The 121,896-nt window shown below is 44.0% G+C and overlaps 2 protein-coding genes across 2 annotated transcripts; one reads left to right on the forward strand and one right to left on the reverse strand.

Moving 5' to 3' along the window:
• The first annotated feature begins 27,131 nt into the window (after positions 1 to 27,131).
• On the forward strand, positions 27,132 to 33,773 carry LOC106590656 (very-long-chain enoyl-CoA reductase). The gene is made up of 10 exons (XM_014181798.3): positions 27,132 to 27,173; positions 27,559 to 27,603; positions 29,934 to 30,037; positions 30,203 to 30,318; positions 31,186 to 31,291; positions 31,834 to 31,906; positions 32,061 to 32,104; positions 32,216 to 32,365; positions 32,495 to 32,540; positions 32,730 to 33,773. Exons 3-10 carry the CDS (start codon positions 29,996 to 29,998, stop codon positions 32,855 to 32,857), a joined length of 705 nt encoding a protein of 234 aa, XP_014037273.2. The 5' UTR covers positions 27,132 to 27,173; positions 27,559 to 27,603; positions 29,934 to 29,995; the 3' UTR covers positions 32,858 to 33,773.
• A 17,295-nt stretch (positions 33,774 to 51,068) lies between these two features.
• Positions 51,069 to 121,279, reverse strand: LOC106590644 (rho GTPase-activating protein 29). Its single transcript, XM_045710913.2, has 23 exons — positions 120,991 to 121,279; positions 116,593 to 117,034; positions 93,155 to 93,298; positions 83,335 to 83,431; positions 80,212 to 80,287; positions 79,800 to 79,860; positions 77,159 to 77,314; positions 75,924 to 75,988; positions 75,661 to 75,771; positions 75,428 to 75,508; positions 70,207 to 70,368; positions 69,219 to 69,356; positions 68,772 to 68,974; positions 67,564 to 67,727; positions 66,205 to 66,333; positions 64,330 to 64,428; positions 62,522 to 62,685; positions 59,903 to 60,091; positions 59,585 to 59,722; positions 58,934 to 59,169; positions 54,576 to 54,900; positions 54,303 to 54,411; positions 51,069 to 54,216 (listed from the first exon to the last, which is right to left on the reverse strand). Exons 2-23 carry the CDS (start codon positions 116,936 to 116,938, stop codon positions 53,306 to 53,308), a joined length of 4,104 nt encoding a protein of 1,367 aa, XP_045566869.2. The 5' UTR covers positions 116,939 to 117,034; positions 120,991 to 121,279; the 3' UTR covers positions 51,069 to 53,305.
• Between the last annotated feature and the right edge of the window lie 617 nt (positions 121,280 to 121,896).

The following is a 121,896-nucleotide window of genomic DNA, read 5'->3' on the forward strand; positions in this document are numbered from 1 at the left end:
AGAGTGAGAGAGAGAGAGACAGAGACAGGAGAGTAGGAGAGTGAGAGAGAGAGAGACAGAGACAGGAGAGTAGGAGAGTGAGAGACAGAGACAGAAGAGTGAGAGAGAGAGACAGAGACTGAGACAGAGAGTAGGAGAGTGAGAGAGAGAGACAGAGACAGAGACGGAGAGTAGGAGAGTGAGAGACAGAAACAAAGACAGGAGAGTAGGAGAGTGAGAGAGAGAGAGAGAGAGAGAGAGAGAGAGAGAGAGAGAGAGACAGGAGAGTAGGAGAGTGAGAGACAGAGACAGAGACTGAAGAGTGAGAGAGAGAGACAGAGACAGAGACAGAGAGTAGGAGAGTGAGAGAGACAGAGATGGAGAGTAGGAGAGTGAGAGACAGAGACAGAGACAAGAGAGTAGGAGAGTGAGAGACAGAAGAGTGAGAGAGAGACAGAGAGTAGGAGAGTGAGAGAGAGAGAGAGAGAGAGAGAGAGAGAGAGACAGGAGAGAGAGAGAGAGAGAAAGACAGAGACAGGAGAGAGAGAGAGAGAGAGAGAGAGAGAGAGAGACAGAGACAGGAGAGAGAGACAGAAGAGAGAGAGAGAGAGAGAGAGAGAGAGAGAGTCATTATTAATAATCATCCCAGGTGTCTCGTCTTTTCTGTCTGATTTAATGGGGACAGATTCAACATGGACCTGTCTGATTTAATGGGGACAGATTCAACATGGACCTGTCTGATTTAATGGGGACAGATTCAACATGGACCTGTCTGATTTAATGGGGACAGATTCAACATGGACCTGTCTGATTTAATGGGGACAGATTGAATGGGGACAGATTCAACATGGACCTGTATGTCTAGCTGAGACAAAGGGACTTAAGTTACTCCTTCTATACCCATGCAGACACCTTACTCCTTCTATACCCATGCAGACACCTTACTCCTTCTTTACCCATGCAGACACCTTACTCCTTCTATACCCATGCAGACACCTTACTCCTTCTATACCCATGCAGACACCTTACTCCTTCTATACCCATGCAGACACCTTACTCCTTCTTTACCCATGCAGACACCTTACTCCTTCTATACCCATGCAGACACCTTACTCCTTCTTTACCCATGCAGACACCTTACTCCTTCTATACCCATGCAGACACCTTACTCCTTCTATACCCATGCAGACACCTTACTCCTTCTATACCCATGCAGACACCTTACTCCTTCTATACCCATGCAGACACCTTACTCCTTCTATACCCATGCAGACACCTTACTCCTTCTTTACCCATGCAGACACCTTACTCCTTCTATACCCATGCAGACACCTTACTCCTTCTATACCCATGCAGACACCTTACTCCTTCTATACCCATGCAGACACCTTACTCCTTCTTTACCCATGCAGACACCTTACTCCTTCTATACCCATGCAGACACCTTACTCCTTCTTTACCCATGCAGATGCCTTACTCCTTCTTTACCCATGCAGACACCTTACTCCTTCTATACCCATGCAGACACCTTACTCCTTCTTTACCCATGCAGATGCCTTACTCCTTCTATACCCATGCAGACACCTTACTCCTTCTATACCCATGCAGACACCTTACTCCTTCTTTACCCATGCAGATGCCTTACTCCTTCTTTACCCATGCAGACACCTTACTCCTTCTATACCCATGCAGACACCTTACTCCTTCTATACCCATGCAGACACCTTACTCCTTCTATACCCATGCAGACACCTTACTCCTTCTTTACCCATGCAGACACCTTACTCCTTCTATACCCATGCAGACACCTTACTCCTTCTATACCCATGCAGACACCTTACTCCTTCTTTACCCATGCAGACACCTTACTCCTTCTTTACCCATGCAGACGCCTTACTCCTTCTATACCCATGCAGACACCTTACTCCTTCTATACCCATGCAGACACCTTACTCCTTCTATACCCATGCAGATATCTTACTCCTTCTATACCCATGCAGACACCTTACTCCTTCTATACCCATGCAGATATCTTACTCCTTCTATACCCATGCAGACACCTTACTCCTTCTTTACCCATGCAGACATCTTACTCCTTCTATACCCATGCAGACACCTTACTCCTTCTATACCCATGCAGACATCTTACTCCTTCTATACCCATGCAGACACCTTACTCCTTCTTTACCCATGCAGACACCTTACTCCTTCTATACCCATGCAGACACCTTACTCCTTCTATACCCATGCAGACACCTTACTCCTTCTATACCCATGCAGACACCTTACTCCTTCTTTACCCATGCAGACGCCTTACTCCTTCTATACCCATGCAGACACCTTACTCCTTCTATACCCATGCAGACACCTTACTCCTTCTATACCCATGCAGACACCTTACTCCTTCTTTACCCATGCAGACACCTTACTCGTTCTTTACCCATGCAGACACCTTACTCCTTCTATACCCATGCAGACACCTTACTCCTTCTATACCCATGCAGACACCTTACTCCTTCTATACCCATGCAGACGCCTTCTAGTACAAATCGAAGGGAAAGGTTTAGTGACTGAATTAGATCATATTTCTTTTACCAAATATAATATAATATAAAGTGCTGATGAATAAATATGTTTTAACAAGCAACATGTCTAGCCAAATAACTTGCAAGTACAAATCACATCTCATAGTGCGGTATAACGGCCTGATACAATGCCTTCATACCCATGACTTATTCCACATTTTGTTGTGTTGCAGCAGGATTCAATTGGTATTTTTTTCTACACACAATAATGACAAAGTGAAAACATGTTTTTATAAATGTTTGCTAATTCTTGACCCTGAGTCAATACATGTCAGAATCACCTTTGGCAGCAGTCTTTCTGGGTAAGTCTCTAAAAGTTTTACACACCTGGATTGTAAAAAATGTGCACATTATTCTTAAAAACATTTTTAAGCTCGGTCAAGTTGGTTGTTGACCATTGCTAGACAGCCATTTTCCAGTCTTGCCATAGATTTTGAAGCTGATTTAAGTCAAGACTGTAACTAGGCCACTCAGGAACATTCAATGTTGTGTTGGTTAGCAACTTCAGTGTATCATATCAAATGTTATTGGTCACATACACATGGTTAGCAGGTGTTAATGCGAGTGTAGTGAAATGCTTGTGCTTCTAGTTCCGACAATGCAGTAATATCTAACAAGTAATCTAACAATTTCACAACAATTACCTTTTACACACAAGTGTAAAGGAATGAATAAGAATATGTACATAAAAAAATATGAATGACTGATGGTATAGAACGGCATAGGCAAGATGCAGTAGATGGTATAGAGTACAGTATATACATATGAGATGAGTAATGTAGGGTATGTAAACATTATATAAAGTGGTATTGTTTAAAGTGGCTAGTGATACATTTATTACATCAATTTTTCCATTATTAAAGTGGCTGGAGTTGAGTCAGTATGTTGGCAGCAGCCACTCAATGTTAGTGATGGCTGTTTAACAGTCTGATGGCCTTGAGATAGAAGCTGTTTTTCAGTCTCTCGGTCGCAGCTTTGATGCACCTGTACTGACCTCGCCTTCTGGATGATAGCGGGGTGAACAGACAGTGGCTCGGGTGGTTGTTGTCCTTGATGATCTTTTTGGCCTTCCTGTGACATCGGGTGCTGTAGGTGTCCTGAAGGGCAGGTAATTTTCCCCCGGTGATGCGTTGTGCAGACCTCACTACCCTCTGGAGAGCCTTACGCTTATGGGCGGAGCAGTTGCTGTACCAGGCGGTGATACAGCCCGACAGGATGCTCTCGATTGTGCATCTGTAAAACTTTGTGAGTGTTTTTGGTGACAAGCCAAATTTCAGTTTGAAGAAGCGCTGCTGCGCCTTCTTCACCACGCTGTCTGTGTGGTTGGACCATTTCAGTTTGTCCGTGATGTGTACGCCGAGGAAATTAAAACTTTCCTCCCTCTCCAATACTGTCCCGTCGATGTGGATAGGGGGGTGCTCCCTCTGCTGTTTCCTGAAGTCCACGATCATCTCCTTTGTTTTGTTGATACCCATGACTATATTTGGCCTTGTGCTTTCGGTTATTGTCCCGCTGAAAGGTTAATTTGTCTCCCAGTGTCTGTTGGAAAGCAGAATGAAGCAGGATTTCCTCTAGGATTTTGCCTGTGCATAACTCTATTCCATTTATTTCTATCCTAAAAAACTCCCTAGTCCTTTCTGATGACAAGCATACCCATAACATGATGCAGCCACCACCATGCTATAAAATATGAAGAGTGGGACTCAGTGATGTGTTGAATTGGATTTTACCCAAATATAATGCTTTGTATTCAGGATATAAAGTTTATTTCTTTGCCATGTTTTTTTGCAGTATTACTTTAGTGCCTTATTGCAAACAGGATGCAGGTTTTGAAATATTTGTATTCTGTACCGGCTTCCTTCTTTTCACTCTGTCAATTAGGTTAATATTATGGAGTAACTACAATGTTGTAGATCCATCCTCAGTTTTCTCCTGTCACAGCCAGTAAACTCTGTAAATGTTTTAAAGTCTCCACTGGCCTCATGGTGAAATCCCTGCCAATTCCTTCCTCTTCGGCAACTGAGTTAGGAAGGACGCCTGTATCTTTGTAGTGACTGGGTGTAATGATACACCATCCAAAGTGTAATTAATAACTTCACCGTGCTCAAAGGATATATATTTTTATTCATCTACTAATATGTGCCCTTCTTTGCGAGGCATTAGAAAAACGTCCTGGTGTTTGTGGTTGAATCTGTGTTTGAAATTCACTGCTCGACTGAGGGACCTTACAGATACTTGTATGTGTGGGGTACATGATGAGGTAGTCATTCAAAAATCATGTTAAACACTATTATTGCACACAGAGTGAGTCCATGCAACATATTATGTGACTTGTTAAGCACATTTGCACACTAACTTATTTAGGCCATAACAAAGTGGGTGAAACTTATTGACTCAAGACATTTCAACTTTTCATTTTTTATGAATTTGTAAAAACACAATTTCACTTTGACATAATTGGGTATTGTGTGTAAACCAATGACATAAAATATCAATTTAATCGATTTTATATTCAGGCTGTAACTCAACAAAATGTGGGAAAAAAGTCAAGGGGTGTGAATATTTTCTGAAGGCACTGTAACCCTGTGTTTCTTTATAATGCTAAAGCTAACATGAGTGCAATGCTGGAGCATATTCCATTGATGATATAGCCTAGCGGTACATAAAGGTGTTTGTCTGTGTAATGATGAAATCGTCAGATTGTCCTCCCAGTACACAGTCCTCCTGATATGAACTGGTCTCTGTCGCGTTGATGTCAGTCTTCTACCATGTGGGACAGCTCAGCTTGAAGCTCACACGCATGCATACACATACATACAAATGCAAGCACACACAAACTCTGCCTCTCTCTCACTCTGCATCTCTCTCTCTCTCACTCTGCATCTCTCTCTCTCTCTCTCACTCTGCATCTCTCTCTCTCTCTCTGCATCTCTCTCTCTCTCTCTCTGCATCTCTCTCTGCATCTCTCTCTGCATCTCTCTCTCTCTCACTCTGCATCTCTCTCTCTCTCACTCTGCATCTCTCTCTCTCTCACTCTGCATCTCTCTCTCTCTCACTCTGCATCTCTCTCTCTCTCAGAACTCGTAACTCTCTGTTACATGGGAGACTCTCATCCAGACCTCGTAACTCTCTGTTACATGGGAGACTCTCATCCAGACCTCGTAACTCTCTGTTACATGGGAGACTCTCATCCAGACCTCGTAACTCTCTGTTACATGGGAGACTCTCATCCAGACCTCGTAACTCTCTGTTACATGGGAGACTCTCATCCAGAACTCGTAACTCTCTGTTACATGGGAGACTCTCATCCAGACCTCGTAACTTTCATTTACATGGCTGGCTCTCATCAGGCTGCTTGGGTCCCATCGGAGGAGAAAAGTTGTGTGCTGCACTGACAGTGACGGCAGAAATTCATGAGAGAGACAGAGAGAGAGAGAGAGAGGCCGACAGACAGAGACAGAGAGAGAGAGAGACCGACAGACAGAGACAGAGAGACCGACAGACAGAGACAGAGAGACAGAGAGACCGACAGACAGAGACAGAGAGAGAGAGAGACCGACAGAGACAGAGAGAGAGAGACAGACAGACAGACAGACAGACAGACAGACAGACAGACAGACAGAGAGAGAGACCGACAGAGACAGAGAGAGAGAGAGACCGACAGAGACAGAGAGAGAGAGAGAGAGACAGAGAGACAGAGAGACAGAGACAGAGAGAGAGACAGAGAGACAGAGACAGAGACAGAGAGAGAGAGAGAGAGACCAACAGACAGACAGAGACGGAGAGCGAGAGACCGACAGAGACAGAGAGACAGAGACAGAGACAGAGAGAGACAGAGAGAGAGACAGAGAGAGAGGGACCGACAGACAGAGACAGAGGCCTTTTCTCATTTCTCATCAAAAAGTCAGTTCTCCATCCTCTCTCCTCCAAACTCTTTCCTCCGTGACCCGGAAAGCGATAAGTGGTCGTTTGGTGTGTCAGTTTGTTAGTAGGCAAGCGGAAGACGGTCCTCCACTCCTCAATAGCCTCCTTTTGACGAGGCAGCACAAGTATATCCTACCGCGGAAGAGTTTTGATATCTATCCCCTTTTAAACCTCTACAGGATCGGTGTCCCCCGTGGGACGGTTGAGCTAACGTGCGCTAATGTGATTAGCATGACATTGTAAGTAACAACAACATTTCTCAGGACATAGACATGTCTGATATTGGCAGAACGCTTCAAATCTTGTTAATCTAACTGCACTGTCCAATTTACAGTAGCTATTACAGTGAAAAAAATACCATGCTATTGTTTGAGGAGTGCACACAACAACAAACAACTATCATGGCAACTGGCTTCATACATTCACCTCTGAAGGTAAATAATGTACTTACATTCAGTCCTCTTGCTCTGATTTGTCTTCCTTTGGGGTTCCAGAGATAAAATGTAGCATAGTTTGTTTGATAAAATCCATTTATATGTTCAATTGCAGAAACTGGGTTCTACAGTTTGAACCGCTGCTGTGTCTGCCCCCCACATCTAGATGTGTGAAGGTTAGTGTCTTTCCTGTAGGGAAGCTAATTTTCCTGGAAGTGTATAAACTTACAAAAATGATATGGTAATTAAAAATGTATTTTCTCTATAGTTATGTACTTGAAAAAGTATCACTTGACCAATTCGGCACATTTGGCCAGACTTGATACAAAATGTTGAACAGTAATACAATGGTTCATTGGATCAGGCTAAAACTTTGCACATACACTGCTGCCATCTAGTGGCCAAATACTAAATTGTGCCGAGACTTCAAAGTGATATAATGGCCTTTCTCTTGCATTTCAAATATGATGGAACCAAAAAATAAATTAAAATGCATGTTTTTTGGAGGGTATTATCTTTTACCAGATCTAATGTGTTATATTTTCCTACATACATTTCAAATTTTCACAAACTTCAAAGTGTTTCCTTTCAAATGGTATCAAGAATTTGCATATCTTTCCTTCAGGGCCTGAGCTACAGGCAGTTAGATTGGGTATGTAATTTTAGGCGAAAGTTGAAAAAAGGGTACGATCCCACAGCTGTTGTATTGTCAGAGGATAAAAGCATGCACATACAGTTGAAGTCGGAAGTTTACATACACTAAGGTTGGAGTCATTAAAATTCGTTTTTCAACCACTCCACTAATTTCTTGTTAACAAACTATAGTTTTGGCAAGTCGGTTAGGACATCTACTTCGTGCATGACACAAGTCATTTTTCCAACAATTGTTTACAGACAGATTATTTCACTAATAATTCACTGTATCACAATTCCAGTGGGTCAGAAGTTTACATACACTAAGTTGACTGTGACTTTAAACAGCTTAGAAAATTCCAGAAAATGATGTCATGGCTTCAGAAGCTTCTGATAGGCTAATTGACATAATTTGAGTCAATTGGAGGTGTACCTGTGGATGTATTTCAAGTCCTACCTTCAAACTCAGTGCCTCTTTGCTTGACATAATGGAGAAAATTAAAAGAAATCAGCCAAGACCTCAGAAAAAAAGTCTGGTTCATTCTTGGAAGCAATTTCCAAACGCCTGAAGGTACCACGTTCATCTGTACAAACAAAAGTACGCAAGTATAAACACCATGGGACCATGTAGCCGTCATACCGCTCAGGCAGGAGATGCGTTCTGTCTCCTAAGATGAACGTACTTTGGTGCGAACAGTGCAAATCAATCCCAGAACAACAGCAAAGGACCTTGTGAAGATGCTGGAGGAAACAGGTACAAAAGTGTCTATATCCACAGTAAAACGAGTCCTATATCGATATAACCTGAAAGGCCGCTCAGCAAGGAAGAAGCCACTGCTCCAAAACCGCCATAAAAAAGCCAGACTACGGTTTGCAACTGCACATGGGGACAAAGATCGTACTTTTTGGAGAAATATCCTCTGGTCTGATGAAACAAATATAGAACAGTTTGGCCATAATGACATAGTTATGTTTGGAGGAAAAAGGGGGATGCTTGCAAGCCGAAGAACACCATCCCAACCGTGAGGCACGGGGGTGGCAGCATCATGTTGTGGGGGTGCTTTGCTGCAGGAGGGACTGGTGCAATTCACAAAATAGATGGCATCATGAGGTAGGAAAATGATGTGGATATATTGAAGCAACATCTCAAGACATCAGTCAGGAAGTTAAAGCTTGGTCGCAAATAGGTCTTCCAATTGGACAATGACCCCAAGCATACTTTCAAAGTTGTGGCAAAATGGCTTAAGGTCAACAAAGTCAAGGTATTGGAGTGGCCATCACAAAGCCCTTACCTCAATCCTATAGAAAATATGTGGGCAGAACTGAAAAAGTGTGTGCGAGCAAGGAGGCCTACAAACCTGACTCAGTTACATCAGCTCTGTCAGGAGGAATGGGCCAACTTATTGTGGGAAGCTTGTGGAAGGCTAGCAGAAACGTTTGACCCATGTTAAACAATTTAAAGGCAAATGCTACCAAATACTAATTGAGTGTATGTAAACTTCTGACCCACTGGGAACGTGATGAAAGAAATAAAAGCTGAAATAAATCACTCTCTACTATTGTTCTGACATTTCACATTTTTTAAATAAAGTGGTGATCCTAACTGACCTAAGACAGGGAATTTTTACTAGGATTAAATGTCAGGAATTGTGAAAAACTGAGTTTAAATGTTTTTGGCTAAGGGGTATTTAAACTTCCGACTTCAACTGTATTTAAAAACAATATGCTACTTCTCCTTTTATCTATAAAATGTATTGCACAACTAGCTATATTTGTTTTTATAATGTAAATATAATTTGCCTGATGACGTGCGAGTGGAGAAGGACCGTCTCATTTCCGTCCACGTTCTTTCTCGACATCTCTCCTTGATTGACTTTGATCTTTTTTAAAAGAAGGCAAGTGGACGGACGCGAGAGGAGGCAGGAGGTGAGCGAATCTATAGTAATTGAGAAAAGGCCAGAAATATAGATATCTACAGCTTACTCTCTTTAAGATAATTCTATCTAAATGTTATAACTTAATACCATCGTAAGTAAAAAAAAAAAAATAACAGAGCTACAGAGAACCACACACTAAGCACATGAATCAGGCCCCCTGATCAACACCTTTCTGTCTTGGCATTTCATGCATTTGGCATAGAGGCTGCTAACAAGACAGATAGAAGCCCCCCCCTCTCTAGCCTAGCCTGCACCGTGACCCACTGCCTAATAATAAATAGCCTGCTGGGGTGGACTGGGAGAGAAGCCAAAGAGAGAGAGAAGCCAAAGAAAGAAAGAAAGAAAGAAAGAAAGAAAGAAAGAAAGAAAGAAAGAAAGAAAGAAAGAAAGAAAGAAAGAAAGAAAGAAAGAAAGAAAGAAAGAAAGAAAGAAAGAAAGAAAGAAAGAGAAAAAGAAAGAAAGAGAAAAAGAAAGAAAGAAAGAAAGAAAGAAAGAAAGAAAGAAAGAAAGAAAGAAAGAAAGAAAGAAAGAAAGAAAGAAAGAAAGAAAGAAAGAAAGAAAGAAAGAAAAGCCAAAGCGAGAGAGAGAGAGAGAGAGAGAGAGAGGAGATTGAAACCTAAAGCATGGGACAGCATGTGAAGCTATAAACAGGTAGAAGAAAGGGTCTACATGGCAGGCTAGTCAACCCTGGCCTTTCTTAACCTCTATGGGCTAGGTGGGACGCAAGCGTCCCACCCGTGGTGCACTCCATCAACAGCAGGTGCATTTCAAGAGCGGCAAATTTAAATCCAAATAAATGTCAAAATTCAAATTTTTCAAACATACAACTATTTTACACCCTTTGAAAGATAAACATCTCCTTAATCTAACCACGTTTTACGATTTCAAAAAGGTTTTACGGCGAAAGCATAAATTTAGAGTATGTTAGGACAGTACATTTACAAGAGTTGTGTGTAATGTTTTGTCAATTCAAAGACAGGGTCACCAAAACCATAAAACCAGCTAAAATGATGCACTAACCTTTTACAATCTCCATCAGATGACACTCCTAGGACATTATGTTAGACAATGCATGCATTTTTAGTTCTATCAAGTTCATATTTATATCCAAAAACAGCGTTTTACTATGGCATTGATGTTGAGGAAATCGTTTCCCTCCAATAACCGGCAGTCAAGTCAGCGTCACAAATTAAATAATTAAAATTAGAAAACATTGGTAAAATATTATATTGTCATTTAAAGAATTATAGATTTACATCTCTTGAATGCAATCAACTTGCCAGATTTAAAAATAACCTTACTGGGAAATCACACTTTGCAATAATCTGAGCACTGCGCCCAGAAAAATACGCGTTGCGATACAGACTAGACGTCATGTTGGGGAGATCTAAAATCGAAAATACTATGTAAATAATCCATTACCTTTGATTCTCTTCATCAGATGTCACTTCCAGGTATCACAGGTCCATAACGAATGTAGTTTTGTTCAAAAAATCTCATCATTTATGTCCAAAAATCTCCGTCTTGTTAGCACATGATCTAAGCCAGCCGGACTTCTCGTCATGAACGAGGGGAAAAAATATATTTACGTTCGTTCAAACATGTCAAACGTTGTATAGCATAAATCATTAGGGCCTTTTTTAACCAGAACATGAATAATATTCAAGGTGGACGAATGCATACTCTTTTATAACGTATTGGAACGAGGGTACCCAACATGAACTCGCGCGCCAGGTGTCTAATGGGCCATCATCGTTCCATGGCTCTTGTTCGGTCAGATCTCCCTCCAGAAGACTCAAAACACTTTGTAAAGGCTGGTGACATCTAGTGGAAGCAATAGGAAGTGCCAAAATATTCCTCAGCCCCTGTGTTTTTCAATGGGATAGGTTTAAAGGTAATACAACACATCAGGTATCCACTTCCTGTCAGAAAATGTCTCAGGGTTTTGCCTGCCAAATGAGTTCTGTTATACTCACAGACACCATTCAAACAGTTTTAGAAAATTTAGGGTGTTTTCTATCCATATGTAATAAGTATATGCATATTCTAGTTACTGGGTAGGAGTGGTAACCAGATTAAATCGGGTATGTTTTTTTATCCAGCCGTGTCAATACTGCCCCCTAGCCCTAACAGGTTTTTAATACACAGAGGGAACCAGAGAAGGGGGAAACACAGTGTTAGTTTCACCGTCACCTGCTGTCAGATCACTGCTCTGATTGGTCAGACACAGAAACGGTATATCACTATTCCAATTGGATAATCGGCTGACACTGTGGTTTTTAGTGGGGATTGTGGGGTTAGGGTGACACAGGCATGCACAACAAAGAGTCCACATAATGTACTGTGGTGGGGCATTATAATTGGTAAATATTTATTTCCAAGATATTCAATGAGGTTACAAATACAATCGTTCTCTGACTATGGGATCCATGATCCATGTGTAACACCAACTCTCTCATCTATTGTGTACCATAACCTTTCAGAAAGGTCAGAAGAAAAATACAAGGATACAGTGGCTTGCGAAAGTATTCACTCTTCTTGGCATTTTTCCTATTTTGTTGCCTTACAACCTGGAATTAAAATGGATTTTTTTTTTTGGGGGGGGGGGGGTTGTATCATTTGATTTACACAACATGTCTACCACTTTGAAGATGCAAAATATTTTTTATTGTGAAACAAAAGAAAAACTTGAGCGTGCATGACTATTCATCCCCCCAAAGTCAATACTTTGTAGAGCCACCTTTTGCAGCAATTACAGCTGCAAGTCTCTTGGTGTATGTCTCTATTAACTTGGCACATCTAGCCACTGGAATTTTTGCCCATTCTTCAAGACAAAACTGCTCCAGCTCCTTCAAGTTGGATGGGTTCCGCTGGTGTACAGCAATCTTTAAGTTATACCACAGATTCTCAATTGGATTGAGATCTGGGCTTTGACTAGGCCATTCGAAGACATTTAAATGTTTCCCCTTAATCCACTCAAGTGTTGCTTTAGCAGTATGCTTAGGGTCATTGTCCTGCTGGAAGGTGAACCTCCGCCCCAGTCTCAAATCTCTGGTAGACAAACAGGTTTCCCTCAAGAATTTCCCTGTATTTTGCTCCATCCATCATTCCTTCAATTCTGACCAGTTTCCCAGTCCCTGCCGATGAAAAACATCCCCACAGCATGATGCTGCTGGGATGGGATTCTCGGGGTGATGTGAGCTGTTGGGTTTGCGCCAGACATAGCATTTTCCTTGATGGCAAAAAGCTAAATTTTAGTCTCATCTGACCAGAGTACCTTCTTCCATATGTTTGGGGAGTCTCCCACATGCCTTGTGGTGAACACCAAACATGTTTGCAAATGTTTTTCTTTATGCAATGGCTTTTTTCTGGCCACTCTTCCATAAAGCCCAGCTCTGTGGAGTGTACGGCTTAAAGTGGTCCTATGGACAGACTCCAATCTCCGCTGTGGAGCTTTGCAGCTCCTTCAGGGTTATCTTTGGTCTCTTTGTTGCCTCTCTGATTAATGCCCTCCTTGCCTGGTCCCTCTCTTGGCAGGTTTGTTTTGGTGCCATATTCTTTTCATTATTTAATAATGGATTTAATGGTGCTCAGTGGGATGTTCAAAGTTTCTGATATTTTTTTATAACCCAACCCTGATCTGTACTTCTCCACAACTTTGTCCCTGACCTGTTTGGAGAGCTCGTTGGTCTTCATAGTGCCACTTGCTTGGTGGTGCCCCTTGTTTAGACTGTGGGGCCTTTCAGAACAGGTGTATACAGTGAGGGAAAAAAGTATTTGATCCCCTGCTGATTTTGTACGTTTGCCCGCTGACAAAGAAATGATCAGTCTATAATTTTAATGGTAGGTTTACTTGAACAGTGAGAGACAAAATAACAACAAAAAAATCCAGAAAAACGCATCTCAAAAATGTTATAAATTGATTTGCATTTTAATGAGGGAAATAAGTATTTGACCCCCTCTCAATCAGAAAGATTTCTGGCTCCCAGGTGTCTTTTATACAGGTAACGAGCTGAGATTAGGAGCACACTCTTAAAGGGAGTGCTCCTAATCTCAGCTTGTTACCTGTATAAAAGACACCTGTCCACAGAAGCAATCAATCAATCAGATTCCAATCTCTCCACCATGGCCAAGACCAAAGAGCTCTCCAAGGATGTCAGGGACAAGATTGTAGACCTACACAAGGCTGGAATGGGCTACAAGACCATCGCCAAGCAGCTTGGTGAGAAGGTGACAACAGTTGGTGCGCAAATGGAAGAAACACAAAAGAACTGTCAATCTCCCTTGGCCTGGGGCTCCATGCAAGATCTCACCTCGTGGAGTTGCAATGATCATGAGAACGGTGAGGAATCAGCCCAGAACTACACGGGAGGATCTTGTCAATGATCTCAAGGCAGCTGGGACCATAGTCACCAAGAAAACAATTGGTAACACACTACGCCGTAAAGGACTGAAATCCTGCAGTGCCGGCAAGGTCCCCCTGCTCAAGAAAGCACATATACATGCCCGTCTGAAGTTTGCCAATGAACATCTGAATGATTCAGAGGACAACTGGGTGAAAGTGGTGTGGTCAGATGAGACCAAAATGTAGCTCTTTGGCATCAACTCAACACGCCGTGTTTGGAGGAGGAGGAATGCTGCCTATGACGCCAAGAACACCATCCCCACCGTCAAACATGGAGGTGGAAACATTACACTTTGGGGGTGTTTTTCTGCTAAGGGGACAGGACAACTTCACCGCATCAAAGGGACGATGGACGGGGCCATGTACCGTCAAATCTTGGGTGAGAACCTCCTTCCCTCAGCCAGGGCATTGAAAATGGGTCGTGGATGGGTATTCCAGCATGACAATGACCCAAAACACACGGCCAAGGCAACAAAGGAGTGGCTAAAGAAGAAGCACATTAAGGTCCTGGAGTGGCCTAGCCAGTCTCCAGACCTTAATCCCATAGAAAATCTGTGGAGGGAGCCGAAGGTTTGAGTTGCCAAACGTCAGCCTCGAAACCTTAATGACTTGGAGAAGATCTGCAAAGAGGAGTGGGACAAAATCCCTCCTGAGATGTGTGCAAACCTGGTGGCCAACTACAAGAAACATCTGACCTCTGTGATTGCCAAGAAGGGTTTTGCCACCAAGTACTAAGTCATGTTTTGCAGAGGGGTCAAATACTTATTTCCCTCATTAAAATGCAAATCAGTTTATAACATTTTTGACATGCGTTTTTCTGGATTCTTTTGTTGTTATTCTGTCTCTCACTGTTCAAAAAAACCTACCATTAAAATTATAGACTGATAATTTCTCTGTCAGTGGGCAAACGTACAAAATCAGCAGGGGATCAAATACTCTTTTCCCTCACTGTATGTACTGAGATCATGTGACAGATCATATGACACAGATTGCACACAGGTGGACATTATTTAACTAATTATGTGACTTCTGAAGGTAATTGGTTGCACCAGATCTTATTTAGGGGATTCATAGCAAAAGGGGTGAATACATACGCACCACTTTTCACTTTTCATTTTTTTCATTTCACTTCACCAGTTTGGACTATTTTGTGTATGTCCATTACATGAAATCCAAATAAAAATCCATTTAGATGACAGGTTGTAATGCAACAAAATAGGAAAAACATCATGGTGTTGAATACTTTTGCAAGGCACTATATGTGTTACATCTACTGCGTATGCAGGATCAAGTGAACGACTGCATCCATCCAGTGCCAGGCGACGGGCAACTGTTTCCTTCTGGTCCTCTGGGATAATCTTCTGCTGACAGAAAAACACACAGAGGGGCTAGCTATGCTGCAACTCCCTCCTTAGGCATCCAGGGTGCAGAGGTGGAAGGGGTCCAGGGAGCTGTGGTGGAAGGGACCAGGGTGTTGTGGTGGAAGGAGACCAGGGAGCTGTGGTGGAAGGGGGCCAGGGAGCTGTGGTGGAAGGAGTCCAGGGTGTTGTGTTGGAAGGAGTCCAGGGAGCTGTGGTAGAAGGGACCGGGTGTTGTGGTGGAAGGGACCAGGGTGTTGTGGTGGAAGGAGTCCAGGGAGCTGTGGTGGAAGGAGTCCAGGGAGCTGTGGTGGAAGGAGTCCAGGGTGCTGTGGTGAAAGGAGACCAGGGTGTTGTGGTGGAAGGAGTCCACGGAGCTGTGGTGGAAGGAGTCCAGGGAGCTGTGGTGGAAGGAGTCCAGGGTGCTGTGGTGGAAGGTGTCCAGGGTGTTGTGGTGGAAGGAGACCAGGGAGCTGTGGTGGAAGGAGTCCAGGGTGCTGTGGTGGAAGGAGTCCAGGGAGCTGTGGTGGAAGGAGTCCAGGGAGCTGTGGTGGAAGGAGTCCAGGGTGCTGTGGTGGAAGGAGTCCAGGGTGCTGTGGTGGAAGGAGTCCAGGGAGCTGTGGTGGAAGGAGTCCAGGGAGCTGTGGTGGAAGGAGTCCAGGGTGCTGTGGTGGAAGGAGTCCAGGGAGTTGTGGTGGAAGGAGTCCAGGGAGCTGTGGTGGAAGGGGTCCAGGGAGCTGTGGTGGAAGGAGTCCAGGGTGTTGTGGTGGAAGGAGTCCAGGGAGCTGTGGTGGAAGGAGTCCAGGGAGCTGTGGTGGAAGGAGTCCAGGGAGCTGTGGTGGAAGGAGTCCAGGGTGCTGTGGTGGAAGGCGTCCAGGGAGTTGTGGTGGAAGGAGTCCAGGGAGCTGTGGTGGAAGGCGTCCAGGGAGCTGTGGTGGAAGGAGTCCAGGGAGCTGTGGTGGAAGGAGTCCAGGGAGCTGTGGTGGAAGGGACCAGGGTGTTGTGGTGGAAGGAGTCCAGGGAGCTGTGGTGGAAGGGGACCAGGGAGCTGTGGTGGAAGGGGACCAGGGAGCTGTGGTGGAAGAAGTCCAGGGAGCTGTGGTGGAAGGGGTCCAGGGAGCTGTGGTGAAAGGAGTCCAGGGAGCTGTGGTGGAAGGGGTCCAAGGAGCTGTGGTGAAAGGAGTCCAGGGAGCTGTGGTGGAAGGGGACCAGGGAGTTGTGGTGGAAGGAGTCCAGGGTGCAGAGGTGGAAAGAGTTGTGTGTTTGTGTGTGTTTGGACCAGAATTCCCCACAAGAATAGTAAACAAACAAAAAGTTGACCAACTGGGGATATTTGGTTAGTCCCCACAAGGTCAACTGCTATGTCTAGGGGGTTTAGGGTTAAGGTCAGAATTAGTGTTAGAGTTAGGTTTTTAGGCAGTGGTGTAAAGTACTTAAGTAAAAATACTTTAAAGTACTACTTTTTGGGGGGTATCTGTACTTTACTTTACTGTTTATATTGTTGACAACTTTTACTTCACTACATTCCTAAAGAAAATGATATACTTTTTACCCAATACATTTTCCCTGACATCCAAAAGTACTCATTACATTTTGACAGGAAAATGGTCCAATTCAGCATTGATCAAGAGAACATCTTGGTCATCCTTCAGCCTCTGATCTGGCAGACTCACTAAACATAAATCCTTTATTTGTATAGGAGGTCTGAGTGTTGGAGCATGCCTCTGGCTATCCGTAAATTAAACAAAACAAGAAAATCGTGCTGTCTGGTTTTCTTAATATAAGTCATTTTAAATTATTTATACTTTTACTTTTGATGCTTAACTATATTTAAAACCAAATACTTTTAGACTTTTACTCAAGTAGTATTTTACTGGCTAACTTTCACTTTTAGTCATTTTCTATTGAGGTATCTATACTTTTACTCAAGTATGACAATTGGGTACTTTTTCCACCACTGGGTTTAGGGTTAGGAGCTACAGTTAGTTTTAGGATTAAGAGCTAGGGTTAGGTTTGGGGTTAAGGTTAAAGTTAGGTTTTCGGGTTAGGGTTAGGGTCAGGGTTAGGTTTAGGATTAAGAGCTAGGGTTAGGTTTGGGGTTAAGGTTAAAGTTAGGTTTTCGGGTTAGGGTTAGGGTCAGGGTTAAGATTAGGTTTAGGGTTAAGGGTTAGGGTTAGGTTTTCAGGTTAGGGTTAGGGTTAGGGTTAGGGCACGGGTCAGGGTTAGGTTTAGGATTAAGAGCTAGGGTTAGGTTTGGGGTTAAGGTTAAAGTTAGGTTTTCGGGTTAGGTTTAGGGTCAGGGTTAGGATTAGGTTTAGGGTTAGGAGCTACAGATAGTTTTAGGGTTAAGAGCTAGGGTTAGGTTTGGGGTTAGGGTTAGGGTACAGGTCAGGGTTAAGGGATAGGGTTAGGTTTGGGGTTAGGGTTAGGGTACAGGTCAGGGTTAAGGGATAGGGTAAGGGTACGGGTCAGGGTTAGGATTAGGGTTAAGGGATAGGGTAAGGGTACAGGTCATGGTTAGGATTAGGGTTAAGGTTTTGGGAAATGTGTTAGGGTTAGGGTAAGGGTCAGGGTTAGGATTTTGGTTTAGGGTTAAGGGTTAGGAAATGTGTGTGTCTGTTGTGAGTGAACCTTATCTAACCCCAAACCCTGTCAAAGAACACCCACTCGGATCTGTCCATTGTGTTATGTGTTAATAACGTTAAGACTACATTACCCAGGAGGCAATGCGCCACCCAGGCAAGGTTGTTGGGAGTATGCCTTGCATGGCTACACACATTGATATTGCTAGCTGAAGTTTCTGTTTGTTAAAAGTAGTTCAACCTACAGTTTGTCACCAAACAGGAAACAAACATAACATCCATCACAGGAGGTACATGTCGTCAGGTAACACCCATATTAGACCAGAGACACACACTACACCCCACCCTCCCCCTCCCCGTATGTCTGTCTCTCTCCCTCCATCTCTCTCTCTCTCTTTATCTTTCTAACAGCTGGCCAAGCAGCAGTAATATCCAGCCTAGACACATCCTGACCATAGCTTGGAGAGGCCTTTTTCTATTTTTGCTAGCCTATACCCCACCATGGGTTTCCCCAAGTTCCTTGGCATAAAGTAGGAGAAAGGAAGGAGCTGGAGGGAGAGGGGTGAGAGAGAGAGAGGGAGGGAGGGGGGTGAGAGAGAGAGAGAGAGAGAGAGAGAGAGAGAGAGAGAGAGAGAGAGAGAGGGAGGGAGGTGAGAGAGAGAGGGAGGGAGGGAGTTGGGTTTCTGGAGTGCCTATGGTGCTACTCTCGGATAAACAGATGAGCAGTGAGGGCAGAGAGAGAGGGATGGAGGGGGGCGGGATGGAGGGAGAGGGATGGGGGGTGAGAGAGAGGGATGGAGGGGGGTGAGAGGGATGAGGGGGGTGGGAGGGAGGGAGAGGGAGGGAGGGAGGGAGGGAGGGAGGGAGGGTGGGAGGGAGGGAGGGAGGGAGGGAGGGAGGGAGGGGGAGGGGGTGGGAGGGAGGGAGGGAGGGGGAGGGGGTGGAGGGAGGGAGGGAGGGAGGGAGGGAGGGAGGGAGGGAGGGAGGGAGGGAGGGAGGGAGGGAGGGTGAGGGAGGGAGGGAGGGAGGGAGGGAGGGGAGGGAGGGAGGGTGAGAGAGAGAGAGAGGGAGGGAGGGAGGGAGGGAGGGACGGAGGGAGGGAGGGAGGGAGGGAGGGAGGGAGGGAGGGAGGGAGGGTAGAGAGGGAGGGAGGAGAGGGAGGGTAGGGAGGGAGGGGGAGAGGGAGGGAGGGATGAGGAGGGAGGGAGGGAGGGAGGGAGGGAGGGAGGGAGGGAGGGAGGGAGGGAGGGAGGGAGGGAGGGAGGGAGGGAGGGAGGGTGAGAGAGAGAGAGAGAGGGAGGGAGGGAGGGAGGGAGGGAGGGAGGGAGGGAGGGAGGGAGGGAGGGAGGGAGGGAGGGGTCAGTTCTGGGATTGTCACAGGGAGGAAGGAGCTGCTCCTTTGTAGTGTGTGTGTTAGTGTGTGAGGGGTACTTTAACTAAGGAACATAAGCGAGGACATACTGTATAAACCTACAGTATGAGCAGAACCACCTTCTTTGAGGTAAGATTGGAGTTTGGACGTATATTTGAGCGTAATAGGGGTCATGAACAGATTGAAGTCATTTTTAAGCGATGTGTTTTATATACATTTCTTACATAGTGTCGTGGTCAAAAGTGGAAAACTGTTACGTTGATACAGTTAAATATGCTCTTCCATTATCATGACTACACCAAGTCCGCGTTATGCATATTAGGACAGTTATTGGATTTGTGTTTTTGAGAGCCCCCTTCAACACCATAGTGTTGAGACACTCGACAACACAAATGTTAACCTCTTAGAAGAGGCCTCAGTTGAATGAAGGATTATTTTTGTCAACGCTAATGACAAGAAACCTAAGTAGGTGAAGAAGTGTGTCAGGACAGATCATTAGAATGATACTGGGTCACATCAGTCCAAACAGAGTGATCAAGTAGTGACAGGTGTGTATGATGAGTGAAGCACGGCCCATTGATTGCCTTGATTTTCCAAAATGTATACGTTGTGTTTCTTTTGTAATTTACTTAGCAAGAGTGTGTTATTTCAAATTGTTGCTCTGCAGAAGAAGAAAAAAAAAACACATGAAGCTTTTTGGCTAATCCTTTCTAATCACACTAGACTCCATCTATGTCGAGAGCTATTGTGACAATAAAATGGACGGCACGACAACCTGACTTTAATATTCTGAGAAATTCTCCTTAGTCTGTCATCTCATTATAACTCTGTGAAACCCCTTTATGGCTCAGTGAAACCAAAAGCTCAAAAACTCCTCAGTTTCCTCCAGCAGCTTGCAGGAACCCCCTGAGCCAACAACCCCTCAGTTTCCTCCAGCAGCTTGCAGGAACCCCCTGAGTCAACAACCCCTCAGTTTCCTCCAGCAGCCTGCAGGAACCCCCTGAGCCAACAACTCCTCATTTCCTCCAGCTGCCTGCAGGAACCCCCTGAGCCAACAACCCCTCAGTTTCCTCCAGCAGCCTGCAGGAACCCCCTGAGCCAACAACTCCTCAATCTTCCTCCAGCAGCTTGCAGGAACCCCCTGAGCCAACAACTCCTCAGTTTCCTCCAGCAGCCTGCAGGAACCCCCTGAGCCAACAACTCCTCAGTTTCCTCCAGCAGCCTGCAGGAACCCCCTGAGCCAACAACTCCTCAGTTTCCTCCAGCAGCCTAGAGGGACCCGCTGAGCCAACAACTCCTCAGTTTCCTCCAGCAGCCTGGAAGGACCCGCTGAGCCATGGGGTGACTGGTCAAGTCACACCTACTGTATAATGTCAATAATAATGTCATTAGCTTTAGCTTCCATTGACTTGGTGGGACAGCATTTTGCTGCTGCCAGGCTTGCTGTGTTAACTCCAATAGCCTGCATGTCTGTTAGGCTAGCTAGATCTCTTTCTGTGCTCTAACCACAAACAAGTGCATGTGTAATTGAATACTAGAGCAACATATCTGCCATCTAAGGCCAATTTATAGGCCTCCAGTTGACATTTATGCCATCTTCTCAGGGCTAGCCAGAGTTACAGGGAAGCCACATTCCCTTGTTCTCAGCGCTAGTCAGAGTTTCAGGGATGCCCAAGGCAGGCTCAAGGCATGCCAAATTAGCACACATTCCCATTGCTGTGGTCTAGTCTACAGCCAAACAACATTAGGAAGAGAAACCTCCACCAATATTCATAAAATAAAGACCACAGGGTGAAAGGCAACTCCTAACGGCAGCAAATTAGCATTAGTTTACTTGATACTTATTTAGGTCATGTTAGTGTTAACAGACTAACATTAGCATTAGCTTACTTGATACTTATTTAGGTCATGTTAGTGTTAACAGGCTAACATTAGCATTAGCTTACTTGATACTTATTTAGGTCATGTTAGTGTTAACAGGCTAACATTAGCATTAGCTTACTTGATACTTATTTAGGTCATGTTAGTGTTAACAGGCTAACATTAGCATTAGCTTACTTATTTAGGTCATGTTAGTGTTAACAGGCTAACATTAGCATTAGCCATGCTTATATTTCTAGACACCTCTTTTGCTTAATTTACTTGTATTTATCTGTATGAAGAATTTCATTTCAAAACGCTGTATATACATTTTCATAAATGTTGGTAAATTAGATTTCTAATTACATAACATTTCAAATACATATCTATCACTTGATGGTTTCATTTCAGAGAGACTTGCAAATCACATTTTTGTTGCAAAACGAGATATATCCGCCTCACTCTCCGAGAAAAAAGCAGCAATGCAAAGTCAAATGTGACAAACAATTAAACATTCTATAAATAGCTGTACAAATGATACATTCGTGACATCAATATTTTAAAATATATACATTTAAAAATTAAGCAATACAGTGACATGAGGTATAGGCTCTGGTCAATAGTAGTGCACTATATAGGGAATAGGGTGCCATTTGGGACGAGAGCTAACTCTAACCAAACACTATAGCATGAAGCTAGATTTATGATGTGTTGAATTGTATATGTTAAATACAGGATGTGAATATTCCATTCCAGCTAAACAATGGATATATAGCGTTTTGCAACAAAAACTATTGTAAAACAAACCTGAAATCAATTAATTAAAAAATCTGAGAACAGTAATATTTGAAATACAAATAAAAGGTACCCATAAGCATTCATTGCTGGTGAAAAAAACACAAAATGTGAAAAATTTGTGGATATAAACTCTTGGTATTATGTACTTATTTTAGTTTGAGGGTTATTGTTTCGTCTTTTATACTGTATCTACTGGTTTGGTAGTTGGGCTGAGTCTGCCCAGTCAATGTAAAGTATATTATTATGGCTTGATATTTCCTTCTTTCTTTCTGTGGTGCAGCGGAACATCAGAAGAACTGTAATTATATTACTTTTGTTTAACAATGTGTCGAATAATCCCATAAGGGATGAATAGGCAATAGACAATTTGACACGTAAATAAATAAAAAAAATCATTAATTCACTCCCAGTGTTTAAGCTAGAACACTAAAGCATCTTTAGTTAAAACACTATCTCCAGCACGATCAACTATTTGTCTCGTAAGATATTCATAAAATAAGGACCACAAGGTGGAAGGCAACCCCTAGACATCAGACTGGCATTCATTATTTCATACTTTGTTTTATGTCACATTCGTGTTGTACTGATTGGCTGATATTATCAATAGCCATGCTAACATGTCTAGACATGTCTTCTGCTTTATTGACTTAAATGTATCTATTTTATTGACTTATTGTTGTTTGAGGGTTGTTGTTTGGTGAACTACGGCTGCTATGCATTGATACGCTTTCTTTCTTTCTTTCTTTATGCGGGGCAGCGGAACTTCGGAAGAATCACTGTAATGTATATTCCATTTCTTTAACAATAGCTACATTTCCATCCATTTTGTCTAAAGATTTTCCACCAAAATATTATAATATCGGCACCTAAAAAAAATATGCACATTTTACCCGAAAGCGGTGTTTCCATCAAACTGGCTTGTTGCAGAAAAAAAAACTGTTCGTAATGATGCAGAGTACATAAAAAGTACTTTGTCATATAACTTTCCTTTTTTAACTCTATCTATGGTTTGGGGACTCTGGTCTTGGCACATACTCTTTAGATAGCCGGCCGCAGACAGAGGGTAGGCTACATGATGAGATTATGGATACGGGACTAAGAGATGAGATAAATGTTAGCTGTCAAACGTCAGTTTAAACACTGATTATGTGACTAGCATATTAAGACCCTCAATATGTATTGGAAAGGAGTGTTAAGCTCATCACTGTGCACTTTTACCACCCTGTGACATGATAGTTATTTTATCAACAATTAAATGAAGAAAAAATATATATTTTCCACTGCCATTTTGTCGAATGATCTGTTAACCGATAAAAAAATGATCCACCCCTCTCGAATGTATTTTGTTTTATCGACATTTAGGAACGCTTACCAACAATTAGCTGTTTCCCATCAGACCTGTCATTAGTTATTTACCTGAGATGTAGGCCTATTTTACTTGAATAAAAAATGGTTGGATGGAAATATGGTTAATGTGACAAATAATTATGTAAGGGATGGGTCGCTTGACGCGGTAAATAAAACATTCATGAATTGATTCATCACTCCCAGTGTTTAAACTAGAACACTGAAGCATTCTTCAGCTAAAACACTAGCACTCAGACTCATCAGTGGATCTGTCAGTCACGATTTAGTGTGTATTGCTGTGAAAGCCTTGTCCATCACTCATCATTACTTGTGTATTTACGACAGTGGAGGAGAGGCTAGAGTGGCTATATGGGATGCCTGGGGAGGGTTTAGGGCAGATTTAAGGGTAGGATGTCAATAGGGAGAGCACAGAAATCAACTGAGTGCTTTTATCGATTATTCCTCCTGATTGGAAAAAGAGCTGATTTACAATAACCACCATTGTCCTGGCCAGGGGAGCGACGGCATGTCACATACTAGTGTCTTCAAGTTAACTGTCCTTCCTGTATGGGCAGTTATTATATGGTTTGACATTACAACTGTCCTTCCCGTATGGTCAGTTATTATTGGTTTGACATTACAACTATTCTTTGTATGTGGTAGATCAGCAGTTACTCTCCCTCCCTGTGTCTCTCTCTCTGTCTCTCTCTCTCTCTCTCTCTCTCTCTCTCTCTCTCTCTCGCTCTCCGTCTCTCTCTCTCTCCATCTCTCTCTCTCTCTCCCCATCTCTCTCTCTCTCTCTCTCCCCATCTCTCTCTCTCTGTCTCTCTCTCGGTCTCTGTCTCTCTCCCCCCCTCCATCTCTCTCTCTGTCTCTCTCTCTCTCTCTGTCTCTCTCTCTCTCCCCCCCCTCCATCTCTCTCTCTGTCTCTCTCTCTCTCTCTCTCCCCCTCCATCTCTCTCTCTGTCTCTCTCTCTCTCCCCCTCCCTGTCTCTCGTTCCCTCTCTCTCTCTCCCCCTCCCTGTCTCTCGTTCCCTCTGTCTCTCTCTCTCCCCCTCCATCTCTCTCTCCGTGCTCCATAAGCAGAGCCTTGTGTCCCTAGAGAGGGGAGAGACATCTCTGATAATTAGATTTACAAGGACACCACGACACTGAGTGCACACGGTTTTAAAATGACAACACACTGGTGACACCCCTGACTCACCCCTCCTACCACACAGTCAGCAGGACAAACAAACGCCCCTGACTCTCCTCTCCTACCACACAGTCAGCAGGACAATCAAACGCCCCTGACTCTCCTCTCCTACCACACAGTCAGCAGGACAAACAAACGCCCCTGACTCTCCTCTCCTACCACACAGTCAGCAGGACAAACAAACGCCCCTGACTCTCCTCTCCTACCACACAGTCAGCAGGACAAACAAACGCCCCTGACTCTCCTCTCCTACCACACAGTCAGCAGGACAAACAAACGCCCCTGACTCTCCTCTCCTACCACACAGTCAGCAGGACAAACAAACGCCCCTGACTCTCCTCTCCTACCACACAGTCAGCAGGACAAACAAACGCCCCTGACTCTCCTCTCCTACCACACAGTCAGCAGGACAAACAAACGCCCCTGACTCTCCTCTCCTACCACACAGTCAGCAGGACAAACAAACGCCCCTGACTCTCCTCTCCTACCACACAGTCAGCAGGACAAACAAACGCCCCTGACTCTCCTCTCCTACCACACAGTCAGCAGGACAAACAAACGCCCCTGACTCTCCTCTCCTACCACACAGTCAGCAGGACAAACAAACGCCCCTGACTCTCCTCTCCTACCACACAGTCAGCAGGACAATCAAACGCCCCTGACTCTCCTCTCCTACCACACAGTCAGCAGGACAAACAAACGCCCCTGACTCTCCTCTCCTACCACACAGTCAGCAGGACAAACAAACGCCCCTGACTCTCCTCTCCTACCACACAGTCAGCAGGACAAACAAACGCCCCTGACTCTCCTCTCCTACCACACAGTCAGCAGGACAAACAAACGCCCCTGACTCTCCTCTCCTACCACACAGTCAGCAGGACAATCAAACGCCCCTGACTCTCCTCTCCTACCACACAGTCAGCAGGACAAACAAACGCCCCTGACTCTCCTCTCCTACCACACAGTCAGCAGGACAAACAAACGCCCCTGACTCTCCTCTCCTACCACACAGTCAGCAGGACAAACAAACGCCCCTGACTCTCCTCTCCTACCACACAGTCAGCAGGACAAACAAACGCCCCTGACTCTCCTCTCCTACCACACAGTCAGCAGGACAAACAAACGCCCCTGACTCTCCTCTCCTACCACACAGTCAGCAGGACAAAACAAACGCCCCTGACTCTCCTCTCCTACCACACAGTCAGCAGGACAAACAAACGCCCCTGACTCTCCTCTCCTACCACACAGTCAGCAGGACAAACAAACGCCCCTGACTCTCCTCTCCTACCACACAGTCAGCAGGACAAACAAACGCCCCTGACTCTCCTCTCCTACCACACAGTCAGCAGGACAAACAAACGCCCCTGACTCTCCTCTCCTACCACACAGTCAGCAGAACAAACAAACGCCCCTGAAAATGCAGTTTGGGTAGGCAGAAAAGAAATTCCTGACATGCGCCTGTGACTCAGAGAAGTGTCACCACACCAGGTGGTTATGTCCTAGCCTCTCTAACGCAATAGCAACATCCTAACACCACATCATGTGAGGAAGGAATCGACTCATTATCCATCCTTCGTGAGCCTCTCTCTCTCTCTCTCTCTCTCTCTCTCTCTCTCTCTCTCTCTCTCTCTCTCTCTCTCTCTCTCTCTTCTCTCTCTCTCTCTCTCTCTCTCTCTCTCTCTCTCTCTCTCCTCTCTCTCTCTCTCTCTCTCTCTCTCTCTCTCTCTCTCTCTCTCTCTCTCTCTCTCTCTCTCTCTCTCTCTCTCTCTCTCTCTCTCTCTCTCTCTCTCTCTCTCTCTCTCTCTCTCTCTCTCTCTCCAGCGTATCCATCAGAGGGTTGTTTTACACTGTAGAGTTAGAGACATTTAGATACGCCAGCTCGGCTGAGCTCCACACTACGGACGGACCACCGAGTGCTTCTCAGGGCAGATAGCAGTCGCCCGAAGACAGCTCCTTCTGTGATGTAAATCAACACCTGAATAAAAGGCTAATTAAAGATGGGAAAAAATGATCTGCCTTCACTGCAACCTCCCCTAGACCGACGCGTCCTTTATGACTTGAAGCTGTTCGCAAAAAAAAAAGTCACCCTTCTTAAAAGGAAGTTTAAACTTTTTTTTATTTTCCCCACTCCGCTTTTATTTCTTGTGGTCATGTGACAATGTACTGTAGGTTAAGACAGGCTAAGACTCGAGGCTATCGGCTGAGACAATCCATTTCTTGTGCTGTCAGAAGACAGCTGGAGGGCATAAAAAAAGGTTGAAAACCTCCGTGGCTGTCCATGACGATGATGAAGGTATGATTTAACACTGAGTAGTGGACAAAAGCCTGGTGTAGCTTATGTATTGCTTAGAAAACCCGCTAAGAATTCTGGGATGAACCACTAGTGTAGTGTCTCTCTCTCTCTCTGACAGAAATCACACTGAAATCTAGAACGTGCTGGCTGGGGTCGAGGCTGGGGTCGAGTCTGGGGTCGAGGCTGGGGTCGAGGCTGTCACTACGGCGACAACACAGAAACTAACCAGGTGTTCTGTCCTACAGGTGGAGGTTCTGGATGGCAGGACCAGGCAACAGCTGTGTCTTCTAGATAAGGTACAGCGTTGTATATCCAGCACAATCACAACATGGATACTCCAAAGTTAAATGATTCTGATTGAGCTTGAATTTCTCTAGTCGATATTCTTGCGTATTGACTTATTTGGTTTTTATTTCCAGGTGGAGCCCCACGTTACAATAGGAGAAATCAAGAGACTTTTTCACAAGTCATGTAAGTATTGATGTGTCATTAGTAATTATCCTATAATTGATCAACCGGTCATGATAGAATGTCTAGTAACAATAACTTCATAAAAGGTAACACATATCACCTATTAAAATATATCGGCTGTACAGTATTGATCAACTTGATCAATGAAAGTATAAATGAGAGCTAGTTTGATGAATGCCATAATCTAAAATATCACACCAGATAAAAAAACGGTTTAGTGTGTGTAGTCAAGGGATCCGTGAAAAACAGCCACAGACCGAGCACACGTCTAGAGATCCTGGAACTCCAGCTGAAGTCTACTCCGTTGTGAGGAATTACTGCTATAGACCTGAAACTAAACTCTGTGTGTGTGTTGTGTGTCTGCGTGTGTGTGTGTGTGCGTCAGATCAACAGTTGTATCCAGCCAGACAGGACCTCAAGCTCGACCCCAGTAAGTGAATAATGTGTTTAGACTACTGGTACTATTAGTCTAAATGTTGCTGAAGTGTATTTTTTCGTTGTTATTGATGTTTATTGTCACATATTTCAGCCACACGCGTTGCTGACAGGTGTATAAAGTCGAGCACACAGCCGTGCAATCTCCATAGACAAACCTTGGCAGTAGAATGGCCTTACTGGGTTTGGCGGATGCCTGGAAAACTCTACCTGCCCCAATGCATAGAGCCAACTGTACATTTTGGTGGAGGAGAAAATGGTCTGGGGCTGTTTTTCATGGTTCAGGCTAGGCCCCTTAGTTCCAGTGAAGGGAAATCTTAACGCTACAGCATACAATGACATTCTAGGCAATTCTGTGCTTCCAACTTTATGGCAACAGTTTGGGGAAGGCCCTTCCCTGTTTCAGCATGACAATGCCCCAGTGCACAAAGCGTGATCCATACAGAAATGGTTTGTCGAGTTTGGTGTGGAAGAACTTGACTGGCCTGCACAGAGCCCTGACTTCAACCCCATCGAACTCCTTTCGGATAATTTGGAACGTCGACTGCGAGCCAGGCCTAATCGCCACTGCAATGTTCTAACATCTAGTGGAAAGTCTTCCCAGATGAGTGGAGGCTGTTATAGCAGCAAAGAGGGGGGATCAACTCCATATTAATGCCCATGATTTTGGAACGAGATGTTCGACGAACATCATTTTCCTTTATCAACTTCATATTCATCATCTCCAGCATTAACATGAACATGTTTTGTAGTAAAGAACATAGAGGAAGATAAATGTTTTCTAACGTCATCCACCAATCAGTAAGCAATGCCTTCTCATGATTGGCTAAAATCACACGATGTACACCGATGATGTCACTGGAAACACTTTTCTTCCTCTATTTTGTTTACTACAGAACATAGAAACATTCACAGGTGTTGATGTTGGGGTGGTGCTGGATAATAATAAATAAAAAATGTCCCTATAAGTGCCTTGATCAAGGGCACATTGACACGTCTTTCACCTTGTCGGCACAGGTATTCGAACCAGTGGTTACTGGCCAAATGCTCTAACCTCTGGCTACCTGCCACCCGATTTGCTAGAGTGTTGAGTTAATCAGCTTTTTACATCCTCATTTGTTTTGAATCATTTGATTGCATTGGAATACTTTCAATATGTAAGACAATACAGACAAGGCCGAGAGCCTTGCGTCCACCGAAACACAACCCAGTCAAGCCACACTGCTTCTTGACACAATGCCCACTTAACCCGGAAGCCAGCTGCACCAATGTGTCGGAGGAAACATCGTACACCTGGCGACCGTGTCAGCGTGCACTGCGCCAGGCCCGCCACAGGAGTCGCTAGGGCGCGATGGGACAAGGACATCCCTGCTGGCCAAACCCACCCCTAACCCGGATGACGCTGGGCCAATTGTGTGCCGCCCCATGGGTCTCCCGGTCGTGGCCAGCTGCGACAGAGCCTGGACTCGAACCCAGAACATCTAGTGGCACAGCTAACTCCGCTGCGTCACTCGAGAGGCCCAGCATGTACACTCTTAAAGACATGCTCCAGTACTTTGGCGACTAAGAAAATTATGTTTGAAAACTCCCGCTTTGTGCTGAATGTGTCAATGTGTAGTTCATACATGCTCCCTAGCAATTCGACTTCTAGCCAATGAGCTTTTACATTTAAGTCATTTAGCAGACACTCTTATCCAGAGAGACCTACAGAAGCAATTAGGGATTAGTGCCTTGCTCAAGGACACATCGATTTTTCACCTTTCGGTTACTGGCCCAACGCTCTTAACCGCTAGGCTACCTGATACCGCATTTGAGTGACAGCGAGGTCTGCGCAACGTTAGGCCCAACGGCTCACACAGCAGAGACTGAGAGAGCAACGTCATGATGCGCATATCTGCACATATGTGACATAGTGTGCATTTTTCGGGGACCACTCTTGGCTATTGAGTGCTACTTTCAGAACTACTGGCTAAAAAGAATACAAAAGTAGCAGAGAATCTCTTTAATATAGCTTGTTACTTGAAGCGGAAAGGCAATCTCATTTAGCTGAAACTAAATGGGTCAATATCTACCCCGTTGAGCTTACACTAAAATTACTTTCAATTATTCCTTCACAGAAACAGGTTAGGAGTAAGGTCACCTTGAGCTTCTAGGACAAGAGAACAGGAAACATTGATTGGTTCTAAGAAAGAAATCCATGTAAGAAGTATTCTTACAATCCATTTTACATGGAAACTGAATTCCTTGGTCTGTTTGAAGAGGAACAGGAAAACCAAACTCTGCATTTTATTTTCACATCTTGTTTTTTTTAAATATATTTTTCAGAAGGAAAATCACTTAAGGATGACGATGTATTACAAAACCTACCCGTTGGGACCACAGCAACCATGTATTTTAGGGACCTGGGTCCACAGATCGGGTGGACAATGGTAAGAGCCTGTGACATACAGTACTATGGATTAAAACTGCAGTCCCCCATTGGACTCTTATGGACTTTAACATTTGACAAGAGCCTCTTCTTTCAGGTATCAAGTTCAAGTTTCATGTTTATTTGACGTAATGAATACATTGGACATCTCTTCCGCTGTTGGCAGGTGTTTTTAGCGGAGTACATTGGCCCCCTGTTTATTTACCTCCTGTTCTATTTCCGAGTTCCCCATATCTACTCACAGCAGGATGCCTTCACCTCCAGCTCCAACTCAGTGGTCACGTAAGTCAGTCACTAATACACCCAATAACATACTGATTGGCTTCAGATGAGATCCAATCTAACATTCATCTGTCTCTCTCTTTCTTTGCCTCCATCCAATGTCCCCTTCTCTCTTCCTCACTTTTCTATCTCTCTCCCCCCACCTCTCTCTCTCTCTCTCTCTCTCTCTCTCTCTCCCCCACCTCTCTCTCTCTCTCTCCCCCACCTCTCTCTCTCTCCCCCCACCTCTCTCTCTCTTTCGCTCTCTCTCCCCCCACCTCTCTCTTTCTCTCTCTCCCCCCACCTCTCTCTCTCCCCCTACCTCTCTCTCTCTTTCGCTCTCTCTCCCCCCACCTCTCTCTTTCTCTCTCTCCCCCCACCTCTCTCTCTCTCCCCCCACCTCTCTCTCTCTCCCCCCACCTCTCTCTCTCTCCCCCCACCTCTCTCTCTCTCTCTCTCTCTCCCTCCCACCCCTCTCTCTCTCCCTCCCCCCCACCTCTCTCCCCAACTCTCTCTCCCCACCTCTCCCTCTCCCCCACTCTCCCCACCTCTTTCTCTCCCTCTCTCTCACTCCCCACCTCTCTCTCCCCCCACCCCTCTCTCTCTCTCTCTCACTCCCCACCTCTCTCTCTCCCTCTCTCTCCCCCCACCTCTCGTTCTCTCTCTCCCCACATCTCTCTCTCCCCCACCTCGCTGTCTCTCTCTCCCTCTCCCCACCTCTGTCTCTCTCCCCCTCCTCTCTCTCTCTCTCTCTCTCTCCCTCCTCCTCTCTCTCTCTCCCCTCCTCTCTCTCTCTCTCCCCACACCTCTCTCTCTCTCTCTCTCTCCCCCCACCTCTCATCTGTCGTCTTTCTCTTCTCTCATCTCTCTCGTCTCTCTCTCCTTCAGACTAGCCTGTGCCTGCCACACCTGCCACTACATCAAGAGATTGATTGAGACCATCTTTGTGCACCGGTTCTCCCATGGCACCATGCCTCTCAGGACTATAATCAGGGTACGGACTTCCTCTGCTCCACTTGGGCTACTTTACTTCCAAGCCATGTATTTTACAGTCCTACTAGCGTACTTTACAGTGCTACTTTAAATTTGGGTCATAATTTACAGTATATGGACAACAACCACTGCTCCTCACATTCTCAATACAAAACATACAGTCACCTTCTGTCTTTGTCCTATCAAAGGTTTCTAATACACTGCTACTACTGCAGTATTATCTGCAGAACATCAAGATGTCAATAGAAATATTTTATACAGTATATCGGGCTCCCGAGTGGCACAGCGGTCTAAGGCACTGCATCTCAGTGCTTGAGGCGTCACTACAAACACCCTGGTTTGAATCCAGGCTGTATCACAACCGGCTGTGATTGAGAGTCGCATAGGGCGGCGCACAATTGGCCCAGCATCGTCTGGGTTTTGGCCGGTGTAGGCCGTCATTGTAAATCAGAATTTGTTCTTAACTGACTTGCCTAGTTAAATAAAGGTAAGAAACACTACCAAATTGAAAGTGTGCTTACTGGTGTTTCCCTCTTCTGTCAGAACTGTGTGTATTATTGGACCTTCTCTGCATGGTTGGCCTTCTACATCAACCATCCGCTGTACACGCCTCCGTGTAAGTCCTCTATCATTCAGACCGACCACTCAGTGCCTCAACAAGACTTACAGTCCCTCCTCAACTCTTTATACGCAGGTACATCTGAATAATAACAAGATCACTTATCTCCCACCAAACATCCAACTAACCAATGGTTTATGTCTCTCCACAGCGTATGGGGACATGCAGGTGAACTACGCACTGGCTATATTTGTGGTATGTATTGGTTGACAAACACCCGATGAGGGTGATGAACACGAGAAATAATTATTACAGATGACTTTGACGTGTGTTCAACGAGATATGTGTTTTGTGTTTTGACTGCAGCTCTGTGAGGCTGGTAATTTCTCCATTCACGTGACCCTCAACAACCTCAAGGCAGAAGGTGGGCCCAAGTGCAGAAAGTTCCCTCGCCCGACGAAGAACCCATTCACATGGCTCTTCTTCCTCGTGTCTTGCCCCAATTATACCTACGAGGTAAGGATGAAGGCTATAAACCATATAAATAGATCCCGTTTCTATGGCTACAACATGTTGTGACTATATGGTTGTGGTTTTTTGAAATGATGGATGGTGTTACAGGTTATTGGTATTTCATTCATTTAGGTAGGAGCTTGGGCAAGTTTCTCTGTCATGACCCAGTGTCTTCCAGGTCCGTTGATTCAGATCCTATTTTATACATTTTCACTCATTTCAGGTTTATTTATTTTTATTTAATGAATACTTTGGCAATTTTACTCACTCACGCATTTACACACACACGTAGTGGGAATATGTGTGTGTGTGTGTTGCACTGTGCTGCCACTAAGGTACAATCTGTTATTGATCCGTCTCTCCACAGTGGCCTTGTTCACCTTCTTTGGTTTGATCCAGATGACCATCTGGGCCAATGGGAAGCATAAAGCCTACACCAGGGAGTTCAAGGACTACCCACACCTACGCATGCCAATTATCCCACTCCTCCTCTGACCACACGAGAAAACGTTTACCATTCTGACTGAGGAGTATTAGAGGCATCAACCTGCCTGAAACGCTGTTGGAGATTGATGGGTTACTGTATTTCTCACAAAGCACCAAGACCCCATTGGCTGTTCCTTCATCTAGCGTCATGGCATCTGGTCTGTTATCTTTTCAACAACTATCAAGGACAGAATTCACAGAAAGGATTGTGTATTGATTATGTTTAATTCAATCTTTGAGACGCAGCTATAACGATAAGTTATTTATATGATTTATTTAACCGATCAGGATGATTGATTGACTGTTACGATGCAGCTACTGAAGAAATCAGATGCTGTTGGCATTCTTCTTCTTCAGAAGGTGGAAATCATCCGAAATTATGAAGTTAGAAATATACGATTGGTGTTAGAGTGTATATAATCTACCATATTATTTTGTAATAAGTTATTGTGCATTTCCTAGAAGAAACTTGTTTGTAACTTGTTACGATATACCTGTTTAGGAAGTCCTCTTGGAACAACATTTGTTACGGCTGAAGTGTAACAGCGTTATTTTCAGTTTACAGAGTAAGTAGAGAAGGGGAAATGGAATGTGTTGACTAAGAAGTGATCTAGAAGCAGAGAAACGGAACTTTAGCAGATGTTCTAAGTTCTCAAATTGATTATTTTTCACCTCTACAATGAAGCCGCATATGTTTGAAAGTAACAAAAACGACCTGATGATTTTAACTTTGGGAGAAAGTTGAGGCTAATTTAGTTATGCATTACTTATCTATCGTTCAAACTAACTACAATCTGTCAAATTCTCAGGTGTTACTAGATGTAAGCGGTACTGTTGCATCCTGTACAAATTCTAGACAAACTCATTTTTAGACAAACTTGTTTTGTATACAAAGTGTACATATGAAATAAATAATTGTGATCATTTAAAAGACACTTAGTCTTATCTAAAAGAAGAGTCGTGCATATTTCAGAAAGAATCAATCATTGTTACAGAAAATATTATCTCAGACAATTCAATAATCTCTCATTTGCAAACAAATCCGTTATCTTGCATTTGCATAAAACCTCAAAATTGTATGCACAGAAGAAAGCTTCATGTTTAAACAGTACATATAGGCTTACAAAATCACATCATAATTTAAACATGAATTCAATAACAACAAATGCTTTTAACAGTCATTTAGCCGGTGTATTTCACTGTACAGACAGTGAAACACGTGGCTTGCTAAATAAAGCAGACAGACAGACAGGCATCGAGGCCTTCAGTTACTGTTTGATTGAACGTTAGAGTGGACAAGACGAGTGACCGAAGCGACTTTGAGCGTGGTATGATCGCCGGTGCCAGGCTGACCGGTTCCAGTACCTCAGAAACATCCGGCCTCCTTGGCTTTTCACACACGACAGTGTTTAGGGCAGGAGTACTCAACCCTACGAGATCCGGAGCCTGCTGGTTTTCTGTTCTACCTGATAATGAATTGTCCCAGGTCTAACTCAGTCCCTGATTAGAAGAGAACAATGAAAAAATGCAGTGGAACTGGCTTCCAGGTCCAGAGTTGAGTTTGAGGGGTGTAGAGTTTACCGGAAATGGTGTGCGACAAACAAAACACATCCAGTCAACGGCAGTCCTGTGGGTGAAAACAGCTCGTTGATGAGAAAGGTCGAAGGAGAATGGCCAGAGTCATGCAAGCTAACAGGCGGAACACAAACAGACAAATAACGGCGGAGTACAACAGTGGTGTGCAGAATGGCATTTCAAAATGCAGAACTCGTCAACCCTTGTCACGGATGGGAGCAGACGACCACACCGGGTTCTCCTCCTATCAGCTAAAAACAAGAAGAACACTTTTGGTCAGGCCTTCCAAAGACTAGGGCAAAGCAGTTGGCTAGGTATTGCTCTGTTTCAGCTGTCGTGGGCAGCCTAGCTGTTTGGAGAAGGAAGCACTGCTCTGTTTCAGCTGTCATGGGCTGCCTAGCTGTTTGGAAAAGGAAGCACTGCTCTGTTTCAGCTGTCATGGGCTGCCTAGCTGTTTGGAAAAGGAAGCACTGCTCTGTTTCAGCTGTCGTGGGCAGCCTAGCTGTTTGGAAAAGGAGGTACTGCTCTGTTTCAGCTGTCGTGGGCAGCCTAGCTGTTTGGAAAAGGAGGTACTGCTCTGTTTCAGCTGTCGTGGGCAGCCTAGCTGTTTGGAAAAGGAGGTACTGCTCTGTTTCAGCTGTCGTGGGCAGCCTAGCTGTTTGGAAAAGGAGGTACTGCTCTGTTTCAGCTGTCATGGGCAGCCTAGCTGTTTGGAAAAGGAGGTACTGCTCTGTTTCAGCTGTCGTGGGCAGCCTAGCTGTTTGGAAAAGGAGGTACTGCTCTGTTTCAGCTGTCGTGGGCAGCCTAGCTGTTTGGAAAAGGAGGTACTGCTCTGTTTCAGCTGTCATGGGCTGCCTAGCTGTTTGGAAAAGCAGGTACGACTCAGTTTCACCAGAGAATAAACACTATGTTCTTCACAGAATGAAGAGCAAAAATGGACGCTTGTTAAACGTTGAACCTTTGAAATGACACTGGACACACAGCTGACGTGTGAGAATGTGGGTGACGCAAGAGTTAATTTGCTAAGGAGACAGAATACAATGGTTTCAATTCCAGCTGTATTTACTGTGCATAATAACAGATGCCACTTTTATGGTGGGTATTTGTTAATAATGGAAGGATAATCAGTTACTCAACCACATGCTCTTCACGGTGCAAATTCCCCCTTTCTGAACTGCTTATACTTCTTTCTATTTAATTGTATTGTTTACTTAAGTCCATAGAGTTCTGGGGTTTTTGTCAATAAACTTAAATCATTAAAGAACATAAAATATATTTCCATTAATTTCTGGTTAGTAATTATCTCATGAGCCAAATTCTCTGGCTTGCTAGCTAGACTTTCAACAATAAAGTTGAGCAAGAGAAACAAGGTGAGTTTTTATATAAGAGTAGTCACCTGATCTAGAGTGGTCTGATTAATAGTCACCTGATCTAGAGTGGTCTGATAGAGCAGTCACCTGATCTAGTGTGGTCTGATTAATAGTCACCTGATCTAGAGTGGTCTGATAGAGCAGTCACCTGATCTAGAGTGGTCTGATAGAGCAGTCACCTGATCTAGAGTGGTCTGATAGAGCAGTCACCTGATCTAGAGTGGTCTGATAGAGCAGTCACCTGATCTAGAGTGGTCTGATAGAGTAGTCACCTGATCTAGAGTGGTCTGATAGAGCAGTCACCTGATCTAGTGTGGTCTGATAGAGTAGTCACCTGATCTAGTGTGGTCTGATAGAGTAGTCACCTGATCTAGTGTGGTCTGATAGAGTAGTCACCTGATCTAGTGTGGTCTGATAGAGTAGTCACCTGATCTAGAGTGGTCTGATTAATAGTCACCTGATCTAGAGTGGTCTGATTAATAGTCACCTGATCTAGAGTGGTCTGATTAATAGTCACCTGATCTAGTGTGGTCTGATTAATAGTCACCTGATCTAGTGTGGTCTGATAGAGCAGTCACCTGATCTAGAGTGGTCTGATAGAGCAGTCACCTGATCTAGAGTGGTCTGATAGAGTAGTCACCTGATCTAGTGTGGTCTGATTAATAGTCACCTGATCTAGAGTGGTCTGATAGAGCAGTCACCTGATCTAGAGTGGTCTGATAGAGTAGTCACCTGATCTAGTGTGGTCTGATAGTGTAGTCACCTGATCTAGTGTGGTCTGATAGAGTAGTCACCTGATCAAGTGTGGTCTGATTAATAGTCACCTGATCTAGAGTGGTCTGATTAATAGTCACCTGATCTAGAGTGGTCTGATAGAGTAGTCACCTGATCTAGTGTGGTCTGATTAATAGTCACCTGATCTAGTGTGGTCTGATAGAGTGGTCACCTGATCTAGTGTGGTCTGATTAATAGTCACCTGATCTAGTGTGGTCTGATAGAGTGGTCACCTGATCTAGTGTGGTCTGATTAATAGTCACCTGATCTAGTGTGGTCTGATAGAGTAGTCACCTGATCTAGTGTGGTCTGATTAATAGTCACCTGATCTAGAGTGGTCACCTGATCTAGTGTGGTCTGATAGAGCAGTCACCTGATCTAGAGTGGTCTGATTAATAGTCACCTGATAGAGTAGTCACTACACTCGCTGCGGAGAGAGAGAGAGAGAGAGAGTGAGAGAGAGAGAGTGTGTATCTGAGATGCTGGGTCAAAGTCTATGGCCCTGATATGTACAGTACATAAAAATAAATCCACTTAGTTCTTTTCTGAAAAGAAGACAAGTGGATGATTTGAATGTTTGACTCCCTGAAGAAAGTTATTTACCCTCTTTTTCTCAATTTACTTTTTCCTCCTCTGTTTTCCCCTTCTCTAGCCTCTCTCGTTGGTCCTGGTAATGGCGGCTCGTCAGCTGGTACTTCAGTGTCCTCAGCGGGAAACCCTGCATGATGGTTGCCGTGGTGTTTGTTAGCAGGAAGAGGAACGGGATCAGATGGTTGCTGTAGTTCAACACCTTAGCACCCTGGACGACAGAATAAAGAATCCATTGGTTTTGTTAGTGTTTAGAGTTAGTCCCTATTTACTTGATTCACAAACAAGAATATACAGGGTGACATCACATCAGTTATTATTAAAAATTTATGGTGGCAAAAGTTGAACATTTCATTCCCCTAATCTTCCACTAGAGGTCACAACAGTACACTCCAAACTGCAACCTAAAAGGTTCTGCTCTGTAAAGCAATGTCAAACAAAAATAAAAAATGTTTTAATTGAACTTTTATTTAACTAGGCAAGTCAGTTAAGAAAAAAATATTATTTACAATGACGGCCAGATGTGATACAGCCTGGATTTGAACCAGGGACTGTAGTGACGCTTCTTGCACTGAGATGCAGTGCCTTAGACCGCTGCGCAACCTTTTACTTCAGTGGGCTAAATCAGGGACACACAGAGTGTTTCTTGGTAGTCTTAAACAATAGTATACACCTCACACACACACACGACTTACAAAAAGAAGACACCTGTACTGTGTCAGATATAGAGTTGAAATGTATTACATTTTGTTTTTTCATCCCATTACTACACTTTATATACATCACAGAAGACTGAAAAATAACAAAACTGTTTGACATAGAAACACCAGATTTTCGGTGTAAATAAAAATAACATTCCACCCTTGAGGCCACTGGAGGGATATTTGATATTTTGACTGCAGGAAACTCATTGACCAACTAGTCATTTTGGTCATTTACAACATGAGGACAACTAGGACTGACCACGATGATCCCAGTGAGAAGGGCGGTGCTGGCAAACATCACAAGGAAGCTATGAACCAGGTGTACCTCCATCTCTCCCATCCCACTTCCCTCCCTCCCTTCCTTCCTCTCTCCTTCCTTCCTTCCTTCCCTCCCTCCCTCCCTCCCTTCCTTCCTTCCTTCCTTCCCTCCGTCCCTTCCTCTCTCCTCACCGTGAGGATCCCAGTGAGAAGGGCGGTGCTGGCAAACATCACAAGGAAGCTATGAACCAGGGGTACCTCCATCTCTCCCATCCCACACTTCCATCCCTCCCTCCCTCCCTCCCTCCCTCTCTCCTCACCATGAGGATCCCAGTGGACATGGAGGTGCTGGAAGCCATCACGAGGAAGGAGTCTATGAACCATGTGACCCCCAAGAGCCCGTTGGTGACCCCATGGCCTTCAGAGTCTCTTTGAGCATGAGCTCCTTCTCTAGGATGATTCTCTTCACCCACCTAGACACACAGTAGATACTTTATCCACCTAGACACACAGTAGACCCTTCACCCACCTAGACACACAGTGGACCCTTCATCGTCATAGACACACAGTAGACCCTTCATCCACCTAGACACACAGTAGACCCTTCACCCACCTAGACACACAGTAGACCCTTCACCCACCTAGACACACAGTAGACCCTTCACCCACCTAGACACACAGTAGACCCTTCACCCACCTAGACACACAGTAGACCCTTCACCCACCTAGACACACAGTAGACCCTTCACCCACCTAGACACACAGTAGACCCTTCATCCACCTAGACACACAGTAGACCCTTCACCCACCTAGACACACAGTAGACCCTTCACCCACCTAGACACACAGTAGACCCTTCACCCACCTAGACACACAGTAGACCCTTCACCCACCTAGACACACAGTAGACCCTTCACCCACCTAGACACACAGTAGACCCTTCACCCACCTAGACACACAGTAGACCCTTCACCCACCTAGACACACAGTAGACCCTTCACCCACCTAGACACACAGTAGACCCTTCACCCACCTAGACACAGAGTAGACCCTTCACCCACCTAGACACACAGTAGACCCTTCACCCACCTAGACACACAGTAGACCCTTCACCCACCTAGACACACAGTAGACCCTTCACCCACCTAGACACACAGTAGACCCTTCACCCACCTAGACACACAGTAGACCCTTCACCCACCTAGACACACAGTAGACCCTTCATCCACCTAGACACACAGTAGACCCTTCACCCTTCACTTAGCTAGACCCTTGGTATTTATATATTAGTGTCTGTAGCTAGACCCTTGGTATTTATATATTAGTGTCTGTAGCTAGACCCTTGGTATTTATATATTAGTGTCTGTAGCTAGACCCTTGGTATTTATATATTAGTGTCTGTAGCTAGACCCTTGGTATTTATATATTATTGTCTGTAGCTAGACCCTTGGTATTTATATATTAGTGTCTGTAGCTAGACCCTTGGTATTTATATATTAGTGTCTGTAGCTAGACCCTTGGTATTTATATATTAGTGTCTGTAGCTAGACCCTTGGTATTTATATATTAGTGTCTGTAGCTAGACCCTTGGTATTTATATATTAGTGTCTGTAGCTAGACCCTTGGTATTTATATATTAGTGTCTGTAGCTAGACCCTTGGTATTTATATATTAGTGTCTGTAGCTAGACCCTTGGTATTTATATATTAGTGTCTGTAGCTAGACCCTTGGTATTTATATATTAGTGTCTGTAGCTAGACCCTTGGTATTTATATATTAGTGTCTGTAGCTAGACCCTTGGTATTTATATATTATTGTCTGTAGCTAGACCCTTGGTATTTATATATTAGTGTCTGTAGCTAGACCCTTGGTATTTATATATTAGTGTCTGTAGCTAGACCCTTGGTATTTATATATTAGTGTCTGTAGCTAGACCCTTGGTATTTATATATTAGTGTCTGTAGCTAGACCCTTGGTATTTATATATTATTGTCTGTAGCTAGACCCTTGGTATTTATATATTAGTGTCTGTAGCTAGACCCTTGGTATTTATATATTAGTGTCTGTAGCTAGACCCTTGGTATTTATATATTATTGTCTGTAGCTAGACCCTTGGTATTTATATATTAGTGTCTGTAGCTAGACCCTTGGTATTTATATATTAGTGTCTGTAGCTAGACCCTTGGTATTTATATATTAGTGTCTGTAGCTAGACCCTTGGTATTTATATATTATTGTCTGTAGCTAGACCCTTGGTATTTATATATTAGTGTCTGTAGCTAGACCCTTGGTATTTATATATTATTGTCTGTAGCTAGACCCTTGGTATTTATATATTAGTGTCTGTAGCTAGACCCTTGGTATTTATATATTAGTGTCTGTAGCTAGACCCTTGGTATTTATATATTATTGTCTGTAGCTAGACCCTTGGTATTTATATATTAGTGTCTGTAGCTAGACCCTTGGTATTTATATATTAGTGTCTGTAGCTAGACCCTTGGTATTTATATATTATTGTCTGTAGCTAGACCCATGGTATTTATATATTAGTGTCTGTAGCTAGACCCTTGGTATTTATATATTAGTGTCTGTAGCTAGACCCTTGGTATTTATATATTAGTGTCTGTAGCTAGACCCTTGGTATTTATATATTAGTGTCTGTAGCTAGACCCTTGGTATTTATATATTAGTGTCTGTAGCTAGACCCTTGGTATTTATATATTAGTGTCTGTAGCTAGACCCTTGGTATTTATATATTAGTGTCTGTAGCTAGACCCTTGGTATTTATATATTAGTGTCTGTAGCTAGACCCTTGGTATTTATATATTAGTGTCTGTAGCTAGACCCTTGGTATTTATATATTAGTGTCTGTAGCTAGACCCTTGGTATTTATATATTAGTGTCTGTAGCTAGACCCTTGGTATTTATATATTACTGTCTGTAGCTAGACCCTTGGTATTTATATATTAGTGTCTGTAGCTAGACCCTTGGTATTTATATATTAGTGTCTGTAGCTAGACCCTTGGTATTTATATATTAGTGTCTGTAGCTAGACCCTTGGTATTTATATATTAGTGTCTGTAGCTAGACCCTTGGTATTTATATATTATTGTCTGTAGCTAGACCCTTGGTATTTATATATTAGTGTCTGTAGCTAGACCCTTGGTATTTATATATTAGTGTCTGTAGCTAGACCCTTGGTATTTATATATTAGTGTCTGTAGCTAGACCCTTGGTATTTATATATTAGTGTCTGTAGCTAGACCCTTGGTATTTATATATTAGTGTCTGTAGCTAGACCCTTGGTATTTATATATTAGTGTCTGTAGCTAGACCCTTGGTATTTATATATTAGTGTCTGTAGCTAGACCCTTGGTATTTATATATTATTGTCTGTAGCTAGACCCTTGGTATTTATATATTATTGTCTGTAGCTAGACCCTTGGTATTTATATATTAGTGTCTGTAGCTAGACCCTTGGTATTTATATATTAGTGTCTGTAGCTAGACCCTTGGTATTTCGCTGCTAAGCCATGTAGGTATTAATAGATATTTGAACCTGGAAGGAGTAACAGTATACTTCAATATCATTTTGGTTTCTTTATGAGGAAGAGTAATATTTTCTATATGAAACACACTGATCCTAGAACAGACAGACAGACACACACTCATGCATTGGTTGGGGGCCCCCTAGCAGACAGAGGGCCCTAAGCTGTCGATTATGCCTGGAACCGGCCCTGATAGAGAGAGTATGTACTGTATGTGTCTGTATTGCTTTGTGTGTGACCTTCTCCAGTAGCTGGCGGAGCTGTCTTCCCTTGGCGTCTCTGGAGCAGAGGTTCTGTTCAGGTGCCACCATCGTGCAGATACACCGCCCGTCAGTATCCTGGGCTGAGCTGTACATCTGCCTACCCTGCTTAGGCCCGATGGTCTACACACACCCCACCACTACCACCACGTCCTTTTTGGGGCCAAGTGTGTGTGGATGTGAACATGGGAACAGCCCCAGGCTCATCTCCTCTGACACCTCACCATCAGGCTTCCTATTGCAGACACAGCGTGCCCGATTGAGCCATTCAACACGGCCTATTACCACCGTGGAGGCCATGAATGGGCCCAGGGGGGAACAACTGAGATGAACACACACACACATTCTCTCAATAAGACTGCATAACATATCACACACACTAATTAGTTGGCAAACCATCATCTCTACAGTACATTGTAGCATCCAATTACACATTGTGTTAAGCTCTTCAATCAGTTCTCCCATTCCTGTTCCTGTGTACACCAGCACCATGGGATTCCGTAGACTGCGTTCATTGTAGCGGAGCTGAAAGGGAGGGTGGTCACACTGACACCTGTAGCTAATCGGGCTCAACCAGGCCGGTTTCCTCTGTCACACTGAAGCGCAGTTAGCCTCACAGGAGACAAACACAGAGAGGGCATGAGATCCACAGAGAGAGAGGGGAACAGGGTGCCCTCTTTTTACCTCTTTCCTACTACCCCCTGGGACATGAGGTCTCACTCACACACCCTGAAGGCCCACTCAGATGAAGGGTCCCAGGAAAGACAGGGAAGGGGCACAAAAGAGACTGACAGCTCAGTACAGGGTACCAGTACTGAGTCAATGATAACTAGGCTATATACACAGGGTACCAGTACTGAGTAATGATAACTAGGCTATATACACAGGGTACCAGTACTGAGTAATGATAACTAGGCTATATACACAGGGTACCACTACTGAGTCAATGATAACTAGGCTATATACACAGGGTACCACTACTGAGTCAATGATAACTAGACTATATACACAGGGTACCACTACTGAGTCAATGATAACTAGGCTATATACACAGGGTACCAGTACTGAGTAATGATAACCAGGCTATATACACAGGGTACCAGTACTGAGTAATGATAACTAGGCTATATACACAGGGTACCAGTACTGAGTCCATGATAACTAGGCTATATACACAGGGTACCAGTACTGAGTAATGATAACTAGGCTATATACACAGGGTACCAGTACTGAGTAATGATAACTAGGCTATATACACAGGGTACCAGTACTGAGTAATGATAACTAGGCTATATACACAGGGTACCAGTACTGAGTCAATGATAACTAGGCTATATACACAGGGTACCAGTACTGAGTAATGATAACTAGGCTATATACACAGGGTACCAGTACTGAGTCAATGATAACTAGGCTATATACACAGGGTACCAGTACTGAGTAATGATAACTAGGCTATATACACAGGGTACCAGTACTGAGTCAATGATAACTAGGCTATATACACAGGGTACCAGTACTGAGTAATGATAACTAGGCTATATACACAGGGTACCAGTACTGAGTCAATGATAACTAGGCTATATACACAGGGTACCAGTACTGAGTAATGATAACTAGGCTATATACACAGGGTACCAGTACTGAGTAATGATAACTAGGCTATATACACAGGGTACCAGTACTGAGTCCATGATAACTAGGCTATATACACAGGGTACCAGTACTGAGTCAATGATAACTAGGCTATATACACAGGGTACCAGTAGTGAGTGGATGTGCAGGAGTACGAGGTAATTGAGGTAGATATGTACATATAGGTAGGAATAAAGTGACAGATAATAAACAGTAACAGCATATGTCATGATTTTAAAATGTTAGTGCAAAAAGCGTCAATGCAGATTGTCCGGGTAGCTATTTGGTTAACTATTTAACTAACTATTTACTATTCTTAAGGCTTATGGGTAGAAGCTGTTCAGGGTCTTGTTAGCTCCAGACTTGGTGCATCAGTACTGCTTGCCGTGCGGTAGCAGAGAGAACAGTTTATTACTTGGGTGGCTGGAGTCTTCGACAATTTTTTTAGAGCCTTCCTCTGACACCACCTGGTATAAAAGGTCTTGGATGGCAGGGAGCTCACCTTGCGGTCTGGATGCCAAGCAGTTGCCATACCAAGCGGTGATGCAGCCAGTCAAGATGCTCTCAATGGTGCAGCTGAAAAAGTTATTGAGGATCTGAGGGCCCATGACAAATCTTTTCAGCCTCCTGGGGGTGTGCCACTACTGTGTGTAATGACATCAGTATCCCAACCCAAAGCTCACAGTACAACCCAGTGTATAGACATCAGTATCCCAATACCCCTTTTGACCACAGCTTTAAAATAAAGATCCTGTCCTGAACTTTCATAAACACAAACTGTCTTTCTCAGGGCTGCTGTGTAATTCAGCCAGGAAAATGTGCTGGCTGGATAAATCCTTAGCTAATAGTCAGATGGGAAAGTCAGGGTGATGGAATGTGTGCTACAGATTGTCTAAATGGGAACAGAGCAGAACACTCATTAATATCTAGCCTGGTCCAGTAAGGCCTAGTCGCACCAGCTTGGGCCTGAACTTGGTGTTGACCAGCTCATTGAACACAGAACTAACAGAGGAACGTCCCTCAGAAGAAAGGACGTCAGAGTCTCATCATCCTTCAGAATGTCCTCTACCTTCAGCCCTTGACCTGGAGAGAGAGAAAAAGGGGTGAGAGAGAGAGAAGGGGGGTGAGAGAGAGAGAGAGAGAAGGGGGGTGAGAGAGAGAGAGAGAGAGAGAAGGGGGGTGAGAGAGAGAGAGAGAGAGAGAGAGAAGGGGGTGAGAGAGAGAGAAAGGGGTGAGAGAGAGAGAAGGGGGGTGAGAGAGAGAGAAGGGGGGTGTGAGAGAGAGAAGGGGGTGAGAGAGAGAAAGGGTGAGAGAGAGAGAAAGGGGTGAGAGAGAGAGAGGGTGAGAGAGAGAGAAAGGGAGAGAGAGAAAGGGGGGAGAGAGAGAGAAGGGGGGGAGAGAGAGAGAGAGGGGTGAGAGAGAGAGGGGTGAGAGAGAGAGGGGTGAGAGAGAGAAAGGGGGTGAGAGAGAGGGGTGAGAGAGAGAGGGGTGGAGAGAGAAAGGGGGTGAGAGAGAGGGGGTGAGAGAGAGAGGGGGTGAGAGAGAGAGAGGGGTGAGAGAGAGAGGGGGGTGAGAGAGAGAGAAAGGGGGTGAGAGAGAGAGAAAGGGGGTGAGAGAGAGAGAAAGGGGGTGAGAGAGAGAGAAAGGGGTGAGAGAGAGAGAAAGGGGGTGAGAGAGAGAGAAAGGGGTGAGAGAGAGAAAGGGGGTGAGAGAGAGAGAAAGGGGGTGAGAGAGAGAGAAAGGGGGTGAGAGAGAGAGAAAGGGGGTGAGAGAGAGAGAAAGGGGTGAGAGAGAGAGAAAGGAGAGAGAGAAGGGGGAGAGAGAGAGAGGGGAGAGAGAGAGAGGGAGAGAGAGAGAAGGGGTGAGAGAGAGAGAAGGGGGAGAGAGAGAGAAGGGGTGAGAGAGAGAGAAGGGGGAGAGAGAGAGAAGGGGGAGAGAGAGAGAAGGGGTGAGAGAGAGAGAAGGGGTGAGAGAGAGAGAGGGGTGAGAGAGAGAGAGAGAGGGGTGAAAGAGAGAGGGGTGAGAGAGAGAGAGAAAGGGGGTGAGAGAGAGAGAAAGGGGGTGAGAGAGAGAGAAAGGGGGTGAGAGAGAGAAAGGGGGTGAGAGAGAGAAAGGGGGTGAGAGAGAGAGAAAGGGGGTGAGAGAGAGAGAAAGGGGGTGAGAGAGAGAAAGGGGGTGAGAGAGAGAGAAAGGGGGTGAGAGAGAGAGAAAGGAGTGAGAGAGAAGCATTATTTGATTATTTTGTTGTTTTCCATAACCTGTATATATATTTTATATTGTTAATTGTTCTATTTTCTAATGTAACATTGTGTTTGGCAATATGTATCGATGCGTCATGCCAATAAAGCAAATTTTTTATTTGAAAATCGACAGAGAGAGAGAGAGAGAGAGAGAGAGAGAGAGAGAGAGAGAGAGAGAGAGAGAGAGAGAGAGAGAGAGAGAGAGAGACAGAGAGAGAGAGAGAGAGAGAGAGAGAGAGAGAGAGAGAGAGAGAGAGAGAGAGAGAGAGAGAGAGAGACAGAGAGAGAGAGAGAGAGAGAGAGAGAGAGAGAGAGAGAGAGAGAGAGAGAGAGAGAGAGAGAGAGACGAGAGAGAGAGAGAGAGAGAGAGAGAGAGAGAGAGAGAGAGAGAGAGAGAGAGAGAGAATAATAGTTTAAACCTCAGATAAGAGGAGAAGGAAGCACCATTGAGTTGATAATATCAGGGAGATGGTGATACAAACTTGAAAAATCCTCAGTGAAAATTGAAGCGGTATTTCTTTACATTGAAGACTACGAGATAATCCCTTTGAATCTTTGAGGAGACACTGACACCCAGAGAATAAGAGACTTATAAGAGGGAGACGTTGACATGTGAAACATCCAGACATGAAGGAAGACAGAAGTGTCCATCTCACTGAGGAGTGACGGGATAAAGGTTGAACCCTGGGAAATGTCCTCAGTGTGTATGGTGGTAAGCCGGGGAGAGGCAGATCTTACACAATCAATCACCAACTGGAATGCCCTCAGCATCATTCTAGTTAGTAGATTCATCATTTGGAAGGTTTTTTTTTCCCAGCAGAGTGGTCGTTGGAGTTGTCAGATCAGAATGAGAATGTATAGGCATCATTAAGGGCGGCAGGTAGCCTAGTGGTTAGAGCGTTTGGCCAATAACCGAAAGTTTGCTGGATCGAATCCCTGAGCTGACAAGGTAAAAATCTGCTGTTCTGCCCCCTGAACAAGGCAGTTAACCCACTGTTCCCAGGCCGTCGTTGTAAATAAGAATTTGTTCTTAACTGACTTGCCTAGTTAAATGGAGGTTAAATAAAAAATTAAATGTATGGGAATGTTAGCGTTGGGTCCCAGATAGAACCATTAGCATGGGAATGTTAACGTTGGGTCCCAGATAGAACCATTAGCATGGGAATGTTAACGTGGGGTCCCAGATAGAACCATTAGTATAGGAATGTTAGCATTGGGTCCCAGATAGAACCATTAGCATGGGAATGTTAGCATTGGGTCCCAGATAGAACCATTAGTATAGGAATGTTAACGTTGGGTCCCAGATAGAACCATTAGTATAGGAATGTTAGCGTGGGGTCCCAGATAGAACCATTAGCATGGGAATGTTAACGTTGGGTCCCAGATAGAACCATTAGTATAGGAATGTTAGCGTGGGGTCCCAGATAGAACCATTAGCATGGGAATGTTAACGTTGGGTCCCAGATAGAACCATTAGCATGGGAATGTTAGCGTGGGGTCCCAGATAGAACCATGCTTACAGTATGTGTTCTGTTAGGAAGGGAAACACTCGAATTGTTTTCTCACAAAATAAACACTTCTGCTGTGGTAAAAGTAAGCTGCTTACAGTGTTGGGGAGTAGTGAACTACATGTAATTCAACAAGTAATCAAACTGAATGTTACAGTAGCATGGTGGTAGTGGTACTATACTGAACAAAAATATAAACGCAACAACTTCAAAGATCTGACAGAGTTACAGTTCATATAAGGAAATCAGTCCATTGAAATAAATTCAATAGGACCTTATCTATTGATTTCACAGGCCTACCCACTGGGGAGCCAGACCCAGCCAATCAGAATGAGTGTTTCACTACAAAAGGGTTTTATTAAAAGACAGGAATACACCTGTCACACCTGTCAGGTGGAAGGTTTATATTGGCAAAGGATACAAGCTCACTAACAGGGATGTAAACCTATTTTAGATCAATAAACTTTTGGTGCCAATGGAAAATGTTTTGGATTATTTTATTTTGCTCATGAAACATGGGACCAACACTTTACATGTTGCGTGTATATTTTTTGCAGCGTAAATTCCTATCTTGGTAGTGTTTTCAGTGGTTAATTACATATTTTTTTTGGTGTGTGTTGCAGCTAAAAACTGGAACTATACACTACTTTTTCTGTTTAATAAAATATGGGTGAAGTAGGCAAGAACGTCCTTTAAAAAAAAAATCTGATCTTCCTAGTCCTCACTTGAAACATAGTTGTTGTGTTTAATAGGATCAATTACACGTTCTGTTAACATCTGAAAACATATTTTCTTTCACCATTTCAGGATTTAGATGTGATCATTTCTAAACTACAGTGCATTCGGAAAGTATTCAGACACCTTGACTTTTTCCACATTTTGTTACGTTACAGCCTTATTCTAAAATCAATTAAATAAATGCCAGGTTTCCTCCAGATATGACGCTTGGCATTCAGGCCAAATAGTTCAATCTTGGTTTCATCAGACCAGAGAATCTTGTTTATCATGGTCTGAGAGTCAAATCCGGTGCCTTTTGGCAAACTCCAAGTGGGCTGTCACGTGCCTTTTACTGAGGAGTGGCTTCCGTCTGGCCACTCTACCATAAAGGCCTGATTGGGGGAGTGCTGCAGAAATTATTGTCCTTCTGGAAGGTTCTCCCATCTCCACAGAGGAAATCTAGACCTCTGTCAGAGTGACCATCGGGTTCTTGGTCACCTCCCTGACCAAGTACCTTCCAGGTAAATGCATAAAAGGAGAAGGTTGATGTTTGTTTGAAGTGTAGGTTTGTAGCACACCTCCATTGACTTACATCCAGACACTTCCCTATACAGTACAATGCCTAAATGTCAATCAAGCTATAGATAAAGACGAGGGACTCATCCACGTTAAAACAAGCAACACGAGCAGTTAAAGGCTTGATAAAGCATCATGTACAATTATTCAATGTAACCTTTCAAATGACTATATACAAAAAGTAATACTGTATACAAAATACTGCATTTCAAAAAAGTCTAAATGTGTAATGCACAAAATCTGTGGAAGTCTGGATTAAGCATAGGTAAGTACATCAAACAAATGTTTGATAAAGTGGCGATGCACTCTACTGTAACACTTTATAGAACAGAGTCGATCCACCATATATACACGTCAATCCACCGTATGATATGGGTCGTTCCACCATATATACGTCAATCCACCGTATGATATGGGTCATTCCACCATATATACACGTCAATCCACCGTATGATATGAGTCGTTCCACCGTATGATATGGGTCATTCCACCGTATGATATGAGTCGTTCCACCATATATACGTCAATCCACCGTATGATATGGGTCGTTCCACCGTATGATATGGGTCAATTCCACCGTATGATGTGAGTCGTTCCACCATATATACGTCAATCCACCGTATGATATGGGTCGTTCCACCATATATACACGTCAATCCACCGTATGATGTGAGTCGTTCCACCATATATACACGTCAATCCACCGTATGATATGGGTCGTTCCACCATATACACGCCACTCACCATATGATATGGGTCGATCCACCATATGATATGAGTCATTCCACCATATATGGGTCGATCCACCGTATGATATGAGTCATTCCACCATATATGGGTCGATCCACCGTATGATATGAGTCATTCCACCATATATGGGTCGATCCACCGTATGATATGAGTCATTCCACCATATATGGGTCGATCCACCGTATGATATGAGTCATTCCACCATATATGCGTCAATCCACCGTATGATATGAGTCATTCCACCGTATGATATGAGTTGTTCCACCATATATGGGTCGATCCACCGTATGATATGAGTTGTTCCACCATATATGGGTCGATCCACCGTATGATATGAGTTGTTCCACCATATATGGGTCGATCCACTGTATGATATGGGTCGTTACACCGTGTCATGACGTTCGCCTGTTGGGGAGGTTTATGACCCCCATAAATACCTTTCCCCTTTTCTCTCTCTCTACTTTATAGAGTTGACTCAGGAAAAGCCTTTGTAACATAGAGATTCTGGGAACATCAAAAGGTGGGAAACGGAACTATATTTCAGTAATCCAACCAGTTGAAAATATGCGTTGGAACTTAATGAATATGATATCAGATCAGTTGTTGTCTGAGACATTACTACTAACGATAGTATGACATAAACTGTATCTGGGAAAGTCGACACATTCTAGTTATCAGATTCACATGGAATTGTTGTGCAATTTAAAATGTTTAAATATGAAACTATTTGTGAAAAGATTAAATGCAATTTTTAGCTTCTTAATGAGAGAACGGTTTGTCATAAGAACACCACTCTGCTCACTCAGAGGCCCCGCCCAAGTGAGGAATTTACAAAAGAAGACCAAGAATTTACAACTTTCAGATGAGACTAAATAAAGTGACGATTAAATATTGACTGCTATTGAGGTAAAAGATTACCAGGTCTTTAAGAGTGTATTCGGAAGATAACAGCTCTATAAACTTTCTAGTTAATTACATTTACCTGATTAGCTTAAATCAGGTAATATTAATTACAGAGAAATGACTTTATAGAATAGCATGTCATATCACTTAATCCGGCATAGCCAAAAGACACGACAACCGTATGATATGGGTCGTTCCACTGTATGATATGGGTCGATGCACCCTAAGATATGGGTGCATCGATATGGGTGCATCCACCATTTAAAGACCACATGTTCAACTTTATGAAAAACATCCCAAGAGGTTAAATAAATAAAAAATACTAAAAGTGCACAATAAAGTAACAGGATTGATTATTTAATCAGCCATAAATCACCTTTTGTGACAGGTGGAATGGAAGCTTGTTGTTTGCGACAAGGAGTGGCAATTAAATGCAAGCTTCACAAAAGACAAACAAATGTAAAAACATTTCTAGCCTGTCTAACTATATGGGTAAGAGGGTTCACGCGTTATGCTTGACCCGCTTCAGTTTTCCACTACAAAACATCAGAAAATGGTCATAAAAAGTTAAACCAGCTCACTTGCTTTTACACTGTGATTTTAGTATTACATGCTGACCACACCGCTCGCGTTGCAAAATAAATAGCTAGCTATCTAAATGTCCATGAATGTTTCATGTGTTTCGACCTGTCCCCAAATAAATAGTTGGTTCGATAAAAAAAAAAAAAAAAATGATATATATATTTCAACCTGCGTGTCCTGATCGCGTAATCAGCATGTTAGATGTTCAATATTTTAAAAGGAATAGTTTCACCATATTCAAATGAGTGTTTATTTCACGTAACAGGGATGACCTTAACATGAGGGACAGATGTAAATGAATCGCTCATCACATGAAATACAGTGAGCTCCAGAAGCATTGGGACAGTGGCACATTTGTTGTGAGAAAGTTAGAGGCATAAATATCATACCCCCAAAAAATGCTAACCTCCCCTGTTATTGTAATAGTGAGAGGTTAGCATGACCTGTGGGGTATGATATAAAATGCTAACCTCCCCTGTTATTGTAATAGTGAGAGGTTAGCATGACCTGTAGGGTATGATGTAAAATGCTAACCTCCCCTGTTATTGTAATAGTGAGAGGTTAGCATGACCTGGGGGTATGATATAAAATGCTAACCTCCCCTGTTATTGTAATGGTGAGAGGTTAGCATGTCTTGGGGGTATGATATAAAATGCTAACCTCCCCTGTTATTGTAATGGTGAGAGGTTAGCATGACCTGTGGGGTATGATATAAAATGCTAACCTCCCCTGTTATTGTAATGATGAGAGGTTAGCATGACCTGTGGGGTATGATATAAAATGCTAACCTCCCCTGTTATTGTAATGGTGAGAGGTTAGCATGACCTGTGGGGTATGATATAAAATGCTAACCTCCCCTGGTATTGTAATGGTGAGAGGTTAGCATGACCTGTAGGGTACGATATTAATGTCTGTAACTGTCTTAGTCATCATTATTCATGATTGATTCAGGACTATCCGTAATCATGGTAGCATCCACATGAATGTAGAAGTGTTTGGAAACATATTCTATTCTTATTTACAATAAAAGTGACAAAAAAATGTTTTACCATTCATTTCTATCGGACACAAAATAATCTGAAACATCACCAAAACAAACAGGAAATGCATCCAATAAGTCTGTAGAGTCACAAGCTTGATGTAATCATTGCGTGCTTGGAATATGGGACCAGATACTAAACTTTTGACTACTTTAATAGACATAAGTGAATTTGTCCCAATACTTTTAGTCCCCTAAAATGGGGGGGGGGGGGGGGGACTATGTACAAAAAGTGCTGTACTTTCTAAACGGTTCACCCGATATGGATGAAATTGAACTCAAATTAAAGCTGACAGTCTGCACTATAACCTCAACGTCATTGTATCATTTCAAATCCAAAGTGCTGGAGTAAAAAACAACAACAGCATGTGCCACTTTCCCAATACTTTTGGAGCTCAATGTAAATAATGATCTTCAAAGCAACAAAATAAGGCTTTACAATGATGGTGAAAACAAGGAGACATTTTGGGGGTTAAGTGGGTTAACATCTTGCTAGAAGTCCCAGAGGGTGCACGGAGGGACATGTCAAAATTTTGACTGATTAAATTATCCACGTGGTCTATATTAAAACAACACTTCATTTAATATAACAGGCTTTTACAATTCCATATTGGTGCACAATTTCTACATACAATATCAAAGGGACATAAAAGGCACTCTTTTTCTGGAACAACCCAGCTGTCTTTTGAGTAAAAGTAATTGCTCAGTTTAAAAGATAGAAACAAATGTTGTACATAAAACAGTTGTAGTGATTGGTACAAGAAGCATGTTTTGATTCTGGGGCTTTCTTTATACAGACATTTTGCAGAGAAACCTGTCTTCATTTTGAAGACCTGCAGTACAATAGTTCCTTCCAACAGATAACAAGGAGCACTAAAACAGACAGACAACAAGGAGCACTAAAACAGACAGACAACAAGGGGCTCCAAAACAGACAGACAACAAGGGGCTCCAAAACAGACAGACAACAAGGGGCTCCAAAACAGACAGACAACAAGGGGCTCCAAAACAGACAGACAACAAGGGGCTCCAAAACAGACAGACAACAAGGGGCTCCAAAACAGACAGACAACAAGGGGCTCCAAAACAGACAGACAACAAGGGGCTCCAAAACAGACAGACAACAAGGGGCTCCAAAACAGACAGACAACAAGGGGCTCCAAAACAGACAGACAACAAGGGGCTCCAAAACAAACAGACAACAAGGGGCTCCAAAACAGACAGACAACAAGGGGCTCCAAAACAGACAACAAGGAATATATTACACTTCCATGAGGATTTTATTTCACAGTTCATGAAATTATTTACTGTTGTTTTCTTATACAATATGGCACCTATTATACAGATAAGAACATTTAAATTCAAGTCATAGAAGAAAGATGACTTGATGATTTGTAACGACGTCCAGTGAGTGATGGAGATAAAGACGGTCACACATAATGGGCCTCGCGGTGCTCCAACTCCTGCAAGCGTCTGGGCCGTAGTCTCTGGTACACAGGCTTGCCCTCCTGACTGAGGTCTTCAGGACTGGAGCCGGGGGACTGGGGCAGGGACAGGGACAGAGAGGGGCCTGCAGCCTGCTGCGGAGCCTCACTGTACTCATCCACAGTGTCCTCATCCACAGAGACCTCCAGACCCATCTCATCTTCCTCATCATCTTCCTCCTCCTCAGTGCTGTTAGCTACTGTGGCGTGCTTCTTTAGCCCCGCGTCACCTAGCGCATTGGCCATGCTCCCCGTGGGGGGTTTGTAGAAGGTTCCAGGGGGTGGCTGTAGAGTGCGGGGGGGTCTGAATACAGTGGGCACTTGGCTATACTCCCAGACGTTCTCCTCCCTTCTCAGAGTCCTGCCCGGCCACACTGCGACGGTGCAGCCACCCGTCCCGAAGGAAGAGGATGGAACAGATGTGGAAAGGCTTCTGGTCGAGTCTTCCTCCTTGTCTGCTGTAGGCAGGTTGATCTTAGCTGTCCTGGGGGTGATGTCATAAGGTTTGTACTGCCTGTCCCAGGTCCTGCGTAGAGTCCCTGTGTCCATGTTCCGGTAGTGGCTGGTCACCCTCGACTTTGGCTTCTCATCTTGCGACACCTCCTCGATCGACTGGTCCCGCGTAACGCTCCCAGTACCGTTCCCGTTGTCTTGATCAGCGGTGTTCCTGGCGTTCCTCTCGTCCACGCCTTGGGCCGGGTTCAGGAGGTGTTCAGCGGGCATGCTGACAGGCCGGGAGACCAGCTTGGAGCGGGGGAGGCGGAGATGGACCTGGGAGGTGGTGTGGAGGGCCTGGGTCAACCTCCTTTCCCCCCTCTCTCCTCCTGCTCTCTGGACCTCAGGGACCTCGTCAATTACTACAGAGTACAGAGAGGATAAAATAGCAGGACGTGAACAGTGTATACAGTGTACTATTGTACGGCTATAGTGGAGTAATACTGACCAGGGGTAGAGTCCCTCCTATCAGACGTGGGGTGCCCATCTCTGACCCCCTTCATTGCATGGGTGGACGAGACTATAGAGGAATGACACTTAAAGACTTTACAGCTCTGCTGCGATGGACCAAGGATGGGAAACAGTGGAACAGAGAGAGAGAAAAAACAAAGAAGAGAGACAAAAAGAGAGAGAGAGAGCGAGAGAAAAGTGAGTCATCACTGCTGTTCTAGTCAGTAGAAGCTAGATCCATAACACAGGTTTCATCATACTTCTCACTCACCTCCTTGATGTCTACAAGAGGCTGTCTGCTGAGCTGCTTCTCCTGAGTGGTGAAGCAGGGGTATGGGTCCTGATCCTCTAGGGAGAAGCTCTCCTCAGAGGGGCCTGGGGGGCCCTGGGGCCGTGGCAGGGGACTGACGGGGGCATCGAAGATCATCTGATAGTGTCTGATGAGGAGCTCCACGATGAGGGCCTGGTAGGGGTAGTCCACCAGGGAGGACAGGGACACCTCGGCGTCCGTCTGTCTGGGTTTGATGAGCGTGGGGCCGAAGATAATGCCAAGGTTACTGGCTGTCATCTTGTTCTCCTCCGCTTGCTCGGTCACCCTACAGGGGAGAGGAATGATGAAATAAGGAGGTGGACTTCTGGTTCATTGTTACTGCTGTTGCAGGTTTTTGTTGTTACTTTGTGGGATGTGAGTTTTAAAGAGCGAATGCCTTTAAAAAGTAACGAATACCCTCTGAAAATGGCCTGTGGCATCGATATGAGTCAGAAACATTTGATTATAGTGTCAACATTGACCACAAAGTGTAAATAGGATAATTTTGGTCATAAAGTCAGTGTTGTCTAAAAATGGAGTTTGGAACCTCAGTGTGTCACAACAGGTAAATGAATAGACAGACAGACCTGCCGTGCAGCAACATCACAATTCATTACAGATTTATCTTAGATTTATTCTGGGGATGTTGAGGAAATGAAATAGACTTCCATGTCTACAGTGTCTCATGAGAGACAATCATTAACCAAGCGCAGAATCGGTCATGAAGAAGGCCCTAAAAATTGTCAAAGACTCCAGCCACCCTAGTCATAGACTGTTACCTCTGCTACCGCACAGCAAGTGGTACCGGAGATCCAAGTCTAGGTCCAAGAGGCTTCTAAACAGCTTCTACCCCCAAGCCATAAGACTCCTGAACAGCTGATCAAATGGCTACCCAGACTATTTGCATTGCCCCCCCCCACTTCACACCGCTGCTACTCTCTGTTATTATCTATGCATAGACACTTTTTAATAACTCTACCTACATGTAGCCTAGTGTTTAGAGCGTAGAGGCGGCAGGTAGCCTAGTGGTTAGAGCGTAGAGGCGGCAGGTAGCCTAGTGGTTAGAGTGTAGAGGTGGCAGGTAGCCTAGTGGTTAGAGTGTAGAGGCGGCAGGTAGCCTAGTGGTTAGAGTGTAGAGGTGGCAGGTAGCCTAGTGGTTAGAGTGTAGAGGCGGCAGGTAGTCTAGTGGTTAGAGTGTAGAGGTGGCAGGTAGCCTAGTGGTTAGAGCGTAGAGGCGGCAGGTAGCCTAGTGGTTAGAGCGTAGAGGCAGCAGGTAGTCTAGTGGTTAGAGTGTAGAGGCGGCAGGTAGCCTAGTGGTTAGAGCGTAGAGGCGGCAGGTAGCCTAGTGGTTAGAGCGTAGAGGCAGCAGGTAGCCTAGTGGTTAGAGCGTTGGACTTGTTACCGAAAGTTATCAAGATCAAATCCCCGAGCTGACAAGGTAAAATCTGTCGTTCTGCCACTGAACAAGGCAGTTAACCCACTGTTCCTAGGCCATCATTGAAAATAAGAATTTGTTCTTAAAAGACTTGCCTAGTTAAATAAAAGGTCAAATTCATTTAAAACAAATTAAAAATGTACAAATTACCTCGACTAACCGGTGTCCCGCATATTGACTCTGTACCGGTAACCCCGTATATAGTCTCGCTATTGTTATTTCACAGTGGGTGTGAGACCTGGAGAAGCCTACAAGCCACAGTGTCTCCACCCACTGTGAAATTTGGTGGAGGATCGGTGATGATCTGGAAGAAAACTTGCTTCCTTCTGCTCTGACAATGTTCCCTGACTCTGAGGATTGGTTATTCCAGCAGGACAATGCTCCATGCCACACAGCCAGGTCAATCAAGGTGTGGATGGAGGACCACCAGATCAAGACCCTGTCATGGCCAGCCCAATCTCCAGACCGGAACCCCATTGTAGCTGGAGGACCACCAGATCAAGACCCTGTCATGGCCAGCCCAATCTCCAGACCTGAACCCCATTGAAAACCTCTGGAATGTGATCAAGAGGAAGATGGATGGTCACAAGCCATCAAACAAAGCCAGGAGTGTCATAAAGTCACCTAACATCAATGTGAAAGACTGGTGGAGAGCATGCCAAGACGCATGAAAGCTGTGATTGAAAATCAGGGTTATTCCACCAAATATTGATTTCTGAATTCCTCCTAAGTTAAAACATTAGTATTGTGTTGTTTAAAAATGAATATGAACTTACTTTCTTTGCATTATTCGAGGTCTGACAAAACTGCATTTTTTTTGTTATCTAAATTACGATATTTTTATTTGGAATTTGGGAGAAATGTTGTCAGTAGTTTATAGAATAAAACAAAAATGTTCATTTTACCCGAACACATACCTATAAATAGTAAAACCAGAGAAACGGATCATTTTGCAGTGGTCTCTTAATTCTTTCCAGAGCTGTGTGTCTGTGTGTGCATGTACAGTTGAAGTCAGTAGTTAACATACACTTAGGTTGGAGTCATTAAATCTCGTTTTTCAACCACTCCACAAATTTCTTGTTAACAAAATATAGTTTTGGCAAGTCGGTTAGGACATCTACTTTGTGCATGACACAAGTCATTTTTCCAACAATTGTTTACAGACAGATTACTTCACTTTTAACTCACTTTATCACAATTCCTGGGGTCAGAAGTTTACATACACTAAGTTGACTGTGCCTTTCAACAGAATGGAAAATTCCAGAAAATGTCATAGCTTTAGAAGCTTCTGATAGGCTAATTGACATCATTTGAGTCAATTGGAGGTGTACCTGTAGGTGTTTTTCAAGGCCTACTTTCAAACTCAGTGCCTCTTTGCTTGGCATCACGCGAAAATCAAAAGAAATCAGCCAAGACATCAGAAAAAGCATTGTAGACCTCCACAAGTCTGGTTCCTCCTTGGGAGCAATTTCCAAATGCCTGAAGGTACCACCTTCATCTGTACAAACAATAGTACCCAAGTATAAACACCATGGGACCACGCAGCCGTCATACCGCTCAGGAAGGAGACGCGTTCTGTCTCCTAGAGATGAACGTACTTTGGTGCGAAAAGTGCAAATCAATCCCAGAACAACAGCAAAGGACCTTGTGCAGATGCTGGAGGAAACAGGTACAAAAGTATTTATATCCACAGTAAAACGAGACCTATATCGACATAACCTGAAAGGCCGCTCAGCAAGGAAGAAGCCACTGCTCCAAAACCGCCATAAAATGCCAGACTACTGTTTGCAACTGCACATGGGGACAAAGATTGTACTTTTTGGAGAAATGTCCTCTGGTCTGATGAAACAAAAATAGAACTTATAGTGGGAAGGTTGTGGAAGGCCACCCGAAACGTTTGACCCAAGTTAAATCATTTCAAGGCAATTCTATCAAATACGAATTGAGTGTATGTAAACTTCTGACCCACTGGGAATGTGATGAAAGAAATAAAAGCTGAAATAAATCATTCTCTCTACGATTATTCTGACATTTCACATTCAGCTTTTAATTCTTTCCTCACATTCCCAGTGGGTCAGAAGTTTACATACACTTAATTAGTATTTGGTAGCATTGCCTTTAAATTGCTTAACTTGGGTCAAACGTTTAGGGTGGCCTTCTACAAGCTTCCCACAATAAGTTGGGTGAATTTTGGCCCATTCCTCCTGACAGAGCTGGTGTAACTGAGTCAGGGTTGTAGGCCTCCTTGCTCGCACACACTTTTTCAGTTCTGCCCACAAATTGTCTATGGGATTGAGGTCAGGGCTTTGTGATGGCCACTCCAATACCTTGACTTTGTTGACCTTAAGCCATTTTTCCACAACTTTGGAAGTATGCTTGATCATTGTCCATTTGGAAGACCCATTTGCGACCAAACTTTAACTTCCTGACTGATGTCTTGAGATGTTGCTTCAATATATCTACATAATTTTTCTACCTCATGATGCCATATATTTTGTGAATTGCACCAGTCCCTCCTTCAGCAAAGCACCCCCACAACATGATGCTGCCACCCCCGTGCCTCACGGTTGGGATGGTGTTCTTCGGCTTGCAAGCCTCCCCCTTTTTCCTCCAAATATAACAATGTCATTATTGCCAAACAGTTCTATTTTTGTTTCATCAGACGAGAGGACATTTACAAAAAGTACGATCTTTGTCCCCAAATCATGTTTTTGACTACACTGGGCCTTTAAGCTGGGTATCTGTATTAATAGGGTTGTATTCTGCCTTGAGATCCACTGACTTAACCCAAAGTCTCCCATTGACATCAATACATTATTTACATGAAAGTCAGAATTGTGCAGCACTTGTCAACTCATCTAAATTCTCTGAATAGAGTCGGTACCTGTGCAGGTGTTGGATGAGGAAGTGCAGGGTCTTGTAGTGGGCCGGTGGCAGCTGTCTCAGAAGGTCTTTGATCTTGAACAGGACCCGGTTGAGCTCCACACTGACCTGCGGCGGGGTCATGGAGGCGGGGCTGACCCTGGATGCTTCCAACTCATCCACGATGATGTTCCGGCTCTCCTTGGCCAGGCCGATGAAGTCATTGTAGAAACGGAACAGGATGAGAGGCTCAGGAAGCTACAGGGAGAGAAAATAAACAAGGAAGTTAATTTTAAACTGGAATGAAGACAAATATACAACAGACAGGAATGGAGACAAAGAGAAAAGTTATAAACTAGCAATGAATGAAGACAAGGAAGATAAGTCAATATTATTGGGCTAGTGTGCCATCTTGTCTGCCTGGGGTACTCTGTAATTACACTCTTAGAAAAAAGGGTTTCAAAAGGGTTTTTCGGTTGTCCCCATAGGAGAAACTTTTTGGATGCAGGTAGAACCCTTTTTGGTTCTATCTAGAACCAAAAGGGTTCGAACTAGAACCGAAAATTGTTATTCAAAGGGTTCTCCTATGGGGACAGCCGAAGAACACTTTAAGGTTCTGGATAATAACTATCTTGTCATGAAGAAGTCTGTCTGGTCTGTCTGTGTGACCCACCTGTCTCAGGTAGAGTTTGAGCACGTTGCTGATGTCATGGGGGTAAAGGTCAGATAGCTCCACGAGGTCCTTGCCATTCTCAAATACCTGACAGAGCTTCTCCACACGGGACTTGGCCCCGTTCACACGGTAGATCCCCTGGACAACCAAGACACAACACATCAGCTCAGATTTTGGCCATTTTATTCTCCTAACAAGCATAATTTCCATGCAAAAACAGAACATCTTCAGGGGTGGGTGACATCTGAAACAATGGAGAAGATTTTCCAAACAAGCTAGGCTATATAATGTTCCTTGAAAACGCTAGCATTATGTTACCTTCATGTCCAGCGCTCTATTCTCGATCTCAGAGGTACACTTCCTGATTATGAAAGGGATTCCATCTGGGTTGTTCCTAACTGCCTGGGTGAAGTCAACACCAAAGAGGTGCAGTCTACCGTGTAGCTTCCTATGACCACACTGGATGGCCAGAGTCTCCAGACATTTCTTATGGCAGGCCAGGAAGCACTGGGAAAACAGCAGAGGAGTCCAATAGTTAAGATCCATGTCAGCTAGCAACACTACTGTATATAATCCACCTGGCATATGCTTTTATCCAAAGTGACTGACAGTACAGTGAGTGTATGCTATCGACAGTGGGAATTGAACCCACGACCTTGGCGTTGCTAGCGCCACGCTCTCACAGAGCCACAGCAATACATAATCGTCTGAATAATAATCGTCTGAATAATAATAATAATAATAACCCTTCCCCTCAAGTAACCATCTTTCACTGTCCTGTTCCAATGTATCCAAATATTATCTCAATGTTTAATAAATATGTAATGTAACTCTGTGTAAAATAAGCAAAGTGGAGAGAAGATTCTAGTGGGAGGATAGTACAGGCTCCCAGAAAAAGTCCCAAATATCCAGTGGTGGATGATGGTGTTCTGTGGTCTATAGACTGTTTCCTATTGGGACTAGAACAGTACTTCATAACCTGTTTTAATGATTAACTGTACCCCAATCACATTTACCTACCGTACCCCCAATCACATTTACCTACCGTACCCCCAAACACATGTACCTACCGTACCCCCAAACACATGTACCTACCGTACCCCCAAACACATGTACCTACCGTACCCCCAAACACATGTACCTACCGTACCCCCAAACACATGTACCTACCGTACCCCCAAACACATTTACCTACCGTACCCCCAAACACATGTACCTACCGTACCCCCAAACACATGTACCTACCATACCCCCAAACACATGTACCTACCGTACCCCCAAACACATTTACCTACCGTACCCCCAAACACAATTACCTACCGTACCCCCAAACACATTTTGCTCTACCTGAAGTGCCTCCTAATGTGCAACTGATTATTGTGCCTATGTTCCTGTGAGTCCTATTCCCCCCCGTGGATAGGCCAGGATCTTCCATTCCCCCTGTGATTAGGCCAGGTACTTCCATCTCCCCCTGTGATTAGGCCAGGTACTTCCATCCCCCCCTGTGATTAGGCCAGGTACTTCCATCCCCCCCGTGGATAGGCCAGGTACTTCCATCTCCCCCTGTGATTAGGCCAGGTACTTCCATCTCCCCCTGTGATTAGGCCAGGTACTTCCATATCCCCCGTGGATAGGCCAGGTACTTCCATCCCCCGTGGATAGGCCAGGTACTTCCATCCCCCCCGTGGATAGGCCAGGTACTTCCATCTCCCCCGTGGATAGGCCAGGTACTTCCATCCCCCCTGTGGATAGGCCAGGTACTTCCATCCCCCCCGTGGATAGGCCAGGTACTTCCATCCCCCACTGTGATTAGGCCAGGTACTTCCATCCCCCTGTGATTAGGCCAGGTACTTCCATCTCCCCCTGTGATTAGGCCAGGTACTTCCATCCCCCTGTGATTAGGCCAGGTACTTCCATCTCCCCCTGTGATTAGGCCAGGTACTTCCATCCCCCCTGTGGATAGGCCAGGTACTTCCATCCCCCCTGTGGATAGGCCAGGTACTTCCATCCCCCCCGTGGATAGGCCAGGTACTTCCATCCCCCGTGGATAGGCCAGGTACTTCCATCCCCCCCGTGGATAGGCCAGGTACTTCCATCCCCCCCGTGGATAGGCCAGGTACTTCCATCTCCCCCGTGGATAGGCCAGGTACTTCCATCCCCCCTGTGGATAGGCCAGGTACTTCCATCCCCCCCGTGGATAGGCCAGGTACTTCCATCCCCCCCGTGGATAGGCCAGGTACTTCCATCCCCCACTGTGATTAGGCCAGGTACTTCCATCCCCCTGTGATTAGGCCAGGTACTTCCATCTCCCCCTGTGATTAGGCCAGGTACTTCCATCCCCCTGTGATTAGGCCAGGTACTTCCATCTCCCCCTGTGATTAGGCCAGGTACTTCCATCCCCCCTGTGGATAGGCCAGGTGCTTCCATCCCCCCAGTGGATAGGCCAGGTACTTCCATCCCCCCCGTGGATAGGCCAGGTACTTCCATCCCCCCAGTGGATAGGCCAGGTACTTCCATATCCCCCGTGGATAGGCCAGGTACTTCCATTTCCCCCCGTGGATAGGCCAGGTACTTCCATCCCCCCTGTTCCCCCTGTGATTAGGCCAGGTACTTCCATCCCCCCTGTGATTAGGCCAGGTTATTCCATCCCCCCGTGGATAGGCCAGGTACTTCCATCCCCCCCTGTGATTAGGCCAGGTACTTCCATTCCCCCTGTGATTAGGCCAGGTTATTCCATCCCCCCGTGGATAGGCCAGGTACTTCCATCCCCCCCTGTGATTAGGCCAGGTACTATCATCACCCCCCCTGTGATTAGGCCAGGTGATTCCATCCCCCCTGTGATTAGGCCAGGTACTTCCATCCCCCCCGTGGATAGGCCAGATACTTCCACGGGTATAATAGCCCAGATTAAGAACCAGTGTTGGACAGAGCACTCACCTCCTCACACTCAGCTCCATAGAAGACCACCAGACTATCACACTCTCTGCACTTGGACAGGGCCCTCAGCTTCCTCAGCTTGTGTGTCTGGGCTGCCTTGGACATCTGGATGTCATGGAACGGACCTGGGGAACTGGCCGTCTCTGTCACCATCTCATCCAGACCTGGGGAGGCGATACATTGAGAGAGACACACACACTGTTGCCATAAAGTTGGAAGCACAGAATGGTCTAGAATGTCATTGTATGCTTCCACCCTTCAAATGAGTGGATTTGACTATTTCAGCCACACACGTTGCTGACAGGTGTATACAATCGAGCACACAGCCATGCAACCTCCATAGACAAACATTGGCAGTAGAATGGCCTTACTGAAGAGCTGAGTGACTTTCAACGTGGCACCGTCATAGGATGCCACCTTTCCAAGAAGTCAGTTTGTCAAATTTCTTCCCTGCTGGAGCTGCCCTGGTCAACTGTAAGTGCTGTTATTGTGAAGTGGAAACGTCTAGGAACAACAACAGCTCAGCCGCGAAGTGGTAGGCCACACAAGCTCACAGAACGAGACCGCCGAGTGCTGAAGCGAGTAAAAATCATCTGTCTTCGGTTGCAACACTCTTCACCAAGTCCCAAACTGCCTCTGGAAGCAACGTCAGCACAATAACTGTTTGCCCTGAGCTTCATTAAATGGGTTTCCATGGCCGAGCAGCCGCACACAAGCCTAAGATCACCATGCGCAATGCCAAGCGTTGGCTAGAGTGGTGTAAAGCTGGACCGCTACAGCATACAATGACATTCTAGACCATTCTGTGCTTCCAACTTTATGGCAACAGTTTGGGGAAGGCCCTTTCCTGTTTCAGCATGACAATGCTCCCAAGCACAAAGCAAGGTCCATATAGAAATGGTTTGTCGAGATCGGTGTGTGGAAGAACTTGACTGGCCTGCACAGAGCCCTGACCTCAACTCCATCAAACTCCTTTGGGATGAATTGGAACACCGACCCCGAGCCAGGCCTAATCGCCCAACATCAGTGCCCAACCTCACTAATACTCTTGTGGTTGAATGGAAGTAAGTCCCCGCAAAAATGTTCCAACATCTAGTGGAAAGCCTTCCCAGAAGTGTGGAGGCTGTTATAGCAGTAAAAGGGGGGACCAACTCCATATTAATGTCCATGATTTTGGAATGAGATGTTTGACGAGCAGGTGTCCACATACTTTGGTCATGTGTATGTTCTGCTGTTATTCCAAACCGTGTTTTTCTCAGTCAGTGTACTTATAATGATACTTTTCTTGGGTGCTTATATTTATCTTTTTTCAATATTATATATTTTTTTAAACATATTCCAACACCCCCTGGGACTGGGGTCACAGCCAGAGTCAGACATTATCAATGGCAACCCTGGAGCAATTAGGGTTAAGTGCCTAGCTCAAGGGCACATAGACAGTTCTCTTTCACCTTGTCGGCTCTGGGATTCTAAATAGCAATATTTAGGTTACTGGTCTGATGCTCTAGCCGCCAGGCTACTTTTGTATTGCCGCTGAAGAGATTACCTCTCCACTAGACTGTTATTACACATTCTGAACTGTTACAATATACTCTTAGGACAATTCAAGTATGACCAACAGTTTTACCACACACACACACACACACACACACACACACACACACACACACACACACACACACACACACACACCTTCTCTGAACTCAAATTTAAATTCCCCAAACTTTATTGACATGAAAAGTGTGACAACATACTTTTCCAAAGCAAACATATAGCGCCATATCAAATGAATGAACTATCTGACTCACCGTTGTCTGACAACGAGGGTGGCTCTCTCTCATCCAGGTCATCAGCTGACGACATGGTCCCCGTGGACGGGCTTCTGCGTAATCTCCTGTTGAAGTCACCTGAGCAGGAGGCAGTGAACACACAAAAGATCCTCATTGTATCTTATCAATAGTACTGTCTAGCTACTCACTACTACCGTGGCCTGTCTAACTGAGGCCTGGTCTAGTAATAGTACTAGATCCCTGGTTTGGGAGGTTATCTCAGTGTCTGCTCCTTTCTAGCCATAGCTTCAAGCCTTGATTGTTATGAACTGAGTGACTGACAAAGAGTCCACTTATTATAAGACATGGTTGAGACTGAGGGGCGTGGCACCCCTGGGCCCACCAATGGCAAGTGGTCAGGAGACCAGCAAGGGACCACTCACAAGACGTTCTGGGCAATTCATACCTCCATTCACTGATCAATCCCTCTGCTTGATTCCCTTATTGTTCTGATAATGGCCTGGACAAGAGACCCATCTCAGTGACAGGGCACATTTCTCTAGACATTGGGGCTCTTTGGGAAAGAAGGAATTAACTGACTGGCTAGATTGCAAACACTCATTCCAATCATTCTAGATTTGTATGAGTTCAAAGGTTCTAATGTGTCAGATTGATTAATCCAATTAAGTTAATTGTAACTAGTTAATTAAAACATCTCACTCAGGAACTGTTGTTGTGTATGATAGCAACATGAGAGTAACGGTAACACTATAAGTCATTTAAAGGAAACCTATCATAACACGTAATGAAAACCAAAACAACAGGAATCAGCATGTTACATAATCCACAGAATACAACACATGGTTAAACACCGACCAGAAGAACACAAAACTCCAGAGAATGTCACCGTTAAACCTGCCTGTAGTTCAGAAGTCCTTCAGGGGTATTATAGACACACCATCAGGACTCAGGCATGATCCTGCTATCCAAATGTCTGTCTGTCTGTGTCACGTCTAGGAGGGTGGCTGCTGTCTGTCTGTCTGTCTGTCTGTCTGTGTCACGTCTAGGAGGGTGGCTGCTGTCTGTCTGTCTGTCTGTCTGTCTGTCTGTGTCACATCTAGGAGGGTGGCTGCTGTCTGTCTGTCTGTCTGTCTGTCTGTCTGTCTGTCTGTCTGTCTGTCTGTCTGTCTGTCTAGGAGGGTGGCTGCTGTCTGTCTGTCTGTCTGTCTGTCTGTCTGTGTCACGTCTAGGAGGGTGGCTGCTGTCTGTGTCACGTCTAGGAGGGTGGCGTCTGTCTGTCTGTCTGTCGTCTAGGAGGGTGGCTGCTATCCTGCTGCCTGCCTGCGTCAAATCTAGGAGGCTGTCTGCTGTCTGTCTGCTATCCTGCTGTCTGTCTGTCTGTGTCACATCTAGGAGGGTGGCTGCTATCCTGCTGTCTGTCTGTCTGTGTCACGTCTTGGAGGGTGGCTGCTATCCTGCCTGCCTGCCTGCCTGCCTGCCTGCCTGCCTGCCTGCCTGCCTGCGTCACATCTAGGAGTCTGTCTGTCTGCTATCCTGCTGTCTGTCTGTGTCATGTCTAGAGGGTGCTACCTGCCCCAGGTATGTTTGGTGGAGGAGGAATAATGGTCTGGGGCTGTTTTTCATGGTTCGGGCTCGGCCCCTTAATTCCAGTGAAGGGAAATCTTAACACTACAACATACAAAGACATTCTAGACAATTCTGTGCTTCAAACTTTGTGGCAACAGTTTAGGGAAGGCTCTTTCCTGTTTCATCATGACACAAAGCGAGGTCCATACGGAAATGATTTGTTGAGATCTATGTGGAAGAACTTGACTGGCCTGCACAGACTAGTGTAGTGTAGGTTGTGTGGAGATAGGGCCCTGGGCTAGGAAGGGTGGGTAGACAAGGCCTTACCTGGGCTGGCGGTGGGGGAGTCCATGGATCGGGACTCACTGCTGCCTCCGGTGCTCTCTGAGTCACTGCACATCTCCCTGCCCTGACTACCCGTTCCCCAGGCTCGGAACGGGCCCTGGAACCTCAGAGCTGGAACAAACAAAAGGGAAAAGTCATGTCATTTGTTACTGTCAGAAGACACATGTATAAGTATTGATATAATCCAATGGTAGAATACTGAACTTGGATTTGCTTGAGTTTTTAATGCATGTTTATTTTATATTTAAATCAAAAGATTTGAAAAAAAATAATAGACTAGTAATTCATTTTATGCAAATTCTGTCATAGAAATTCAGTAACCATCCAAAGTAATCATAGACTGAACGAGATAGCTAATTGTTTCCTAGATAGCATAATGAGTGGGTCATGTGGGAAAGAGGAGCACATTCATTTAGTATCAAGTGGTTCACATTGAAACACTTGAGAATCACAAAATAACAATATCATTCCAATCAAATCAATACAAACAACAATGATTTATCATGAATGGGTTGATTATGAAAGCATGAATTTAACATTCAAAATGTGATTTTCTTTTCAATCCCTTTGACGACCTGGATATGAAATAGACAGAGATTACAAAACTGAGATAGTAATTGAACTCTTTCCGCAGATTAAAACATGGTGAAATTATGCCGACAAAAAAATAAACTACTTGTCACAGAGTTCCTAAACCCAGAGGCACAACATCACAAAACCTCTGGGAATGCTTGGGAAACAGATCAAACAGACTAGGCCAGGAAAATCAATAAGAGAAGTGAAAAATTCTTCATCTTCTCTAAATCTACAACTTAGATACGAGCCAATGTCTTAAGTAGTTGAACATGGTATTACTCCAACCTCGGGGAAAAGTGACAATTTGACAAGTTAATTTTTGTCAAAAAAAACAACTTTATATGCTGATGTGAAAGAGCTGGGATAAGTGTGAGGATATGTCTGTTTCCCTGAATGACAGACAGTCATATGGGGACAGGGATGAATCTCAAAGCACTGGATCAATCTGGATGCTTCCACACACACACACAACGTAGCCTTTTCACCTCTATGAAAAACAAAGTTATCAGGCCCTGAGAACCTAGCATTTGTCAGATCAACAGATACCATCTAGAGCTGTTAGGCCAGACTAAAACCCATCTGCATGCATAAGAAAAGTAGAATGTCAATGTGTTTCAAGGAGATAATTAGCTGTAGTCTACTCTGATCTAAACGGATTGCTGAGGTTTTCCCTTTTAACCTGAATTACAGAATCAACCGTCACCAGAAACCCCTATGTATTTCTCTGTAAACGACCAGGTCACCCTCGTCACAAAACTAGGTTACCTTGGATGTCGGTGCTGCTGTTGGCGGGCCGCGTGTGGAACGGGCTGTCCACCTTGTCGGTCCCCAGGAAGTCTCCAGAGGTGGCGGACATCTGAGACAGGTTACCGTGGGAACTGTGGGTACTGCAGTGGGTGCTGCTCAACGACCGCTTGGCGAGAGGAAACCTGGAAGGAGGGAGAGAAGAGTTAACCTGACGTCTCACATCATAGGCTTTAAACATAGAGAGGATATCTAGTGTCTGGTGAGGGTACTGTAATCAATCAACATGAACTCACATGGATGGGTCCATAGCATTTACATACATGATTGCCCAATTCCGTAGCTGAAAGAGCAAATTGACTAATCCCATTAACATCAATACAAACCTGAAATGAACAGCCCAATCAACATGTCCATTCGCATACATGTGGAAATTGATAATGGCCTACTAATAATCAAAGGATGTAATACTAATCAATGGGCCCTGCTATAAGGACGTGCATATGGGCCGTCTATAGGATATAGGTATATATTTAACCTGCGCTTCCCCTCCCTGTCGCTGCTTCTGATCAGGGGGAAGGATTGGGAGAAGAGGTAAACCAACCAACAACAAAGCATCTCTGTCATCCACTGTCTTTGTCACTAGTACACCACGACACCAGAGTCTATGACGACCACTCATGAAAGTAAGGGCGAAAATAGGTGGAGTTAAGAACGGCCATCTTGGGCCTATTTTATATCTGTGGCATCAGCAAAAGAGCTTAACAACTTTGATTTGAGTTTCAGTCAGAAGAAATGGCCTAAACAGAAATATAAAACCAGAGTTCTCCACTTATACCCACCCCCTCTTTCTCTCTCCCTCTTTCCCCCATGACCAGTCATTTCCTCAGGAAGACCTGCAGGCTAAACTCAATAGCGTTACCCTCTCTAACACAATCCCTCCCTCCCTCCCTCCCTCCCTCCCTCCCTCCCTCCCAGTCACTCCTTCTCAGCAAATCACTAAATATAGTACTATTCTCTCCGAGCCTTTTTCCATCTAAAGCAGTAGCTCTCTGTTATTAAAATCTCCCTACTCTCCCACAGAGAATAACTCATTTGTTTTGATAATGACTCTTAGGTAGGATGACGCGTCACATGTTTTTTTAGACACGCTATTCAGGTGTAAATAAATTGAAGCCGCAGTAGTAGGATAATCAAAATCACAGCATCCATCCAGTGTTCCCCCTCACCCTGCATTGTTACAGTGCGAGACGGTAACATCGAAGGAGTAGGACTGCACCCTGGGTCTGTCCAAATGGGCAGGAAGACTCCTGACGAAGTCGATGTATTGTTGGCCCGGTTCGTACAGCTTGGAGCTCTCACACAGAGACTGGTGATTGACAGGCAGAGACACAACCTGGGCCTGCTGCAGTTGGAACCAGTTCACAGTCATCTGGGGAGTCAGACAGACACAAGACAGCCCCTGAGATACAGCACCCATGGAAATAGAATAACTAGACACCATGTTTAAAAGACGGCCAGTGGAAATCTAGGAACTACCTTGACAAAAAAACTTTGAGGGACCAATGACACACTTGTTTTATAGTCAAATAAGCTCAGAAGTTAAATCGTCTCTATACAGTCCACAATTCTACTACATTTCTGAAAATATTTGGATACTGTATTCCTCAACATACCGCTTTCAGAGTGAGGTCACACTGGAAGACCAGCTTTCGTAACTGGGTGAGGATCTCACTCTTTGTGTTGGCCAGGTCCACTCTCTTCACCCCTACGTCTGTCAGACAGGCCTTGCAGTGGTCTCTGGCCTCATCCGCCTACGGAACAAGGCAGGGGGGGGGTAACATGTCACAACTACAATCCACTGATCAAAATGGTAACATCTTCAGTATGTGAATGTGGATTCTAATTTAGCAGTTTAGGGTTAGTTGCTAAGAAGTTATTAACTGTTGTTTGATTGTGTATCTGAGTGAAGACTAGGCCTCGGTGATTAGTTTTGGGCCTCATAGGTAAGATTTGAACCTCAGGGACAAGCTATAGGCCTCAGTGAGTAACTAAGGCCTCATGGGCTACGCTATGGGTTTCAGGGAGGATGTATGGGCCTCAGGGAGGATGTATGGGCCTCAGGGACGAGCTATGGGCCTCAGGGACGAGCTATGGGCCTCAGGGACGAGCTATGGGCCTCAGGGACGAGCTATGGGCCTCAGGGACGAGCTATGGGCCTCAGGGACGAGCTATGGGCCTCAGGGACGAGCTATGGGCCTCAGGGACGAGCTATGGGCCTCAGGGACGAGCTATGGGCCTCAGGGACGAGCTATGGGCCTCAGGGACGAGCTATGGGCCTCAGGGACGAGCTATGGGCCTCAGGGACGAGCTATGGGCCTCAGGGACGAGCTATGGGCCTCAGGGACGAGCTATGGGCCTCAGGGACGAGCTATGGGCCTCAGGGACGAGCTATGGGCCTCAGGGACGAGCTATGGGCCTCAGGGACGAGCTATGGGCCTCAGAGACGAGCTATGGGCCTCAGGGACGAGCTATGGGCCAGTACGAAAAAAAGTATTGCACTAATTACTGTAAGTCGCTCTGGATAAGAACGTCTGCTAAATGACTATAATGTAATGTAATGAAATAATAGACGAGCTATGGGCCTCAGGGACGATGTCTTACCTTCTGCAGAGCCTCCTCCTCCAGCCTGCGTCTCTTCTCCAGCTTGGCTGATCCCAGCTGCTCCTCCTCTACTCGACTGGTGGACACCCGGGCCTTCTCATACTCCTCCTGTCTCTGGGCCTGCAGAACATGGGCCTTCCTCAGGGCACTATCCGTTTCATACTGAAAACACACACAGCATTAACACAAGAGAAACACAAGGCAAACAAACACACTAACAGTTATGTCTAGATGGGATACAGATGTCAAATTGACATTTTAGCTAACCCTAACCCTTTTCCTAACCTTAACCTGCTGTATAAGTTATCCTAACCTGCTACAAAATGTCAATTCTGACATACGCAGTATACCTTCTAGTCGACTGCAATTGAGCATTTCGTTGGGCGGTGAACGCCATGTGTACCCTGTACATACAACTAATAAAACTTGAAACTCAAAACCCACTGACAAACATGTGCTGAATCAGTCCTAATCATTGTTCATGGTTCAACTTCAATTTTCTCTCACACTGCAAAGGAAAAACATGGAAACTATCCTGAGAGACATACAGTACCAGTCAAAAGTTTAGACACACCTACTCAAGAGTTTCTTTATTTTTACTATTTACAACATTGTAGAATAATAGTGAAGACATCAACACTATGAAATAACACATATGGAATCATGTAGTAACCAAAAAAAAGTCTTAAACACGTAAAAATAGATTTTATATTTCAGATTCTTCAAAGTAGCCACCCTTTGCCTTGATGAAAGCTTTGCACTCTTGTCAATCTCTCAACCAGCTTCATGAGGTAGTCACCTGGAATATATTTAAATTAACAAGTGTGCCTTGTTAGAAGTTAATTTGTGGAATTTCTTTCCTTCTTAAAATCAGTTATGTTGTGACAAGGTAGGGGTGGTTTACAGGAGATAGCCCTATTTGGTAAAAGACCAAGTCCATATTATGGCAAGAACAGCTCAAATAAGCAAAGATAAACGACATTCCATCATTACCTCAAGGCATGAAGGTTAGTCAATCTGGAAAATGTCAAGAACTTTGAAAGTTTCTTCAAGTGCAGTCACAAAAACCATCAAACGCTATGATGAAACTGGCTCTCATGAGGACCGCCACAGGAAAAGAAGACCCAGAGTTGCCTCTGCTGCAGAGGATAAGTTCATTAGCGTTACCAGCCTCAGAAATTGCAGCCAAAATAAATGCTTCACAGAGTTCAAGTAACAGACACATCTCAACATCAACTGTTCAGAGGAGACGGCATGAATTAGACCTTCATGGTTGACTTGGTGCAAAGAAAGCACTACTAATGTACACCAATAAGAAGAAGAGACTTGCTTGGGCTAAGAAACACAAGCAATGGACATTAGACCGGTAGAAATCTGTCCTTTGGTCTGATGAGTCCAAATTTGAGATTTTGGTTCCAAACACTGTGTCTTTGTGAGACGCAGAGTAGGTGAATGGATGATCTCCGTATATGTGGTTCCCACCGTGAAGCATGGAGGAGGAGGTGTGATAGTGTGGGGGTGCTTTGCTGGTGACACTGTGATTTATTTAGAATTCAAGGCACACTTAAACAGCATGGCTACCACTGCATTCTGCAGTGCTACACCATCCCATCTGGTTTATGTTTAGTGGGACTATCATTTGATTTTCAACAGGACAATGACCAAAAACATACCTCCAGGCTGTGTAAGGGCTATTTGACCAAGAAGGGGAGTGATGGAGTGCTGCCTGGCCTCCACAATCACCCGACCTCAACTTGATGTCTTCACTATTATTCTACAATGTAGAAAATAGTAAAAATAAATAAAAACCCTTGAATGAGTATGTGTGTCCAAACATTTGACTGGAACTGTACATTAGCCAGCCCAGACACTCACTCACTCACTCACTCACTCACTCACTCACTCACTCACTCACTCACTCACTCACTCACTCACTCACTCACTCACTCACTCACTCACTCACTCACTCACTCACTCACTCACATACATACATCCTGAGCTCCATTGTGCAGAGGTGTTAAACTGTGCAGCCTTCCAGATGAAGAGCTATCACTGATAAGGAGTGGATATTACTGGAAACCTAAGTTTACCAGTAAACTACAAGAATGTTGGTATCTTTCAAAGATTTTATGTAAATTCTCACAAGACATCTAGTGGCCCTTTTAAGTACTTCAGATTATCTCAAGTGTCTGAAATAATCTCTGGCCCTCTATGTGGCCTTATCATGTGTAAAATATAAGAATAAGAAGATTTTCTAAATAAAAAAAATAGAATGACAAAGCTGTAAAACATTATCCTAAATATAAACCATCAACTTAGTGAATAGCGTTGGTGTTTAATATTTGCCTGACAACTCAAACTGAATTCTTCCACTGCTCTATGTTAGCTACATACCTCAGTCTGAGACTGACATCATTGAAGTCGTTTGTGATGAAGTCAAAATGAGGGGTGTTGTACAAAACAAAGGCAACAGCGATTGGATAATCGTTAACCAATCAGAGTCTCAAAGCCAATGACACTGTGTGCAGCTCTCCCGGCCGGTACTAACATAAATAACATGAGAATATCCACTTCTGCTAAGCTTCCCAGTAAAGCAACGAAAACAAGCAAGCATCCCAGAAAAATGCTAAAAAAAAGCCAACATTAACATATGTAGCTTAAGAAACAAGGTTCATGAAGTTAATAACTTGCTAGTAACAGATGACTCGTATTTTCTCTGAAACTCACTTAGACAATACCTTTGATGAAACAGTGGTATCAATACAAGGTTATAAAATTTATAGAAAAGACAGAAATGCCAATGGTGGAAGTGTGGCTGTTTATATTCAGAACCACATTCCTGTAAAGATTAGAGGATCTCATGTTAAATACTGTTGAGGTAGTATGGCTACAGATTCATCTGCCTCACCTAAATCCGATTATTGTGGGAAGCTGCTATAGACCACCAAGTGCTAACAGTCAGTATCTAGACAACGTGTGAAATTCTTGATAATGTATGTGATATCAAAATAGAGGTATATTTTCTGGGTGATTTAAATATTGACTGGCTTTCATCAAGCTCCCCCACTCAAGAAAAAGCTTCAAACTGTAACCAGTGCCTGCAACCTGGTTCAGGTTATCAGTCAACCTACCAGGGTAGTTACAAACAGCACAGGAATTAAATCATCAACATATATTGATCACATCTTTACTAATGCTGCATCTTTACTAATGCTGGATACTGCTTTACAGCAGTATCCAAATCCATTGGATGTAGTGATCACAATATAGCAGCCATGTCTAGAAGAACCAAAGTTCCAAACACTGGGCCTAATATAGTGTATAAGAGGGTCATATAAGAAGTTTGTAGTGATTCCTATGTTGTTGATGTAAACAATATTTGTTGGTCTGTGGTTTGTAATGAGGAGCAAACAGACATTGCACTTGATACATTTATGACATTGCTTATCCCAGTTACTGATAAGGATGCAGCATTATGTAAATGACTGTAAAAACTGTTAAATCCCTGTGGATTGATGAGGAATTGAAACATTTTATGGTTGAGCGGGATGAGGCTAAAGGAATGGCAAATAAGTCTGACTGCACAACCGATTGGCAAACGTACTGCAAATTGAGAAATCATGCGACGAATATAAATAAAAAGAAGAAACTACACTATGAAACAAAGATTAATGACAAAGAATGATAGTAAAAAGCTTTGGAGCACCTTCAATTACATTTTTAAAAAAAAGGCAAACTCAGCTCCATAATTCATCTTAGCTCCAACATTTATTGAATCAGATGGCCCATTCATTACAAAACCGACTGATATTGCCAACTACTTCAATGATTTTTTCATTGGTAAGATTAGCAAATTTAGGTACATATCTGACCAAATTATGAAAGACAAGGATTGTCATTTTGAATTCCCGTAGAGTGAGTGTGGAAGACGTAAATAAAGTATTGTTGTCTATCAACAATGACAAGCCAACGGGGTCTGCCAACTTGGATGGAAAATTACTGAGGATAATAGCAAACGATATGGCCACTCCTATTTGCCATATCTTCAATTTAAGCCTACTAGAAAGTGTGTTGCCCTAAGGCCTGCAAGGAAGCAAAAGTCATTCCGCTGCCTAAGAATAGTAAAGCCCCCTTTACTGGCTCAAATAGCCGACCAATCAGCATGTTACTAACCTTTAGTAAACTTTTGGAAACAATAGTGTTTGACCAGATACAATGCTATGTTACAGTACAAACTGACAACAGACTTTCAGCACGGTTATATGGAAGGACATTCAACAAGCACAGGACTTACACAAATGACTGATGATTGGCTGAGAGAAATTGATGATAAAAAGATTGTGGGGGCTGTTTTGTGAGACTCCAGTGTGACTTTTGACATTATCGATCATAATCTGCTGCTGTAAAAACGTATGTGTTATTTCTTTACAACCCCTGCTATATTGTGGATAAAGAGTTACCTGTCTAACAGAACACAGAAGGGGTTCTTTAATGGAAGCCACTCCAACATAATACAGGTAGAATCAGGAATTCCCCAGGGCAGCTGTCTAGGCCCCGTACTTTTTTCAATCTTTACTAATGACATGCCACTGGCTTTGAGTAAGAGTAAAAGTGTGTCTATGTATGCAGATGACTCAACACTATACGGGTCAGTTGCTGGATAGTAGGCAAGTTCAATATGAGGGTTTCAGCATGAAATATCCTTTATATATTTATTTCATTATGTCAATATGTATTTGTTGTCAATGTTGACGTCAAAATGGTGGCTGTTGTCAAAAAAAGTAAATAGTTGGTAGAGTTGCAGAGTTAATTGAAAATAATTGTTGATTAGATGCTTCTTTCATTAATTAGGCTATTTTCACTTGAACCATATGGTCAATCTACTATAAACTAAATTGACCTTTTGAAGTGTTGAAGGTCCACCCACCATTTTCTTTTAAAGTGACCTTTTGAAGTTTCACCCACCATTTCCTTCTAGCGACCTTTTGAAGTGTTATAGTTCCACCCACCATTTCCTTTTAGCGACCTTTTGAAGTATTGACATTTCACCCAACATTTTCTTTTAAAATGACCTTCTGAAGCATTGTAATTCCATCCACTATTTTCTTTTAAAGTGACCTATTGAAGTTCCACCCATCATTTTCTTTTAAAGTGACCTTTTGAAGTATTGACATTTCACCCAACATTTTCTTTTAAAGTGACCTTTTGAAGTTCCACCCACCATTTTCTTCTGTTCTCTCTGCCACTGCTCCTTGACCTCCTTCCTCAGTTTGTCCAGCTCGGTCTTCCGCGCGAGGAGAGGCTAGAGAACCAACCAAAAAAAACACACGCATAAACACACACATACACACGCTCTAGTGAGTCAATGCTAACATATCCATCAACGACCTCAGTCTGGTTTATGCAGATCAGAGCATGACATACTGTAGAAAAGTCACAGACAGATGTCTATACCTGCATGAATTTGTTGGTTTGAAGGGCAGCTGCTGTGTGCAGTAGGAGCTGGCTGTACTCAATATCGTTCTTGAACGCAGACATGTAGATGTCCCGGAATGGCATGAACTCCTTTTGATGGGAAGAAAACTACAGTTACAAATCACAATTCAAAATGAGGCTTTAAAATGACTATGTTATGACAGCTGTCCTCTTGAGATAACGGTTGACTGGTGAATAGTTATTATACCAAGCTGAGCAGAAACATATTTAATCATAATCACCTGATGACTTGCGATTGTCTTCGCTGATTCTGCCATTTTGGCGTAGCTCCTCGCACACTCGATATCTGGAATCAGACACTCAACGTTACGACATGTCCCGAAGGCAAGACATAACAGTCCACTAAAGTGCAAGTGTTGAACAAATGGAATGGCTAGCCTGGTTGTCATCAGAGGAGGTTGGTGGCACCTTAATTTGGGAGGACGGGCACATGGTAATGACTGGAGCTGAATAGGCAGAAAGGGATCAACATCAAACACATGGTTTCCATGTGTTTGATGTCATTCCATTCGCTCCATTCCAAGCCATTATTATGAGACGTCCTCCCCTCAGCAGGCTCCACTGATTGCCATAGATACCATATATGTTCAATACAGCAGGATTAAGTAGCTACTGTGTGTAGTATGATGACAGTCAGTGATTAAGTACAGGACAGACTACAAATGCCCAGTAACCTATTAATGCAAATAGAGGAGCTAACGGTAAATGACTGAACACACTTCTACACTGTGTTTAGGTAAGTTTCGAGTTTACTGTATTGACAAACCCTTATCAGAGTTATATTCAACCCATGCAAGTTTGTCCTTGTGTTTATCTGCGGCAAAATAGCACAGGTGTGAAACTATCTATTAATGTCTACAAGTAGCCTAATGCTAGAACAAACTAAGCTAATGCTAGGCTAATGCTAGAACAAACTAAGCTAATAAAGCTAATGCTAGAACAAACTAAGCTAATAAAGCTAATGCTAGAACAAACTAAGCTAATAAAGCTAAGGCTAGGCTAATGCTAGAACAAACTAAGCTAATGCTAGAACAAACTAAGCTAATAAAGCTAATGCTAGAACAAACTAAGCTAATAAAGCTAAGGTTAGGCTAATGCTAGAACAAACTAAGCTAATAAAGATAAGGCTAATGCTAACACAAACTAGGCTAATAAAGCTAAGGCTAGACTAACGCCAAGACAAAAACTTCCCGAGCTGAGGTAAAAGGAGTTAAAGGTTAGCAACCTTAAAGACCCCTAACGGTGTCACAGCATACACCGATCCCAGCATAAACACTGTATGTCAGAGGAATGTAGCTCAGACCATACAGATACCATATAATACTAGTTGTATAATATCTTATAACAGTGTTCTATCTAATTCTGTGGCTCCGACTCACCCGTAATGAGGTGTTTCTCTGTATGAATCCTATGTGTGTTAGACGAGGGGGGGAGGGAGAAAGAAAGAGCGACTGACCCATACTGATTCGTTTATCCACCCAGGCCAGTAACTCCTTGGTGTACATGGACCAGGCCTTGGTGTAGAGCAGAGCCGACTCCACCCCGCCTTCACTCCGCTGCAGCGCCACGTCCACACCGTCCACCTCCTCCGACCTCGCCGGCAGCGACGGACCTGTGATGGTAACGGTAACAAGCCATGGGTTGGGGAAAAAGAAGTCAGTTGACCTAGGCCTGACACTGAGCATCGCTACCTACTGGCTAACGGCTAACTGGCAACTAGCTATGGACAAGATCCCTCTATCAGATGTGTGTGTATGTGTGTGTGTCTGTGTACAAGTGTGTATGACTGTGTGTGTGTGTGTGTTTGTGTGTACGTGTGTGTGAACGTGTGTCAGATCTGTCAGAGAGTAAAGTCCCTGTTGCCCTTGAGTTACATGTTATTAATACACTGTAATACTAAGTAGACTGGACAGAGCTTGTTGACCTTGAGTTATGTGTTGTTAATACACTGTAATACTAAGTAGACTGGACAAGGATTGTTGACCTTGGGTTATGTGTTATTAATACACTGTAATACTAAGTAGACTGGACAGAGATTGTTGACCTTGGGTTATGTGTTATTAATACACTGTAATACTAAGTAGACTGGACAGAACAGGGATTGCCTCCTGTATGTATTAATTAGACCAAGCCGACAGGTCACTCACTGTGTGAATGGAGCTCTTATATAGGCCCACTAACTATACCACAGAGACTCCATATTTATTTTATTTATTTTTATTTAACCAGGTAGGCTAGTTGTGAACTAGTTCCCATTTACAACTGCGACCTGGCCAAGATAAAGCAAAGCAGTTTGACACATACAACAACAGAGTTACACATGGAATAAACAAACATACAGTCAATAATACAGTAGAAAAAAAGTCTATATACAGTGTGTGCAAATGAGGTAAGATAAGGGAGGTAAGGCAATAAATAGCCCATGGTGTCAAAGTAATTACAATTTACCAATTAAACACTGGAGTGATAGATGAAACTGTACAAACCATAGAAATAGCCTAGCCGTAGAAACCATAGAAACCATTACCCTAGCCATAGAAACCAACATGCACTCACCAGACAGTTTATTAGGTACCCCATTCACGAAAATGGATCACTCCTACAGACAGTCAGTCACGTGGCCATGGCTTGGAATATAAAGCCGGCAGACAGGCATCGAGGCATTCAGTAACTGTTCAATTGAATGTTAGAATGGGCGAAACAAGTGACCTAAGTAGCTTTGAGTGTGGTATGATCGTCGGTCCCAGGTACGACAGTGTCTAGGGTTTCCTGAGAATGGTGTGACAAACAAACAAAAAACATCCAGCCAGCAACAGTCCTGTGGGCGAAAAAAGCTGGTTGATGCGATGAGTGAAGTCGAACGAGAATGGCATGAACCATGCAAGCTAACAGGAGGGCCCCAAACAGACAAATAATGGCATAATACAACAGTGGTGTGCAGAATGGCATCTCGGAACGCACAACTCGTCGATCCTTGTCAAGGATGGGCTACTGCAGCAGACGACCACACCGGGTTCCACTCCTATCAGTTAAAAACAAGAAGAAGCGGCTCCAGTGGGAACGCGATCACCAACACAGTGGAACCCGAGGAGTGGAAAAACATTGCCTGGTCCGACGAATCCTAGTTCCTGTTGCGTCATGCGGGTGGCATAGTCAGGATTTGGCGTAAGCAGCATGAGTCCATGGACCCATCCTGCCTGGTGTCAACGGTACAGGCTAGTGGCAGTGGTGTACTGCCGTCTAATCTGCAGCAACTACGTGATGCCATCACGTCAGCATGGACCAACATCCCTGTGGAATGTTTCCGACTTGTAGAATCCATGCCCCGAAGAACTCGGGCTGTTCTGGAATGCATCCCCCGAAGAACTCGGGCTGTTCTGGGATGCATGCCCCGAAGAACTCGGGCTGTTCTGGGATGCATGCCCCGAAGAACTCGGGCTGTTCTGGAATCCATGCCCCGAAGAACTCGGGCTGTTCTGGAATCCATGCCCCGAAGAACTCGGGCTGTTCTGGAATCCATGTCCCGAAGAACTCGGGCTGTTCTGGAATCCATGTCCCGAAGAACTCGGGCTGTTCTAGGGGCTAAGGGGAGTCTGACCAGGTACTAGATGGTGTACCTAATAAACTGGCTGGTGAATATCTTTACTGTCAACCCCGGGACAAATAGCTCTTCAACACAATGACACCTCACCACAGACAAAATCCAAAACATTCACAGAGGGAGGGCTGGTTTATGTCATTGTGCAATGATTTTATAAGGGACTTCCAAGCCAAGCAGTCAAAGAGTAAATTATATATATATATTTGTTTCACCTTTATCTAACTAGGCAAGTCAGTTAAGGACAAATTCTTATTTTCAATGACGGCCTAGGAACAGTGGTTTAACTGTCTTGTTCAAATGGCAGAACGACAGATTTTTACCTTGTCAGCTTGGGGATTCGATCTTGCAACCTTTCGGTTACTAGTCCAACGCTCTAACCACTAGGCTACCTGCTAACATATTCTATTGTTTTTTTTTTTTTTTTTTTTTTTTAAGAGCTACCAGTTGTTAAGTGGATGGAGTAGTAAAGTGACATGGTGGTTTTAGTGCATCTTACCTGGCGGAACATCTTTCTCTAGATCGGAGCCTCCAGACTCCCCAGAAAGGTTCTCGAACGACTGGGAACAAGACAGACAGACAGAGCATGGTGATGAATAAGGAACAGGAGGGTCCTGTATATGACATGGCTAACAAATAATAAAAAAATATATCCCTTTGTGGTAAGAAACAACACATTAAATCACGCTGTAATGAATTAATCACTAGAAGAGATTTCAGGAGTAGCCTCCACTTCAAACGGGAAACAATCATCATACAGTGTTATGTTGTTGCCTGAGAGCCGCATAACCTTTGACATCCCCATCCTGGGGTATCTTCAGACAGTGTATCGCCTGGCTTTACTGTAAACACATACATAATGTCCAGACAGACAGTTGTTGTGTAGGGGGAAGTGTGTGTGTGTGTCTTACCCTGCTTCTCGGAGTCAGGGGGTTCAGCACCAACGGTGATCCATTGTCTATATCTCCCATAAGGAAGTCAGACACTCTGAAAGACGAACACACAACGACAATGAAAAGCACACACAGACTATGGGAATGACTCTTAACGGGTAGGAAGCATAAACATAACTACATGTAACATATGGATTTGCATTAGTATACAATGACCAGAATTCTGAAGAAAAAAAATCAGGAGTGTGATGTAATATAATAAGGACCAGGCAAGCCGACCTATTCCCTATAACGCCAACAGAATAACTTCAAAAGTATAACTTCAAATTAAACCAAAACGTTTGCACTCATGGCTATTGGTTTAAATGTAATCTTTCAGCCAATTTACAAGCAAATACTTTATGAATTTGTTACAAATCAACATGCAAGGTTGCTAGCCAACTAGCCTATATTAAAGTAAACCAAAGTTTTGGAAAAACATAATGCCATCTAACCAGTTATCAAAGAATGTTAGCTATATGCAATTATCTTAGCCAGCAAGCTAATGTTAGCTATTTAGACAACTAGCTATTAGCCTAGCCAGCCTAGCCAATCACCACGGTTATGGTTGGCAAGCTAGAGCCCAACTACTGATGACTAGCTAGAACACAACTAACACAACTAAAACATAACTGCAGATCAAAAGCAAAAAGAGAGCAGAGACTTACAGATGGTTGGCTGAGGCCCATCTGATGGTAAAACTTTTTAAAAAGAGTGCAGGCTGAGTTGGCTACCAAAGCGAGGGGAGGTGGGACGCTCACAGCGCTGAAGGAGAGTCAGTGGGGGAAATCTAATAGCTAGCTAAAATCCAAAATAGATAAGATTCCAGATGTCAGGCAACTAGTGCGCCATCACCAAGGTGGAAAAAGTTACAAAACTACCGTAGCCTAATTCACAGAACATGCCGAAAAGTTGACAAAACAAAAAAAAGAGAACAGATGAGCTACTACACAATTAGAACAAACAGCTATGATTTTCTCTCACGTTTTGAGCCCACAGCAAGAAAGCACAAGTCTGCTGTGCTTACAGGTCCCACTAGATAACACAGCCACAAAGTCCATGACGAGCATGAGGATGCTAACGTTAGCCAGCTTGACATAGCTACCGAGCTAGCATACGAATTTGGTATCACAGAGTAGATTCTCTATATGACCTTGAGAAATAGTGCATTGAGGGTAATTTAGAAAATATCTGGAAATAAGTTAATAAATATGTAATAACACAAAAACATAACTATGTTTGTTGTTATAGGTAACCAGATCATGACTACAAATAAGTCACTAATTCTTTGACTACACTGTGTTGTTATTTGGTGAGTAAAAACTCATGCTTCCTACCCTTTAAGCACTGGTCTGGGGTCAGTTGTGTTGTATTTAGCACAATGGTTAGGGAATGAATCGGGGTAGGGCAAACATCAATGATTGTGTTCCTAGATCAATGGTTGTGGGCTACATCCTCTATATAACACAAGACGCTGTGATAACCTTCACCCTCCCCACTGCCACACATCACATCGTCGATACTCTATCAGATACAGAGGTACCATACTCTGGAATTATTATCTTCACATTGCCAAAACATCATCATCATCCCTCAATAACTTCAAGCGAAGACTGGGAGTCAGCCTGATGAACCAAACTACTCAGTAATGTCCTCCATGAAGACTGGGGGTCAGCCTGATGAACCAAACTACTCGGTAATGTCCTCCATGAAGACTGGGGGTCAGCCTGATGAACCAAACTACCCAATAATCCCCTCCATGTAGCCCAGGCCTGGGCTATTCCAGTCCTCAGGGGCCTGATTGGTGTCACTTTTCCCCCATCCCTAGCAAACACACCTTTTTCAGAGTCAGTAGAAAGGCCTCTTTAGTGTCCTAAGTTTTCATAACTGTGACCTTAATTGCCTACCGTCTGTAAGCTGTTAAGGTCTTAATGACCGTTCCACAGGTGTATGTTCTTTAATTGTTTATAGTTCAGCGTGGGAAACAGTGTTTAAACCCTTTACAATGAAGATCTGTGAGGACTGGAGTTGACCAGGCCTGAATTGTAGGCTAACTCTCACACATGTGCGCACACACACATAATCAAACATGGTTTTTCTTGTTTACTGAGTATATTATGTACAATTATAATTCAGACGGTTTGCTTAACTGATTGAACAAACTTTTTTTAAATTGTGGTATGTTAGTGTGGTGTGGTTTTGTGGTGTGGTTTTCATATCAGCCCTTTTGGGATTCCAAACTCACCTGCACACCGTTTTCACAACATTTTTGTTGTTGTATCTGTACTGTTTTGTCTTTCACTTCTTTTCTTTGGTGCGAATAAATAAAACCTAAAAACCTCTCTCTCTGTGAGAGCCAACACAGGCAGCCATTATGTAATGATATATAGTCTTAAGGTTGAGAATATTACATTTTCGAGGGGTGTAAGACAAGGACGTCTGTTATCACTGCATTTATGTATTATGGTGATGGAAATACTTGGTATGAAGACAATATCAAATATAGTTTGAAGAGTCAGAAAAACAAAGCACCTGCATTTATCACTAATATACTAATATCACTAACATATCACTAATATAATAATATCACTAACATATCACTAATATACTAATATCCCTCATATACTAACATCACTAATATCACTAATATAACTAACATACCACTAATATAACTAATATACTAATATCACTAGCATATCACTAATATCACTAACATATCACTAATATACTAATATACCACTAATATCACTAATATACCACTAATATACTAATATCACTAATATACCACTAATATACTAATATCACTAATATACCACTAATATACTAACATCACTAATATACTAATATCACTAACATCACTAATATACTAATTTCACTAACTCACTAATATACCCCTAACATATCACTAATATATTAATATATCACTAATATATTAATATATCACTAATATACCACTAACATACTAATATATCACTAACATACCACTAACATACTAATATATCACTAATATATTAATATCACTAACATACTAATATACCACTAACATACTAATATATCACTAATATACCACTAATAAATCACTAATAAACCACTAATACTTACATATTTCCAAAGGTGAATGCCAGTGTGTCGATAGAAGTGTATATCTCTCCGAAAAGCTTCTGCTTGTTCTCTTCGTTCACTTCTTTGAAGTTAACACCTGTCAAAAGGGATAAAGTTTGGCTGTGAAACTAAATAACTGACATGCTATCTACAGTATGTTCCGGATGTCAAATGTACGTTAAAAGAATACATGAATACTGAACAAAAATATAAAACACAATATGTAATAATTTCAACGATTTTACAGTTCATATAAATTCATTATGCCCTAATCTATGGATTTCATATGACTGGGCAAGGGCGCAGCGATGGGTGGAGACACCAGTTTTTCCCCACAAAAGGGATTTATTACAGATTGAAAGATTCATCAGTTTCATCAGCTGTCTGGGTGGCTGTCTCACATGCTAACCAAACTGCACGCGTGCGTCCGTCCGTCCACGTGGGCTATTGCACGCAAGTTGATTTTGTTCACCCACACCAGAAGCGATCAGGACATGCAGGTTGAAATATCAAAACTCTGAACCAATTATATTAATTTGGGGACAGGTCAAAAAGCATTCAACATTTATGGCAATTTAGCAAGCTAGCTTGCTGTTGCTAGCTAATTTGTCCTGGTATATAAACATTGGGTTGTTATTTTACCTGAAATGCACAAGGTCCTCTACTCCAACAATTAATCCACAGATAAAATCCACAGTAAACTGTATTTGTTTCTCGTCATCTCTGCTCCTTCCTTCTTTTTCTCCTTTGGACTTTATATGGTGGTTGTCAACCAACTTTACAGCATTACTACAACCGACCGGAGTGTGGACCTAAGTTCATCTTTCAGTCACCCACGTGGGTATAACCAATGAGGAGATGGCACGTCAGTGTATGCTCCTAAAAAACCAATGAGGAGATGGCACGTCAGTGTATGCTCCTAAAAAACAAATGAGGAGATGGGAGAGGCAGGACCAATTTCTATTTTAGCGCCTGGCCATGCAGACGCTCGTTGACGCCCCTGAGAAGTGTAGGTGCAATGATTGAATAACATGTATGTGTACATTTATTTTGCAACGCTGGTCAGCATGTCAGACGATCCCGCAGGTGAAGAAGCCGGATGTGTAGGTCCTGGGCTGGCGTGGTTACATGTGGTCTGCGGTTGTGAGGCCGGGTTGGACGTACAGCCAAATTCTCTAAAATGATGTTAGAGGCGGCTTATGGAAGATAAATGAACATTAAATTCTCTGGCAACAGCCCTGGTGAACATTCCTGCAGTCAGCATGTTAATTGCACATTTTAGAGGGGCATTTAATTTTCCCCAGCACAAGGTGCACCTGTGTAACGATCATGCTGTTTAATCAGCTTCTTGATATTCCACACCTGTCAGGTGGCTGGATTATCTTGGCAAACGGGAAATGCTCACTAACAGAGAAGTAAAGACATTTGTGCACAACATTTTAGAGAAATAAGGTTTTTGTAAGTATTTACAAAAAAATATATTTTATTTCAGCTCATGAAACATGGGACCAACATTTTACATGTTGCATTTATATTTTTGTTCAGTATATATCCAACATGAACATGATACTCATCATTATCCAAATATGTTGCAATACAAATTGAGAGTCTACATAACATGAGTCATGAGAAACCAACGGTCATTAATCCCTAAAACACTTAATCAGAGTAGTTAGGCCTGAAAAAGCAGAGATTTGACTAAATCAGTATATATTTGACTGAAACTGCAGAGATTTTACAGAGTAGCGATTTGACTGAAGTGTAATCTGGAAAGGCACACAGTTTCCTTCCTGCCTTGAGTCTAAACAGAGTGATGACAGAAAAAGAGAAGGGGAAAAAGACCAATGTAAATAGGTCTATAATCATTCTCCACAATAAACTTCCTGTCCCAGTCCCACTGGGGAGGAGAGAAAATAAACCAGGATTAGAGCAGGCAGCGCTGTCCAGCGTCTGAAATGGCACCCTATTCCCTATATAGTAGACTACTTTTGAACAAAGTTCTATGGGAGCTCCCTAAGGGCCCTTGGTATGTAATCCCAGTGACGCCATTCCCCCAGGCTGTCGACGTCCTCTCTCCTCTCTGCCTAACAATGGAGATGTCTAGAGACCAGGTCTCTCTCCTTTCTGCCTAACAATGGAGATGTCTATAGACCAGGTCTCTCTCCTTTCTGCCTAACAATGGAGATGTCTATAGACCAGGTCTCTCTCCTCTCTGCCTAACAATGGAGATGTCTAGAGACCAGGAGGCCTCTCTACCTAACAATGGAGATGTCTACAGACCAGGAGGCCTCTCTGCCTAACAATGGAGATGTCTACAGACCAGGAGGCCTCTCTGCCTAACAATGGAGATGTCTACAGACCAGGAGGCCTCTCTGCCTAACAATGGAGATGTCTACAGACCAGGAGGCCTCTCTGCCTAACAATGGAGATGTCTACAGACCAGGAGGCCTCTCTGCCTAACAATGGAGATGTCTACAGACCAGGAGGCCTCTCTGCCTAACAATGGAGATGTCTACAGACCAGGAGGCCTCTCTGCCTAACAATGGAGATGTCTACAGACCAGGAGGCCTCTCGGCCTAACAATGGAGATGTCTACAGACCAGGAGGCCTCTCTGCCTAACAATGGAGATGTCTATAGACCAGGAGGCCTCTCTGCCTAACAATGGAGATGTCTATAGACCAGGAGGCCTCTCTGCCTAACAATGGAGATGTCTATAGACCAGGAGGCCTCTCTGCCTAACAATGGAGATGTCTATAGACCAGGAGGCCTCTGCCTAACAATGGAGATGTCTATAGACCAGGAGGCCTCTCTGCCTAACAATGGAGATGTCTAGAGACCAGGAGGCCTCTCTGCCTAACAATGGAGATGTCTATAGACCAGGAGGCCTCTCTGCCTAACAATGGAGATGTCTATAGACCAGGAGGCCTCTCTGCCTAACAATGGAGATGTCTATAGACCAGGAGGCCTCTCTGCCTAACAATGGAGATGTCTACAGACCAGGAGGCCTCTCTGCCTAACAATGGAGATGTCTACAGACCAGGAGGCCTCTCTGCCTAACAATGGAGATGTCTATAGACCAGGAGGCCTCTCTGCCTAACAATGGAGATGTCTATAGACCAGGAGGCCTCTCTGCCTAACAATGGAGATGTCTATAGACCAGGAGGCCTCTCTGCCTAACAATGGAGATGTCTATAGACCAGGAGGCCTCTCTGCCTAACAATGGAGATGTCTATAGACCAGGAGGCCTCTCTGCCTAACAATGGAGATGTCTATAGACCAGGAGGCCTCTCTGCCTAACAATGGAGATGTCTATAGACCAGGAGGCCTCTCTGCCTAACAATGGAGATGTCTATAGACCAGGAGGCCTCTCTGCCTAACAATGGAGATGTCTATAGACCAGGAGGCCTCTCTGCCTAACAATGGAGATGTCTACAGACCAGGAGGCCTCTCTGCCTAACAATGGAGATGTCTACAGACCAGGAGGCCTCTCTGCCTAACAATGGAGATGTCTATAGACCAGGAGGCCTCTCTGCCTAACAATGGAGATGTCTATAGACCAGGAGGCCTCTCTGCCTAACAATGGAGATGTCTATAGACCAGGAGGCCTCTCTGCCTAACAATGGAGATGTCTATAGACCAGGAGGCCTCTCTGCCTAACAATGGAGATGTCTATAGACCAGGAGGCCTCTCTGCCTAACAATGGAGATGTCTATAGACCAGGAGGCCTCTCTGCCTAACAATGGAGATGTCTATAGACCAGGAGGCCTCTCTGCCTAACAATGGAGATGTCTACAGACCAGGAGGCCTCTCTGCCTAACAATGGAGATGTCTACAGACCAGGAGGCCTCTCTGCCTAACAATGGAGATGTCTATAGACCAGGAGGCCTCTCCGCCTAACAATGGAGATGTCTATAGACCAGGAGGCCTCTCTGCCTAACAATGGAGATGTCTATAGACCAGGAGGCCTCTCTGCCTAACAATGGAGATGTCTATAGACCAGGAGGCCTCTCTGCCTAACAATGGAGATGTCTATAGACCAGGAGGCCTCTCTGCCTAACAATGGAGATGTCTATAGACCAGGAGGCCTCTCTGCCTAACAATGGAGATGTCTATAGACCAGGAGGCCTCTCTGCCTAACAATGGAGATGTCTATAGACCAGGAGGCCTCTCTGCCTAACAATGGAGATGTCTATAGACCAGGAGGCCTCTCTGCCTAACAATGGAGATGTCTATAGACCAGGAGGCCTCTCTGCCTAACAATGGAGATGTCTACAGACCAGGAGGCCTCTCTGCCTAACAATGGAGATGTCTATAGACCAGGAGGCCTCTCTGCCTAACAATGGAGATGTCTATAGACCAGGAGGCCTCTCTGCCTAACAATGGAGATGTCTATAGACCAGGAGGCCTCTCTGCCTAACAATGGAGATGTCTATAGACCAGGAGGCCTCTCTGCCTAACAATGGAGATGTCTATAGACCAGGAGGCCTCTCTGCCTAACAATGGAGATGTCTACAGACCAGGAGGCCTCTCTGCCTAACAATGGAGATGTCTATAGACCAGGAGGCCTCTCTGCCTAACAATGGAGATGTCTAGAGCAGGAGATCAAGAGAATGATCCAAGGAAAGAGGCTCCTAGAAAGCACTTCCTCTTGTTCTTCTTCTTACCACACAGTTCTTTGAGTTGTCCTCCTTAACCTGTTAGGGCTAGGGGGCAGTATTGACACAGCCGGATAAAAAACGTACCCGATTTAATCTGGTTACTACTCCTGCCCAGTAACTAGAATATGAATATAATTATTGGCTTAGGATAGAAAACACCCTAAAGTTTCTAAAACTGTTTGAATGGTGTCTGAGTATAACAGAACTCATATGGCAGGCCAAAACCTGAGAAGATTTCAAGGAGGAAGTGGCCTGTCTGAGAAGTAGTGTTTCATCTTGGCTCTTTTTAATTGAAGACTCAGGATCTGTGCAATAACGTGACACTTCCTACGGCTTCTATAGGCTCTCAGAGCCCGGGAAAAAGCTGAACGATATCGAGGCAGGCTCTGGCTGAAACACTTTATCGCTTTTGGCAAGTGGCCACTCAGAGTACTATGGGCTTAGGCGCGTGCCCGCGTCGACCGAATGCTTTCTTTTCCTTTGTCTGTTTACCTAAACGCAGATTCCCGGTCGGAATATTATCGCTTTTTTATGAGAAAAATGGCATAAAAATTGATTTTAAACAGCGGTTGACATGCTTCGAAGTACGGTAATGGAATATTTAGAAATTTTTTGTCACGAATTGCGCCATGCTCGCCACCCTTATTTACCGTTTAGGATAGTGTCTTGAACGCACGAACAAAACGCCGCTGTTTGGATATAACTATGGATTATTTTGAACCAAACCAACATTTGTTATTGAAGTAGAAGTCCTGGGAGTGCATTCTGACGAAGACAACAAAGGTAATAACATTTTTCTTATAGTAAATCTGACTTTGATGAGTGCTAAACTTGCTGGGTGTCTAAATAGCTAGCCCTGTGATGCCGGGCTATCTACTGAGAATATTCCAAAATGTGCTTTCACCGAAAAGCTATTTTAAAAATCGGACATATCGAGTGCATAGAGGAGTTCTGTATCTATAATTCTTAAAATAATTGTTATGCTTTTTGTGAACGTTTATCGTGAGTAATTTAGTAAATTCACCGGCAGTGTTCGGTGGGAATGCTAGTCACATGCTAGTGTAAAAAGCTGGTTTTTGATATAAATATGAACTTGATTGAACAAAACATGCATGTATTGTATAACATAATGTCCTAGGGTTGTCATCTGATGAAGATCATCAAAGGTTAGTGCTGCATTTAGCTGTGGTTTGGGTTTATGTGACATTATATGCTAGCTTGAAAAATGGGTGTCTGATTATTTCTGGCTGGGTACTCTGCTGACATAATCTAATGTTTTGCTTTCGTTGTAAAGCCTTTTTGAAATCGGACAGTGTGGTTAGATTAACGAGAGTCTTATCTTTAAAATGGTGTAAAATAGTCATATTTAAAAAAAATTGAAGTAATAGCATTTCTAAGGTATTTGAATAACGCGCCACAGGATTCAACTGGCTGTTGAGTAGGTGGGACGCAAGCGTCCCACCTAGCCCATAGAGGTTAACGTCTAAGTTATTTGAACACTCTAGTTAAACGATCGGTAGTCCAGGTTGAATGTTGTAGTTAGTTGGAGACTTAGTTCCAATTAGTTTAAACATTCAGCAGCACAAGAGCTCACCACATAAACCACAAGTTTTCCTCAGTGGTCACAAATGGTTTTCCATTTTAGATTTCTCTTCGAGCGATAAAGGATTTTGGAGACCCAGAGAGAGAGAGAGAACAGCAGCTCCCTATGCTCTCACAGTGCAGGCTTCCTGTCTACCACAAGATGAACTCTCCAGTCACACACAAAACCAGGCTTCCCTTCCAGTGGCTGAACTCTTAGCATCCAGTCTGCTTTCAAGAACTTCTCTCTCTCTCTCTCTCTCTCGCTCCTCTCTGTCGGTATTCCTGGCTGTACGGTACGACCACTCCTTGACGCTAGAACCACTCCTTGACCCTAGAACCACTCCTTGACCCCAGAACCACTCCTTGACCCCAGAACCACTCCTTGACCCCAGAACCACTCCTTGACCCCAGAACCACTCCTTGACCCCAGAACCACTCCTTGACCCCAGAACCACTCCTTGGTCAGTAGGTATTTTGTGGTTCAGAAGTTCCAAAGGGGAACTGCCTCTAGTGGTCAAGCTGATCTACAGCCTGTTTAATGTGCTAAAGCTTTCTCCAACGGCCACAGGGGAAAAGGAAGCAGACATCTCTTCCTTTACCTCCTTTCGAGCATCCAAAAACTCATCTTTCCAGGGAAGAGTGGTGAAGCGTCTCCCATACAGGGTTTAAGGCGATTCCATTAGTTCCAGAAGCTTCGATGTGAGTGACCCTCTCAGACAGCACAGTACAGTTAGTGGTTCCAGGTAGTTTGGTCCCGGGAGGGTCTGTCTGTGAACCCAGCTAGCTAGCTAGCTACATGACATTGGACGCTATCGATGCGTCTATCTGGCAGTTACGTCCCCCCCCCCCCCCCCTCTCCTGCCCCCAACACAGGACATCCTGAAGCTCACTAGAAAACAATGCTAGCACTCGCTCTGTCCAACCACAGTCCAAACGTGGATGTTACAGGCAAAAACGACAATGTTTTCACTTTGAAAGCACAACACTACTGAACGAACATTAATCAACTCCACCTCTCGGCCCGGTGCAGGGGGAAGCTGGCTGACAAAACAGATATTGATGGGAGCAAACATACAACACATGACTTAGCCAGCACACAGGCATCAGGTTATAGGAGGCATCGGGCTACAGGAGGCATCGGGCTATAGGAGGCATCGGGCTATAGGAGGCATCTGGACAGAGGGGGCATCATGGGATTGTGAATCCATCAGAGACCCATATACATGATGTGACTGGACAATGGTTGCAGAATTTCAGTACCATCTCAAAATGTCCATGTTTTTCCCGAAATCCTGGTTACAGCCTTCCAGATGTCCAGATTTCCTGCCAACCAGGATTTCTGGACATTTTGGGAAAGCTACTGGAATGTTGCAATCCTAGATTGGACAGATGTAAAGGGGAAAAGGACACCTCATGTGCCATGTCTTCATTCAGGTCGTGATGATAGATGTTATGTGATAAGGTATCTGAGAAGGACATATCTTAGCTGATGGGTGATACTAGACTTTGCATAATGGACTACGTATTCTCTTTGTATACATTTAATTCATTTTCTCATTGTAACCACACCTTTACTGGCCAATTATAACTACGTACGGCAGGGTTTCCCAAACTCGGTCCTAACATTCACTCCGTCTCTGTGTACCAACACACAATAGTTCCTTCAGTTCTAATTGAAATGAACCCAGGTTGCATACCGAGGTGTAAACCAAGCCTTGGGATCCACTTGGGTTCAACAAGAATAGATTTAGAGTGGAAGGAAAAAAGAGATATTGATAACACACACACACACACACACCTCCCCAGCCTTTTTTCCCCAGGTCAGAGTCACCGTACTTTGCTCTGCCAAAAGTATGCAGCCAAACCAGTCTGCTTTGCAATGCAAATTGAGCCAAGTTAAACTCTACACTGAGATTCTTGTGCACAGGCCAAGTAAAGAATTGCCCTCCGTGGCTGATCATAATCTCTGGGAGAAGGAAGGAGAGGAGTGGAATTATTCATGTTCCATCAGGACAGAAAGACAAAGCACAAAGACTTATTAAAGAGTATTTGAGTCAAACACACTCCTCTCCCCTCCTACCACAAAAAAAATGTGAACATTCTTATTTTTTTTTAAATGGCCAAATATTATATTTCCATGCAAATGTATGTATTCCAAATACATTTACAAATGTATGTCACGCACTAATATACATTTCAAATATTTTAATTTTTTTTTTTCCTGTGTGGGTGGATTAAATAGATCATCAATATAATGTCACAATAAGGTGAGGAGCTTTCGATTTGCCTGCTGGGGGGCAAGGAAACCCGCAGCGCCGCTAAAACTAATGACAACTACGTGCCGTTTTTCAAGGCATTGTTAACAAAATACATATACTCTTCAGTTGTAATACCATCACCTACTGAAGAACATAGTACAGAACTACACATGTGATATTATTCCACATTTAGCTCTATCATCAGAGTTACACAGCAAGTTACTGCATGATTTATGATCTATCATCAGAGTTACACAGCAAGTCACTGCATGATTTATGATCTATCAGAGTTACACAGCAAGTTACTGCTTGATTTATGCAGTGACTTGCTGTGTAACTCTGATGATAGATCATAAATCATGCAGTGACTTGCTGTGTAACTCTGATGATAGATCTAAATGTGGAATAATCTGAACTCTGTAGTTCTGACTCTGCTCTTCAAGAGGTGATGATATTAAAACCAAAATAGTTACAACATGTATTAAAACAATCCCTTGAAAACGGCACATACAGTAGTTGACAATGGTTGTAGCGGAGCTGGGGGTCTCCATGCCCCCCCCAGCAGCTACATTGAATGCTATTGTGACGTTTTGTTGATAACGACCTATAGGAATTCAGATTTTTTTAAATGACAATAATAAAATGTTCTGTATTTATAAGTCGGGGGTTTGAATCCATGCTGTGGGTGATATTTGAGCAAAGTTTAAAGTCAATTCATCCCCAAAGGCCTGCTGCAAATACAACCCCTAGTTGTGCTACAGAGACATAAATGCTGTCCCTGTAATGCTTCGAGCACAAACCTTCTTCCAGACCTGACCAGCTGAGGGAGTTAGGACTGCAGAGTGTAAGCTGTTAGACAGAGAGACAGGGAGACAGTGTCAGGGAGACAGAATTAGAGAGACAGAATTAGAGAGATAGGGAGACAGTGTCAGGGAGACAGAGAGACAGAAATAGAGAGACAGAAAGAGACAGAAAGAGAGAGACAGGGAGACAGAAAGAGAGAGACAGGGAGACAGAAAGAGAGAGACAGGGAGACAGAAAGAGAGAGACAGGGAGACAGAAAGAGAGAGACAGGGAGACAGAAAGAGAGAGACAGGGAGACAGAAAGAGAGAGACAGGGAGACAGAAATAGAGAGAGAATTAGAGAGACAGAGAGACAAGGAGACAAGAGACAGGGTGTGTGTGAGCCATGTAAGAGAGGGAGATAGGGAGACACGGAGACAGGGTGTGTGAGCCATGTAAGAGAGGGAGATAGGGAGATACGGAGTCGGGAGGGTGTGCGTGAAACGTGTTTATATGCCCTAGCGAGTGCTGCTCACCTTTGACCTGTGCGATGACGGTGCCTGCAGCACTGAGGATGTCGACAGAGTTGAGGGTCTGGTGTTTGTTGATGACGGCCTTCAGCACACGCAGAAGCTCCCCCAGACGCTCATGGACCACCTGGTGAAGACAGTCCTGGTGATCTGGTTGACAAACAGACACAATACTTTTAGTGACCCATCTCATCTCAGTAACACTGTGAACAGGTGTTTGTCTACCACAGAGACTGTTAGTGACCCATCTCATCTCAGTAACACTGTAGAACAGGTGTTTGTCCTAGGGCTGCATGACTTATTGAATTTAGGTCTAAATTGTGATATTGACATGTGCAAAATCCTCCCTTTGACACTGTTAATACAACAACAACTAGACTGTGGTGCCTCCTGCAATGAGATGGGCTAGATTCTCTACATGCACAGAGGATTCTGACCAATCACAAGTGGGCTCTCTCACTCTCTGCATGGCATGCACGTGCTGGTCAATCACAAATCGTCTACACTTAAGAGTGCTCAGTTAGATGCTGGTGAGGAGAGAAAGGGCTTCACAGTGAGGATCGGAAAAATGAGTGCTGCTCGTGCTCACGAGAAAGTCAATTTGGTGCCGAAGAAGGGAGCATCTTTAGTGGTATGGCATTATTTCGGGCTACAGGCGAACCGATGTCAACCAAATTTAAGTGTTGTGCAAAAAGTGTCTCAGAGTTGTGGCGACGACAAGAGGCAACACGACACATTTATTCAATCAATTTGAAGAAGAACCATCCCCTACTTTACAACGATTGCAAGGTGAAAAAAGCCCCTCAGCGACAACCAGCCATCTACATTAAACAGGCATTGATCGCCGATGTGTTTTCATTGTAACTCCCTACATAAAAAACATCCCACAGACCCATAGAAATGACCGAGGCCAAAGACCTGGTTCCTATTTACACAGTCAGCAAAAAAACTGCTTCAAGAAGATGATCAACAAGCTGGACAGGAGATACAAGATTCCATCTCGCAGATATTTCTCCCAAGTCGCCATCCCAACACTGTTTAACACAATTAAGGGAGTTGAAAGGTCAAGTAGAACAACAGAGCCCTACAGTAGTTTGACAGTACACTGTATTGATAAGGAGTTTCAACTGAAAGGTTTGTGCTTGAGGACATCATAAGCTAGTTGCCCGAAGATCACAGGGAGAAAACATGTCTCTGGGGTTGAGAGAAACTTTAGCCGCCTGGGGCCTGAATGAGGAGCAATCAGTGTGCATGTTGATGACTGGACCAAACACGGTAAAGGCCATCACCGTTGATGACTGGACCAAACACGCTAAAGGCCATCACCGTTGATGACTAAACCAAACACGGTAAAGGCCATCACCGTTGATGACTGAACCAAACATGGTAAAGGCCATCACCGTTGATGACTAAACCAAACACGGTAAAGGCCATCACCGTTGATGACTGAACCAAACACGCTAAAGGCCATCACCGTTGATGACTGGACCAAACACGCTAAAGGCCATCACCGTTGATGACTGGACCAAACACGGTAAAGGCCATCACCGTTGATGACTGGACCAAACACGCTAAAGGCCATCACCGTTGATGACTGGACCAAACAATGTTTTGGATACAGGCTGCACCTTGGTAGGCTATGTGTTACATGTTTTTAAGGCACTTTGGTTTAATTACAATTATAATAATGACTGAGCCTACTTACAGTGCATTCTGAAAGTATTCAGACCCCTTGACTTTTTCCACATTTTGTTACATTACAGCCTTATTCTAAAATGGATTTTCCCCCCATCAATCTACACACACACACACAATACCCTACTACACACAATACCCCAGGCTGTATCACATCCAACCGTGATTGGGAGTCCCATAGGGCGGCACACAATTGGCCCAGCATCGTCCGGGTTTGGCCGGGGTAGGCAGTCATTGTAAATAAGAATTTGTTCTTGCTTGACTTGCCTAGAGAGAGACACCCTGCATCCCACTGCTAGATGGGAGACCAGATGCTGCTGGAAGTGATGTTGGAGGACCAGTAGGAGGCACTCTTTCCTCTGGTCCCCCCAAAAATCCCAATGCCAGTGATTGCCCTGTGTAGGGTACCGTCTTTTGGATGGGTGATTACACGGGTGTCCTGACTCTCTGTGGTCACTAAAGATCCCATGGTACTTATCATTAGAGTAAAGGGTGTTAACCCCTGGTGTCCTGGTTAAATTCCCAATCTGGCCTTCATACCATCATGGCCACCTAATCATCCCCAGCTTCCAATTGGCTCATTCATCCCCCCTCCTCTCCCCTGTAACTATTCCCCAGGTCGTTACTGTAAATGAGAATGTGTTCTCAGTCAACTTACCTGGTAAAATAAGGGTTAAATAAATCATACTAATTTGAGAGACAGTTGCTTTCTGACCACATAGAAGGGTATGTGCTTGGCCACCAGAACATTAAGTAGAGACACCTTTGTGATTTTAGAGGCCTTAGCAAACTCAGTGGAGACTGTAAATGTGACTACCTGATAACTAATGTATAAACACACATGACCTGGAGTGGTCTTTCTGTAACTAGTGGTTAGTCAGTTAGACATCCTATCTTATATGTGTAGTAGTGTGTACACCCATCCAGAATAAAACAGACCATTACTAATGCTTCAGTAATTACAGTGCTGCCTGGCTCTATAGATGATAAGAACAAGACTACTTTAGTATTCAACCAGCTTGATAATGTACACATCACATAGTTAGAGGGTGAGCTCATTAGAAAGCAGCTGAATGGGAGGACAGAATGATCTAACAGTGTCCAGATGCTTGTACAACTCCCTCAAAGCTTTAATTCACCACTGCAGGCCAGTCAATAGGATAGTAACACCGGCTGACAGCCTAGTAGGACACACCCATGACGCTTTTTACCCAGAACCCAGTGAAACTGTGCGCCACAGAGAAGGTCAGAGTCAACACACACACCAACACACAGGCCTGTCAAAGCCACATTTGTGCTGACGGTGGCCCTGGTTACCCTGCTTATGGTAAAGTGGATCAGTGTCGTCCCTGGTTACCCTGCTTATGGTAAAGGGGATCAGTGTCGCCCCTGGTTACCCTGCTTATGGTAAAGTGGATCAGTGTCGCCCCAGGTTACCCTGCTTATGGTAAAGGGGATCAGGGTCGCCCCTGGTTACCCTGCTTATGGTAAAGTGGATCAGTGTCGCCCCAGGTTACCCTGCTTATGGTAAAGGGGATCAGGGTCGCCCCTGGTTACCCTGCTTATGGTTATTAAGGGGATCAGGGTCGTCCCTGGTTACCCTGCTTATGGTAAAGGAAATCAGTGTCGCCCCTGGTTACCCTGCTTATGGTAAAGGAAATCAGGGTCGCCCCTGGTTACCCTGCTTATGGTAAAGAGAGTCAGGGTCGCCCCTGGTTACCCTGCTTATGGTAAAGGAAATGAGGGTCGCCCCTGGTTACCCTGCTTATGGTAAAGGAAATGAGGGTCGCCCCTGGTTACCCTGCTTATGGTAAAGGAAATCAGGTTCGCCCCTGGTTACCCTGCTTATGGTAAAGGGGATCAGTGTCGCCCCTGGTTACCCTGCTTATGGTAAAGGAAATCAGGGTTGCCCCTGGTTACCCTGCTTATGGTAAAGGAAATCAGGGTCGCCCCTGGTTACCCTGCTTATGGTAAAGGAAATCAGGGTCGCCCCTGGTTACCCTGCTTATGGTAAAGGGAATCAGGTTCGCCCCACTCCATACAGTACAGACCAACCACAGCCAGTCTCCATTCACAGTCCGTTATGATGTAGATTAGTCCTCTTTGTGCTAAATAGACTGTCACAACAATGGCTCCTGGGAGAACACCTGCTATTGGCTCCAGGGAGAACACCTGCTATTGGCTCCAGGGAGAACACCTGCTATTGGCTCCAGGGAGAACACCTGCTATTGGCTCCTGGGAGAACACCTGCCATTGGCTCCTGGGAGAACACCTGCCATTGGCTCCTGGGAGAACACCTGCCATTGGCTCCTGGGAGAACACCTGCCATTGGCTCCAGGGAGAACACCTGCCATTGGCTCCAGGGAGAACACCTGCCATTGGCTCCAGGGAGAACACCTGCCATTGGCTCCAGGGAGAACACCTGCCATTGGCTCCAGGGAGAACACCTGCCATTGGCTCCAGGGAGTATGACAGCTCCCAGTTCTCCCACCAGTCTCTCCAGTCTTCAGGTCTGCCTGACGATAACCAGTTATGAGTACTTCACAGCGTGGCTCCTCTCTCACCACATGCAAGCTTCCTAGATGCTAAACAAGGCTAATTATTCTGGACATCATAAAACACACTTGAGCACCAAGTTAAGAGACACCATGTACTGTACGCAGTAACATGCCAACATCACTTTCTTACTATTGTCTCCTGCTCCCCCACACCGGCATTCAACGTTGCTGGTCTACTAGCCACCGGTCCTGGCAACCCACATTGCGCCCACCTGGCAACCATCATTGCGCCCACCTGGCAACCATCATTGCGCACACCTGCTCCCCATCGTTATGCAAACCTGGACCATCACCACCCTTCATGATTATTATTATTAAACTCACCTTCTGCACCTGCTTCCTGACTTCCGGAGTATATGTTACAATCATACCGGACACATAACATCCCACTGAATGAGCTAACCACTAGCTACTGTTTGGCTAGCAGACTCAATTCACTCACGTGTATTTAGAGTTAATAAGGAAAAGATTAGCCCTTCCTGGTTCCCGTCATGCATGTTGGCACATAGTGCAGGATGTCAGATTCATTCTGCCTGGTCCTTTGATCCAGCATTGTGCTGGGAGTGGCAAATTGGAGGGGTCTCTTAATTGAATCTAATGGATACATTTGCCATGTTGGTTTCAAATCCTTACGCCGTGATCAGGTTCCGGTCGGAACAGGAAATGATCCAACTTACTAACTTGTAGAAAGATGATCCTTAGTTCCTCACTTGGAAATTAAAATCAGAAGCTCTACGCAAATAACTTACATTCATTTTAACTCGGAGATTGTGAGTTTCCGATAGCCAACGACCGGGGCATTAATCCAAGATGGGAGGCATACAGGAAGTCATATGTTGGTTGAAGGAAGGTTTCTGTTGAATGTAATCTAAGAGTCAAATTGACCATCCTTTGTTTTCGGTAGTAAATGTGTGATTGTGTAAATAGATGTTATACTGTCCTTGTCCATACATAATAGTTATGAAGATATTAAATGATTGTTAAAGCTGAGATCTGCATAAGACAAAGCAGAAACTGTTTGTGAAAATACATTAACAACAAAGTAACAAACGGATGTGTCAGTTTCATCGCTACAGATTACAGCTTTAAAAACAGGATAAATAAAGAACTGTGTTGCAAATACCAAAAACATGTCCGGTTTCAAAAGGGAATGATCTGAACATGTCCGGTTTCAAAAGGGAATGATCTGAACATGTCCGGTTTCAAAAGGGAATGATCTGAACATGTCCGGTTTCAAAAGGGAACGATCTGAACATGTCCGGTTTCAAAAGGGAACGATCTGAACATGTCCGGTTTCAAAAGGGAACGATCTGAATATGTCCGGTTTCAAAAGGGAACGATCTGAATAAGGTATGATCTGCATCCGTTCCTACACTCATCAACTGGAGTACTGTGATGGGTAACAGTCAACAGGTGACTAAATGTTTGGCCAGGTAGATTGATATCCTGCTGTCTGCTCCAACCACCCTGCTCACTCTGTTGACTACAGGAGACATGGGCTCACTTGGTCAGGCAGAAACCAAATCATGTTTGCGCCCGACCACAATGTGTCCACTGTGGTGGCAGAGTAAATCTAGTTAGTGTTCTCATGTATCGAGGCTCGAGTTCGATCAATCAAACAAACTAATTACAGAGGTTCAACGTCAGGAGTTGACAGCATTTATCTGACTTAATTATCAATTTAGGCTGACAATAGCTTATCAATAGGTTTTTTTTTTTTTTAAACTAACCAAAAACAATCCTTCTTTTTTTCAACAGGTGGAATCAATCCCACCCTGCAACCTAAGACGTACTGTATGTACCAGACACTCAACATGCTCTACTCACACCTACTGTGATGGTCCAGGCCTAAACCACACAAACACAAACAACACTAGACACTACGGAACACAAAGCTTTTACCATCTCATCCTGGAATATACAAGATCTGAGGTCATCTGCCTTTAGCCTTAAAGAACAGGAACCCAGACTTCATCAAATGAATTGGAAATACAGACATTGGTCATCCAACAAGAAACATGGTACAAAGGAGACAGACCCAATAGTTGCCCTCTAGGTTACAGAGAGCAGGTAGTCCCATACAGCAAACTACTAAGTGTGAAACAAGGAAGAGACTCAGGGGGTATGCTCATTTGGTATAGAGCAGACCTAACTCTATTAAATTAATCAAAACAGGAAAATGTTACATCTGGCTAGAAATTAATAAGGAAATGATCTCAACAGAGAAAAATGTCCTCATGTGTGCTACCTATATCCCCCCAATAGGATCCCCATACTTTAATGATGCATGTTCTCTATCCTAGACTACCTATATCCCCCCAATAGGATCCCCATACTTTAACGATGACAGCTTCTCTATCCTAGAGGGGGAGATCAACCATTTCCAGGCTCAGGGACATGTACTAGTCTGTTGGGACCTAAATGCAAGAACTGGACAAGAACCTGACACTTTTAGCACACAGGGGGACAAACACCTACCTGGAGGTGACAGCATTCCCTCTCAAATATGCCCTCCTAGACACTACGACAACATAACCAACAAAAACAGGGGTGTCAACCCACTGCTGCTTCTTCTACAGGCAGATGTGACCCCGCTTCCTCTGTTTAACATGTTTCCATCTATGTAAATAAATACTCCGCCCACACTTCTATTTTTCTAATATTTTTTTTAATACTTTAGATTTTATTTTGAAATATGCAGATCGATGAATTAAAAGTAAACTTATATATCTGACAGCCAACTTTCTAACTCTGCCCATAACTTTGGGAATTTAAAGTACTCCCAGAAGGCATGTATTTTTGAGTCATCGGTCCAAACTTCCATCCCCTACTGAGAAGTGAATCTTGCACAGCCGTTATACGTGATAATTAGGCCAAGGCCCTGGTTTATACAAAACTGGGGGAAAAAAGCTAATTTAAGACATTTCAATCAGCTTATTAGCCATGAAGTTGAGTGTAGAGTAGGTTATGCTTCAAAATAAGTTGGTAGAAATCACACAATAATACAACATTTACAGGCTGGAAATGAATGGGACTATTTCTCATGTTCTGGTCGTTTGTGGTTTTCAAATGTGGAGTAACTGCAACTAAATCTTCAAAAGGGGTTGTCTGACTGTTCATTTATAATGGCTTTAAATACGGATCCACTCTCAGCGGCCACAAATGTTTAACTGAGGAATCATCTGGAGACGCTTCTCAACAGCTAGCTACAGTACCTGTTCAACAACCCCTCACCTTGATAGCTGTTGAGAACAGCTAGCTACAATACCTGTTCAACAACCCTCACCTTGATAGCTGTTCTCAACAGCTAGCTACAATACCTGTTCAACAACCCTCACCTTGATAGCTGTTCTCAACAGCTAGCTACAATACCTGTTCAACAACCCTCACCTTGATAGCTGTTCTCAACAGCTAGCTACAGTACCTGTTCAACAACCATTCCCACTTTGAGAAACATCCTTACGTAGTAGCACGAGTAGTTAAAAACACAAAGTCATGAGGGATACACGCTTTAAATCCATCAAAAGAGGGGATATTGTGACATAACTGATAACGAAAACAACCATGTAAATGTGTGATCATATGGTGAGGTACTGCATGTACAGTAGGTAAAGCTATAACACTACCTACTCCTCAAAACACTCTGCACAGGGGAGCAGAAAAGGGACCGGGACCCCATCTCTATGGCATATCGTGGTGCAGCTTGGGGTAGGGGAGGTCTTCAATCCCTCTCCATCGATTCTGTCTGCTCTGTGACCCACAGTGTGTGTGGAGTGTCTCCTCTTAAAAGACAAACACTCAAACACATACACTGCACACACACTCTCAGAACCCCAATGTACACATAGACAAGGGAAATAAGCTTTCATCCATAAATCAACCATAAAATGTGTGATGACAGCAACCATTTTAAATTAGGAGTGAAGCAACCGTCAGCCGTATGGACACCAGTCACACCATTAGCTTCTATAGAGGTTTTCACCCCTCTCCATTGACCCTCCACTCCTTAATGTCATCATCACAACACCCCCAACCATGGCAAAAAAAAAATATTCATACTTATCAACGGGTCAAGGCACTACCATTTGGCAATGAACAGACTTCACAAAAGACATTCACCATTTTTTTGTTGTCCACTGTTGATCTAAGGCACTAAAGCAACAAGTGAGCATTTGTTCTGCTGGAATGCAGGGCATGCAGAGGAAAGAGCTGCCTACAGTATCGAGACAGAAAGATTTTTCCCCCCCTCCACCACTATCAACATGATTAGCTGTGCCTGTGGCACTGACCGACATGGTACAAGTCAATATTGATACAACAGTTAAAAATACACACAGGTAATCCACCAGTAGCTTTCACCGGGCAGAGAGGGGGAGAGCTACTGTACCTGTCGGACAGACAAGCAGGAGATGAAAATGGTTGAAAATATAACAAAGGATTCTTCGAGAGTGTGAACACATACAGTTGCGGTTGGGAAGTTTGCATACACTTTAGCCAAATACATTTAAAAACTCAGTTTTTCACAATTCCTGACATTTAATCCTAGTAAAATATTCCCTGTTTTAGGTCAGTTAGGATCACCACTTTATTTTAAGAATGTGAAATGTCGGAATAATTTACATTTTAGTCATTTAGCAGCCGCTCTTATCCAGAGCGACTTACAGTAGTGAATGCATACATTTCATTTCATGCATTTTTTATTTTTTTTTGGTACTGGCCCCCCGTGGGAATCGAACCCACAACCCTGGCGTTGCACACACCATGCTGGCGTTGCAAACACCATGCTCTACCAACAGAGCCACAGTTGGTAAAGAGAATGATTTATTTCAGCTTTTACTTCTTTCATCACATTCCAAGTGGGTCAGAAGTTTACATACACTCAATTAGTATTTGGTAGCGTTGCCTTTAAATTGTTTAAGCTTACCACAATAAGTTGGGTGAATTTTGGCCCATTCCTCCTGACAGAGCTGGTGTAACTGAGTCAGGTTTGTAGGCCTCCTTGCTCGCACACGCTTTTTCTGTTCTGCCCACAAATTTTCTATACGATTAAGGTCAGGGCTTTGTGATGGCCACTCCAGTACCTTGACTTTGTTGTCCTTAAGCCATTTTGCCACAACTTTGGAAATATTCTTGATCATTGCCCATTTGGAAGACCCATTTGCGACCAAGCTTTAACTTCCTGACTGATGTCTTGAAATGTTGCTTCACTATATCTACGTAATTTTCCTACATCATGATGCCATATATTTTGTGAAGTGCACCAGTCCCTCCTGCAACAAAGCACCCCCACAACATGATGCTGCCACCCCTGTGCCACACGGTTGGGATGGTGTGCTTCGGCTTGTAAGCCTCCCCCTTTCTCCTCCAAACATAACGATGGTCATTATGGCCAAACAGTTCTATTTCTGTTTAATCAGATCAGAGGACATTTCTCCAAAAAGTATGATCTTTGATCCCATGTGCAGTTGTAAACCATAGTCTGGCTTTTTATGGTGGTTTTGGAGCGGTGGCTTCTTTGCTGAGCGGCCTTTCAGGTTATGTCGATATAGGACTTGTTTTACTGTGGATATATACTTTTGTACACGTTTCCTCCAGCATATTCATAAGGTCCTTTGCTGTTGTTATGGGATTGACTATCACTTTTCGCACCACAGTACGTTCATCTCTAGGAGACAGAATGCGTCTCCTTCCTGAGCTGTATGACGGCTGCGTGGTCCCATGGTGTTTATACTTGCATACTTTTATTTGTACAGATGAACGTGGTACCTTCAGGTGTTTGGAAATTGCTCCCAAGGATGAACCAGACTTGTGGAGGTCTACAATTTTTTGTCTGAGGTCTTGGCTGATTTCATTTGATTTCCCCATGATGTCAAGCAAAGATTTATTGAGTTTGAAGGTAGGCCTTGAAATACATCCACCGGTACACCTCCAATTAACTCAAATGATGTCAATTAGCCTATCAGAAGCTTCTAAAACCATTACATAATTTTGGGGAATTTTCCAAGCTGTTTAAAAGGCACAGTCAACTTGGTGTATGTAAACTTCTGACCCACTGGAATTGTGATACAGTGAATTATAAGTGAAATAATCTGTTTGTAAACAATTGCTGTAAAAATGACTTGTGTCATGCACAAAGTAGATGACTCCAAGCTAAGTGTATATAAACTTCCAACTTCTACTGTAAAACACACGATAAGGAAGATATGTCACATGAGAAGAGAAGGAGAGATAAAACACTTGCATGTGTTTAGTTAAAAACAACATGAACTTTAGAGTGTAATAAGGCAGGTGCTACAGTAAAAAAGACAAAAACATTGCCATTAATTCGTCCTATTTAGCTAGCTTGCTGTTGCTAGCTAATTTGTCCTGGGATATAAACATTGAGTTGATATTTTACTTGAAATGCACAAGGTCCTCTACTCCACCAATTAATCCACACATAAAACAGTCAACCGAATCGTTTCTAGTCATCTCTCCTCCTTCAAGGCTTTTTCTTCTCTTGACTTTATATTGCGATTGGCAACTTTCATAAATTAGGTGCATTACCGCCACTGACCTCGTTCGTCTTTCAGTCACCCACGTGGGTATAACCAATGAGGAGATGGCACGTGGGTACCTGCTTCTATAAACCAACGAGGAGATGGGAGAGGCAGGACTTGCAGCGTGATCTGCAAATCTACATTTATTTTGCAACGCTCGCGCACGTGACGCGAATGGTGTGGTCAGCCTGTAAGACACTACCAAAAGTGACACTGTGTTGACCAGAGCTTGTCTGTAGTTCACATATGGGCTGATTGAAGAGTTTAAACAAAGACGGGCAGACAGACCCTCCTGGCCAGGGCGTACAAAGGCATACCAACCCAGACTAACAGACTGTCCTGTCTCCCCTCTGAGTGCTGCTGAAGGCCTGGATCACACCGCTGACAGAGTGATGCTGAAGGCCTGGATCACGCCGCTGACAGAGTGATGCTGAAGGCCTGGATCACACCACTGACAGGAGGAGAGGCTTTACATATCTGGTGGTCAGGAAAAACTCCTCGCCCTAGCTATCCATACATACACTGCCTCAGTACTGCCAGGAGGATCACGTCGTGGAGCAAGCCTCCACACTGCCTCAGTACTGACAGGAGGATCACGTCGTGGAGCAAGCCTCCACACTGCCTCAGTACTGCCAGGAGGGTCACGTCTTGGAGCAAGCCTCCACACTGCCAGGAGGGTCACGTCTTGGAGCAAGCCTCCACACTGCCAGGAGGGTCACGTCTTGGAGCAAGCCTCCACACTGCCAGGAGGGTCACGTATTGGAGCAAGCCTCCACACTGCCAGGAGGGTCACGTCTTGGAGCAAGCCTCCACACTGCCAGGAGGGTCACGTCTTGGAGCAAGCCTCCACACTGCCTCAGTACTGACAGGAGGATCACGTCGTGGAGCAAGCCTCCACACTGCCTCAGTACTGCCAGGAGGGTCACGTCTTGGAGCAAGCCTCCACACTGCCAGGAGGGTCACGTATTGGAGCAAGCCTCCACACTGCCAGGAGGGTCACGTCTTGGAGCAAGCCTCCACACTGCCAGGAGGGTCACGTCTTGGAGCAAGCCTCCACACTGCCTCAGTACTGACAGGAGGATCACGTCGTGGAGCAAGCCTCCACACTGCCTCAGTACTGCCAGGAGGGTCACGTCTTGGAGCAAGCCTCCACACTGCCAGGAGGGTCACGTATTGGAGCAAGCCTCCACACTGCCAGGAGGGTCACGTCTTGGAGCAAGCCTCCACACTGCCAGGAGGGTCACGTATTGGAGCAAGCCTCCACACTGCCAGGAGGGTCACGTCTTGGAGCAAGCCTCCACACTGCCTCAGTACTGCCAGGAGGGTCACGTCTTGGAGCAAGCCTCCACACTGCCAGGAGGGTCACGTATTGGAGCAAGCCTCCACACTGCCAGGAGGGTCACGTCTTGGAGCAAGCCTCCACACTGCCAGGAGGGTCACGTCTTGGAGCAAGCCTCCACACTGCCATAGTGGTCTACAACACTGCACATGAATATTCTATAAATAACATGAGTTACACAGTTCTGAACAAGCTAACCTGACACAGGATATTCATCAACATATAGAACTGATTTGCATGGAATATGGATATTTGTCTGTACATGTAAAGCTGTCGTATCTACGTGAACAGTTACTGTATGGTCATAGCTGAGGCACGTCTAATGCCTCTATTTCTCCCATAGCGCCCTGTTCTCTTCAGCATGAGCAAGTCATTTTCTGTCGGTGTTGTTTTTCCATTCTTAAATGTCTGACACACAAAACAACCATCATTCTGCCTCAGGGAGCTATGAGAGAATGAGATAACTAGTGACACACCTGTCCTGTCCAGCAGAGCACAAATACAGTAGATTACAGTACACACTAGTGCAATATTATTTTTACGCTAGTTGGCTGTACGTGCACCAAAACTCCAGCATTTTTTCCTTCATAGCTTGTTCTCCATTTACTTTTTAAATAGTGATACAAAAAAAAAATTGTGCATTGTTATTTCCGTGACACACAGTCTTTAAAAAAATCCAGATAAAATCAGGCTCCCTCCAAAACAGAGACCCTGAATGGGGTCAACCTCTGGGGAGAACAGAGACCCTGAATGGGGTCAACCTCTGGGGAGAACAGTCAGTCCATTACTAAGATGAAGAACAAGAAGAAAGGACAGATATCACGATATAGCTGTTCTTAGATCACACTCACTAGAAGGCAGATCATACAGACATTGTTTTTAACCATGCAAAATATTCTATTGATGATAACACGTAATACATTTCCATTCTTACCAGTGATTCCACAAAGTATTTGCACTCACTGACCTCCATGACTGGCCAGAGCACCAAATGGCTGTTGTGACCCTTGGGCGAACCCCACAGAAGTACTCCCAACCGATTACTGACATGTCCTTCAAAAAGAGGCTATTGGACAATGTCATAACCTCTCAGGATATTTAAAACAAATCCCCCCACATTGTTAACACATCATTATGAAAACCAACTCAAACCCTGGACAACCGAAACAAGATAAAACAACCCCTCCCCCACCCACTGACAAATGCTTACAAAGATTTGTAAAGAGAAGTAGGTTTCCCTCGCCAGTCCATCCAAACTAAATCGGAACTGTCTGCAACCAACTGATAAATCGCCATTTAAGGTGACATGCAGAAAAGAAAAAAAAAAGAAAACCGGCATAAAAAAAATAAATACAAAAAATAACTGAAACTTGCCGTGTGGTTCCCCAGGGATCGGTCCTAAGGCCACTGTTATTCTTACATAGGAAAGTATATATCCGACACTGCCAGTTAGCTACAAGCATGCTAGTCTGAAGAAGCTTCTACTTGAAACAAAGGGTATTAGATCGTGAATACAGCCCTCTGTTGGCAAGGTCACAAGAGTCCAGACCTGAACATAACTCTTGACTATTGGGTCTGCTATGCTATGCAATGCTATGCTATGCTATGCAATGCTATGCTATGCTATGCTATGCTATGCAATGCTATGCTATGCTATGCGTGGCAAGGAGCTGGAGAGAGAAAGAGGGAGAGGAGGATTCCCTCTCTTCATTAATGACCAGGGTAATGAGAAAGCCTAGCTGTTGTCACACGTAGCAGAGACAATAGAGTCATAAATTGGATTAGGGATTCAAATCACTTCCATTCTAACCATAAACCAGTGATTCGTAACAGCAGCGTGTTACTACGCTAAAGCCCAACCCTGCCCTCCCAACCGCCAACAATCACACTTTGGAGACAGTCAGTAAACACGAAACACGAATCATTTTGATATGATCGCTTTTGTGCAAGTTCATTTCCTCAATTCTATTTGTAGAGAGTACAAATGACAAACTGTGGCCAGTGACTCACTCGGATGTGGCCGCTAACATGGCCGCTAACATGGCCGCTAACATGGCCAAACTGTCAGGGCCATTATTAAACTGATCTGACTTCTTCAACAACAGCTAAATCTGGACACTACGACACAACTTTGTAATTCTAACTCTGTTTCAGAGTTAGAGCAAGCATCCACAATGATATGATTTTATTAGAGCTGTCAGAGTTAATCACTTAACTTTTTGGAATTTACATTTTTATCCCAATTAATCACAGTCTGTAAGCGTTCAAAATACACTGAAAACATCCAAATATATAATCTACACAGCTAAAAACAACAATGCAATGTCAAAACAAGTTGACATGAAGGTCAATTTAACAGATTTTGCTTACCTTTACTTTGGACAAAATCAAGACGTCAATACTCTTGCATTGTGCCCGAGTGGCGCAGCGGTCTAAGGCACTGCATCTCAGTGCAAGAGGCATCACTATAGTACCTGGTTTGAATCCAGGCTGTATCACATCCAAACCTAGATTTTATAGAAAAGATTTACCAAACAAGTTGTCTAATTTAGCATGTTTTTGATTGCATCCTCATATTTATTTAAATGTTTTATTAATTTAATACCTTTATTTAACTAGGCAAGTCAGTTAAGAACAAATTCTTGTTTACAATGACGGCAAACTGGGGAACAGTGGGTTAACTGCCTTGTTCAGGGGCAGAACGGATTTTTTACCTTGTCAGCTCGGGGTATTCGATCAAATCAAATGTATTTATATAGCCCTTCTTACATCAGCTGATATCTCAAAGTGCTGTACAGAAACCCAGGCTAAAACCCCAAACAGCAAGCAATGCAGGTGTAGAAGCACGGTGGCTAGGAAAAACTCCCTAGAAAGGCCAAAACCTAGGAAGAAACCTAGAGAGGAACCAGGCTATGAGGGGTGGCCAGTCCTCTTCTGGCTGTACCGGGTGGAGATTATAACAGAACATGGCCAAGATGTTCAAAGGTTCATAAATTACCAGCATGGTCAAATAATAATAATCACAGTAGTTGTCGAGGGTGCAACAAGTCAGCACCTCAAGAGTAAATGTCAGTTGGCTTTTCATAGCCGATCATTGAGAGTATCTCTACCACTCCTGCTGTCTCTAGAGAGTTGAAAACAGCAGGTCTGGGACAGGTAGCACGTCCGGTGAACAGGTCAGGGTTCCATAGCCGCAGGCAGAACAGTCGGTTACTGGCCCAACGCTCTAACCACTAGGCTACTTGCCGCCCCGAGGATGCAATCCAAAATATTTAGCATGTTGTGGTTTGCATCTTCATTGTCACTTCGCAGAAATAACTTTACTCGTTTTCCTGTCATACATTCCTTGTAGTTTCTCATTCCTCTTCACTCAAGAGTTCATCTTTGTTTGAAGTAACATGGATTTCAGGGCTTCCTTCTCTCGCGCCACTGCTCTGTATTCAAGTTCCTACAGGGCAATTGGTCTCCTTTCACATATCTGCACAGTCCTGTATGTAGCCTAACTGTGGTTGATTACTGGAATACCCCAATATTTAAAAAATGATGTGTATATTGGGCTGGAAGCACCGTGCAAAAGTAGTTCAATTAGTGGTAGAGTCAGGTCATGAACATTGCCTCAGAGGGTTTCAATTCAACACTGCAGCGTAAATAAAGGTTTGCTAACTCACTGAAGATATACGACTTAAAAAGGTTTGTAATAGCCCAGGTACTGGACAGGTTATATAGGTTGGTATTTGTAGCACAGACAGGCATTCTGAACTGGTTCCATGAACTGACTAACTTGATGCAGTAAAACCAATGAAGCAAGCTGCTGACTGACACAAATGTGTACTATGTCAGCAATGCAAACGTGTCACAAAGTTGAGTGCCAGCCTGAGCATCTGTTGTTAACACTAATTTGTATGAGTGACATAAACCAGGAAGTTCACCTCAGACAGACAAAAACCAAGTCTGTTCCATATGTAGAGGACACCTCATTATTATTATTTAGTTATTAGTGAATTACTTACGCTGAAAACAAAAATTAATTTTCAATAGGTCATTTCTGAGATGTCATAACTACCTCAGTTACTAATCTGTGAAATATGTTGGTAGTAGCCTTAGGGTTAAATGAAGCAGCACAATCCTAAACAGATGTACTCCTCTTCACCATGCTGATGTATTAGTTTGATCAGTGAACTTGCCGAAAGCCCCACTCAGAAATCCCTCCAGCTGAGAAACACCCGTCACAAATCCTGCCTCTCCAAACACCCGGCCAATCCAGCCAGGTCAAGCACCCTGCCTGACCTCCCTCTCTCCTCTCCAGACAAAGGCTCAGATTCCCCAGAGGCCTGGATGAAATGGCACTGCTCTACTGGGAAGGGAGGAGAGGAGAACCATCACATTCAGCCAACCCCCCAACTCAGACAACCCTTACCCAGGAGAGAGATAAGTGAACCTGGGTCTGGTCCAAGCCAAGGGCCCGACCCAACAGCACAGGAATGCAATAATCCCACACGCAAGAGCAATCCTCCCCTTTTTAATCTGCACTTAGTCTTGCATTTTAAAAGTGTTTTCCCCATGGGTTACAAACAATCCACTTCAGATGGCTTGAGGAGGAGGAAAGACCATTAATAACTGATGGCTTGAGGAGGAAAGACCATTAATTTTTATTTTATTTTTTATTTTATTTCACCTTTATTTAACCAGGTAGGCAAGTTGAGAACAAGTTCTCATTTACAATTGCGACCTGGCCAAGATAAAGCAAAGCAGTTCGACAACATACAAAAACACAGAGTTACACATGGAGTAAAACAACATACAATCAATGATGCAGTAGAAGAAAAAAAAATAATAATAATAATAATAAGACTATATACAATGTGAGCAAATGATGTGAGATAAGGGAGGTAAAGGCAAAAAAATGCCATGGTGGCAAAGTAAATAAAGTATAGCAAGAAAAACACTGGAATGGTAGATTTGTAGTTTGAAGAAAGTTCAGAGATAAAATATAAATAATATGGTGCAAAGGAGCAAAATAAATAAATACAGTAGGGGAAGAGGTAGTAGTTTGGGCTAAATTATAGATGGGCTATGTACAGGTGCAGTGATCTGTGAGCTGCTCTGACAGCTGGTGCTTAAAGCTAGTGAGGGAGATAAGTGTTTCCAGTTTCAGAGATTTTTGTAGTTCGTTCCAGTCATTGGCAGCAGAGAACTGGAAGGAGAGACGACCAAAGGAGGAGTTGGCTTTAGGGGTGACCAGAGAGATATACCTGCTGGAGCGCGTGCTACAGGTGGGTGCTGCTATGGTGACCAGTGAGCGGAGATAAGGGGGGACTTTACCTAGCAGGGTCTTGTAGATGACCTGGAGCCAATGTGTTTGGCGATGATTATGAAGCGAAGGCCAGCCAACGAGAGCGTACAGGTCGCAGTGGTGGGTAGTATATGGGGCTTTGGTGACAAAACGGATGGCACTGTGATAGACTGCATCCAGCTTGTTGAGTAGGGTATTGGAAGCTATTTTGTAAATGACATCGCCGAAGTCGAGGATTGGTAGGATGGTCAGTTTTACGAGGGTATGTTTGGCAGCATGAGTGAAGGATGCTTTGTTGCGAAATAGGAAGCCAATTCGAGATTTCACTTTGGATTGGAGATGATTGATGTGAGTCTGGAAGGAGAGTTTACAGTCTAACCAGACACCTAGGTATTTGTAGTTGTCCACAAATTCTAAGTTAGAACCGTCCAGAGAAGTGATGCTGGACAGGCGGGCAGGTGCAGGCAGCGATCGGTTGAAGAGCATGCATTTAGTTTTACTTGTGTTTAGGAGCAGTTGGAGACCACGGAAGGAGAGTTGAATGGCATTGAAGCTCGTCTGGAGGGTTGTTAACACAGTGTCCAAAGAAGGGCCAGAAGTGTACAGAATGGTGTCGTCTGCGTAGAGGTGGATCAGAGATTCACCAGCAGCAAGAGCGACATCATTTATGTATACAGAGAAAAGAGTTGGCCCAAGAATTGAACCCTGTGGTACCCCCATAGAGACTGCCAGAGGTCCAGACAGTAGGCCCTCCGATTTGACACACTGAACTCTGTCAGAGAAGTAGTTGGTGAACCAGGCGACGCAATCGTTTGAGAAACCAAGGCTACTGAGTCTGCCGATGAGGATGTGGTGATTAACAGAGTCAAAAGCTTTGGCCAGGTCAATGAATACGGCAGCACAGTATTGTTTCTTATCGATGGCGGTTACGATGTCGTTTAGGACCTTGAGCGTGGCTGAGGTGCACCCATGACCAGCTCTGAAACCAGATTGCATAGCGGAGAGGGTGCGGTGGGATTCGAAATGGTCGGTAATCTGTTTGTTGACTTGGCTTTCGAAGACCTTAGAAAGGCAGGGTAGGATGGATATAGGTCTGTAGCAATTTGGGTCAAGAGTGTCACCTCCTTTGAAGAGGGGGATGACAGCAGCTGCTTTCCAATCTATGGGAATCTCAGACGACACGAAAGAGAGGTTGAACAGGCTAGTAATAGGGGTTGCAATCATTTCGGCAGATAATTTTAGAAAGAAAGGGTCCAGATTGTCAAGCCCAGCTGATTTGTAGGGGTCCAGATTTTGCAGCTCTTTCAGAACATCAGCTGAATGGATTTGGGAGAAGGAGAAATGGGGGAGGCTTGGGCGAGTAGCTGTGGGGGGTGCAGTGCTGTTGAATGCAGTAGGGGTAGTTAGGTGGAAAGCATGGCCAGCCGTAGAAAAATGCTTATTGAAATTCTCAATTATAGTGGGCTTATCGGTGGTGACAGAGTTTCCTATCCTCAGTGCAGTGGGCAGTTGGGAGGAGGAGTTCTTATTCTCCATGGACTTTACAATGTCCCAGAACTTTTTATAGTTGGAGTTGCACAAAGCGAATTTCTGTTTGAAAAAGCTAGCCTTGGCGTTTCTAACTGCCTGTGTGTATTGGTTTCTAACTTCCCTAAAAAGTTGCATATCGCGGGGGCAGTTCGATGCTAATGCAGAACGCCACAGGATATTTTTGTGTTGGTTAAGGGCAGTCAGGTCTGGGGAGAACCAAGGGCTATATCTGTTCCTGGTTCTAAATTTCTTGAAAGGGGCATGCTTATTTAAGATGGAGAGGAAGGCATTTTTAAAAAATAACCAGGCATCCTCTACTGACGGGATGAGGTCAATATCCTTCCAGGATACCAGGGCCAGGTCGAATAGAAAGGCTTGCTCGTTGAAATGTTTCAGGGAGCGTTTGACAGTGATGAGTGGAGGTCGTTTGACCGCTGACCCATTACGGGTGCAGGCAATGAGGCAGTGATCGCTGAGATCTTGGTTGAAAACAGCAGAGGTGTATTTAGAGGGCACGTTCGTTAGGATGATATCTATGAGGGTGCCAGTGTTTGCGGCTTTGGGGTTGTACCTGGTGGGTTCATTAATAATTTGTGTGAGATTGAGGGCATCAAGCTTGGATTGTAGGATGGCTGGGGTGTTAAGCATGTCCCAGTTTAGGTCACCTAGTAGCACGAGCTCTGAAGATAGATGGGGGGCAATCAGTTCACATATGGTGTCCAGAGCACAACTAGGGGCCGAGGGGGGGTCTATAGTAGGCGGCAACGGTGAGAGACTTGTTTTTGGAGAGGTGGATTTTTAAAAGTAGAAGTTCAAATTGTTTGGGTACAGACCTGGATAGCAGGACAGAACTCTGCAGGCTCTCTCTGCAGTAGATTGCAACACCGCCCCCTTTGGTCGTTCTATCTTGTCTGAAAACGTTGTAGTTAGGGATGAAGATTTCAGAGTTTTTGGTGGACTTCCTAAGCCAAGATTCAGACACAGCTAGGACATCCGGGTTGGCAGAGTGTGCTAAAGCAGTGAATAAAACAAACTTAGGGAGGAGGCTTCTAATGTTAACATACATGAAACCAAGGTTATTACGGTTACAGAAGTCATCAAAAGAGAGCGCCTGGGGAGTAGGAGTGGAGCCAGGCACTGCAGGGCCTGGATTCACCTCTACATCCCCAGAGGAGCAGAGAAGAATAAGTATGAGGGTACGGCTAAAAGCTATAAGAATTGGTCGTCTGTGACGTCCAGAATAGAGAGAAAAAGGAGCAGGTTTCTGGGGGCGATAAAATAGCTTCAAGGTATAATGTACAGACAAAGGTATGGTGGGATGTGAGTACAGAGGAGGTAAACCTAGGCATTTAGTGATTATGAGAGAGATATTGTCTCTAGAAACATCATTGAAACCAGAAGATGTCATAGCATGTGTGGGTGGAGGAACTGAGAGGTTGGATAAGGTATAATGAGCAGGGCTAGAGGCTCTACAGTGAATTAAGCCAATAAACACTAACCAGAACAGCAATGGAGAAGGCATATTGACATTAAGGAGAGGCATGCTTAGCCGAGTGATCAAAGGGTCCAGTGAGATTCAGACAGCTAGCCGGGCCATAGGTAGCAAGCTGGTGGAAGATGGGAGGGAGGTCTGTTTTTAGCCACCTCGTGCGTTTCCGTCTGTGGGTTAGTGGGGTTCCGTGTGGAAGGGGGGACCAGTCCAAGTTGGCAAAATAGTTAGTTATAGTGGCCCAAGAAAAGTGTCCGATAGACCTATTCAGATCGCAGCCGAAAAGACAGCTAACGATTAGCGGGCCGCAGATGGGCGATCAGGTTACGTCGCGACGGAGGGGCCAGTTGGATAACTCCCTCGGGCAGATAACGTCGGTGGTCCAGTCGTGAAGACCCGATGGGGCTCCGCATCGGCAGTAAAACGGGTCAGGATAGGTGAGTTGTAGCCCAGGAGACACTTCAGCTGGCTAGCTCAGGAATAGCCCAGGAGTGGCTGACGGAACTCTTCAGCTGGCTAGCTGGCTAGCTCCGTAATAATGTGTGTTAATTCCGTGACCAACGTTGCCAATAGTCACTCAGGTAGCAGCTAGTTAGCTGCAAGATCCAGGTGTAAATGTCCAGAGCCTGCGGTAGAAATCGGGGAAAGGAGAGAGAATAGGTCCGGTATGCTCTGGTCTGAGTCGCGCTGTACAAAAACTGCCGATAGCTTTTCGAGCTAATGGATAGCTGAGGACAGCTAACCGTGGCTAGCTGAACTTCAACGTTAGCCAGTGAAAATGGCTAAACACTTGCTAGCTTCTGTTGTGGAATTCAGATGAGGTAAATAATACTTTCTTTTTTAAATTGGTGAGGCGGGTTGCAGGAGAGTGCTTTGAGGTTGAGTTTTTAGAATTAAAAAATATATATATATATATAAAAAGATAAGTGAAGAAAAAAAAATATGTAAATATATATATATACATACACGGGACACGACAAGAGGAGGGTAGAGGACGTCTGAACTGCTACGCCATCTTGGGAAAAAAAAAAGAATAATAACTGATGGCTTGAGGAGGAAGAAAGACCATTAATAACTGATGGCTTGAGGAGGAGGAAAGACCATACATTACTGATGGGTTGAGGAGGAAAGACCATACATTACTGATGGGTTGAGGAGGAAAGACCATACATTACTGATGGGTTGAGGAGGAAAGACCATACATTACTGATGGGTTGAGGAGGAAAGACCATACATTACTGATGGGTTGAGGAGGAAAGACCATACATCACTGATGGGTTGAGGAGGAAAGACCATACATCACTGATGGGTTGAGGAGGAAAGACCATACATCACTGATGGGTTGAGGAGGAAAGACCATACATTACTGAAGGAGTGTATTATAGTCTGGATGGAAGCTGGTGTGAAAATGGGCCCTTTGAAACACTGATGCTGACTTTCACTATCAAATACACTGAATGTACAAAACATTTGGAACACCTTCCTAATATTGAGTTACACACCCCCCCCCCCCACCCGTTTTCCCTCAGAACAGCCTCAATTCATCAGGACATGAACTCTACTAGGTCTCGAAAGCGTTCCACAGGGATGTTGGTCCATGTTGACTCCAATGCTTCCCACAGTTGTGTCACGTTGGCTGGATGTCCTTTGTGGTGGTGGACCATTCTTGATACACACTGGAAACAGTTGAGCTTGAAAAAGCCAGCAGCGTTGGAGTTCTTGACACACTCAAACCGGTGAGCCTGGCACCTACTACCATACCCTGTTCAAATGCACTTCAATATTTTATCTCGCCCATTCAACCTCTTAATGGCACACATACACAATCTATGTCTCAATTGTCACAAGGCTTAAAAATCCTTCTTTAACCTGTCTCCTCCCCTTCATCTATTTTACCTTTATTTAACCAGGTAAACTAGTTGAGAACAAGTTCTCATTTACAACTGCGACCTGGCCAAGATAAAGCAAAGTAGTGCAACACAAACAACAACAACACAGAGTTACATGAAATAAACAAGCGTACAGTCAATAACACAATAGAAAAAAAGAAAGTCTATATACAGTGTGTGCAAATGGCGTGAGGAGGTAAGGCAATAAATAGGCCATAGTAGCGAAGTAATTACAATTTAGCAGATTAACACTGGAGTGATAGATGAGCAGATGATGATGTGCATGTAGAGATACTGGTGTGCAAAAGAGCAGGAAAGTAAATAAAAACAATATGCTGATAGTGAAGTGGATTTAACAAGTGACAGCAATAAGGGATCATAGCTTTCACCTGGATTCACCTGGTCAGTCTATGTCATGGAAAGAGCAGGTGTTCCTAATGTTTTGTTCACTCTGTGTTTAATCTGAGGAGGAAGTGTTTGTTTTTTAAAGGACCTACAAGGAAGACCGTATAGAATATATACGATGATAGACTCAGTGGGAGAAACAAAATTCCTTCAGATGTCACCCACTTTCATGTCTATCTTCCCCATACCCTCCCTTTATCCCAGCCCCCTAAAATATAATGTGGAGTAGAACATCTAGAATTACAAGATATATTAGGAAATTGGTCAAATTTTTCTATGCAAAAAGACACATTAAATCACATGTGAGTGATAAAAGCCACAGATTTTAAGGCTTAAAACACATTGCAAACATTCCCCTCTAGTACATGGGTGTGAAAGACTACAATGTGGACTTTAAGTAACCAGCGCTCCCATACAAAAGATTAGAAAACAACCAACAAGGACATTCACCCCATGAGAGAGAGAAAAAAAGGGTGAGTGACCGCACAGTCAAGGACAGACCACGACGGAAGAAAAACAGGTGGACTGGGACAAATTGTGTACACTGCCTTTGACTGACACCTAAGCTAAACCTGGAGTTCCATTACACTACATTTCCCATGATACACCAGAGAAAACATCCACATCCAGGCAAGCATTGTAACCACTCATTATCATCCCAATTACCCTTTTGTTTCCCCAGTCCAAACTTTGAACTCTGAACTCACCTTTGGAGTGAAAAGATTCCTTGAAATGAAGGAGGACGTCAGCAAACTTGCGCACGTCGTTGACCAGCTGCATGATGTAGTCTGGGTTGGTGGTCCCGGCAGGGGGAGCAGGGGCATCCACGCTGTCCGATCCAGAGCTGATGGAGCTCAGGGAGCTGCTCTTAGCTCGTCTGCCCCCTGTCCCAAAAGTCGCCGTAGTGCCCATACTAGTGCCCATGCCAGTGGACAAGGGGAAGAAGTGGAAGTTGGAGATGCGTGAGATGCCCAGCGATCGTTTGTTCCCTCCACTGCCTCCACCACTTCCTCCACCACTGCTCTGCCTCAACATCCCAACCGCAGCCAGCATGCCCTCCAGTCCAAGTAGCCCCCTGGCCGTGTACCTGTAGTCTGCCTGGCTCTCCTACTTAGATTCCACGCTGCTTCAGAGCACGGATGGATGATCCTGTGCAGAGAGAGAGATATGTGTTTAGAAAGACCACCAGGATTAAGCAAGAAGAAGGATCATGACTCATTATCACCCTTGTTGTGGTTAATAATATATATAGAATCTATTATCTAGGCACCATGAATAGACTTTCATACTGCAGCTAAACATCATGTGATCACTTCTCTAACAACGAATCAACAGCCGAGAGAATGTGCTCAGTAACAAGGCAACCAGGGTCTTTTAGAGGCCCTGTCTGTCTGTCTGTCTGAGGTCTGGATACCCTGTCTGACTGACAGACTGACTGATTGACTGTCTGTCTGTCTGTCTGTCTGACTGAGCCTGACTGAGGTCTGGAGACCCTGTCTGACTGAGGTCTGGAGACCCTGTCTGACTGAGGTCTGGAGACCCTGTGTGACTGACTGAGGTCTGGAGACCCTGTGTGACTGACTGAGGTCTGGATACCCTGTGTGACTGACTGAGGTCTGGATACCCTGTGTGACTGACTGAGGTCTGGATACCCTGTGTGACTGACTGAGGTCTGGATACCCTGTGTGACTGACTGAGGTCTGGATACCCTGTGTGACTGACTGAGGTCTGGATACCCTGTGTGACTGACTGACTGACTGAGCCTGACTGGGGTCTGGAGACCCTGTCTGACTGAGGTCTGGAGACCCTGTCTGACTGAGGTCTGGAGACCCTGTCTGACTGAGGTCTGGAGACCCTGTGTGACTGACTGAGGTCTGGAGACCCTGTGTGACTGACTGAGGTCTGGATACCCTGTGTGACTGACTGAGGTCTGGATACCCTGTGTGACTGACTGAGGTCTGGATACCCTGTGTGACTGACTGAGGTCTGGATACCCTGTGTGACTGACTGAGGTCTGGATACCCTGTGTGACTGACTGAGGTCTGGATACCCTGTGTGACTGACTGAGGTCTGGATACCCTGTGTGACTGACTGACTGACTGACTGAGCCTGACTGGGGTCTGGAGACCCTGTCTGACTGACTGAGGTCTGGAGACCCTGTCTGACTGACTGACTGAGCTTGACTGGGGTCTGTAGACTAGAGGTCGACCGATTAATCAGAATGGCCGATTAATTAGGGCCGATTTCAAATTTTCATAACAATCGGTAATCGGCATTTTTGGACACCGATGATCATGGCCGATTACATTGCACTCCACGAGGAGACTGCGTGGCAGGCTGACTACCTGTTATTCGAGTGCAGCAAGGAGCCAAGGTAAGGTGCTAGCTTGCATTAAACGTATCTTATAAAAAACAATCAATCTTAACATAATCACTAGTTAACTACACATGGTTGATGATATTACTAGTTTATCGAGCTTGTCCTGCGTTGCATATAATCGATGCGGTGCCTGTTAGTTTATCATTGAATCACAGCCTACTTCGCCAAATGGGTGATTTAACAAGCGCATTCGCGAAAAAAAGCACTGTCGTTGCACCAATGTGTACCTACCCATAAACATCAACGCCTTTCTTAAAATCAATACACAAGTATATATTAAGTACAGTATATTTTTAAACCTGCATATTTAGTTAATATTGCCTGCTAACATGATTTTCTTTTAACTAGGGAAATTGTGTCACTTCTCTTGCGTTCTGTGCAACAGAGTCAGGGTATATGCAGCAGTTTGGGCCGCCTGGCTCATTGAGAACTGTGTGAAGACTATTTCTTCCTAACAAAGACAGCCAACTTCGCCAAACGGGGGATGATTTAACAAAAGCGCATTTGTGAAAAATGCACAATCGTTGCACGAATGTACCTAACCATAAACATCAATGCCTTTCTTAAAATCAATACACAGAAGTATTTATTTTTAAACCTGCATATTTAGTTAAAAGAAATTCATGTTAGCAGGCAATATTAAACTAGGGAAATTGTGTCACTTATCTTGCGTTCATTGCACGCAGAGTCAGGGTATATGCAACAGTTTGGGCCGCCTGGCTCGTTGCGAACTAATTTTCCAGAATTGTACGCAATTATGACTTAACATTGAAGGTTGTGCAATGTAACAGCAATATTTAGACTTATGGATGCCACCCATTAGATAAAATACGAAACAGTTCCGTATTTCACTGAAATAATAAACGTTTTGTTTTCGAAATGATAGTTTACGGATTTGACCATATTAATGACCTAAGGCTCGTATTTCTGTGTGTTATATTATAATTAAGTCTAAGATTTGATAGAGCAGTCAGACTGAGCAGTGGTAGGCAGCAGCAGGCTCATAAGCATTCATTCAAACAGCACTTTACTGCGTTTGCCAGCAGCTCTTCGCAATGCTTCAAGCATTGCGCTGTTTATGACTTCAAGCCTATCAACTTCCGAGATTAGGCTGGCAATAATAAAGTACCTATTAGAACATCCAATAGTCAAAGGTATATGAAATACAAATGGTATAGAGAGAAATAGTCCTATAATAACTACAACCTAAAACTTCTTACCTGGGAATATTGAAGACTCATGATAAAAGGAACCACCAGCTTTCATATGTTCTCATGTTCTAAGCAAGGAACTTAAGCATTAGCTTTTTTACACGTCACATATTGCACTTTTACCTTCTTCTCCAACACTTAGTTTTTGCATTATTTAAACCAAATTGAACACGTTTCATTATTTATTTGAGACTAAATTGATTTTATTGATGTATTAAGTTAAAATAAAAGTGTTCATTGTTCATTCAGTATTGTTGTAATTGTCATTATTACAAATATATATAAAAAAAAAAATAATAATAATAATAAAATAAAACAAATAATAAAAAAATCGGCATTGTAGCATGTCGCAAAATGTGTAAAAAGTTAAGGGGTCTGAATACTTTCCGAATATACTGTAATTATAAATATGGCATCAAAATGTTGAAAATCTGAGACTGAGCTCGCCCATGGTGGTTGGCGAACCCTCAACCTTCTGGCCCGTAGCCCTCCGTGGGATCGACTGTGCCACAAAAGAACGCTGAAGTGGCAAAGTTGTTATCCACGTTTATAAACACAGGGACGCTAGTTATTATTTGTTGATCATAAACATTATTTTCAGTTAATTATGTGAGGGGGGAGGGTGTTCAATTTATTTGACAGTACAAGATGAGGGTCATGTGAAAATATTTTTAAAGTTGATGAGGGTGAATATTTGAGTTGGATCAGCCCCCCCCCAGTAAATTGGACTAGCCCCTCCAAGTAATTTTCAATCTGTCCCGTATAAAGATTTTTTTTTTTAAACGCATAAAGATGATCATATAACTAAGGAAAGTGTTTTGTTCATAATAATGCATTTTTAATTTTCAAATGTTTTATTTAACCTTTAACTAGGCAAGTCAGTTAAGAACAAATTCTTATTTACAATGACGGCCTACCCAGGCCAAACCCTAACCCGGACGACGCTGGGCCAATTGTGGCGCCACGCTTTGGGTCTCCCAATCACGGCCGGTTGTGATACAGCCTGGAATCGAACCAGGGTCTGAGGCGACACCTCCAGCACTGAGATGCAGTGCCTTAGACCGCTGTGCCACTCGGGCGACACCTTATCTTTGACAATCAAATAAAGTTATAATTATTATTATTCAATACGCAGACATGTCTTATTTTTGTTGATATCACACTTTCTAACGCTGTAACACCTTGCAAATGACAACAGTAGAATTATAGCCTACAATGTCTTGATAGGCTGCATTATTGTTAAAGGGAACATTGTATCTAATTTGTATGAGTTATTACGGTAATATGAACACGTTTATGTTTTATAAACACTTCTGGTTATAACATTTTACACAAATTCTCCTGGATCTCCTCATCCAAAAGATCTGACCTAACTGTACAGAAATGTCTGCATCATGCAGACAAAAAGTAATTCCACTGCTGAGATAAAATGCATTTCCTTTGTATTTTTTTCCTCCAATATTTAACCAAAAAAAAAAAAAATCAGTTTTATATAGAAGTATCCACTTGTTCACCTCGAGCGACGGTTCAGTCAATCTAAGAGTCGCCGTCAGTCAGAACTGTTCCATCAAATTGTTAGAGCAGCCTCGTCCACTCAACTGCTGTACGGTCCTGAAACATGGCACCTTGGAAAGTCCCCGCTGTCCTAGATTACTCTTCAAATGCACAACAGAATCAATGTTTCGTTCCTAAAGCCTCTCTGTCTGAGCCGCTACTAAAACTTCCCTAAATTGTGATTTTGTTCGGACGTCCACCTCTCCGCCTCTCCACTCACTCTCCGGGCACCAATATCCTCCTCCTCCTCTTCTCACGTGACTCCGTGGGCAACTTGTGATTGGTTGGTCTAGGGGACTTGTGAAGAAGAGGTTTTAACATCAGCTGTCTTATGTTTTGGTGTGTCGGGACTCAATTGGTCTCGTCTAACTAGTGTTTCATTAAGTGTCTAATTAAACTGAACAGTACGGATGAAGGGAGAAAGAGGCATTGTTGAATTTCCCCAAATAAAAACCATTCATGTAGCCTATATAACCTACACTCCAACAGCCCAGGGTTTCCCAAACACAGTCCTGGGACCACCCCTGGGTGAACATTTTGGTTTTTGCTCTAGCACTACACAGCTCATTCATAGATCTAACTCATCATCAAGCTTTGATTATTTGAGGGGGGCAAGACCAAGTTTGGGAAACCCTGATACAGCCCTATATGGTGAATGATTCAGAAATCAACACATTGTTATCTGGTATATAACTATATATTTAAAGTTATTATGCAAAATTATAATTTTTATTCAGTTACATGGTGCAGGGCTACAATAAATTATTGTTGTATGAATTGGCTAATAAAAAAATAAAAACATTGTTATTGGTGTGATAGGCCTAATGCATTTAGATCATGAAATAGTCTAATGCCCATTCCATTCA

Source organism: Salmo salar, chromosome 29 (assembly GCF_965601325.2).
Source record: "Salmo salar chromosome 29, fSalSal1, whole genome shotgun sequence".
In the NCBI taxonomy this organism is placed as follows: domain Eukaryota; kingdom Metazoa; phylum Chordata; class Actinopteri; order Salmoniformes; family Salmonidae; genus Salmo; species Salmo salar.

What these genes read in the sequence shown, in the direction of transcription:
- LOC106590656 (XM_014181798.3), top strand. Translation starts at nt 29,996, where the DNA reads ATGTATTTTAGGGACCTGGGTCCACAGATCGGGTGGACAATG. An exon ending in ACGCACTGGCTATATTTGTG is followed by an intron (nt 32,105 to 32,215) that starts GTATGTATTGGT and finishes TTTTGACTGCAG; the next exon opens with CTCTGTGAGGCTGGTAATTT. An exon ending in GCCCCAATTATACCTACGAG is followed by an intron (nt 32,366 to 32,494) that starts GTAAGGATGAAG and finishes TCATTCATTTAG; the next exon opens with GTAGGAGCTTGGGCAAGTTT.
- LOC106590644 (XM_045710913.2), bottom strand. Translation starts at nt 116,938, where the DNA reads ATGCTGGCTGCGGTTGGGATGTTGAGGCAGAGCAGTGGTGGAGGAAGT. An exon ending in GGAATCTTTTCACTCCAAAG is followed by an intron (nt 93,299 to 116,592) that starts GTGAGTTCAGAG and finishes TTTGTCAACCAG; the next exon opens with ATCACCAGGACTGTCTTCAC. An exon ending in CTCCCCCACCGCCAGCCCAG is followed by an intron (nt 64,429 to 66,204) that starts GTAAGGCCTTGT and finishes CCTCCTGCTCAG; the next exon opens with GTGACTTCAACAGGAGATTA.